The 116,411-nt window shown below is 43.0% G+C and overlaps 8 protein-coding genes across 8 annotated transcripts; 7 read left to right on the top strand and 1 right to left on the bottom strand.

The window, feature by feature from the left end:
* Positions 1-34,550: 34,550 nt before the first annotated feature.
* On the bottom strand, positions 34,551-51,455 carry LOC310984932 (calcium/calmodulin-dependent protein kinase type IV; the record flags this gene model as incomplete). Its single annotated transcript, XM_083970312.1, has 11 exons — positions 51,303-51,455; positions 47,688-47,766; positions 47,412-47,474; positions 43,098-43,180; positions 42,901-42,973; positions 40,270-40,360; positions 39,192-39,266; positions 38,834-38,909; positions 37,962-38,088; positions 36,940-37,092; positions 34,551-35,123 (listed from the first exon to the last, which is right to left on the bottom strand). The coding sequence occupies exons 1-11, from the start codon at positions 51,407-51,409 to the stop codon at positions 34,551-34,553; spliced, it is 1,500 nt and encodes a 499-aa protein (XP_083826438.1). The 5' UTR covers positions 51,410-51,455.
* Positions 51,456-56,045: 4,590 nt separating this feature from the next.
* LOC310984252 (E3 ubiquitin-protein ligase TRIM39-like) lies at positions 56,046-57,792 on the top strand (the record flags this gene model as incomplete). Its single annotated transcript, XM_083969415.1, has 1 exon — positions 56,046-57,792. One exon carries the CDS (start codon positions 56,046-56,048, stop codon positions 57,447-57,449), a length of 1,404 nt encoding a protein of 467 aa, XP_083825541.1. The 3' UTR covers positions 57,450-57,792.
* A 12,255-nt stretch (positions 57,793-70,047) lies between these two features.
* Positions 70,048-73,306, top strand: LOC310985366 (E3 ubiquitin-protein ligase TRIM39-like; the record flags this gene model as incomplete). The annotated part of the gene is made up of 3 exons (XM_083970940.1): positions 70,048-70,162; positions 70,270-71,620; positions 73,239-73,306. The coding sequence occupies exons 2-3, from the start codon at positions 70,285-70,287 to the stop codon at positions 73,304-73,306; spliced, it is 1,404 nt and encodes a 467-aa protein (XP_083827066.1). The 5' UTR covers positions 70,048-70,162; positions 70,270-70,284.
* A 9,697-nt stretch (positions 73,307-83,003) lies between these two features.
* On the top strand, positions 83,004-84,401 carry LOC310984937 (E3 ubiquitin-protein ligase TRIM35-like; the record flags this gene model as incomplete). Its single annotated transcript, XM_083970318.1, has 1 exon — positions 83,004-84,401. The coding sequence occupies one exon, from the start codon at positions 83,004-83,006 to the stop codon at positions 84,399-84,401; it is 1,398 nt and encodes a 465-aa protein (XP_083826444.1).
* Positions 84,402-85,555: 1,154 nt separating this feature from the next.
* LOC310984935 (nuclear factor 7, brain-like) lies at positions 85,556-87,231 on the top strand. The gene is made up of 2 exons (XM_083970316.1): positions 85,556-85,662; positions 85,772-87,231. Exon 2 carries the CDS (start codon positions 85,789-85,791, stop codon positions 87,190-87,192), a length of 1,404 nt encoding a protein of 467 aa, XP_083826442.1. The 5' UTR covers positions 85,556-85,662; positions 85,772-85,788; the 3' UTR covers positions 87,193-87,231.
* A 1,652-nt stretch (positions 87,232-88,883) lies between these two features.
* Positions 88,884-90,396, top strand: LOC310984936 (E3 ubiquitin-protein ligase TRIM35-like; the record flags this gene model as incomplete). The annotated part of the gene is made up of 1 exon (XM_083970317.1): positions 88,884-90,396. The coding sequence occupies one exon, from the start codon at positions 88,884-88,886 to the stop codon at positions 90,279-90,281; it is 1,398 nt and encodes a 465-aa protein (XP_083826443.1). The 3' UTR covers positions 90,282-90,396.
* Positions 90,397-94,581: 4,185 nt separating this feature from the next.
* On the top strand, positions 94,582-100,821 carry LOC310985365 (uncharacterized protein; the record flags this gene model as incomplete). The annotated part of the gene is given in 5 exon segments (XM_083970939.1): positions 94,582-95,977; positions 98,499-98,664; positions 99,006-99,507; positions 99,663-100,103; positions 100,105-100,821. Coding segments are annotated over 5 exon segments (3,222 nt in total).
* Positions 100,822-102,228: 1,407 nt separating this feature from the next.
* Positions 102,229-108,518, top strand: LOC310985364 (uncharacterized protein; the record flags this gene model as incomplete). The annotated part of the gene is made up of 2 exons (XM_083970938.1): positions 102,229-103,584; positions 106,819-108,518. The coding sequence occupies 2 exons, from the start codon at positions 102,229-102,231 to the stop codon at positions 108,217-108,219; spliced, it is 2,757 nt and encodes a 918-aa protein (XP_083827064.1). The 3' UTR covers positions 108,220-108,518.
* Positions 108,519-116,411: the final 7,893 nt, after the last annotated feature.

The following is a 116,411-nucleotide window of genomic DNA, read 5'->3' as shown; positions in this document are numbered from 1 at the left end:
GAGAGGTGCGTCTGTGTGTGTGTGTGTGTGTGTGTGTGTGTGTGTGTGTGCTTGTACAGCTACACATGTGAGGACCAGTTTGAGTTTTAAACCATCAGAGTGAGGACATTTTGGGAAAGTGAGGACACTTTCTCAGACGTCTTCCAAGGACTGTTTGAGAGTTACAGTAAGACTTTATAATAAAGGTTATTATAATTAGGTTTAAGTTAGGTTAAGGCAGAAGTAAGAGGAATATTTTAGTGTTAATATAAGTCTTAAATAGTTGTATCTTCCGACAGCAATCACTTCTATAGAGTGTTTGGTCTGAAACACGGGTCTGTCAGTCACTCTGCTCTGCTGTAAGCCGAGGAGAAAACTTTCCTTGTATCCTACAACCTTTATCCAATGAGGAGAGAGAACGGCATAAAGGGGCAGTCCTCTCTGTGTGTGCAGCCAAGGGATGCGCGTGAATGTGGTGACGTAGGGACGAGGGCGGGGACTGCTAACTCCATCTGCTGACAGGAAGTTAGACAAAACCACCGGATCACTTACTTCTGCTTATGCTTGTTCACACCAAAAGCTTCCAAAGTGCCAAAAACGCTCGAGGGTGCGCTTCAGACAAGACAGCTCCCAAAACGGCTAAATATTTTCAATCGACTGACGTCAAAGTTCGATCGCGCTGGTCATTGGGGAGCCGACGGACGTCTCTACTCTGACAGGTTGCCGCCGAACCGCATCATAGCTAATTACCCTAAAGTTAACCATGACTCAACTTGAATTGACTGACGGCGTTTTGACACTTTGGAAGCTTTTGGTGTGAACGCAGAGTTATGGGCTAAAGGGAAAACATTATGTCAATGAGTGTCCTCACAAAGATAGCCATACAAACCTGTGTGTGTGTGTGTGTGTGTAACACTGAGTCTTTCTGTTTCCTCGTGAACCTGGATGAACTCCGTCTGAAAGTATGTGGATCCTCTGCAGAGAGAGAGAGAGACAGAGAGAGAAGGATGAAGAACTGGAAAAGAGAGAAGAGAGCGAGAGAGGCTGATGAAGAAATGAAAGAGAAAGAGAGGGTGAAGAGAGAGAGAGAGCGAGAGAGAGAGGGAGAGTGGCACTGATGAAGAAATGAAAGACAGAGAGAGAAAGAGGGAATTTGAATTTTGAATTTGAATTGAAAGAGGGAGATAAGGATGAAGAACTGGGAGAGAAAGGGATAGAGAGAGAGTGATGAAGAAATGACAGAGAAAGAGAGAGGGAGAGAGAAAGAGAGAGAAAAGAAGGGAGACAGAGACACTGATGAAGAAATGAAAGAGAAAAGGAGAGAGAAAGAGAGAGAGTGATGAAGAAATGAAAGAGAAAGAGAGAGAGAGAGAGAAAGGAAGAGAGAGACAGTGATGACTAATTGAAAGAGAAGGAGAGAGAGTGAGTGAGTGAGTGGAGGACTGGAATAGTTTTGTGAACAGTCAGTAAACTGTTTTCTCAGTGTTTCCTAACCTCTGGCCAGATGTTGGCACACAGCTGGCACAGCCCCGCCCCCCTCCCCTCCGGAGCCTCTGATTGGCTCAGAGTGTTTTCGGTGGGCGGAGCTTCCTGCCAAACAGCCAAACAACATCTCCATAAACATCTGACATTCCTCCTGGTCCTGGTCCTGGTCCTGGTCCAGGTCCTGACTCATCATCCAGGGATAGCCCGCCCCCCCCCTCTACAACCCCCTCACCCCCCCACAGCACCACACCCTGAGGGGGCGGAGCTACGAGACACACAGAGAGGGTGAAGAGAGAGAATTAGAAACAGCAGAGAAACGCACACAGAGAATATGAAGGTGTGTGTTTGTGTGTGAAGTTGTGAGAGTAAGGATACGCATTGGTCCAATGGAAGCGCCTCCTGGTGGAGGAATGTGGGTATTATTGCAAAAGCGCCCAAGAACTGACAACTCTGCATTGTTGGTGAATGAGCAAGTGTGATGTTTTCAGTAAGTTAAAGCAGAAGTAAGCGATCCGGTCGTTTTGGCTAATGCTGCGTTCCAGGCAGGCTTTTGAAACCGTAAATTACAGCTTCAAGTCACAACTTACGACTTTGTAGTGTTCCAGGCAACCCACTATATTATATTGTATTATATTATATTATATTATATTATTGTTGCTCTTAAAGCTTCAGTAAGCGATCCGGTGGTTTTGTCTAACTTCCTGTCAGCAGATGGAGTTAGCAGTCCCCGCCCTCGTCCCTACGTCACCACATTCAGGCGCATCCCTTGGTTGCACACACAGAGAGGACCGCCCCTTTATGCCGTTCTCTCTCCTCATTGGATAAAACTTGTAGGATACGAGAAATGTTTTCTCCTCGGCTCAGAGCAGAGCAGAGTCACTGAGAGACCCGTGTTTCGGTCCAAACACTCTATATAAGTGATTGCTGTCGGAAGATATAACTATTTAAGACTTATATTAACACAAAAATATCGCTTACTTCTGCTTTAAAGGTGTACAGAAAAGAAAATTGAATTTAAGCCCACTCTGGGTCATACAATTAGTGTAATAACTCATCTATCAGACGATGTAGGTGCAAAATTCTATTTTTTAGTAAATCCGGGATGAAAGTGTGTTATTTTTTTTCGCATTGGATAATGCAGGCGCACAGATTATACGTCAGCCTGTACACGATTCACCAGCCACTGATATTGGATCCGTCATCCGTCATTCAAACGTCTGAGACACACACACACGGAGCTCCCGCCCGCTCGATAACGACCAATCAAATTCGTTACCCTCACTCGGGTAAACTTGTGTTGCAGCTCGTGACAACTCGGCGCGACAAACAGGACAAACGGCCATTTCTGTACACCTTTAAGGACATTTATAGATCACCCACGTTAATAGCATCATTGAGGACCCTTTACAGATAAACATTAACACATAGGCGAGTAAAAAAACAACAACGACAAAAAAAACAGTTGTCTACATTAATGTTTCAATCTACATTTTGTAATAAATAAATTATAAGTATAATTTGATATGACCAAGACACCTAAAAACAAAAACACGGCAGTTTTCATCAATTTACAAGCAAGTGGGCAACACACATACATTGGAGTGAATGGGTTTTCTGGGCGCTTTTGCAATACCCATATCCTGCCACTCGGGGCGCAAAACCCTTAAACCCTTAAACCCTTAAACCCTTAAACCCTTAAACCATTACCACGGGAGTCAATGGTGGTGTCGTTTGTTACTCTCTTTTCCAGTGCTTTAAACACTTTGACCTAATCTGAATCTAAAGAGGTTCCCTTAAATCTCTGAGAGCAGATCTTGTGTCACAGTGCCTCCTGCTGACACATCAGCCCCTCCACACACACAGACAAAATAACTTCACTAATTTAAAGGGGTAGTTCAACATTTTGGCAAATTGCCCCATTGCCATAATCCCCATAGTCATAGCAGCAGTAGGTTCGTTACCTTTAATGGGCTTTATGCACAGTTCCACTACTTCCTGAAATAAGCCAGCTCGTTTATTTCCTGTCTTACATTATTGGACCAACTGATTAATCCAGGTGTGTCTGACCATTGTTGTGAGGTGAGACACACCTGGATTAATCAGTTGGTCCAATAATGTAAAACAGGAAATAAACGAGCTGGCTTATTTAAGGAAGTAGTGGAGCTGTGCATAAAGCCTATTGTCGGTGCAAGCTATTTTTAGAACGGCGGAGCAGAGCCGCAAGCTGCTCAGAGCTACGCTACGGAGGCTCATTATGGGATTTCTTGGTTTCCCTCATCAAACTCATCAAATACACAATCCAACAACTCCACAACGCTCTGGTGGACAAGTTGTGACCTGCACATTCACCACGCTATGAGATAATAACACAACGTTACCACACAAAGTTGTTTTAGAGGGAAGTTAAAGAATTAAAACATGATCCAGTTACACTATAAGGCTGTGTAGGTCGGTGATGTCACTCAGGTAGTGACACGTACCTGAGAGCAGCAGGTGAGTCTCAGCTCGTCACCTTTTCTCTGTGGACGTCTCCACGAACTCCAGGATGATTCTCCTCCTGAGGTCAGTGAACGCATCACCGGAGCAGAGGAAACATCTCAGCAACTGGACTACGTTTACAGGGTTGCTGTGGGTAAAAAATAATAATGGCAATATTCTGAATGACAAATGCTGATACCTGTCAAACATAAACTATAACAGTAATTAAACTCAATTCATTTCAATTCAATTCACCAAACCTAAAATCCACATTTGAACTTGTGCATAAATAACAGCTGTAATAAAAGCAGCTTGTCCGTTTAAAATGCGCACTGTAGTGTTGGTTAATAAATAAGTTCTTATGAGTCTTTTTTTTTTTTTTAAATAGCCTACTTTTTAAATAGCCTACTTACATTATATAACTACTTACTGTAAGTATATGAATCAAATAATGTGAATGTCTGATCTGAAGTACCTCATATTGTATTTTAAATTCCATCAAAATGATACATTTTTCAAAAATAATACAAGTATTAATTTTATAGATTTTTTTTTAATAGTATATAGTTTTATACATTTTGACGGGTCCAAAATATATAAATATTTACATCTGGTTATGTTTGCAACGTCGGCATGAAATGATCTCCGCGGCAACAGCGTTAGTACGTTTATGTCACGTGAGGCAGAGCTCATGGGGAGCCAGATCCTGATAGCTCTGTGGAGTAATGGCATCGTGCTAATGCTAATGCTAATGCTAACTAACGGTCAGCCAGTACTGTAACGTTTCCGGTGCAGCCGTGATGCTGCGGGTTGGTCTACAGGTGAGTTAGTGTGAAATGATTCAGATGTGTTTCCAGTCCGCTGTCAACACCGGAGTGTTAGCTTAGCTTTAGCTACTAGCCGATCCCTATAGGCGTACCTGGCAACCAGTACAATTGAAGGTGGTTTTGGGCTGTTTGCATCACAGACCTGGCAACCCTGAGCTCCGTGTTCATCTTCACATTCACCAGTCGTGGTGTTTCCTGCTGAACCTGAGCTCAGATGGTTCAGATAACTGCTGACTGCTAGACATTAAAGGGATAGTTCACCCAAAATCAGGGATGCAAACGGGTCAGGACAGAGACGTTCGGTCAGGACCAAAAAAGAGAGGAATTGTCTGGGGGGGGGGGGGTGCTCACCATTAACAAATAATTACATTACAATATCACAGAAAAGTCAATTTCCAGTAGTTCAAAGTATTGAGTGCATATAGATGGACATAGTTTTCAGAAGGCCAACATTTATATATTAAAAATGCTTAAAAATAAATAAATAAATATTCCTTTGCAATATTTCAATTTTGGAGATACTGAATTTTAGGTCTTCACTGAATGTTAGTCATAATTATTACTATTAAAATAAACTGAATAAATAAAGACATGGGATGTTTCATTCAGTGTGTAATGGACATATAGGCCTATATGTGTTAGTTTCACTTTTTGAATTGAACACATTCTACATCGCGGAGGCGACGTCTTTCCACTTAGTGCGTCCTTCACCTCTGAAACGGGGCAGAGCTCCGTGGGAAACACCTGCCTGACACAGCAACGTAGGGAACCGTGCATGTCCGCGGTGCACAGCTCCACGGACATGCACGGGGGGAAAAAACGGCGTCGCCTTCGCACCGAATGCACGCGGATATGCGCCGCTTTGGGTAACGAGCGCGCACGTTGCGCGTCTACATTGGAGGTCGGCTGTTATCAGTATAATCAGAGACAACTATGAATGAGTTCGCCTCAGTTTCACGTGATTGTCACTGTCAGCCTGTTAGAAAAACATTTTACTGACCCGAGCTGAGACGCTGAGACCCCCCCCCAAAGAAAAAAAAAAAACTCTTCGGATCTGAACGATTCACACAAGTCACCTAATTGGTCATGAAAAAAGCGAGTTGCGCTGTTCGGCGCGCTGTTTGCATCCCTGCTAAATTCAAATTTCACTCATTATCTACCCACCCTCATGTCGACTAAGGATTGGGAGAAATTTCAGAGTCATTCGTGCCTTTTTGGAGTTACAGGGGGGGTCCGGGCAGCAGTGCATTTCCTATGAACATTATAAGGTAAACTGGCTTGTCTTCATATTCTCCTATTTGTTGCTCAGAATTTGCCTAAATTTGCCAAAAATAGCCCGGACCCAACCCATGGCTGCGCAGCAGCTATAATATTTTTTGTTATTTCCCTTTGTAGAAATGCAGACATCTTCCATACCTTATTGTTCTTTTATTACTGTAGCATTTAAATTTAAAAAAAGACAGACATAGCAATGCACAACCATATATTTTCATAATTCCATAAAAATAACCAAATCAAATTGTTAGCAGTAGTTGTTATCCAAAAATCCCAGCATATTCTTGTTGCCCAGCTGCTCCTCTTACAACTATACACAACACATTATTTATGGCACTGTAACACTGACAAATGAGACTCTTTTCTCTCGCGCGCTCTCTCTCTCTTTCGCTCGCTCGCTCACTCCGCATAAAAACGAACGTTATGAAAACAATAACTAGTGAGAAGAATACAGATGCATAAAAACGATGTAATGGAAACATTGTTAAATTCCTCATGTGAGCACAGCTGGCCCACAGTGGTCTAGTGTTAACCTGTCCAGGCAGGTCGGTCTGTCAACTTTTTTAATGTAAGAGCCATTAATGCAGTGTTTTCAACCTTGGGGTTGGGACCCCATGTGGGGTCGCCTGGAATTCAAATGGGATCGCCTTAAATGTCTAGTAATTGATTACATTTTTTTTTTAAATAAACTAATTATTTTTCACAATCTTAAACAACTATATTCTTTATACATTCCACTTTCTTGAATATAAATCAAGATCAAATAAAATGCAGCATATACAAATATCTGAGCTTGCTCATCTTGAATGAGGGTCGACAGAAATTTGTGATGTCAAAAGGGGTCATGAGCCAAAAAAGGTTGGGAACCACTGCATTAATGCAAACAAACCCATTTATCTTTTATTCCCTCACCCAATGAGAATCAATAAGAGAATCGATAAAGAATCGAATCGATAAGCAATATCGATAATGGAATCGGAATCGCTAAATTCTTATCAATACCCATCCCTACTCACCATGTGTAAATGGCGTCAGAGCCACTGCCACACACTGCTGTGTTTTGAATTTAACTGCAGCAACGGCTTGGGCCACATTCTTACATACAGCTCCTTTAAACATTAAAACCAAAACTTCGGAGAAAAAAAATGGTATTCCAATTTAAAATAAATCAGTTTCTTTAGTTAAAAAAAAAAAGAAAAAAAAAAAAAAGATGTTTCCACCAAGTACAACTATAGCAGAAAGTGATTTTTTTTTTTTTACAGAATTTTCAACAATTTGATAAACACAATAACAATGTTTATTGTGTTGGATGAGCTGTTATAGTTCAATAACTGCAGCTTCACACACATTGCTGCTGCCTTCAGTGAGTTTACATACACTCCTACATGGTTTCTTCCTGTGTGTGGAGTCTCAAGTGATTATTAAAACTCACTCGATGTCTAAAATGTTTCCCACAGGAAGACATGGTTTCTCCTGTATGGATTTTCATGTGTTCTTTAAGATTCTGTCTTTGACTAAATTGTTTACCACAGGTAGCACAGTCAAATGGTTTCTCTCCTGTATGGATCCTCATGTGTCCTTTAAGATGGCCTCTTTGACTAAATTGTTTACCACAGGTAGCACAGTCAAATGGTTTCTCTCCTGTATGGATTTTCATGTGTTCTTTAAGATTCTGTTTTTGACTAAATTGTTTACCACAGGTAGCACAGTCAAATGGTTTCTCTCCTGTATGGATCCTCATGTGTTCTTTAAGAGTTCGTCTGTAACTAAATTGTTTACCACAGGTAGCACAGTCAAATGGTTTCTCTCCTGTATGGATCCTCATGTGTCCTTTAAGATGGCCTCTTTGACTAAATTGTTTACCACAGGTAGCACAGTCAAATGGTTTCTCTCCTGTATGGATTTTCATGTGTTCTTTAAGATTCTGTCTTTGACTAAATTGTTTACCACAGGTAGCACAGTCAAATGGTTTCTCTCCTGTATGGATCCTCATGTGTTCTTTAAGATGCCATCTTTGACTAAATTGTTTACCACAGGTAGCACAGTCAAATGGTTTCTCTCCTGTATGGATCATCATGTGTTTTTTAAGATGATGTCTTTGACTAAAATGTTTACCACAGGTAGCACAGTCAAATGGTTTCTCTCCTGTATGGATCCTCATGTGTTCTTTAAGATGCCATCTTTGACTAAATTGTTTACCACAGGTAGCACAGTCAAATGGTTTCTCTCCTGTATGGATCATCATGTGTTTTTTAAGATGATGTCTTTGACTAAATTGTTTACCACAGGTAGCACAGTCAAACGGTTTCTCTCCTGCATGGATCCTCATGTGTCCTTTAAGATGGCCTCTTTGACTAAATTGTTCACCACAGGTAGCACAGTCAAATGGTTTCTCTCCTGTATGGATCCTCATGTGCAGCTTCAAAACCGAGGTTTTGCTAAATGTTTTCCCACACTCTGAGCAGCGGTGAGACTTCTTACAGTGAGACTTCTTACCAGTGTTACATTCTTTATCACTGACATGAACAGCTTCACTGTTCAAACCGGACTCAGGTGCTCTGGTTTCACTCCAGTAATCATCACTGTCTTCAGTCTCAGAGGACGACTCTGAGACCTCATCATCTGTATCTGGTTGAAGATCTTCATGTTGATCTGAGTTCCTAGCTGGTTCAGATCCTCCACAGTCGTCTCCATCAGCCTCCACCTGTTCAGCTGAGCTGCTGGATGGAGGCTCTGCCTCAGTTTGTCTTTGATGAGGTTGTAGGGACAGAGGTTTCTCATCCTCACTCTTTACATGAACAGAAGTGAGGGGGAACTCTGGAGTGGTCGATAGTTCCTCCTTTTCTTCTTTAACATGTAGACTCTCTGGGTTCTCCTGATCCAGACTAGAGGTCAACTCAAGAGGATCCTCTGCTTCAGTCTTCAACAGGTGCTGATCACCTGCAGAAACAATTAAACACATCATTAACAACAATGTCTTCATACTGTCTCTCATAACTGCTGTCTCTATGAACCCAAGTGATCTTCTCAGTGGACGCTAGTCTGAGCTCAAGGAATTTTGCTCCTGCTATGAGCCTCTGATTGGCCGGAAGCCTCGGAGCTACGTTTTACTTTTACTTGAGTGGATTTTTACACCAGTACTTTTACTTTTACTCAAGTAAAATTTAATCAACGTAACAGTACCTACTTCTACTTTTACTACCTCCTCATGGACAGATTAATCACTACTGTGCTGATGTTTGTATAAAACTGGCTATAGACTGTTTCAACAGTCAAAACATCTGGTTACAGTAAAGCCAGGGACACACCGCCCCGACGCGACCCGGGAGAGAGGAAGCAGTGAAACAAACCGCCCCGACGACTGCCGACTACACAGCAGCCTGTACGTTCTGCGCTTGCGCGAGATGCAATAACTCTCCATAACAGCAGGTGGCGCTTAAAAACAAAGTGCACACAACAGCTTGGTATTAGTTTTGAGAAGACGTTTTGGAAAACAAATCTTAAAAACGATCCAAAAAAAGAAGCAAAATGTAGTTTGTCTTTGTCTGCACCATGTGTTTTATGTGTGGTTTGTTTCGTTTACTATTGTCACTTCCGCCCCTCCCACATACCGCGCTGATTCGCTACGGCACCGCCCATCATAATCGTCATAGTTGGCACACAGCCAATCAGAGTACCCGACGAGTCTACTCTCCCGACGGCCGACGAGCCCCGACTGAGCATGTTGAATCGGCCCCGACGAGACCCGACAAGACTCGACGCTCCCCGACGGAGAGGAACACACCAAACAGACGAGCTCCCGACGCCGTCCGACAAGGCCCGACGCCCGACGGTCGGGCCGGTGTGTCCCTGGCTTTAATGTCCACACTGTTATAAGCTACTCTGCAAAGCTGAAAAAACACTTTTCTGCCAACGACCCTGCATCTGTATGGAGAGGCCTGAGAAGCATCACCAACTACAAAAGACCATCCCCCACAGCCAATGCAATCAAAGACCTGGCTGACGACCTGAACACCTTCTACTGCAGGTTTGAAAGGGACACCTTCACACCTCCCTCCCACCCCACCCACTCATCCCAGCCCAACTCCCACAACCCTAGTCTGGGGACGTTGACTCGCTGTTTTGGTAGGAAACGGTCCAGGGCGACCTTTCCTTCAAAATAAAAGCACCAAGCTAATAAAATGCGGTAAAACTCTTTAATTTAAGGAATATAATTTACAAGAAAGTTCCCGAGCCATTAAGTTAACATTTTGCTTTTATTGTATTACAAGTTAATGTTTATTTTATAAGTTTTATGTTAGTGAACACTTCTATTTTGGTGTATTTGGTGATTTCGGTATCCGCTACAGACGGGAACCAGAATGCAGACTAATTCGGAGGTAACAGACACCAGGCTCTTCGCTTGTCTGAAGAGCCTGGTGATGCGAGGCTACCACAACCCCCATAACATCTCCAGCTGCACCCCAACTCCCCACTCCCAAACTCACAGTGTGCAATGAGGAAGTGAGCCGGATCTTCCAGAGACAGAAGATCAGGAAGGCTGCAAGCCCAGACGGAGTATCACCCTCCTGCCTTAAAGCCTGTGCAGACCAACTGAGATGAGAACAGGGCAGAAGTGGTGGAACAGTAAAGTGTGGCCTGAAAGAGGCTCATGGTGAAGCAGAGAAAACGGGGCCTTGAAAGGCTGGTCCAGGCCAAAAGCCACAGCTCCCCACTAGACCAGTTTCATACACTCCAGCCATACAATGATAGGAACCACAGGCACAGGCATGGGCACAGAAAGTAAACTGGCTCCGCTTCTCAGCTCTTCGCGGCTATTCGTGGCCCTTCCACGTCCGGTGGACGTTCGGCGGCGCTATGCAGGCACTGGGCACTGCAGCCAAAGACGGTAAATAGAGTATCTTTGCTGCAGCCTACATATCGAGCAGGTCATTACCGCTCGAATACGAACTTTTCACCCCACATTCGAACGAATATTCGAATGTCGAATAAAAAGTGACAGCCCTACAGAGTACACCAGAATGCTTAATTTACATGTTAAAATCACAAAATCTCACTCCAGCCCAGGACCAAAAGTTGGCAACCCTGGACTAGCTGTACTAGCATGGTGGTTAAAATAAACATTTACGTATGAAATGACTCATATTTCACCTCAAAACCTGGTCCTATACAAGTTACCTAAATCAAACTTCAACGGTATCGATACTGGTCAAAATTTGGACTTGGTCCAAAATATTAGTTTTTGACCTAAGAAAAATGTGCTTTGGCTGTAAAACCTACACACTTCTTCACACAGCCATGCACATTCACAAGCAATGTCAGGGAGTGAGTGGGTACACAGATATTGATCACATAACTCCAATGTTATCCCTTATTGGTGAAAGCGATGCTGTTACAACCATCCCCGGGCTCCCCCTCTTTACAAAAGCAAATTTAAAGGAATAGTTCACTCAAAATTGAAATTTCACTCAATATCTACTCACCCTCATGTTGATTAAGGGCTGGGAGAAGTTTCAGAGTCCTCCGTGCCTTCTCTGAGTTACAGGGGGTCTCGGCGTAGCAGTGCATGTTGGGTTGTTCAGTATACCGGTACTAGATTGGTACCGGGGTACTGACGCATTTAAAACGGTACTATACTGCGCTTAGATGGGACCGGTACTTTCATTTTGCGCCGCCGGCAGCGGTGACGTCGCCACGTGAAGTCGCCGCATTGTAATTTGAGCCGAGGCGAATGAGTGAGCCAGCCACAAACGAAGCAAGGTGTTGTTTTTATTACCGTTACAGCGCCACCTGTCCATGTGCCTGTGTTTATAGCCAGGAACACACCGAGCCGACCGTCGGGCGTCTGGCCTTGTCGGACGGCGTCGGCAGCTCGTCTGTTTGGTGTGTTCCTCTCCGTCGGGGAGCCTCGGGTCTTGTCGGATCTCGTCGGGGCCGATTGAACATGCTCAGTCGGGACTCGTCGGCCGTCGGGAGAGTAGACTCGTCGGGTACTCTGATTGGCTGTGTGCTAGCTATGGCGATTCTGATTGGCGGTGCCCTAAGCGAATCAGCGCGGTGTGTGGGAGGGACGGAAGTGACCACAGTAAACAAACGGTGTCCTAGCCTGTGCTACAGTAAAAATGGTATACAAAATAAAAAGAGGAGTAAAGCAATATATTAAGCGGCAATATTTAAACATCAAATATGTTCAATCAAACCCACATAGTTTGAAACAACTTTCAAAACACACACAGCTCACAACTAAGCATATAAAGCCCGCTAGCTTAATGCTAACGTGTAATGTAGAACACCATAGACGGGCTAACAGAAATTAGCATCGGCTATCGCCAATTCGCGGCAACCGAGCCACAGCAGTAAGCTGCTAAAAACTGTTTTAATTTCGGCTTTAGCGCTGTTAAAACGTGGCTGGTTAAATTGTTTTGGGGAGATAAATGTTGGTCTCATTGATGAAATTAACCGGGCAGTTAGTTTGTTTGAATGAACAGTGAGTATGGCTGCCCCTGGTCTGTATTGGTCTGTATTTCTATGGGGGAGTCCTCGCCACTCAATCGCTCTGGTCGGCAGTCGGGGCAGTGTGTTTCACTTTTTCCTTTCTCCCGACGAGAGGCGACAGACTCGTCGGCCAAAGCCGTCGGCGTCGGGACGCGCCGGGAAGCGTCGTGGCGGTGTGTTCCTGGCTTAAGTGTGTGTGTGTGTGCGCGCGCTGCGCACGCGAGAGAGACGGGCCGCCACAGACTCATTAATTAATGCAAACACTGATGGTTCATGGTTGATAAATTTCGTTTTTACCGCGGATCACCACTGGCATGCTCTCTCTCTCTCTCTCTCTCTCTCTCTCTCTCTCTCTGTATGAGTGAACACAACGAAGGAGCGCGACGCGGAGATGAATTAACGGAACGATATTGCGTTGATGGGGGGAAAAAAAGAAGCAGAATCAATTTGGTCTACGTATGGGAAACAATAGTTGTGTGTTTGAGTAAAATGAACGTTTGTGTTTCATTCTATAAACTACTGATAACAATTTCTCCCCAAAATTACAACTGGTCAAAATAACAAAAAAAGATGCAGTGTTTTCAGACCTCAAATAGTGCATTTATGTGTTCTCTTTTTATTTGGAAAAGTACCGAAAAGTATCGAAAAACATTTTGGTACCGATACCGGTACCAAAATGTTGGTATCGTGACAACACTAGTGCATGTCAATATGACTGTTGAAAATGGATACCAACTGTCTTCGTAACAAAAAGACACATCAAAAAACATCCAAATACCTCCATGCTGCTCGTATGTAATGTCCATCTTGTATTGAAGCCGCGAAATGCTAAATTGTGCGAAATATAGACTCATTTAAAAAAAATGTCGGGACAATTTCGCATTTCGGGGCTTCAATACAAGAGGGACATTACATACGAGCAGCATGGAGGTATTTGGATGTTTTTTGGTGTGTCTTTTTGTTACGAAGACAGTTGGTATCCATTTGCAACTGTTATATGGACATGTACTGCTACGCCGAGACCCCCTGTAACTCAGAGAAGCCACGGAGGACTCTGAAACTTCTCCCAGCCCTTAGTCCACATGAGGGGGAGTTCCTAGATAATGAGTGCAATTTGAATTTTGGGTGAACTATTCTTTTAACCACTGCTGCTATAGACTAAATAATCTAAACTAAAACTAAACTCTACAAACCACAACTTTGAGGTCCATGGATTAAAAAAAAAAAAGTGAATCACCAACCGGTTTTGTTGAGAAGGACTCGAGGCTGCAGGAGAACATCCAGCAGGTTCCTCTGCCGCTCGATCTCCTGTCTGAAGCCCGAAGCCTCCGCCTCGTAGCCGGCTACGACTCTGTCCACGGCCGCGGAGATTTCCCGGGAGGCGGCGGAGAGTCTCTCGGTGATGAATCCTCTCAGAAACTCCACCTCAGACATTTTACTCAATCTCTTTGTTGCTCCTGGAGGAGGAGACCCGAACCGTTTCCTGCTGCTAGATTCTCTTCCAGCAAAGACGGTTTGTTTGGGCAGGTCACGTGCATCGACCCACCAGTCTTTTTTTTTTTTTTTTTTTTTTTTTACAACTTTATTAACAAGAGTATACACAAGACTGAATAGGCTACAGTTAGATGAAATAAGTTTTTTATTTCTTTTTTATTCAAAACTTTGTTTCACAATACAAAAATAGTTTTTCATGGTAACATGCAATTACTAAAGCACATTTATATTATACGCCAGGGGGAATTTATAAGTTTACAACAAAATTTTCAAGTTTTCACATATATTGATAGTCTTAATCGTTTTCTGGTTGTTTGAAAATTTGATGGAGGTTATGTATTGCTTGAGCTCACTGTTAAAAGCAGTAAAGGAAGGTTTTTTTTAATGAACTTACATTTGTGAATATGCAATTTTGCCATTAAAATAATAAGGTTGATAATAAAAGTTATGTTAGCTTTTTCCTTGTTTTTTTTTCAGGTCAGGGAGCCCAAACAGAACATTCCTCCAAAACAAAATAAAATCACCATCAACATTGATAGCAACAAAATTACAAATATCACTCCATAGTTTTTGCACAATAGGGCAGAGCCAAAACAAATGGGTCACAGTTTCAGCATGTACAGAACAGAAAGTACAATTCACATCAATGTCTTTTTTAAATCTTTTTACAATGTGGTCATTGGATGGATGTTAGATGAAATAAGTGTACAACATTAATACACAACCAAACCATCACAAATACGCCAGGGGATGACAGCAAGACAGAAAAAACATAAACTTAAATAAATATTTTGTAAAGCTTACAAAGATCATACGTTTTAACAGCTTTTTTATTCTCACAATCACAGAGGGAGGAGATATATTGACCAACATATGCAGACAGTTCCAAGAAGTTTGCCTTCTTACCAGAAAATTTAGATTTATGTAGGCTATATACAATTTGGATAAAACAATTAACAAATGAATCATATAAAACTGATAATTTTGTTTTTTATCATATTCAGTGTAGCCAAACAAAACATTTTTCCAGCATAAATTAAACTGGGGATAAATAGCCTATGATCACTGATAAAGCGTGCCAGTCTGCTCCAAAGTTGTCTGGTGTGATCGATCCACCAGTTGGCAACAAAGAGAACGCTTACAAAAACGTCACTTCCGGTAAGAGCCGGAATTATGAACAATAAAGAGCCAGAAAATAAATATATGCAAAAATTGAAAGACACAAAACAAAACAAAAACAGTAGAGATTTTATCTAGTAATATGGACCATAATCTTTTCCATAAGACTGAATGTCTTCAAAGCTTTCTTGTTTTTAAATATTTCACAGACAGAGTCATAAAAAGATTTAAGTTCCGCATAAAATAAAGTTTCATTTGGCATAGACTGGAGAAATCTGGCTTTGTGTATGTGAAATTTACCCAACAGACACAGCAATTTTATTACGTTATTAACTTCCTTATTTTTACATTCAACATTTAAGAATAAGACCATACTTTCAGTAATAGTGATCAAAACTTTATGAGATTCCCAAATCAATAAAGGCATTTGAGTCCAAAAATTAGTAGCATAGGGACATCCATAAAACAAGTGAGAGAAGGATTCAACCTCTTAAAAAATAATAGTATATTAGAATAATAAAGTCTTACATAGATATTATCCTTGTAATTAATGAATTAATAGATTGAAACCTGATGTGTCCCCTTTATGCTCCTTCTGCAAAAAAGAGGATCTGCCTTTTTCTCCATAGACTGAATGCACAGATAGTTTTTCACCAAATATCCCAGTGGAGGCGTCATTTGTAATTGAAGGAAACAGAATCCGTGACTCCTGGGGAAGATTCAAGCAGTTGTAATTATCGATTTGTATTGAGAAATTATTTTTTAAATACATTGAACTTTTGCACAAGTTCAAAATCAGATTTGCAAATTCAAATTTTGTCCACAACTTCACATTGTTTGATACAGGTGCACAAATATATTTTGCACCAAATATACTGAAACAGTACACAACTCGTACTTTTTTTTTTCTCTCTCTACACAACTCACACTTACAAACATACAACTGTACACAAGTATAAATTCTACCGTTACAGATGCTCAAACATTTCCCCCCAATTATACCTCCATAGGTGTGTGGCTTCTCAAATAGACTCGGGGAGTCACTGTCTGGGCAGCAGTTGGTAAAGCAGATTTCTAAAATGGTCAAAATGTCAGAAATTCTGTTATCTAAACAAAAATCTGTTAACCTAATACATAAATTGCATCTAGATAGCATGGAAATGTTGGTGATTTGTTTTTAACTAAAAGTATTTATTTTACTTTGTAACTATAACATTGAAAAAATCTCCTTAAAGCTGTCTAATTTCCATAAACAGCTGCTTCTTCTTTTTTTTGAAAATAGTGTAAATAGGCCTGTTAAATTACCAACATATTACCAACGGACAGAAAATAGGACGAAACTTCGACGAAATAACGTTATTAAGCAAAACTTGTGACAGACTGGATGATATGTTAATCTAGCTGCTACGTTGAGTTAGAAACGAAAAGTTAGAAACGACTGATTTATGATTTTTCCGAGTTGGCAGTGAATCTGTTGTAAGGAGATGATTGACAGGCTTCACGACCGTTATCATCTCTCAGACAACTATACTGATTTATCTGAGCTTCATTTTATTTATTTTTTACTAACTAACTGATACTAACAATTAAAGCAGAAGTAAGCGATATTTTTGTGTTAATATAAGTCTTAAATAGTTCTATCTTCTGACAGCAATCACTTCTATAGAGTGTTTGGTCTGAAACACGGGTCTGTCAGTCACTCTGCTCTGCTCTGAGCCGAGGAGAAAACTTTTCTCGTATCCTACAGTTTTTATCCAATGAGGAGAGAGAACGGGATAAAGGGTGGTCCTCTCTGTGTGTGCAGCCAAGGGATGCGCGTGAATGTGGTGACGTAGGGACGAGGACCAATAGATCCATGATGAGGGCGGGGGCTGCTAACTCCGTCGGCTTACAAGACGTTATGGTGCGTTCAAGGTAACTCGTAACTCGTGTTTTTCCGACCTGTGAAGTCGTACCAGTTCGATCTGGTACGAGTTCACGGGTCAGAAGTTACGAGTGGCCGTTATAGTGACTTTCACCGGTAAAACAGGTCGGAGAAACACGAGTGGGTTGCCTGGAACGCTACAAAGTCGTAAGTTGTGACTTGAAGCTGTAATTTACGGTTTCAAAAGCCTGCCTGGAACGCAGCATTAGCCAAAACGACCGGATGACTTACTTCTGCTTTAATCTAATATGTTTATCAAACATGTTAATGAAAAATGTACAGTAGCTACTGACCTTTTTCGTTCTTTAAAAAAACTAACTGCAGTCCATCGATCGGTTTCGCGGGCAAAGAAATACAGTAGTGATCGTTTATTTTCCCACAATCCTTTGCACTTTACAGTAATATACAGTAACTGACCTTTTACATTATTTTTACTGTAAGTATTACAGTAAGATACTGTAGTGACTGTTTATTTTCCCACAATCCCTTACAGTTTACAGTAAAATACTGTAACTGACCTCTACAGTATTTTACAGTGTGTATTACTGTAGCCTACAAGATACTGTCCAAATTACAGAATGTGGTTACAGTATACAACATTGCCACAAAGAATGGGGAAATGTGATGCGTCAAGCTTCAGCTAATTTGCAGTCTTTGTCCATGGTCAGGCTTTAGTATTGTTGTTTAGTATTAGTAGCCTATTGTTAGTATTTAGTTTTTGTTTAGTTTAGTATTTAGATTTGATTATTCAGAATTTATTTATTTGATTTAATTCTGATTATATTTCTGCTAATATCCTGTTAGTGTATTATTTGTTTAGTTTAGGTGTTTCCCTGTTTATTATTTGTGTTTTTATTTCATTTGGGCACGTTGGGGCCCCCCTGAGAATATAATAGGGCTACGGTGAGGGACCAGCATGCACCTGGGTCTGGGCAAATGTTTTTTTTTTTTTTTACTGAGCGGGAGGCGCACAGTGGGATTTTCTTTGTTCTTTTTCTGGTCAAATAAAAACCACCTTTTTATGCTGAAACTGGACATTTTTAATTGGACGTTATGTTTATCTCACATACTCATGCTGCAGCAGACAGTGGCCCTTTGGTTTTCTTTAAATTATTTTTCAGTTTTATTTGAAACTTTTCTTCTGCTACTTCAGTACAGTATCAAAGACGGTTTATAAACCAAGACCCCCCATGAGGATTTAGCTTCCTGTATGATGTCACTAGGCTTCTGCTCGGCCACGCCCCTTTAGGGAGACCAGAGGCAGCATAGAGTGTATTGACTCCAATGGGACAATTGAACGTGAACACAGATTATGGTCTGTCCTTTCTCCCCACAGTCACTGAAGTACATTTTTGACTCATTTTTCACAAGCCACATCTCTTCTGAACAGTTTGACATGAAAATTGCCATTTTCAGACGGACACATCAGGAGAAAATCCACTTTGTTCAAGACCTGTCTCTGTCTCTACGACGACACACTCTCGCCAGATTTGGCACAGATCTCCTAGGCAACGTCAAACAAACGGCCGCGAACTCCCGTGAAAATGATTTAAATTATTTTTGTCATGCTAAATATGACTGTTAGTAGTGTAAATATTTAATGTTATCATAAGAAAATAGAAACATCTCACTTTCACCTACAAACAGGGCCGTTGTATAGGGGAGAAAGGTGATGATAATTCTAGGGGCCCAGCGCCCAGTGGGGCCCATAAAATACCCCAGTAGTCTAATCTTTGTATGACTGATTTATTCTGTGTATGACCCTGACTAATACTCATAGTACACTATAAAAACTCAACATCTTTCCAAGAATATGTGTCTTATTTCTTGTCCAAATGTCTCATTTCTAGTCAAAACTAATCTCTTTCCACTTAAAATAAGACTCATTACCTAAAAATTAACTCGTTTTTAGATAATTTTCACTTAAATTCACAATAAATAGAAAAATCTGCCAGTGAAAGTAAGTTTTTTGTGCTTGTAATAAGGAAGAGAAACTTGCTCCTATCAGATTTTTTCTACTTATTCCAAGTGAAAATATGCTTGAAAGAAGTAAAAAGTGTCTAAAAACAAGCTACTTTTAATATGATGAGTCTTATTTTAAGTATAATGAGATTTGTTTTGACTAGAAATGACATTTTGACTTGTAACAAGACAAATATTCTTGCTAAGATACTTGAGTTTTTGCAGTGTAATGCTGCATTAGCATCAAAACAAAGAAGGCTAAATAAAAAACGATAATACATACGTAGTCTAAGAAAAAAAAAGGAAAAGTTAGGGGGAGGGGCCCACTTTAGTAATCTTTAAGGGGGCCCAGAATTCCTAGCAACGGCCCTGCCTACAAATTGTATAAATCCACACACACGTTCACAGACGAGGTGGGGTGACGGTTGGCCACGCCCCTTTTAGAGAGACAGGAAGTGAAACCATTTCTATCATTGGAGCAGCCGCTCATGGAGGATCTTTCCATATATTGAATATCTTTGACAGTTTGTCAGTTTTTTTTTGTTTTTGACAGGAAGTCAGAGTTGACTCCGCCCCCCTCCTGTGGAGCTGTCAGCTGTTGTTGTGACTGACACCGACACTCAGCTGCTCAGTGTCAGTTCCTCTGTCAGTTGATGAGGATGAGGATGAGGATGAGGATGATGCTCGGTCTGGTCCTGGTCTCTGTCGGCGGCGGCGGTGAGTCTAGTCTCCTTCACTTCATCCTTTTATCTGATTGGTTCTGACACTTCAGGGGATTTTATACTGAAAATCCCGTCAGAGGGAAACTTCCTGTCAGACTCAGGAGGATTAAAAACGTCTCAGTGAGGCGTCTGGAGGAAACTGAATCTAATTAATCAGGATTTACTGGAAAATATAATAATGTCGTCCATGTGTCAGACAGAATTAATTAACGAGTTTAATACTGTAGAAATATAAATATTCTCTTATGTTGGAAATAGCAAAGCGAGTGTTGGACCTGTTTATTTATGGTTAGTTAGTGTTGTTTAGTTTAATTGAATCTGTTGATTATTTAAACGATCAATCGATTAGTTGTTTGGTTTAATAAAATGTTTAAAAAATGTTGATAAACATCAATCAGTGTTTCCCAAACCACCAGACGACGTCCTCAAATGTCTTGTTTTGTCCACAAACCAAAGAGAGACTCAGTTTATTGTCATAAAGGAACAAAGAAACCAGAGAATTTCAACATCAAGTCAGATCCTCCTCTCACCATAATCCCTATAGTCACAGCAGCAGTAGGTTCATTTCCTTTGATTATCGGTGCATGTTGTTTTGAGATCCACGGGGCAGAGACGTGAGCTGCTCAGTGAACACAATGCACCGATAATTACAGGTGATGAACCTACTGCTATGACTATGGGGATTATGAGGATCTGACTAAATGTTGAACTATCCCTTTAATAAAGTACTTCTTTGCACTAAAGAGGAAAAAGGTCATGATGCCGTCATTATAGACCGAATCGCCTTGTTGTTTACATTCTACTTCCGGGTAGAAAACCAGCACGTAATTTGAATGAGATCAATAGTAACGAACGAGAGTTTAGCTATATATCATATTGTTCACGCCCTATCACCGTTTAGACAAATCTGAAATGATTGAAGGAACATTACTATTTCTGTGTGGGTGTTTTGTGTTGCTATGTGTTGTATTTATTCAGTTCGGGGGAATCACGGTGTCTAGAAAGCATCAGTGGCTCAGCTGACAGGGACAGCTAACGGTAGCTAAGCTAACGGCGGTAGCTAAGCAAACGGCAGCAGCTAAGCTAACAGCAGGACGTCAGCTGTTAAAACCCTCCCGTTGTGGGACACGACATGAAACTACTCCAGTTAGCTCAGTCATGTTGGAACTCAGATATCCGCTGGAGAAAATATTTTTTCATGGAGCGTTTATTGAGTCACTGAGTTATTAAAGTTAAACAGGTAGCTAACCGTTAGCCCGGCTAATCTATGATAACCATGACTAATTACAAAAATGTGCAGACGTAAATGTTTGTCCAATCATTGGTTTTATAGACTTTACAAACATCAGATTAGTCTAAACGGTGATATAGTGACATGAAAAATTAGATACTATAGAATATAGCGAAACTCTCGTCCGTCACTATTGTTCTCATGCTGGTTTTCTACCAGGAAGTAGTTGTAAACAACAAGGAGATTTGTTCTATACTGAACTAAAAGGAGTTTGACACACCTGCTGTAAACTGTCTGTTGTTGTTGTTGTGGTGCAGGTCTCTGGGGGGCGGGGCTCCGAGCCCCAGTTGCCGCCGCGGCGCTGCCCCTGGTCTCCACGGTGACGGTGCGGCTCGGGGAGGACGCCAGGCTGCGCTGCCCCCTGCTGGACGACGCCTGCGCTGCCGACAACTCCACGCTGACCTGGTACAGGACGGTGGGGGGTGGCGGCCCCCAGATGCTCCTCACCATCAAGTCCACCGCCAACGGGTCCACGGTGAAGCTCGGCGCCGGCCTCGGCCCGGGGAAGGTGGCGGCAGCGGCCGACGGCTCTCTGCTGCTGCGCCGCTCCGACCACAGAGACGCTGCCGTTTATTACTGCGGCATCAGTCAGGGAGGGGGGGACAAGACCCCGGGATTCACCGAGGCCTGATCTGGTCCCGGTCCAGAAGGAGCCAACTCTCTAGTAGAGATGTCACGATTACGTGTTTTCACAATTAATCACGGTATTAAACGCCACAATTAATTAATTTATCGTAAAGATTCCTAAATACCGTCACTTTCCAAAAAAGATTACGTTGGAAACACGGAGGCAGATGTGCACCAAATTGAAGGTAAATGTAAGAAATACTGGTAAAATAACACAAAATAATACAATTGGTAGGAATTTAAATGTTAACGTGACATTTGTGATAAAAAACAAACAATTAAATGAAACTTAAAGGGATATTTCACCCATAATTGAAATTTCACTCATTATCTCCTCCCCCTCATGTGGACTAAGGGCTGGGAGAAGTTTCAGAGTCCTCCGTGGCTTCTCTGAGTTACAGGGGGTCTCGGCGTAGCAGTGCATGTCCATATGACGGTTGCAAATGGATACCAACTGTCTTGGTAACAAAAAGACATACTTGTCTAAGACTTGTTTTGTAGCGGAAGCTTCTTGAAGCTCCTCTTCCCAGTTCGTCCAAATTTGACGAACCGGGAAGAGGAGCTTCCACTACAAACAAGCTTGAAATATAGACTTATTTAATTTTTTTCGGAACAATTTCGCATTTCGGGGCTTCAATACAAGACGGACATTACATACGAGCAGCATGGAGGTATTTGGATGTTTTTAAGTGTGTCTTTTTGTTACAAAGACAGTTGGTATCCATAACTCTGAAACTTCTCCCAGCCCTTAGTCCACATGAGGGTGAGTAGATAATGAGTGAAATTTTTTATTTTGGGTGAACTATCCCTTTAAACATTTGGTAGAGTAGAGATAATAATTAATGACTATTTAAAACACTTCCCCTGGAGGATTAATAATTGGTTAGATATTAATAGTAGATACTTAAAATATTTAGTGTAAATAATTAGTAATGTAATTATATTTTGACTGTATTTGATTTTACACATTTATATGTTGTGAAATAAACTAATGGATGATAATCGTAATACCGTGATTATTTCTCTGCCAATAATCGTACAAAGAAAATGTATAATCGTGACATCTCTACTCTCAAGTCTCAGCTTCAGACTCACTTTGTATTTTTCTCTGTTGTGTTTTTAACGAGGTTTCAGTCTGACAGTGAATGCAACAACAAACAATAATCAATAAACGTTTCTTCTTCACTTTGATCCACTCGTCGTCTGTTCAGTTTCTGTTGAGATCTGATCTGGGTTCAGTCTCTGGTGGAGCAGCTGGTTCGATTCCCACCGGCTCCTCCGGTCCAGATGTGGAAGTTGGACAAGATACTGAAGCCACAGCTGCATCAGTGTAACGTGCTTTACAGGTGTTAAAGGGTCCATTTACTATTTAGCTGCCACAGACAAGAAGAGCTTCACATGAAAAGACCCAATGACAAACACTCAATATTATTCTATTCTATAAACATGACGGCGGTGACAAACCCCATAGATATACCGTATACCACACACTAAAGAATGTTGGGTTATCTCTGTAACCCAATTTCTGAGTTATTGGTGTTGGGTTAAGTTTTTGGGTTATTTTTCCAGAGTGTAACCCATTTTCAGGGTTATAGACTATGAATTTAACCCAATTCCTGGGTTGTTCAAGTAATTGGATATATATATATATTTTTACTTTTAATAGGTTTATATTAAAACATAAGATAATCAATCGAGAAAGTTTTCTTTCTCTTTTGAAGAGGTACTAATGATAAGTAATTGTACTTGAAGGACCACTTAACCACTTTTCAATCTAGGTCTGCAGGGAGCGCTCCAAACTTGTTAACCAGTGACACCACTGCCATTTATTTCTGTGACAGTGGTGTCACTTGGTAGAAAAGTTTGGAGCACTCTCTGTACAACCCCAATTTTAACCCAACAAACCCCTTTTTTGGGTTATTTCAACCCAATGGGTTAAGAGAGAGAGAAAAAAAAAAAAAGAATAACCCAACCCGTTGGGTTAAAATTAACCCCAAAAAGGGGTTTGTCCTTATTTGAACCAGTTGGGTTAAAATTGGGTTATTTTTGAACCCAACTGTTTTTAGTGTGCATGGATGTAATAATTGTAATGTAAAAATTATAATAGATCCATGATATATACCCGACCCAAGATGGCGGCCACATTGCCGTATCGTTCCAATGGACAGCAGCGTCAGAGGCGGCATCTACTGTATATCTATGCCTGCTCCTCTGTCAATAATATAGCCTAAATAATTTATAACAACTTTAAAAAGCTGTACAAACCTGTACTGACTTGATATTAACGGTGTATTTCATTGACGTTGGAGCTCTGAGCTCTGAATGACTTAAATCTGAGGAACTATGTCAAGCCATTTTAACATTTAAAAGCCAGACTGGATATGTGTTGCAGATATCTGTAAATCAGTTTTGCCTCGTCAAAAAGAACATTTCAGATCCGCAACTACGTTCTTCCTATAGGACAAATTACGTCACTTTAACCATTCATGTGTGTGGGGTTTGTCATTACAGATATCTACAATTCAGTTGCAGATATCCACTATGTGAATTACAGATATCTGTAACTGAATTACGACTAGTACTAATTCCAGTTTCAGATATCTACAATTTGATTCTGACTAGTCATAATTCCAGTTCAAGATATCTGTAATTCACCTCAATTAAAGATATCTACATGTCCCTTTTCAGATATCTTAAATTAAGTTTTGACTAGGCGACATTGATATTGTAGATATCTCAAACTGGAATTCGTAATAGTCGTAATTCAGTTACAGATATCCGTAATTCACATAGTGGATATCTGAAACTGAATTGTAGATATCTGTAATGACAAACCCCATACACATGAACGGCAAAAGTGACGTCATTTATCCTAAGAAGAATGTAGTTGCGGATATCTGAAATGTTCTTTTTGACGAGGCAAAACTGAATTACAGATATCTTGAATAAAAAATCCAACTATTCAAAATGTAATGACGACTAGTCAGAAAGACGTTGTTGATACTGTATCTACAATGTTTATTCCGGATAGTCAAACTTAGCTTTTAAATGTTAAATCCGCTTGCCATAGAGGTGAGCAGCTTTCCAGTTGAAAAACATGTGACGTGACATGTAACGTTCACGAAAACTAAATGTTCGCAACACTGTTGTGATAATGTACAGGGAGAAGAACTGAACAGTGTGATGTTATGAACATGTCTGACTGAATGAATGTCAAACAATTACTGGAGAAATTAAACTGCTGATGTGAGGAGTAGCAGCCGCCATCTTGATTCTTTCCAACTCGGTGCTCAGAAGTTCTGACTTTCCGAACACACCTGAACGCACCATGACTAGCGTAGCAGCTAATAGCATTGAAGCTAAAGTCTGTAAATTCACTGTAAAACTAAAGTTGGTGTTCTTAAGTAGATTATTAACGAGCAGAAAGGAAAGAAAAACTCAGAGTTTATTAGGGCTGCCCCCGACCAAAGATTTTGTTGGTCGACCAGTAGTCGTCACTTATGGCGATTAGTTGACTAATCACCTCCCCCCTCCGAGGAAAAAAAAAATCGGTGTCTGTATCTTGCCCTTCAAAATAAAAGCCCCATAGCCTTTCAGTTCAGTCATTGATTTTGACTTAATTTTGACAAGATACGGCTTCAAATGTTTTTTTTTTTTTGTTCCTGCGACCAATCGACCAATGAAATTTTGGTCGGCTAATGATTTTTTGATCGACCAGTGCTTGGTCAACTATTTGGGGGCAGCCCTAGAGTTTATATATATATGTAAGTTTGAAGAAAAAATCTGTAAATTAATAATAATAATAATAATAATTTCTTTATATAGCACTTTTCACAAAGTCACAAAGTGCTTCACAAAACACATAATAAGACAACACACAGTAGGCCTATATACAAAGATGAAGAGCAGCGAAGAATAAAAACAATGACAGTGATGATTAGCTGCCATGCTTCTAATTAAACTGTGACTTAATAAAACGTATTAAACGACCTCTGACAGAAGCACGTTGATGTTGTTGTTCAGTTTCTGTGTCGTTGAGTTTGTTTTTCCAGCGACTTCAGTGAAAAACAGCAGAGAGAGATGAAATTTCCTGTTTTTGTGTCCTGTAACTGAAGTAACGGTCGGTCGGTTGGTCTGATCCCAGAGCAGCGGTGGCTCCTCTGGAGACCACGCGGGGGTTTTCTGCTCCAACGGTTTCGTCACGTGACCGTTTTCCAAACATCTCCTTTGACACGCGACCGCAGCAGCAGCAGCAGCAGCAGCAGCAGCACGCGCCACAGCCACGGCAGCAAAGGTAAGAAGAAGACCAGGTTGTCAAACTTTTCATAATGAAAGACTTAAAACACAACTAAGTTTGGTTTTTAATTAAAAGCTGAAAAGTCAGCTACTTGAATTCAATGTAACAACTGTCATCATGAAGTTTTATTAAAAACATAACAAGTTTTATTCACCTTAAGAATCTGCCTCAATGTTTAAGGATAGATAGAAAAAAAACACAATGATCAAAACTATAATGTAAGGTAAAAGAACTAGTAAATTATTAAAGAAAAAATGTAATTAAGTGGAGTTTTAATTAACTTTTGGACTTTTAATCTTCTCTAAATCCATACTCAAACCCAAGATTATTGCCTTTTGATTAATTTGAAGTGTCTAATTTTAACCTGTTTTTAATCTTGTGTACCTCCTGTGGTTTTTATTGTTTGTTTTGCACTTTCTTTTATTCATTGTAAAATGTCCTTGAGTAACAGAAAGGCGTCTATGAAATAAAATGTAGCCTACTATTATTGTTATGAATAGGAAGAATAACCTTGTTATGAGTTTTAATTAGCACCAAATATCACTAAGATAAGAAAACATGGTTACAGGAGTTTTACTGAAGATGAAACCACTGATATTATGGTTTATTACATTTAACCCACGATGAACAGGTTTAGATTTACCTTTAACGTCATGTGACTCAAGAACAAACCGTGTGTTTCAGCATCAACCAGAGGTACGAACAGAGTCCTCAGGATGGACTCACTGACCTTCATCATCCTTCTGGGGTGAGACTCGACACAGGCCGATGATGAAGATGATAATGCTTAATGATAACCTGCTGCTTTAAAGGGATAGTTCACCCAAAATTGAAATTTCACTCATTAGCCTATCTCCTCCCCCTCATGTGGACTAAGGGCTGGGAGAAGTTTCAGAGTCCTCCGTGGCTTCTCTGAGTTACAGGGGGTCTCGGCGTAGCAGTGCATGTCCATATAACGGTTGCAAATGGATACCAACTGTCTTGGTAACAAAAAGACACACCAAAAAACATCCAAATACCTCCATGCTGCTCATATGTAATGTCAGTCTTGTATTGAAGCCCCGAAATGCAAAATTATCCGGAAAAAAAATCCAAATTGGACGGACCAGGAAGAGGAGCTTCCGCTACAAACAAGCTTGAAATATAGACTAATTACATTTTTTTCGGGACAATTCCGCATTTCGGGGCTTCAATACAAGAGGGACATTACATACGAGCAGCATGGAGGTCTTTGGATGTTTTTTGGTGTGTCTTTTTGTTACCAAGACAGTTGGTATCCATTTGCAACCGTTATATGGACATGCACTGCTACGCCGAGAAATTTCCATTTTGGGTGAACTATCCCTTTAACACTGTGTGTGTGTAGGTGTCTGTGTGTGTGGACCAGGGGACAGTCGTCCGTCTTCTCCGTGGTCTTCAGCGGAGGGACTCGGCTCCTCGTGTACTCTGGTGAACTCGCGGCCGACTGCGATGTGGACGATGAAGATGTTCGTCATCAGAACGACACTGAAGGTTGGTGTGGAGGCGGCTGAGCTGAGGCTCATGGGTAATGTAGTTTATAGTTTATACAGGGGTGTCAAACTCAATCACAAAAGGGGCCAAGAGGAACTTCAGGAACATCTGGACGTCTCATCAGTGTGAGGACTAGAGATCACGAGTCACGATTACTAGTTTTCACAACTAATCTCGGTATTAAACGCCACAATTAATTGATCGTAAAGATTCCTAAATAGGTCACTTTCCGAAAAAGATAATGTTGGAACTATATTGGCAGATGTGGCGCCAAAGTAAAGGACAATGCACAGAAACTAGTCCATTTATCTGAAGTAACACTGAATTGGTAGGAATTTAAATGTTAGCCTGTCATTTGTATTGTAAAAAAAAAAAAGATTAAAATAACTGGTATAGATGACAGTTCTCCCGGTGGATCAATAACTGGTCCTATATTAAGAGATTAGTAATGTCATTATATTTTGAGTATATTTGATTTTACACATTCATAGTGTTGTGACATTTATTGATGCATAATAATCGTGATAATCGCAATACCGTGATTATTTCTCTGACAATAATCGTACCGAGAAAATCTTATTTTCTGTCTTATTTCTTGTCAAAATGTCTCATTTCTAGTCATAACAAATCTCTTTCCACTTAAAATAAGACTCATCGCCTAAAATGAACTTGTTTTTAGATATTTTCACTTGTTTCAAACAAATTTTCACTTGAAAAAAGTAGAAAAATCTGCCAGTGAAAGCAGGTTTTTTGTGCTTGTAATAAGAAAGAGAAACTTGCTCCACTATCAATTTTTTCTACTTAGTTCAAGTAAAAAAAAATGCTTGAAAGAAGTAACAAGTGTCTAAAAACAAGCTACTTTTTATGTGATGAGTCTTATATTAAGTAGAATGAGATTAGGTTTGACTAGAAATAAGACAAATATTCTTGGTAAGATTTTGAGGTGCATGAATATTGGATTCATGATGAAATGTAAAAATACAAAAACCTTCAGTGAGTCGTGTCTCTGTCCTCTAGATCCTCCAAGTTCCCCAGATCCTTCAGCTCCCCCAGGTTCTCAAAGTCCTCCAAGTCTTCCAGATTCTCCAAGTTCTCCAGATCCTCCAGGTAGAAGCCTTCCTCTATAGTAAATATTGCTGGAAAATGTCAACCCGGTGAGCTGTTCAACACCGTGGTTGTCAGGATGGCCAGACAGATATCTGAGGATGTTACACATCCCTTAATAGTCCAGTCATTTTATGAAAAAAGGTTAAACAAATTGCAACAGAAGCAAACTCAACTGATTTTGTATCCTCAACATGTCCTGAATGAGGGAAAAAAAAGCCCTGAAGAATCCCATTAGGGGAAAGTTTCGAAAAAGACCCAAATATATCCCATTCATACGCCTATTAATTATTTTTCTCACGTGAATAGGGTAACATTTAACCTTTAGATATCTGCATGAAAAATGCATGACGGTAGAGGGGCTGTTGTTGTGTATGCCTGTATGCTTGACTGTTTTATGCTTTGTTGTCTTGGAGAGGCCGAAGACAAATTTCCACTACGGTGGACAATAAAGTCTTCCTATTCTCTTCTAGGTTCTCCAAGTCCTCCCGGTCCTTCAGGTTCTCCAGATCCTCCAGTTTCCTCGTCCTCCGTCCGTCCGACCGCTCAGATCCTCTCCTCCATCGCTCAGGACCCGGGATCTCCTCGCCTGCTGGTCTGCGTCCTCTCCGGGCTGACGTCGCCGCTGCAGGACGTCCTGTGGTGGGTCGACGACGCGCTGGTGATGTCGTCGGGCGCCGAGGTGTCGGTGACGAGGTCGCCGGTGGCCGGAGGAGGCTACGGCGCCGTCTCGGTGTGGGAGGTGCCGGCGTCGGAGTGGAGGTCCAGGTCCGGGTCCACGTACTGGTGCGGGACGGTCCAGGACGGAGCGGTGTTCAGAGAGAGGCTCTGCCAGGAAGACTGAGGACTGAGCGTCAGCGTTCCCACTCTTTTCTTGAAATTGTTTTTCAGGACATTTTCAGCTGCTACAGTCCGACAGACATTAGCTTTTACACCGTAAAAGAGAAAAATAGGGGTTCTGTCCTACTGTAGCCTATAGGGTCAATTATTGTACTCTAGAGTACCTATACCTTTTGGGGGTAAAAAAGGCACATAAATGTTCCAGAATGGTACAAAATTATCTCTAAAAAAGGTACGCCTGGAGCGACAAGGGTTTGTACCCTTTTGAGTTGCCTACATTTGCCGTACTTCTATTTTTCCCTGTGTACACCGATTCATCCCCTGTCCCATTCATGCTTTAGAGAAGTGTTCTTTTCAACAATGGCGCCTTATTTTGTACATTTAATCAGTTTGTTTCTATGTTTATTCCTCTCTCCCATTTCTCTCTCCCAGAAATCTGATTTAAAAATGTGCAGTCTATGGCTCTAACTTATAAAATAATCTCTTAAATGCTTATAAATTATGACAAATTTATCATAGAACAGCACAAACATGTTTTTCTTTTGGGAAACGAAATCCTTAGAAGGGTCTGAAAAAGTCAAATAGAGCTCTGGTAGCTGTGATAAATCATTTTCCAGGATATTTGACTTTTTTTTTCAAATTTTCCATGTGTTTTCCATGACTGGAAAACACATTGAATTTACCAGGTTTTCCAGATTTTCCAGGACGTGTGGGAACCCTGAGTGTGTGTGTGTGTGTGTGTGTGTCGCCCCCTGGTGGTGTCATGTTACAGCTACAGACTGAATAAAACACTGAATACACACTCTCTCTTCTCTCTGTGACATGTTTGTGATGTCAGTGATTACAAATAAATTAATGTTGATCTGTCCAGTCTCAGGTGAACACAGGTGACCTCTGACCCTCAAGTATTAACCCTTTCGTTCACACTTTTAACATTCACCAAATTAAAGATTAGACATTTTTTCTTCTTCACTGATAAAACTGTGTAGATCCTGACACAAACTAAAAAAAAAACCTAGCTGTAGTAGTAGTAGCAGTAGTAGTAGTAATAGTAGTCTAGTTGTAGTAGTAGTGGTAGTAATAATAGCCTATAGTATAAGTAGTAATAGTAGTTTAGTTGTCTTTCTTTCTTTCTTTTCTTTTTCCTTTATTTGTTCGAGAGGGACAGTGTACATTAATGAACATTTTAAAAAGATAAAATGTAAATGCACCCAATTATAGCCAAAAGGCTCATTTCCGTTGGCAGTCCCCCTGCCGGATGGAGGATGGCAATGAGACCTATAATAAAGGTAACAAATTACATTAAGACAAATATATGCACAATATTTACAACAGCAGTGGTAGTAGTAATAGTAGTAGTAGTAGTAGTAGGCTAATAGTAGCCTAGTTGTAGCAGTGGTAGTAGTACGGTAGTTGTAGTAGTAGTGATTGTAGCCTAGTTGTATTAATGGAGATAATAACTGTTTATAAACTGTTTTTCCCAGTTTGTACAGCCGTAGACAGCACAAAACACTTCCTGCCCCCATCTGCAGTCATAATGTTCCGCGTGACGTCACCTGCAAACCACCTATTAGTAGTAGTAATAGTAGTAGTAGGGGGACTGCCAACGGAAATTAGCCTTTTGGCTATTGGGTGCATTTACATTTTATCTTTTTAAAATGTTCATTAATGTACACTCTCGAACAAATAAAGGAAAAATAAAAATAAATAGTAGTAGTAGTAGTAGCCTAGTTGTAGTAGTAGTATTAAAAGTAGTAATTGTAGTAGTATTGACATTGTTTCACTCAGAGTTGCATGTTTTTCTTCTTCAGGCGTCACTGACTCGATGGTCCATGTCACCTGTCTGTTTCTATAGTAACGCCTCCAGTGGACATGCTAATGTGGTGTGAATGCTAATGCTAAGTGGCTAACTGAGGTGACTGGAGACAGATCATTCAAACCCTCCTCCACCTTTAATCTTAAAATCTTTAACAGAAGGAAACAACATGCAGATTCACCCTCATGACGTCACTGTGATGTCACCGTGACGTCACTGTCCTCCAAAATAATAATAATAATATTAAAAAAGGTATATAAGTTTACCATCAAACACAAAACAAACACCATTTACAGGTTAGCCCCGCCCACCCACCAACCCCAGAGATAAATAGAAGCAAAATATTCATGTTTTTACACAAGATTATAGATGCAAATCAAATATAGTACATGCTGTCACCATGACGACCAGTTCCATTTGGCAAAAAAAGTCACAAACACCTGTGGTGGACAGGTGCACGCGGCTCCACCTGGGTCCAGTTCAGTCCCGTCCAAAGGAATCAGCCCACAAACCAGGAGCTGCCACTCTCCCAGTCAAACCGGTCTGCACTGGTCAAACCGGTCTGGACCAGTTTAAAGGGATAGTTCACTCAAAATTGAAATTTCACTCATTATCTCCTCCCCCTCATGTAGACTAAGGGCTGGGAGAAGTTTCAGAGTCCTCCGTGGCTTCTCTGAGTTACAGGGGGTCTCGGCGTAGCAGTGCATGTCCATATAACGGTTGCAAATGGATACCAACTGTCTTCGTAACAAAAAGACACACCAAAAAAACATCCAAATACCTCCATGCTGTTCGTATGTAATGTCCGTCTTGTATTGAAGCCACGAAATGTGAAATTGTCCCGAAAAAAATTTGATAAGTCTATCTTTCAAGCTTGTTTGTAGCGGAAGCTCCTCTTCCCAGTTCGTCCAAATTTGACGAACCAGGAAGAGGAGCTTCGAGAAGCTTCCGCTACAAAACAAGCTTGAAATATAGACTTATTTAATTTTTTTCGGGGACAATTTCGCATTTCGGGGCTTCAATACAAGACGGACATGATGAGTGAAATTTCAATTTTGAGTGAACTATCCCTTTAAGTGGCGGCTCCACAGTTCATGTGTGTTTGGAGGAGTTTGATCTTCAGGGACAAAAAACTCAGCAGACACAAACCGGGTCGGCTAAATGTCGGCTGTCACCGTCAGATAAGAAACTGCACAACGGATCCCAACAGAAGTGAAACATCACTGATCTGAGGTCAGATCCTCGGAGAAGAGCGTCCTGTCTGAACATCTGGACCGTGACCGGGCCCTGATTGGTCCGTCCGAGCCACCATACTGTAGGTTTTGTGTCTTACAGGTGAATCTGTAGTGGTGGGTGTGGTTGTGGTAGTGGTCTGGAAGCCCCCGTACATAGAGAGGTAGACGTGTGGTTCAGAGTCCGGGTCTCTGGTTCTGGACGACGACAACGACGATCCTTCTAAAAACCAAACTATGTACAGTGTAAACAGGAAGTCCTCCTGCTCACAGCTGATCAGGTGGAGGCAACGCTACGATTTACTAGAAGCTCACGAACACAACATGATAATCAGCTGGAGGCTAAAGACGGAGCTAAGCTATACGCTACGGACGACAGCAGAGTAGAAAGGTTAAAAAACAAAGCAGAAGAAGGACCTCCCTCACCTCCTCCTCCTCCTCTTCCTCCTCCTCCTCCTCCTCTTCCTCAGTGTCCATGTCTGATGCGTTAATAAAGTTTAATAAAATACAATCAATCAGCTCCGTCCTGAGGGAAAGTCTCTGAATCTGTCTGAACCAGGAGAAGAACAGGACGAGACCAAGAAGAGTCTCCGTCCGTCCGTCCGTCCCACATCAGGACCCAGGACTGACGTTGTCATGACAACAGATGAACCAAAGCCACCACATCTGGAGGTGATGGACCCACATCTGTGTGACCCCAACTGATGATGATGAGATGATGTCCCACAGAGGACCAGACCAGACCAGGACGTTCACAGACTGGAGAAAAACCAGCGATGGTTCAAGACCAGAGGAGACGAACACAGGAGAGGCTAACGAGGGTGTTAGCTAACGAGAGTGTTAGCTAACGAGGGTGTTAGCTAACGAGAGTGTTAGCTAACGAGGGTGTTAGCTAACGAGAGTGATAGCTAACGAGGACTAAATGGACGGTCTCACCTGGACTCAGGTGACCCCTCCCTCACAGGAAGCAGCTGCAGGACAAATCCACAGTGACTGTGTCCTGTGGCCGAGCCCAGCTGGGTTAGCCTCATTAGCCATGTTAGCCTCATTAGTCTGGTTAGCTTCTTTAGCCATGTTATCCTCATTAGATGTGTTATCCTGGTTAGCTTATTTAGCCTGGTTAGCCTCATTAGCCACATTATCCTGGTTAGCTCATTTAGCCGTGTTAGCCTCATTAGATGTGTTAAGGCCCCCACATACTCGGGCGTACTTGATTCCACGGACGTCCGCGTCTATGCGATGCGGAACCAAAGCGGACATCCGCCGGACCCGACCGCGCAAAGCTCAATTTTTATGACTGCGCGGACTCCGCATACGCGTACTCGGTGTCACACAATAGACTGCTCGGCGGGAAATCTTCACATCGACCTGTTTTAAATGTGACACCCATACGCTCGACTATGAAACCTCAAACGTCCGCGGACAGTGCGCACGACTCTGTGGGAGCCATTTAGACTGGTTAGCTTCTTTAGCCTGGTATTAGGCTCATTAGATGTGTTAGCCTGGTTAGCCTCATTAACATGTTAGCCTAATCATATGTGTTCACCTAGTTAGCTTCTTTAGCCATGTTAGCCTCATTAGATGTATTTGCCTAGTTAGCTTCTTTAGCCATGTTAGCCTCATTGGATGTGTTAGCTTAGTTAGCTTCTTAGCCTCATTAGCCATGTTAGCCTGGTTAGCCTCATTAGATGTGTTAGCCTGGTTAACTTCTTTAGCCACGTTAGCCCAATTAGCCGTGCTAGCCTCATCAGCTGTGTTAGCTTCTTTAGCCTGGTTAGCCTCTGTGTGTCCCACTGTGACTCCGCCCATAAAACTCTTTTGTTGTTTTTTGTTTGTAAACACGCAGATTTTTGGAAGAAACAACAGCTGAAACCAGATGTGGGACGAACTCTTCTTCCTTCTTCCAGAGAAAAAAACATGCAGTTCAACATCAACTGTCCAAACATCTGGTCTGAGGTCATGTGACCTAGGTGACCAAGGTGAGACGCTGCTGTGTGACTTTGGTCCAGTAAATGAAGCTCAGTGTGTGAGAAGACTTCGGTCTTTTCTTTCGTTTCAATCAGGTGATCGATCACTGGCAGTGGGCGGTGGTCTTACCGGCCGGCTCCGCCCCCGAGGTGAAGCCGTTGCTGAGGCTGTTTGGGCTCGGGGGCGTGGCCAAAGTGGCCAGCGCGGCCAAAGTGGGCGTGGCCTCGATCCCCCGGGAGGCGTGCTCGACCACGGAGCAGCTTTTCTGCGGCAGCCGCGGCTGGACCAACACGGCGGCGGCGGTGGTTTTGGGGACGACGGACGTCTGCCGCGGCCCGTCGGCTCTCAGCGGCGGTCTGGTGGGGGCGGGGCCTGTGGGCGTGACATCACAGCCGGGGGGTTTGGGGCTGCGTGGCGGGGAGGAGGGGCTGGGCAGCGCTCCTTGCTCTGTGGACTTTGACTCCTCCTCCGCCGCCGCTGCCACCGCCTCCTCAGGTGGCTGTTGGTCTGGGGGCGTGGCCTCTTTGTCGTCGGGGGCGGGGCCTGTGGTGTCAGGGGGCGGGTCCTGCTGCATGCTGCTCTGCCGCGATCCGGAGCCCGGGATCTCACAGCTGTCGGTGCGGCGCCGCGAACTCTCGTGCATCCGACTGGTGGCAACGACCGCCTTCATGGCCGCCTGTGGACACACACTCTTTGATTATAAAAAATAAGGGGACAGTACATATCAATGGACACTTTCATGTAGGATTATCCACCACTTTCTCTGAGAATGACGCTGGGTGTGGCCATGACACTCCATTCCACCGTTACTGTATTGTTGGTAGCATAGACTGGTTGATAGACATTGGCTGTGATGACTTTATTTATAATCATCACGTAATTTTAATGAGAACAATACGGACGAGGTTTTAGCTTTATGTCACATTTTCACGTCACTATATCACCGTTGTGACTACTCAGATGTTCATGAAGTCTATAAAACGAATTGTTGAACAAACATTTTAGATTAGCTGGGCTAACCGTTAGCTGTTAGCCTTTAGCAGTGTCAATAAACAATAACTCAATAAACGGCCCATGAAAAATTTTTTTTTCCAGCGGATATCCTAGTTACAACATGACTGAGCTAACTGGAGTAGTTTCATGTCCGACAACGGGAGGGTTTTAACAGCTGACGTCCTGATGTTAACTTAGTTTGCTGCTGCTGTTAGCTGTCAGCAGCAGCAAAGCTAACAACTACGATAACCATGACTAATTACAAAAACGTGCACACAGAAATAGTAATGTTTGTTCAATAATTCGTTTTATAGACTTAACAAACATCAGATTTAGTCAAAGCGGTTTTGGCAGCATGGAGCCCCCACTACACCGGTGGCTAACGCTAATTGGCGACTCGCTAGAATGCTACTAAAACCGACTTCGGTTGTGGTGTGACGCAATGGATCATGGGAAAATAAAGTGGTGGATAGCATCAGCTAATTTCCATCCTTTGTCCCTAGGCAGGTTGATGTTTAACATTGTAATTAATAATACAGAGATATACTAACAGTAAAAAGGTAAAAAAAAAGAAAAGCATGATAACAATAGAAGTGACAGGTACAGTACATCATAGACAGACAATGACTCATGACAGACCAAGAATGAGAATAAAGTGACCATTGAATGGTAAAGTGCTAGAGTGCTAAAGTGATTTAAGTGCTTAAGTGCTAAAGTGCTAAAGTGCTAGAGTTATACAATGCTGAATGGATATTGCACGTTGCCCAATTGCACATATTTTGCACACACAGACGTGTGTGTGCCAGTGTTATTGCACATGTTAGCATAAACAGATGTAATTATGTAAGCACTATTTCACAAAATTTGCATACATACAAATGTATGTAAGCATAAAAGGTCACACACAACACTGCAAAAACTCAAAATCTTACCAAGAAGATTTGTCTTATTTCTAGTCAAAACAAATCTAATTCTACTTAAAATAAGACTCATCACATTAAAAGCAGCTTGTTTTTAGACACGTTTTACTTCTTTCAAGCAGATTTTCACTTGAAATAAGTAGAAAAATCTGACAGTGGAGCAAGTTTTTCTTTCTTATTACAAGCACAAAAAACTTACTTTCACTGGCAGATTTTTCTACTTAACTCGAGTGAAAATTTGTTTGAAACAAGTGAAAATGATCTAAAAACAAGTTAATTTTTAGGTGATGAGTCTAATTTTAAATGGAAAGAGATTAGTTTTGACTAGAAATAAGACATTTTGACAAGAAATAAGACAAATATTCTTGGAAAGATTTTGAGTTTTTGCAGTGAACAACTAGACAAATTCACAGAAATAATACGGATACAAATATCAGATACATTAAGTACACATGACAATACAGAATGTCCCATGACTTAAGATTCAAATTCAGTGTGGGTGCAGTTTTGATTTTTCAGTAGTCACATTTTTAAATGTCAACACACTCTTTCCAGCGACACACTCGGGTGACCTCTGACCTTGAGTTTGCGTCGAGCGTTGAACTCCTGTAGTTTCCTCTGGGTTGTGTCCATGTGCGAGAAGCGAGCGGCTTTACCCAGAACCCACGGGTGCTGCAGAGCCTCACGCACACTGAGCCGCTTCTGAGGGTCCAGGACGATCAGCTTGCTGACCTGCAGACAGACCAGGACCAGGACCAAGACACTCAGCACTAGGGATGGGTATCGTTTAGGTTTTATCCAATTCTGTATTTTTGAAGCGGTGCTGGTGCTTACCGGTGCTTTATGGATAGTTCAACATTTTGGCAAACTGGCCCATTGCCATAACCCCTATAGTCATAGCAGTAGGTTCGTTACCTTTAATTGTCGGTGCAAGATATTATTAGAACGGTGGAGCAGAGCCGAGAGCTGCTCAGAGCTACGCTACGGAGGCTCATGGGATTTCTTGGTTTCTCTCATCAAACTCATCAAATACACAATCCAACAACTCCACAACGCTCTGGTGGACAAGTTGTGACCTGCACATTCACCACACTATGAGATAATAACACAACGTTACCAGACAGAGTTGTTTTAGAGGGAAATACAGAGACTGCTTGATGAAAAACTGTCCCTGAAGGCAACGCACATCAGCGCTTTTGCATGAATTTCCCTCTAAAACAACTCTGTCTGGTAACGTTGTGTTATTATCTCATAGCGTGGTGAATGTGCAGGTCACAACTTGTCCACCAGAGCGTTGTGGAGTTGTTGGATTGTGTATTTGATGAGTTTGATGAGGGAAACCAAGAAATCCCATAATGAGCCTCCGTAGCGTAGCTCTGAGCAGCTCACGGCTCTGCTCCGCCGTTCTAAAAATAACTTGCACCGACAATTAAAGGTAACGAACCTACTGCTATGACTATAGGGATTAGGGCCAACACATCAGTTACAGGTCAAAGTCTCAAACTCAAACAACCTGTGCAGGGTGGAGAAGGTCTGTGACCATGTAGATAAGCCACAACATGTACTGACATATTATGGGATGGAGCAGAGCAGTCACTCACCAGGTCCTTGGCGTTGAGGGAAACGTCGTCCCACCACGGAGACACGAACTCGTAGTCGCAGTTGAGGATCCTGCTGTACATGTACTGGTCGCCCCGCGGGTCGAAGAACGGCTCGAAGCCACACAGCCTAAATAATTAATTAGTGATCAGTTATCCAGTCCTGAAATGCTTTTTAATTACTTTTGATATGTTTTTATCAATTTTGTTTAAAAAAACACTATTTTTACACTATTTTTAAGAAAAAAAGAAAAAAAAGAAGAGTTTAGAAATTAACAGATTCCAACAGTTTTGTCAATTAACAGAAAACACAACAGGAAATGAGGGAATTATATAATTTATATCATATTTTATATATTATAGAATAAAATAATCAAATAGTGTTTATTTTACACCAGACCACAGCAACCAGACAGTACAAACTACAGACACCAACATACCAATACAGCAACACATTTATTTAATTTAATTTAATTTAATTTAATTTAATTTAACCACCCCCATCTTCCCTACTGTACACATCAAACATCTGTTGTTTAAACTTTCTTTTAAACTCACTTACTATTTCTAATGTTTTTGGCCAAACTACATAATCAACTAACATATTAACTATAATGTATTATAATAGTGATATAAATATTAATATAATATTACATTAATAATGTCTGATATTGATTAAATCAATGTACATACTGTTGTTATTTCCACTGTTAAACACCTCCGAGGTCACATGACCACGAACAGTTACAGGAGGCAGCGACCACTTCACTGACCATCAGGGGACAGATGGACATGTGTGTGTGTGTGTGTGTGTGTGTGTGTGTGTGTGTGTGTGTGTGTGTGTGTGGACAGGCGCGAGGCGTTCATGGACTCACAGGATGTAGAGGATGACTCCCACCGACCACATGTCGACCTCGGGGCCGTAGGCGTTTCCTCTCAGGATCTCTGGAGCTGAGACAGAGACAGAGCGGCTGTTAGAGCAGGTGGCCACACACACTCACTGAGAAATCCCACTGAGCAGCAGCGACCCTGAACACATCACGACTGATGCTGCTGCTGCTGCCGCCGGGCAACACACGACACGGCTACACAGGTCACTGAACACATCACTGAACACAAACACAAATACTGTAGGCTATATACTACAGATACTACACTTTATAGTACATTTACTGCTCTATGTACTACAGATACTTCAGTATATTCAGCAGCAGGTGATGTCAGTGAACGCACCACAGTAGCCTGGAGTCCCACAGACGGTCTTCATGGTCACCTGGTCGTCGATGATCTTGGACAGACCGAAGTCGGCTGTGAGAGCAGAACATCAGAAGAATCTCATTAGAGTCTGTTTGTATTCCTACAGAACATCAATAAAGTTTCACATTCAAACACACTGAGGTTTTGTCAAAGATATTCAATAAATGGAAAGATACTCCATGAGCGGCTGCTCCAATGATAGCAATGGTTTCACTTCCTGTCTCTCTAAATGGGCGTGGCCAACCGTCACCACCTCGTCTGTGAACGTGTGTGTGGATTTATACAATTTGTAGGTAGATGAAAGTGAGATGTTTATATTTTCTTATGATAACATTAAATATTTACACTACTAACAGTCATATTTAGCATGACAAAAATAATTTAAATCATTTTCACAGGAGTTCGTGGCCGTTTGTTTGACGTTGCCTAGGAGATCTGTGCCAAATCTGGCGAGAGTGTGTCGTAGAGACAGAGACAGGTCTGGAACAAAGTGGATTTTCTCCTGATGTGTCCGTCTGAAAGTCGCCATTTTGGTGTCAAACTGTTCAGAAGAGATGTGGCTTGTGGAAAAATGAGTCCAAAATTTACTTCAGTGACTGTGCGGAGAAAGACTCGACCATAATCGGTGTTCACGTTCAATTGTCCCATTGGAGTCAATACACTCCAGGCTGCCTCTGGTCTCTCTAAAGGGGCGTGGCCGAGCAGAAGCCTAGTGACATCATACAGGAAGCTATAGAGGGCCGAAGCGGAAGCAGCCCCATGGGTCCTCAATTCGAAAAAAGTCTCCATAAGAATATTTCACACACTATTTTACAATAGTTTTACAACAAACTGCTGATTTCTCGGCATGAAATGTGATGTTTTAAACAGGTAGAGGACATATTTTTTTGTCATGGCACAATTCAATCGGATCACGAAATAAAACTTGGACTCCCGTTCATTCGTATGGAGACTTTTTTTTTCGAATTGAGGACCCATGGGGCTGCTTCCGCTTCGGCGCTCTATAACTCGTCATGGAAGGTCTTGGTTTATAAACCATCTTTGGTTTTGTTACCGATCTTGAGCGGAGCGTCCAGCGACAGGTCGGCGTACAGCAGGTTCTCAGGTTTCAGGTCACGATGCACCACGCCGTTCTCATGGAGGTACTGGAACACACACACACAAACACAAACACAAACACACACATATATTAGAGGAACTCCCCCACTTTAACTCCACGGCGCCCCCCGCAGGCTGCACAACACAACATGAGGACGGAGCTGCTGGTGGTGGTGGTCGGTGGTTGGACTTGGCACAGAGACCGAGGAACAGAGGGACAGTGAAGGGACAGATGGCAGCTCCTGCAGCTCCCAGAATCCCCTGCTGCTCCCCAACACTCACTGTTCTCAGATCAGAAACTACAACCAGAGACGATTCCTCTGTCTCTTGGTTTCGTTTGTGTTAAAGCTCCTTCAAAATAAAAGGTAGATGTTTGTGTTAAAGCTCCTTCAAAATAAAAGGTAGATGTTTGTGTTAAAGCTCCTTCAAAATAAAGGTAGATGTTTGTGTTAAAACTCCTTCAAATAAAGGTAGATGTTTGTATTAAAGCTCCATACAGTATAAAGGTAGATGTTTGTATTAAAGCTCCATACAGTATAAAGGTAGATGTTTGTGTTAAAGCTCCATACAGTATAAAGGTAGATGTTTGTGTTAAAGCTCCATACGGTATAAAGGTAGATGTTTGTATTAAAGCTCCATACAGTATAAAGGTAGATGTTTGTATTAAAGCTCCATACAGTATAAAGGTAGATGTTTGTATTAAAGCTCCATACAGTATAAAGGTAGATGTTTGTATTAAAGCTCCATACAGTATAAAGGTAGATGTTTGTATTAAAGCTCCATACAGTATAAATGTAGATGTCCATGTGTAGTGTGATTATAAAGCAGCTCTAGGTTCTATATTAATACTGTGAAAGTATCAAAGCCTCAGTCCACAGAGAAATGCACACAGCCTGTATTCAGAAACTGAGCCTTAAAACCAGCCGTCAGGACTTCCTGTCACTTTGCGATGTCACAACAAAGCAGTCACCCAAAGCCCCGCCCCCTCACCACCTGGACTCAAACATCCATCCAACAGTTTGCAGGATTTGGTTTCTCTGAGTGTTTTATTCTGAAATCTGCTCTGTTTTTATTTGATCATTCAGAAAATAGTCAGCCAATCAGAAGAGAGGTTCGGGGCCTCCTCTCTTCTGATTGGCTCAGAGCCTCCTCTCTCACTTTGTTACTCTCAAAGGACGGTGACAGGTGCGGTTCAACCAGATGAACAAACTCGTCCTCATGTTGCCAAACACAGCTGTAAAATGATGTTGATGTGTTCAGGGGCAGCGGGATGTTTCTGTTTCTGTGCTGCAGATTAACACCACACATACACATAAACACGCATACACACACACACACACACACACACGCCCATCTGACACAGCAAATACAACTGTACTGTTTTCCTTACACACACACTAGAACTGACCTACATTTAACACATAGAAAAACATACGCCTGTGTGTGTGTGTGTGTGTGTGTGTATATTAATCCTCTCTGGCTTTAATCTGTTCAGCAGCAGGATGGAACCTGCTGTTACATAAGAGACGTACTGCTGTGAGCGACAACACCGCTGCCAGGGTTAACATCTACTGACACCATCGTAACTACGGTACACCTGTAGCCATAGTAACTACATCTGCAGCCATAGGAACAACATCTGCAACTATAGTAACTACACCTCCAACCAAAACTACACTTGTTGCAACCATTATAACTATGCCTGCAACCAAAGTAACACTACAGGTGCATCAAGTCCAGAACAAATAGACTGAAAAACTGTTTTTATCCCAAAGCCATCACAATACTGAACGGAAAAAGTGACTGACAACATATCATTATTTTCACATACACATACATAATAGTTATTTATTTACTTATTTATTGCTAACACCTATTTTATTTATCTTTTTATACGTTGATTAACTGAATGTCGACACTGGTTGCTGTTATTGTTATTGCTTATTGTTTGTCTGTCTTTTATGTGATGGCACTTGAAGGTTTTAGCTTTTAATTTTGTTGTACTGCTGTACAATGACAAATAAAATTTTGATTCTGATTCTGAACTACACCTGCAACCAAAATAACTACACCTGCAACTAAAACTACACCTGCAACCATAGTAACTACACCTGCAACCATAGTAACTACACCTGCAACCAAAACTACACCTGCAACCACAGTAACTACACCTGCAGCCAAAGTAACTACACTTGCAACCACAGTAACTACACCTGCAACCAAAGTAACTACACCTGCAACCAAAGTAACTACACTTGCAACCATAGTAACTACATATGCATCTAAAACTACACCTGCAACCAAAGTAACTAAACTTGCAACCATAGTAACTACACTTGCAACCACAGTAACTACACCTGCAACCAAAGTAACTACACGTGCAACCATGGTAACTACACCTACAAGCATAGTAACTGCACCTGCAACCATAGTAACTACACCTACAACCACAGTAACTACACCTACAACCAAAACTTCCTCATCTTCCTCATCGTTTCTCTCTTCTCTCGTTCAAACTACTGAACTAACTAGCTGAATGTTAGAGCTGTGTTTTCCTGACACACAGAGCAGACAGTGAACGTCTCACCGCCACAGCCTCCAGGATCTGTTTGATGACGTGGGCCGCGTCTCTCTCGCTGTAGTAGCCTCGCTCCACGATCCTGGAACGACACAACGCCACAGTGACCTCACCGCTGGAACACACCTGACAGCCAATCACAGAGCAGGACTTTCTCTGTGTGTGCATGTTTGTATATGTGTGTATGTGTGTGAATGTGTGTGTACCTGTCGAACAGCTCTCCTCCAGTCACCAGCTCCAACACCAGAGCGATGTCGGTGTCCGTCTCAAAGATCTCCTTCAGCTGGATCTGAACCACCAAGAAGAAGAACAAGAGGAAGGTGGTTAGAGCTGGTCCTGGGTCAGTGTGAGTGGAGCCAGGTAAAGACTGTTCATTAGAACATGTTCTCTTCCTTAGCTATAGAACAAATTGCCTTGTTGTTTACAACTACTTCCGGGTAGAAAACCAGCATGAGAACAATAGTGACGAACGAGAGTTTCGCTATCTAATTTTTCAAGTTACTATATCACCGTTTAGACTAATCTGATGTTTGTAAAGTTTATAAAACCAATCATTGGACAAACATTACTATTTATGTGTGCACATTTTTGTAATTAGTCATGGTTATCATAGATTAGCCGGGCTAACGGTTAGCTACCTGTTTAACTTTAATAACTCAGTGACTCAATAAACGGTCCATGAAAAAATATTTTCTCCAGCGGATATCTGAGTTACAACATGACTGAGCTAACTGGAGTAGTTTCATGTCGTGTCCCACAACCATAGGCGGCGCTATCAATAGGCTAGGGGAAGCTTAGCTTCCCCTAGATTGTCACAGAAAATAAAATAAAAATCATCACAAATAATAAAATGGAAAATTTAGATTTAGATTTAGAATTTTCGGTCGTATTTGACTGGTTACATTACGTAGGTTTAAATGTGTCAGCATGTGTCAGGCAGCGGCCGTAGAAACCACTCGCCGTCTCGTTGTATTTCAGAGGAGAGGCAGCGAGTGTGGTGCTTTGCCTCTGTACGCCGAGGGAGGCTGAGGCTACCACGTACGTTCACGTTGCTTTCGTGAATTGTAAACAAACAGTCGCCCCCTCGGTTTTAGCGTCCAGCAGTCTAGCGGCTAATTCAACAGCAGTGATGGATAACTGTACCGGAGAGGCTGAATAACTGCATGAGCTTCATTTGAGGAATAAACGGCAGCTTTTACCTGACGGACATACGCCTGAGCTACGCTAACAGCTAGCAGGTTACGTACTTTCTCTTCCCTCCCTCTCTTTCTTACACACACACACACACACACACACACAGCCCAGGTTGCCTGTCATATCTGTTGTAAACCTTGTAATAACAGCTTGTTGAGTACAGTTAACACTATTGTTGCTTCGGTTTGAGTGTGGATTCATTGTTAACGGTTTGTTGTGTAATGTGAGCGGTGGTCATCGAGTCCTGATGAGTTGGGTTTTAATAACCGCTGATGGCGTGGATTGTGATGAGAAGGTGTTGCACATAGCCTTAAGACTTATCTGTGCAAACCATTGTGCAAAACCTGTTTGTTGTGCCTTTTTGCGTGATAAGATGATTTGCCGAATTCTTCTTCCATTCCTGCAGCCTTTTGTCTCAATGTTAACGACGGCAAAATGTCGAGATATTTTATTACTTTATGAAAATAAATGTCTGTGAGTTAAAAAGATGTGGGCTACGCATTTCTGACTTGATTTGGCTTTTCGTGCATTTGGTTAAACACATATAAGTAACAGGAGAGAGAGAGAGAGACGAGGAGAGAGAGATAGGTCCACTGGGTGAGCTAGATTAACTTTTAACGGGAGAGAGAGCGGCGCACCGCGCTGTCAAAGCTCGTCTCAGCAGAAATTATGTGTGCTTTCAATATAGACACGAACGAGTCATTCAGGAATAATTTCCAACTCTATGTATGTTAGTGTTATTTTTTCCTAAGTAGTGGCCCATCCAAAATTACTGTGGCCCGTCCAAAATTGAAATCATGTCACCTGACACCTGTGTGAGCGCACATTCTCAGCGATGCAGCGGGTGCGCAACTGGATGAGGACTATGGCACAGCAGATACTGTCAACTGCCGCTTCTGTACATCGAGAGCAATAACTACGGTAAAAGGATTTAACCCTGAAGAAATAGTTGAGAAATATGACACAAACGCCCCGTGGCGTATGCTAAGAACATTGATTAATTGATTATGGGCTACTACACCAGCAAAAAACAAAAACAAAAAAAAACAAGTAGAGAATGAAAGGAATCATTCTACTGCATCTCATTTTGATGAATATAATCAAAATTTATATATCTGCCTATGGGTAAAAACTTTCTATTTTTTTTGTCCCGTAGCTTCCCCATTCCTACTGTCCTAGCGCCGCCTATGCCCACAACGGGAGGGTTTTAACAGCTGACGTCCTGGTGTTAGCTTAGCTCCCGCCGTTAGCTTAGCTCCCGCCGTTAGCTTAGCTGCTGCCGTTAGCTTAGCTACCGCCGTTAGCTGTCCCTGTCAGCTGCAGCCACTGATGCTTTCTAGACACCGTGATTCCCCCAAACTGAATAAATACAACACATAGCAACACAAAACACACACACATAAATAGTAATGTTTCTTCAATCATTTCAGATTTGTCTAAACGGTGATAGGGCGTGAAAAATATGATATATATAGCTAAACTCTCGTTCGTTACTATTGTTCTCATTCAAATTACGTGCTGGTTTTCTACCCGGAAGTAGACAACGAGGTGATTCGGTCTATAGACAAATTTGGGGGCTGTGAGAGTGAAGGAGATCAATCGCTCATGAAGAACATCTACGAACGGACAGGAACAAAGATCTTCAGTGAAGGAACCAGAGAACCAACGTGGAGCTTCATTCATGGTAAAAGCTGCTGAGAGGTTGAAGAACCTGAAGAGAAAGGTTGACCCTCAAAGACCTGACTGAGAAGGACAAAGCTGAGAACAGCAAGAAGAAGAAGAAACATCTGGTTACTGAAGTTGAGACGACGTTCCTGAGAAGAAGAGCTGAGCAGGACGGTGAGCTCTGTCCAGGAGAAAAAGAAGGTCAACCTTAAAGAGTAAAACTGACTCTGATCTGATCTGAAATGTTTAAGAATAAAAAGGTTTGTTCGAGTTTAGAAGAATCCAGATCCTCAACTCTAAGGATGCCGAACAAACCGTTTCAAAGACAGCTTTTACCCGTGGTGATTAGACTCTTTAAGTGCAATAAGGGACCACTTTCTAACTAACGGTGCAATATGCGTGTGTCCCTATTCCTGATTTATATATTTATCTTTCATTTTGTTATTTTTTTTATCAATAGGCATAGGAGTGGTTGTTTTGAAGTAGTTTTAAGTGCACTGGGGGGATGCCTCACCAATTTCGTTGTCTACAGTGACAAAGACTATTCTATTCTATTCTATTCAGACATGCGGCTTGTTTGCTTTGTTCTCATTCAAGAGGCTAAAACGATACAATTGTTGAATTTTTCTTTTGGCCTTGTTTTTTGTTCACTTGGTAACAGTCCCGATTGGTCCAAAATTGTAAACAGATGCCAACTGTTTGATCATAGGTCAGAAATTTTACTCAAAAGAGGAGGAGCAGGTTACTTGGGAATTAATTAAAAAATTAAAACCCAACCCGGTCCGAACTGCACTTGAAGCCTGGACTTGACCCGATCAAAGTCATTTGTGTATATTTTCAGCCCAAACCGCCCTACCCTAAGCCGTTGAGAACCAATGATCATCACGAGTTGACTATGGTCTCACTGTAAACAAACTCCTCCTGGGCTCGAATGGAAGCGAGCCGAGCTAAACTGAGACCACCCTCTTCTTCTTGCCGATCTCTGCCCGCTTGTTTTATTCCGCATCTGAGCATGATTGCTGTGTTCACATCTGAACCAAACAAACCAACTTTTGGCGTTAAACACTTCCTGTTTCTGAACAACTTCTCCAAACGAACCAGGTAGGTCTGAAAACACCCTCAAAAGACTCAAACCCCCTAAAGGAGAAGCTGAGGACCTTCTGGGCGGGAGAAGGACTCTGATGACCAAGAGTCTAGAAACTTCTGGAGATGGAGAAGACCAAAACGTTTGTCGATAAAACACCAGAACATCAAAGTGGAGTAGTTTGATCTTGAGGGAACTCTTCTGAAGAACCTCAGTCCTCAGTTCTTCAAGATGTTCCTCTCTCGATCCTCTAAGTATGTTCGGTTTTGTTTGTCAGTGTCGGACCTACTTCTTCTCTTCTGCCTCTGTGGACTGGACTCTGGTCTCCATGGTAACAGCAGCTGAGCATCATGGGTGTTTTTTTTAGTGGGTGGTATTTGGACGGGATGACAGACTGAACAAGATTTGTCATAAACAAGTGAAAAAATTCAGTGTTGAGAACATTGATCAGATGAAACCAGAACCTCCTGAACTCAGTGGAGTCGTAGAGCGCAACGCCACAGGAAACAGGAAAAAGGAAACAGGAAATAGTGAGTTCACGATAAGTTCATGAGGGCAGGGTTAGGGCGATACTCACAATGTTTGGGTGGGAGAGACGCAGCAGTACTCCGATCTCGGTACGAACGATCTTCTTGTCGATCTGAAACAGAACAAACAGCTCAGGTGTTTCAGCTGGTCCATGAGACAGATAAAAAAAAGAACAACACTGGTTTGAACTGTTTGTCCTCAAATTTGGGACAGGTTTGGACCTTGGAGGACGCAGCCCTCTAACTGGGAAAAAGGTAAAGAGACAGATATAGTCTGTAGACACAGTATAGGAAACTGTTGTGACCTCAGGTTTCACAGCACTGACCGTTTTCTTGAGGACTTTGACGGCGAAGGGTTTCTGGGTCTGTTTCTCTTCACAGCGATAAACGATGGACGTCGCTCCCCTGGAAGGAAACAGCACAGGTGACGACGACCTCACAACACCTGAGACATGAGCTGCTGGGATTTCTTGGGTTTCCCTCATCAAACTCATCAAATACACAATCCAACGACTCCATAATGCTCTGGTGGACAAGTTCTGACCTGCACATTCACCACGCTATGAGATAATAACAGAACGTTACCAGACAGAGTTGTTTTAGAGGGAAATTCATGCAAAACCACTGATGCACGTTGCGTTCAGGGACAGTTTTTCAGCAAACAGTCTCTGAATTTCCCTCTAAAACAACTCTGTCTCGTAACGTTGTGTTATTATCTCATAGCGTGGTGAATGTGCAGGTTGTCCACCAGAGCGTTTTGGAGTTGTTGGATTGTGTATTTGATGAGGGAAACCAAGAAATCCCATTAGCCTCCGTAGCGTAGCTCTGAGCAGCTCGCGGCTCTGCTCCGCCGTTCTAAAAATAGCTTGCACTGACAATTAAAGGTAACGAACCTACTGCTGTGACTATAGGGATTATGGCAATGGACCAATTTGCCAAAATGTTGAACTATCCCTTTAATAAATGATTAAAACACCTTTTTCTACTGTAACAAATATGGGAATGCCGATATAAAGTGTTTTTTGTTGGATTTTGCCCTTTTCCCTGCATAAGGACACCAAAAACTGTGTTGTTTTACATGAATAACAAACGTCTCTTCAATAAAACAGGAGGAAGAAAGAAAAAGAGGACGTTGGGACAGTTGAGTCAACATGAAACACACTGAGTGAGTGTGTGTGTGTGGCTGCTTTTCAGATGGATCTGTTTCTTCCATCTGTCCCAGCAGAATAACAGACCCCCTCAACACACACACACACACACACACACACACACACACACACACACACACACACACACACACACACACACACACACACACACACTCTACTAGCTGGTCTCCATGGTAACGGGTCATCTGGTAACAGGGCTGGTGGCTCATTCACGTCTGAATTCACCACTGACTTCATTTCACTGTTCCTGCTCAGCTGTTACTGTTGTTGTTGTTGTTACTGAAACAACACACACACACACACACTGCTGCACGCTGTGAGCTGCAGTTACAGATAAATAATGATTATTTAGTGATCAATACAAAACCTCATCCGTTCATATTATAACTAGTTTATTAATTAGCTTGGTTTAATTTAATAAATCGTTTTGAAGCTGTTACATAAGACAAATGGGACCAGTGGGCCGTTTCCTGCCAAATAGTGAGCCCACATGTATCTGTTCACACTCCTACCCGTTTCCTCCACCTGCCAAAACCTGAACCTGCTTGTGTTCAGTGACTAATAATCAATCAATCATCAGTTATTAACCACTAATTAACTGTATCAATGATCATTTTAATCCTCTCAGGCCTCGTTGATCTGTTGATTCTGATTGATTTGTTTTATTATTTATAACTAATTAATAACGTGATGCGTTCAGGTTCCTTTTCACAGATATAAATGACTGTAGCTCATTAGTCAGATTGAACTTGCCAAATAGTGAGCCTGGATCAATGTTATATTCTATTATATACAGCTCTGGAAAGAAACTAAGGGACCACTTTCACAAATGTTTGTCTTAGGTTTCCAATTTTTTTAAAAACTCACACAACTCATTCAACTTAATGGGACAGAGGATTATAAAAAACACTGCTGGGATCAAACATTGACATTTTCCCACCAAAATTGATTAATAAACTCTTCCCAAGTTAAAATATCTGTGTTGTGTTGTTGAGCCATGAATATGAACCTGTTTTCTTTGCATTATTATTACTCAAGGTCTGAAAAGACTTAAAACATAATTGTTATTTTGACTAGTTGTCATTTTCTGCCAATAAATTTGCTCTAAAAGACAATGTTTTTATTTCAATTTTGGGATAAATGTTGTCAGTAGTTCATAGAATAAAACAAAAATGTTAATTATACTCAAACACAAACGTAAAAAATAGTAAAAACCAGAGAAACTGATCATTTTGAAGTGGTCTCTTAATTTTTTCCAGATCTGTATTATGCCATAACAACCCAAACCCATCCCGTGTTGGGGTCCAATCCTTGTTGATCTGTTGATGCTGATGATTGATTGATTTGTTATCATTATTTAGACTGTAACTAATTAATAATGTGATGCGTTCAGGCTCCTTTTCACAGATAAAAATGACTGTAGCTCATTAGTCAGATTGAACTTGCCAAATAGTGAGCCTGGATCAATATCTATTATATTATAACTTTAAGTTTATTTAGAACTGAAATCAACCCCAACTGTGAGCACTTTTAAATCCAGGTTAAAACATTTCTCCTTTTATGTGCTTATGGCTGAGCTCTTTTTAAGAACTTTAAACTCTATCTATTTTTTTAACTGCGTGTTTTTTGTTTTTATGCTGTTTTTTTTTAAATGTTTTGTCTTTATATAAAGCACATTGAGTTGCCTTGGTATGAAATGCGCTATATAAATAAAGATGCCTTGCCTTGCCTTATTTAGGCTTTATAACGTGTAAACAACAGGAGTAATAACCTCATTATAATGATAATAACGACACACTATAATAAATATTAGCCTAAATAATGATAAATAAAATAATGTTATCATTATTTAGGCTAACTATTTAATAATGTGATGCGTTCAGGCTCCTTTTCACAGATATAAATGACTGTAGCTCATTAGTTAGAATTAACTTGCCAAATAGTGAGCCTGGATCAATATATACTGTATGTTATATTCTATTATATATTATGTCATAACTTTACGTTTATTTAGGCTTTATAACATGTAAACAACGGGTGTGATAACCTCATTATAACGCACTTATAATGATAATAACGACCCACTATAATAAATATAAGCCTAATAACGATAAATAAAATAATGTTATCATTATTTAGGCTAACTATTTAATAATGTGATGCGTTCAGGCTCCTTTTCACAGATATAAATGACTGTAGCTCATTAGTTAGAATTAACTTGCCAAATAGTGAGCCTGGATCAATATATACTGTATGTTATATTCTATTATATATTATGTCATAACTTTACGTTTATTTAGGCTTTATAACATGTAAACAACGGGAGTAATAACCTCATTATAATGCTCTTATAATGATAATAACGACACACTATGATAAATATTAGCCTGATAACGATAAATAAAATGTTATCATTATTTAGGCTGTAACTATTTAATAACGTGATGCGTTCAGGCTCCTTTTCACAGATATAAATGACTGTAGCTCATTAGTCAGATTGAACTTGCCAAATAGTGAGCCTGCTTATATTCTATATATTATTATGTCATAACTTTACGTTTATTTATGTACGTTTATAACGTGTAAACAACGGGAGTAGCCTTATAATCTCATTCTAACGCACTTATAATGATAATAACGACACACTATAATAAATATTAATAATGATAAATAGATCAATCTAACGATCTGGTTCTAGTCTGACTGGACCTCCTCCTCTCTGACTCGGTTCTTTTAAAGGTGTTGAGGTGTTGAGGTGCTGAGGGTCCAGACCTGCCCAGCTCGGAGCTCAGGGTGTAGAACTCCTCCACCGTCCCATCGCGCCTCGACCCCTCCACCCAGAACTCCACCGGCTCGGAACCGGGCCGAGACGTCGGCATGATGATGATGATGATGATGACGACGACGACACCAGAACCAGAACCGGACTCGCCCCAAAAAAACAGAACCAGAGGAAACAGGAACCGATGGATGATGATGGTGATGATGATGATGACAGCAGCAGTAGAAGCAGCAGCAGCGGTGGTACCAGGACCAGTTCAGACCGGGACAGATGCGCCCCCACCAACCCAACCAACCCCCCCTGAGGCGGATCAGAACCAGGAGGAAGATGGAGAGTAATCCAGATCAGATCCGATTTAAATCCAGCTCGGTAAAACCCAGATTAGAGGCGCGGGAGGAGAGAGGGGGGATGATTCATGATCCTGATGGGCTCTAATCCAGACCGGGAGGATGCGCCTGCCTGCCTGCCTGCTCCTCTTCTTCTTCCCGGTGCAGCATCACATCAAAAACAACCAATAACACAACATCTGTCTGTCTGTGCCCCGGTCCGGTCCAGATGTGTCGCAGCAGCAGCAGCAGCAGCAGCTCCTCCCACCAGGCAGCATCTCCTCCTCCGCTGCTTCCTCCGTGTTTCCCGGGATGGGCTATACTCTGCTCTGCTCCAGATGTCCGCTGGATGCTGCTGTAATCTCAAAGCCACGCCCCCCCTCTCTCTTCTCTTCTCTATCTATCGACCAATCACAGCGCCGGACGAGGAGCCGAGCCGCGCTCCCATTGGACAAGCGCGTCTGTCAATCACTCTGTCTCCATCCATCAGCAACCTACATACAGAAATAACCTAAATACATAAAAAACGTAGCCTGCAAATAGGCTACAGACCGACCGACAGACCGACCGACCGACCTATCTATCTACCGACACTCCAGCGTGACAACATCTGGAGGCTTTTGGGTCCAGTGGGTGGGAGGGGGAATCAAACCTGCGACACTGCACGAGCCCTAGCTGGCCAACGGGAACCACGTCATTATAACGTTTCGTGACTTTTTCCTGATGGTTGGTCACGTGTTCAAGGATTCACCCACCATGTCAGTGTGTGTGTGTGTGTGTGTAACATAATAATAAACACAGGACTTCAAGCAGCAGATACTGTGTCACAAACAAGATGAATAAAGGTCACGTGTTCAAGGATTCACCCACCATGTCAGTGTGTGTGTGTGTGTGTGTGTAACATAATAATAAACACAGGACTTCAAGCAGCAGATACTGTGTCACAAACAAGATGAATAAAGGAGTTTCTTTTAAAATCATGCATTCAATTTATCCTGTCAATCAGGCCATCTCCAAATTTAAAGATATCAATGAACAGGGGAGGAGGAAAATATTTGTCATCTTTTTTTAATGTCATTATACCTAGGCTATTTGTTTTGGATGGAAGTAGAAGACATGTTTACATTTTTGACAGGCATTTGATTAAACTTTAAAAAAAGAGGATATAATTCTCACTTATGATGAAAAGGAATTGTTTTTGTTGAATCTTTTTATTTTACAAGGAAAATATTACATCCATAAATGCAAATGGTCATCCAAAAAAAAACACATTTTTATGAGTTTAAAATAGAAATCAGATATTATATGCAGCTACTACAAAATATGAAAGACAGAAAAGCTATAAAAACCTTGGAATATTATAAATGATTACAAACAACTATATGATTAAAGCAGAAGTAAGCGATCCGGTCGTTTTGGCTAATGCTGCGTTCCAGGCCGGCTTTTGAAACTGTAAATTACAGCTTCAAGTCACAACTTACGACTTTGTAGCGTTCCAGGCAACCCACTCGTGTTTCTCCGACCTGTTTTACCGGTGAAAGTCACTATAACGGCCACTCGTAACTTCCGACCCGTGAACTCGTACCAGATCGAACTGGTACGACTTCACAGGTTGGAAAAACAGGAGTTACGGGCTGCCTTGAACGCACCATAACAGTCCTCGTCCCTACGTCACCACATTCACGGCGTCCCTTGGCTGCACACACAGCCCTGCATGCCGTTCTCTCTCCTCATTGGATAAAAACTGTAGGATACGATAAATGTTTTCTCCTCGGCTCAGAGCAGAGCAGAGTGACTGACAGACCCGTGTTTCAGACCAAACACTCTATGTAAGTGATTGCTGTCGGAAGATAGAACTATTTAAGACTTATATTAACACAAATAATATCACTTACTTCTGCTTTAATAATACCTATAAAATATGTAATATCAATACCCCTTTCTATGTAGCCAATATATGTATAGGCCTATATTTTTTGGTTGTTTGTTTATTGTCTGTTTATTTTGTATGTACGTATGTGTATGTCTAAAATAAAAAAATAAAAAAGATAATAAACACAGAGAGGATCCGTGTGTTGACACATGTAAACCCGCAGTCACGTGCCTGTGTGAAACATGTAAACATCTCTGATTACGTCACATTTAGATTTAACTTTACACATCAAATAGGCTATAAAATCAAATATTAAACGTGTCGATCACATCAAACGACTTCCTCTGGGGGGCGTGGCCTCTGCTGATCGATACCTGCGTTAAACTATTGGTGATGTCATACAATACAGGTGAACTAGATGATGTATAATGTCGTCATTCAAACCCACAGCAGTTTAATTTAATGAGAGTAGAGTCACTTGGTTCTACTTTAACGAGTGATGTCAATCTGAGAAGAATATTATCATCAATATAAAACATACTCAGAGATCATCAATAACGTGTCTGACCCACAGGGGGCGGTGTTCCACCTAGAAATTAATATTATTATCATTGACATGTTCACTAAACAAACATGGCTGCAGCAGAAAGAGATGAAAAAATGAAATTTTTCCCTCAAAAGAACAAGAACTAAATAAAAAAATAAAAACTCCAGTTATCAGTGATAAACTGCAGTAAAGTAAAGTAGAGTCAGATAACATCAGCTTGGTTGTAGTTTTCTTAGATATGTCTAAAACTGCAGGAAGAAAACGCCACAGCTCAATACGGGACGACTTGGAGTATGACCCACAGGTAGATCAGACTGAATGGAATCTGATGAGGACTGATGGGAACATTATGGGATGGATGCAGGGGCGCAGATGGGATTTTTTAACACATCTATGTCCTGTAGGCTACATGTATTGTCTGATCTTCCTTCACGAGGGCTGCTGCACATACTGTCAGTCCTACCGTGTACATTTTTGCTGCGAAATATGACTCAAGGCACGTGGAAATCGGCACGTGTCGACACGCCCCCATGAGTTGACGACATAAGGAGCTAATAAATAAAATAAAAAAACAATAGTCCAGGACCAATGGAGGCAGGTGATGTCAGGTGAGACAGCTGCTGACAAACTGACCCGGAGTCAGTTACACCTGGCGTTAACATGCGTCTCCATGTCCACTTTGAGATCCAATCACATGTTTGTGTAACGGATGTGCACTCACTCCACCCATAAAACACGTGCTAACCAACCCGCCAAGTGGTTGTCAACCTCTTGGCGAAGAGGTTAGCATCGTCGCCTCCGGTGCGGGAGGTCGTGGGATCAAACCCCACCTAGGGCAGGCCGTGAGAAACACAACGCAGAGGGCCAGATCGACATCGGCTACATTTGCACTGGTAAATCAAAATAGAAAAAAGTAGCCGTCACCCTCACTCCATCCACGAGTATCCACAACGTCTCCACAGCTTCTGACGCCAACCCTCATTCCTACATTTCCTCTCTTTGTCAATTTCTTCTGCTAATTCAGCATGGCTTCAGCTATGGCTTTCAGCATTCACACGCATTTTCCTTATGGAAATGCTCTTTCTAGGAATTCTCACATCTTCCGGCATTTTTTGCAGTCCGACTAGTCCTGTATACTTTCTGCTACTTCAACAATTAAAACATCAAAATGTGCCGCTTCTTCTGGACATTATTTAAAAAAAAATACTTTTTATACTTTTTTTCAGATATTAAACTTTTCAGATTTTTTAGTCCCATAGGAAATGCATTGGAACGGTCCTCAAAATGTCAGGACAAGACACACCAGTTATAATGCACCTGAGCAGGGGCGCAGATGGGATTTTTTAACTGACTTGGATTCATATTCAGCTTTGTCTCCTGCAGCTACACAACAATACATGTTGTGGAGTAGTATCAGTACAAGTTCCTGCAAGGTGAGCTGGAATGAAAGTTCATATTTAGTATAAATTTAGTTCCTTTAAGTTGTAACTTAAGCACATCCTGCAAAAGTTTGATAAATGCTGCGTTTCTGTCGTGGTGGTGTCTTGAACTCATTTCTTCACTGCAGGCCTGTGTGTGAAGTTCTCCACTAATGAATTAAGACTCTTTAGACGTGAAATGATCCACAAACAGAAACTAAACAGAGCTGCTGCATCATCCTGCTGAACTTTCAGTGTGACAAAGCTCCGCCCCCTCACATGACTCATAGAACAGGAAACTGCTGCACTTCCTCTTCAGCCCCAGAGACGCAGACTGAACAAGAGACGATCAGATTCAGATTCAGACCAAACCAACAACTTCCTGTGAGTGAGTCCAGCTACAACACTGCTGCTTCAACCTGTTGACACTCCACACACTGAAGGTGAGTTTGACTAAAACCTGGATTCAGAGTCACAGTAAGCTTCAGTCAAGTCAGTAGAGGAGGGAGGGGAGCCATGACTGACTCTACTTCCTGTCTGCTGTGTTTTCAGCTTCACTCACAGACTAAATGGCTTCCAGATTAGAGGAGGATCTCTGCTGTCCGGTCTGTACGGAGGTCTTCAGAGATCCTGTTCTTCTGTCCTGCAGCCACAGCTTCTGTAAAGACTGTCTGAAGAGCTGGTGGAAGGAGAAACAAGATCCACTGTGTCCAGTTTGTAAGAGAAGATCTTCTAAGGAACATCCACTTAATAACCTGGTGTTGAAGAACCTGTGTGAGAGCTTCTTACAGCAGAGAGAGCAGAGATCTTCAGAGGCTCTCTGCAGTCTGCACTCTGAAAAACTCAAACTCTTCTGTCTGGACCATCAGCAGCCAGTGTGTCTCGTTTGTCTCCATTCAGAAACACACACCAACCACAGAATCAGACCCATCGATGAAGCTTCTTCGAAACTCAAGAAGGAACTTGAGGAAACTCTGGAGCCCTTAAAGAAGAAGTTAAAGGGTTTTGAAGAAGTTCAAGTGGAGTTTGGTCAAACAGCAGAACACATTAAGGTCCAGGCCCGACACACAGAGAGGCAGATTAAGGAGCAGTTTAAGAAGCTTCACCAGTTTCTAGAAGAGGAAGAGGAGGCCAGGATGGCTGCACTGAGGGAGGAAGAGGAGCAGAAGAGTCAGAGGATGAAGGAGAAGATGGAGGCTCTGAGCAGAGAGATAGCAGCTCTTTCACACACAGTCAGAGCCACAGAGGACGAGCTGAGAGCTGAAGACGTCTCATTCCTGCTCAACTACAAGGCTGCAGTGGAAAGAGTCCAGCAGCGCCCCCTGCTGGAGGATCCACAGCTGGACTCAGGAGCTCTGATAGACCAGGCCAAACACCTGGGCAACCTGACCTTCAACATCTGGAACAAGATGAAGGACATGGTCTCCTACAGTCCAGTGGTTCTGGACCCAAACACTGCTTATCCAGATCTCATCCTGTCTGAAGATCTGACCAGTGTGAGCGATGGAGGAGATGAACAGTCTCAGCTTCCTGACAATCCAGAGAGGTTTGATGATTACTACTCTGTGTTGGGCTCTGAGGGTTTTAACTCAGGGACTCACAGCTGGGATGTCGAGGTTGGAGACAGTACATGGTGGGGACTGGGTGTGTTACCAGAGTCTGAGCAGAGGAAGGGAAACAAGATATGGTCTGGATCATGGGGAATATGGTTAAATGAAGGTGAATACGAAGCAGGTTCACCATCAGCTCCAACCATTGATCTCCCGGTGCAGAAGAAGTTCCAGAGAATCAGAGTGAATCTGGACTTGAACAGAGGAAAACTGTCGTTCTCTGATCCTGATACTAACACACACATACACACCTTCACACACACTTTCACTCAGAAGATGTTTCCACTCATTGACACTGTTAGAAACCTCCCATTGAAGCTGTTGCCAGTGAAGGTGTCAGTGACAGTGGAGCAGAGCAGTTAGAGATAAAGAGGATGATCATATTTATAATGTTTATTTCTTAAAGGGAAAAGTCAGTGAATTGAACCTGTTAAACTGCACCTGTCCTCCTGCTGCCTCATTATTACACTTTTCCTTTTTGACTACTTTTCAAGTGTAAAATATTTTCACTCTTATCACTCAATTACTGAACATTTGATTATTTGATTCTCCAGAAGATCTGGAGTTCTTCTCCAGATGAAAAAATGTTAAACATGAAAAGTTGAAAAGTGATTCTTGTTTAATTACAGATGTAAAAAGTTTGTATCTGTTCACATGAAATGATCTAAAATGTATCAACGTGTCACTTCATCACAAAAGCTGAATGTACATTCGTTCCTGTTTTTCATCAACATAATAAAATGTTGTCTTGACTTGGATTCATATTCAGCTTCGTCTTTAACGTCTCCTGCATCTACACAACATCCCATTCTCTTTGTAATTAGCAGCAGAGGTGGAGGAAGAGTTGAGATTAAGTACTGACACCACACTGTGTACAAGTACTCGGCACAGGTACAAGTACTGCACTTAAACAGTTGCTCCCTTCCACACAAAAAATTAAGATATTCACACCAAAGTTTTTTCTAACACGTGAAGCAGCTTTCTGACCTCAATTATGTCAAGTTTCAAAGCTGTCAGAGCTTGTGTTATTAATCTACATGAGTTTATGTGTCTTACTGTAACTCCCCCACACACACAAGACATGGTATGACAAGGAAAGTGTACAGTAGATAACCTTTGTTTCTTACATCTCTTTGCACAACAGTAATTTATTGATTTATCCAAAAACACATGAAAATACCCTTTTTAAAACTGGGCACATGCCTAGAACTGCTCCTCTACATTAATCTGGCCTTGACCTGTTCAACATTCAGCCACTTTTCAAAGCTCCGCCCCCTCACATGACTCAACTCAGATAGTAAAAGTAAAAGTAGGCCTACTGGTATTAAAATCTACTCAAGTAAAAGTAAACTCATTCAAAATGTACTCAGAGTAAAAGTTACTAGTTACTTCTTTTGGGTGAGGGGGTATAGTGGCCAGGGATTGGCCTCACATTCTGCGTGCATGTCTCTGTGTTCCAAATCTGTCCCTTCTCTATCGATACACTGGTCTCCATCATCTTTTAGCTCGTGGCACCAACTTCTCTATTCTAACCTTCTGACACTGCAGTTGTCCAGATAATCAGATGGACAGTTACTGGCACTAAGGTTGTCACGATCATGGTCAGGATACTAACATTTTCAACTCAATATCGATATTCGGGAAAATATTCAATACTCAATACCATTTTCGATACCACAGGGATAAAAAAATATAATAATAAAAATCTCTCTCCCTCCCTCACTCACACACACCTGCTTCTTTACTGTCTTTCCTGTCTGCTCTCAAGGAGGGGGGGTATTTTACTGTAGTCTCTCTCTCTCTCTCTCTCTTTCTCACACACACACACACCTGCGTCTTTACTGTAACTGCTCTGAAGCAGTGCGCTTCTTGTCTGTTCCTCTGAGCTCCTAGATGACCATGGATCAACAATGGGCTCCTACATTTAACTCAACGGGCCGGTACCGAGAATGAAGTCGGGCCGCGCCGGTCCGCGGTCCCGTTAAAAACAATGAACACCGCCGATGATTTCATTTAGGAAAAAAAAACAAAAACAAACCCGGACGCCTCGGACAGGACGTGAAATGTGGACAGGTCTGGGCAAAATGGACGTTTGGTCACCGTAAACGTAGCCTAATAGATGGACATGCCTGATAAAGTTAACGTCAGCTAGCTGCGGATAATAATAAGACTACAACATTGTAGCGACTAGCCCTGTGCACACGTAGCGGTGAGGGGGAGAGGGGGTGTACCTGCCTGCTGCTGTGTGCGTGTGTGAAGGGAGAGAGAGTGAGAGAGAGAGGCGGCGGCGGCGTATTTTTGACTGACAACCCATGCAGACGCAGTGCAAGTTCATCTATTTATTTTTTTACTTTGTAACGGAAGCTATTTAAAATAAAATAAAAACTAACATTTTTTTTTCACTCGTCCTCCTGCAAGTAGTAGCACCGGAGCGACCACATTCAATTTTAAAGGTGTACAGAAAAGAAAATTGAATTTAAGCCCACTTTGGGTCATAAAATTAATGTGATAACTCATCTTTCAGACGTTGTAGGCCAAACTTTGTGCAAAATTCTATTTTTGAGTAAATCTGGGATGAAAGTGTGTATTTTTTTTTCCGCATTGGATAATGCAGGCGCACGGATTATACGTCAGCCTGTACACGATTCACCAGCCACTGATATTGGATCCGTCATCCGTCATTCAAACGTCCGAGACACGCACACACACACGGAGCTCGGTCTCGCCCCAAGCTTTGAATATCCCGCCCGCTCGATAACGACCAATCAAATTCGTTTTCCTTACTCGGGTAAACTCGTGTTGCAGCTCGTGACAACTCGGCGCGACAAACAGGACAAACGGCCATTTCTGTACACCTTTAACTCGCACCTTAAGAAATTAAGTCGCATATGCGACCTAATAGGTCGCACGCTGGAGCCCTGCTTCTTCTCCAGAAGAAGATCTGCAGTGGGTTGCACCAGCTGTGCGTAAGTTCAAACGTAGCCTAGTTTTAACGTAAGTTCTATCTTAGGATGGAGTTTACGCACTACTAACATTTTAAGTGTTGCACCAGCTGAGATAGTTACAACGTAGTCATAAGTTATAACTTAAGTTCTACACCTAGCTCTTAGCAGGTGTAAAGTCATCCGTAGTGGTTTTCATGGCGCACCGTTTGGAGAGGTGGGATGATCTGCAGCAGGGGAAGAGAGAGTAAATTCTCCCAGCTGTGTTACCTACATCGGCCGCGTGTTCTCTGTGACAGATTACATCCTTTAGATATGTATGATGATTTTGACACGGTTTCGTTTCCCATGAGCGGAGAAAGCGGATCGCTGACGTACTCGCCGCAGACCGGGGGGCTCCGGACCGAACGTGCTCCCCCCGCCCCTATCTTCTGGCTGCGTTCAGGCCGAGAATAGGTGCTCGTGCCGCGGCAGGTCCGAGCTTCAACACCCACGGGCTGGGTCTCTATTGTCAGGCCGACTGAGAACTAACTAACTGCTCAAACGGGCGATCGTGGGATATGAGAAGTTTTGTACATTCACAAGGACTTGCATAAAGTAGAAATAGCCCGGGCTTCTAGTTGAGACCGGCTTTTATCTGTGAATTTACGGTAACTATTCTCTTGATCAGTGGAGGCGAGTGTGGTTAAAGCCAATCTCGGGATGCGGGTGGAGGAAGAAAAAAAAATCTGTTCACCGTGACAACGTGTGTGTATGAGGGAAAGGGAGGGGCGGAGGGAACGGGGATGACATATCCAGCAAGAGGACCCCGCATCTAAATAACATATTGAAAATATCTGCTTGACAACTCATGGAGCTGGAAACAAGCCTAAATAAGTAACTACACTTAGGCCTAAACAACAAGCCCAAAATCTCGCAACCCACGACTACCAATAATTATAAGTGACTTCACAGAAAAACAAGCCCAAAGTCGCTTAATAAGCGGACTTGGCAACTGTGGTCGCCGTTTGTTTTGTTTTTTTCCCCAGTCGAACGCTGCATGAAAAATGATAGGCTACTTTTCTCTCATTGGCTACTTTATGTGATTACGTCACCATCTGCGACAACGTCTTGCTTAGTTTAGACGTTGTTAATGTGGCAGGTGGCACCGAGTAGGGAAGGGGAGGTGCAGGAAGTTAAGGCGCAGTATAGAAATAAGCCTACCTGTAGAGGGAACGAGAGTCTGTTGTTGGTTCCGGCCGGAGGAGTGAGGCAGGTGCACACCTCACTCCATGCGGGCATGCAGGGAAACCAAGGAGAACTGGTAGGCTGAGGCCCTGTTTTGAGGGTTTATATCATGATGTTATTGTTTGATATGAACTGTGTTTTTTATATTTTTCAGACTTGTTGCCCTGCTGGGGTTGTGAGTAGCTGGTAGCCGGTGAATGGGCAAAGTTCGGCAGACCAGGTATTTTAAAGTTGTGATATATGCCGTAAACTCTTAAATATTTTTATGGATGTAATAAAGTATTGAAGGTTTGTATTTGTGTCTCTGCAGAGAATCGGCAGCCTATTAGCTGTTTCTTGCCGTTGTTTTGTTTATTAGTTTGGGTTTATTATTTTGTCTAGTCCGCCTGGCAAGTGAGCCGGTAACGGGCAAAAAGAGCTGGGTATTGCCCTTGGGCGGACTAGTTTCTTTTTTTCTTTTCTTTTTGTTTGTTTGTTTATTTGTTTGTTTATTTTCTGCGGCAAACCCCCCACTTGTTTTCAGTCTCAGGTGAAGTCTCAGTCAAGCCATCAAGGCAGGCATAAGGTGTGATGTGGTTAAAATGTTTGCAGTGAAATTGAGTTGTGTGCAAACCTTAAGTGTGTTAGTTCACCAAGTGTGTAAAACCTTTTGCAGTGTTAAGAGTGGTTTGTAAAACGTAATCCTGGCCTTGCTAGTAATATTGATGACGTAAACTGAAGAGATACAAGTGGGCCTATAACCTGTCAAGCAGAACCCTGTAATAAAACTGTTTAATTTTATTCCTTGGACTGTTATCATTTGCTAATTACTTACCTGTGGTGGGAGTTACATTTTGGCATTGTTGGCAGGATTAGCAGAACATTAATGATTTATTTTGGGGGTAAAATGCAGTTTTAGTTCTGTTTTGTTTTTTTGTTTTTTTACAACGGCAAGAACAGCTAGTGGGTCAGGACCACGTGGTTGAGAGCATCCAAGGTTTTGTCTTCTCAGCTCCATCAGGTCATGGACGAGGCACAGAAGGAAGCAATGGAACTGCGCATGCAGGAGCTGGAGCAGCAGCTGCAAAGACTCTCTTCTTCCACTTCCCCACCTGGATCTTCGAGTAGCTCTATGGACAATGTTGAATCAACTGCTGCTGAGACTGAGGGGGGGACACGGGTGGTTTACATTCAGCAGAGTGAGAAGGTACCAAAGTTTTCTGGTGATGTGGAGAAGGTTGACTCTCCTACTCTGGAAGAATGGATTGAAATCATTGAGAATCATATACAGTTAAAATCTTCCGAAAAAGAAAAAGCTCTGTGTGTGTATAATCATTTAGAAGGGGCTGCCCGCATAGAAGTTAAATATCTGCCTAAACAGGAGAGGGAGACGGTTAATGGTATACTTAAAGTTTTGAGAGAAGTATATGGATGCTCACACTCATTAATCTCCCTCCAGCGCAGGTTTTTTAACCGTAAACAACGTGAGCGAGAGTCATTGCTAGACTATTCCCATGCCCTCATGTCTTTAATGGATCAAATTGTGGAATCAGACGAGCAAGCTAACCTAAAGCTGAAAGAGAGCTACGTGATCAATTTTGTGAGGGTGTCAGGGATCAGAATCTGGGCATAAGATTAAGAGACAAAGTTCGTGTGCACCCCCGGTGGACAATCCGAGATGTACGCAGGGAGGCTGTTCAGTGGACAATGCAGTGTGAAGGGCAGTCATTTAAGCAAAAAGATAGTCATTCTTCTTTGCTTTCTAATGAAGTCCAGGCACAGGCGTCCTGTGAAGCAATTGATAATAAATCAAGTTATTCTGAACTGAAAGCCCTTATTGAAGCCCAACAGAAGCAATTAGATCTACTTTTAAAAGCACTCACACCCTCAAACCAGGAGGTTGCATCACAACCTCAATTTAAAAGTAAGAGACAGTCTGATGGAAGGCCGAGGTGTTTTCGCTGTGATCAAAGGGGCCATATAGCACGTTATTGTACTGCAACTTTCCCCAAAACTACTCAGCCTGACAGAAGAGCACCCCAGGTCAAAGAAGAGGAGCCTGCCACTGAACAGAGCCATACACACCTAGAGACAAACCTTGGCGTCAAACCAGATCCAGCAGTTATGTCTACATTGGTGGGAAAGTGCCCAGTAGTGGAAGTTAAAACGGGGGGAATTGTGGTTCCATCATTGTTAGATACTGGGTCTATGGTTACAACAATCACTGAGAGTTTTTTTAAGAAACATTTTGGTCATCTTACAGATTCTCAACTACATGATTGTGCATGGTTAGACCTTAGAGCAGGAAATGGCCTAGAGCTGCCATTCTGTGGCTACTTGGAGTTGGACATCACTATACTGGGAAAATGTGTTGCACACAGGGGGGTCCTGGTAGTGAAAGATCCAGATGATCCACATATGCAGTATAAGAAAATGCAGATCCCAGGATTACTGGGAATGAATGTCATAAAGGGTTTTTACTATGAGTTGTTTGTGCAGTATGGCCCCAGCCTCTTTGAGGATCCCACTGTAGCAGAGGCCCCAGAATGGAGACGTGCCCTGAGACACTGCCAAGTGGAGGAGACGATAGCCAACTCCCCCGAGCCTTTCAAAGTACGTGTGAAAGGTAAGAGTCCACTTTGTGTAGCAGCAGGCACATTAAATATGGTTCCGGTGACATGTCCCAAGGTCCCCTCACAGTGGAACATGGAGTTTCTTGTAGCGCCCTTACAACCAGAAGAGGGCGCACTTCCAGAGGGTCTGTTAGTCTCATCAGCATTAGTGGCATCTGAAAGAGGAGAGATGCATGTACCAGTTACTAATGTTGGCAATTCTGATGTTTGGCTGATTCCTCGCAGAGTTATAGCTACAGTGAGCATGGCAACTATACTATCTGAACATACCTCTCAAGTTGAGTTCTGTGGAGGTGTCAGTAGCAATGAATGTGCAGCATCTGTATCTCACCGGGGAGCTGAGGCTAGGGGAGGGGGCAGTTGGGAGGTGCCTCTTTTTGAAGGGCTGGATGGAGTTGAGCAACAACAAGCGGCAGCCTTGCTTAATAAATATCACTGTTTGTTTGCAAAGGACGAGTCTGATTTAGGTTGCACTAATCTCATTCAACACGAGATCCCCTTATTAGATGATACTCCTGTACGCCAACCATATCGCCGCATCCTCCCTTCCCAGTATGACATGGTGAGAGCCCATATAAAACAACTCTTGGACAGTCAAATCATCAAAGAAAGCAACAGTCCATATGCATCTCCCATCGTATTGGTGCAAAAGAAGGATGGAGGAATTAGATTGTGTGTCGACTATCGCCGCCTGAATGCTAAAACCAGGAAAGATGCTTTCCCTTTGCCACGGATTGAAGAGTCGCTGGATGGACTGGTGGGAGCCAAGTGGTTTTCTACATTGGATTTAGCCAGTGGCTACAATCAAGTTGAAATGGCTGAAAAAGATAGGGCAAAAACAGCATTTTGTACGCCATTTGGATTATTTGAGTTTAACAGAATGCCATTTGGACTGTGCAACGCCCCCAGTACGTTTCAGCGCCTCATGGAACGCATGTTTGGAGACTGTCGTTATCAGTCTGTTCTGTTGTATCTTGATGATGTTGTTGTGTTTTCTACCTCGATCCAACAGCACCTGGAAAGACTGGAGGAAGTGTTCTCCCGGCTACAAGAGCAAGGGCTCAAAGTTAAATTCTCTAAGTGCCATTTCTTTCAGAGACAAGTGAAATACCTGGGACATGTTGTGTCAGCTGAAGGTGTGGCAACAGATCCGGACAAGGTAGCAGTGGTGAGAGACTGGAAGACCCCCACTAACCTGGCTGAGCTCAGATCTTTTCTGGGGTTTGCCAGTTATTATAGGCGCTTCATAGCAGGGTTTGCAAAGATGGCTGCGCCTTTGCACCATGTGGTGGCACAACTGAGCCCAGGTGTTAAAAAGGGTAAGACCCCCAGGAGGGCTCTAGGCCCAGTCTGGACCGCAGAGTGTGAAGAGAAGTTCTGCCAGCTGAAGAAAGCGTTAGTCTCTGCACCTGTCCTGGCGTATGCAGATTTTCAAAGACCCTTTGTGTTAGAGATAGATGCAAGCCATGCAGGTCTAGGGGCGGTTCTGTCACAGGAACATGGAGGGAAGCTTAGGCCGGTTGCATACGCTAGCCGGGCGCTCAGGCCCACTGAAAGAAACATGCAGAACTATAGTTCTATGAAACTAGAATTCCTGGCGCTTAAGTGGGCAGTATCAGAAAAGTTCAGAGAATATTTGTTGGGGGGCGCCTGCACTGTATATACTGATAATAATCCACTTCGCCACTTAGATACAGCCAAGCTTGGTGCAGTGGAGCAACGATGGGCAGCCCAGTTAGCACCCTTTAATCTTACCTTAAAGTATCGTCCAGGGGCTCGAAATGGGAATGCTGACGCCTTGTCTCGCCAATATAGAGAGGCTGAAGAAGAACAGGAGTGTGAAGGGGGGGCTCTGTGTATTCAATCTGATATCTCTGTCCTCCCAGGTTGCTCCAAGGAGAATCTAGCCACATTACAAGAACAAGACCCAGTTATTGGGCCATTTCTGGAGTACTGGAGAAAAGCTACGCCACCTGGTTCAAGGGAGAGGGAGAGGTTTGGCCCAGGGACCAAGGAGCTTGCCCGTCAGTGGGGACGTTTGAGGGAGGAGGAAAAGGTACTCTACCTCAGCTTTAATTCTCCAGATGGGGGTAGGGAGACCTATCAGCCTGTATTGCTTCAGTGTCTGCAGAAAGATGTTCTCACCCATTTGCATGACAATCATGGGCATCAGCGGGTGGAGCGTACTTTGCAATTGGTGCGTTCTCGTTGCTACTGGCCCAATATGTACAGAGATGTAGAGAAATGGTGTCAACAGTGTGGAAGATGTGTTTTGGCTAAAGCTATACAGCCGAAAGTTAAGCCTTTTATGGGCAGTCTGCAGGCTTCACGGCCTCATGAGATCCTGGCAATAGATTTCACTGTCTTGGAACCTGCCTCAAATGGAAGAGAGAATGTATTGGTCTTAACAGATGTGTTTTCTAAATACACCCAGGCTATTCCCACCAAGGATCAACGAGCCAGTACAGTTGCAGATGTTCTGGTGAAGCACTGGTTCCAGTTGTTTGGCCCACCTGACCGTATCAATTCAGATCAGGGGAGGAATTTTGAGAGTAATTTGATCCGGCAGTTATGCAAGGTCTATAAGATCCGGAAAAGTCGTTGTAGAAAAGGCCACGAAGTTACTGTGTATTTGTTGTTGTTAGATGTGTTAGATTACTATGTTATGTTGTGTTAGAGCACTAGATGGTTGATGTGCGAGCGGAGCCCCCTGCTGGTCTTATGACGTAATTGGCCGCACTCGTTCATGTGACGGTGTTTTCTGGCTGCAGTGAGTGAGCAGTGAGTGAGGAGTGAGGAGTAACTGTCGGGTCACCTGTTCGTGCTATGGCGACTGTCTGTGCGTGAATGAAGCATGTAAGTACGTCTGGATGGGTTATGAGAGTGTTGGATGTATGCTAGTGCGTTTGTGAACGTTTGAGCTGTATGTTGTGATTGTAGCACTCGCCATGCTATGGCCGTTTATGACGCTAATGTCCGCTAGCTTAATTAACGATCGAGTGTAATGAGTGTCACGTGATATGCTCGTGTTTATATTGATCGTTATCATGCAGGTTATTCAGCGCGCTGTTGCGCAGAGTACTGTGTTAATTATAAGAGGGATTTATGACTGTGTTCATATTATGTTTCTCTGATAGTTCTGGTTAGCTAAGCTATTTACCTAGCTTTAATTGTGTCGGTGCTAAATGCTACTGAATCTGAGCTAAGTGGTTTGATTTATTGATGATTATTTACTCATTCATTTATTTGTCATTTCTATGTTTAGAACCACAGAACAATCGCCGGTAAGAAGAGAAATAAACAGGATCAGAAACAGTCAGCCTCCTCTTTATTCAGTCTCTGAAGATTCGGCTGAAAGTGGTGTTCTGGCCGACACACCGAAGTGAACTCAGTGATAACCCCTGAGCCAGCTGCATACAGCTAGGGTCTCCACTACAGTCGTACTACTCCATATCATCCTCAGGGGAACGGTCAGTGTGAGCGGTTTAACCGTACGTTACATGATCTACTTCGCACGTTGCCCCCGGATCAAAAGAGATACTGGCCACAACATCTCCCTCAGGTAACCTATGCATATAACACCACCGTACATCAGTCCACAGGCATGACTCCCTACTTTATTATGTTTGGGCGAGAGCCCCATTTGCCGGTGGATTTTTTGCTAGGGGCTGAGTTGGACGAGACGGAGGAGGGGCAGGAGGAAGACTGGGTACAGAGGCATCAGGAGTTGCTGGAGGAGGCTTACAGCCATGTTCGTCAGCGGTTGGATGCAAGGAGGCAGCATCGAGACCAGAAGCAGGAGGCTCAAGTGAGAGATCCATCTTTAAGTGAGGGAGACCTGGTGTATGTCCGAAATCATGGAGTGAAAGGCCGTAATAAGATACAGGATGTGTGGGACCCAACCCCCTATCGGGTGGTGCACTGCCCCCCAGATCGTGGTGTTGTTTACTCTGTCACCCCTGCAGTCCAAGGCGGGCCTGTGCGTCAGGTGCACCGGACCGAGCTGAGAGGTATGCCTGAGGGTGGCCTGAGGACGGATACAGGCCAGGAGACAGGAGATGAACAGGTGGATGCTGGAGACATGGAAGAGACAGATTTCAATCCCCCAGGAGTGCTGGCCGGGGACGTAATGTCAGAATCTGACTTTTGCCCAGAGAGAATGGGAGAAGAGGAGAAGGACGTGGAATTAGAAGAGACCGCAGGGGTCGTTGAGGGCCTCCGTAGGTCCACTAGAAGTACTGCAGGCAAACACACAAATCTTTACCATCTGCCACAAACCGTAAGGTCAAAATGAGATCCATCAGTGTAGTTAAGTATCACTGTATGCTCAAGGGGTACTGGGTTGCTTATTTTTTATTCAGTACATCGTCGGGGCGCCGATGCATTTTGAAGGGGTGATATGTGGCAGGTGGCACCGAGTAGGGAAGGGGAGGTGCAGGAAGTTAAGGCGCGGTATAGAAATAAGCCTACCTGTAGAGGGAACGAGAGTCTGTTGTTGGTTCCGGCCGGAGGAGTGAGGCAGGTGCACATCTCACTCCATGCGGGCATGCAGGGATACCAAGGAGAACTGGTAGGCTGAGGCCCTGTTTTGAGGGTTTATATCATGATGTTATTGTTTGATATGAACTGTGTTTTTTATATTTTTCAGACTTGTTGCCCTGCTGGGGTTGTGAGTAGCTGGTAGCCGGTGAATGGGCAAAGTTCGGCAGACCAGGTATTTTAAAGTTGTGATATATGCCGTAAACTCTTAAATATTTTTATGGATGTAATAAAGTATTGAAGGTTTGTTTTTGTGTCTCTGCAGAGAATCGGCAGCCTATTAGCTGTTTCTTGCCGTTGTTTTGTTTATTAGTTTGGGTTTATTATTTTGTCTAGTCCGCCTGGCAAGTGAGCCGGTAACGGGCAAAAAGAGCTGGGTATTGCCCTTGGGCGGACTAGTTTCTTTTTTTCTTTTCTTTTTGTTTGTTTGTTTATTTGTTTGTTTATTTTCTGCGGCAAACCCCCCACTTGTTTTCAGTCTCAGGTGAAGTCTCAGTCAAGCCATCAAGGCAGGCATAAGGTGTGATGTGGTTAAAATGTTTGCAGTGAAATTGAGTTGTGTGCAAACCTTAAGTGTGTTAGTTCACCAAGTGTGTAAAACCTTTTGCAGTGTTAAGAGTGGTTTGTAAAACGTAATCCTGGCCTTGCTAGTAATATTGATGACGTAAACTGAAGAGATACAAGTGGGCCTATAACCTGTCAAGCAGAACCCTGTAATAAAACTGTTTAATTTTATTCCTTGGACTGTTATCATTTGCTAATTACTTACCTGTGGTGGGAGTTACATTAAGATGAAACGTAAGTCTCTGTGGTGCAACTAAACAAAGATACATCTTAAGTATCACCTTAACTAGTTTCAACGTATCATTTAGTGTGGACTTTACACTCTAACTTAAGGTAGAACTTACACAGAGCTGGTGCAACAGGCTGGAGTTCTTCTCCAGGTGGAAAAGTGTCGAACATGAAAAGTTGAAAAGTGATTCTTGTTTAATTACAGATGTAAAAAGTTTGTATCTGTTCACATGAAATGATCTAAAATGTATTAACGTGTCAGTTCATCACAAAAGCTGAATGTACATTTGTTCCTGCTTTTTATCAACATAATAAAATGTTGTCTTGACTTGGATTCATATTCAGCTTCGTCTTTAACGTCTCCTGCATCTACACAACATCCCATTCTCTTTATAATTAGCAGCAGAGGTGGAGGAAGTGTTGAGATGAAGTAGTGACACCACACTGTGTACAAGTACTCTGCACAGGTACAAGTACTGCACTTAAACAGTTGCTCCCTTCCACACAAAGAATTAAGATATTCACACCCAGGTTTTTGTAACAGGTAAAGCAGCTTCCTGACCACAATCATGTCAAGTTTCAAAGCTATCAGAGCTTCTGTTATTAATCTACATGAGTTTATAGCCTATGTCTTACTGTAACTCCAATGTGAACGGTAGATAACCTTTTTTTCCCACATCCCTATGCACAACAGCAATTTATTTATTTATACATGCCTAGAACTGCTCTTCTACGGTAATGTGGATCGACCTGTTCAACATTCAGTCACTTTTCAAAGCTCCGCCCCCTCACATGACTCACCTGAGATAAACCAGGAAACAGTGCATTGGACTCTGTCAGTCCCAGAGACGCAGACTGAAGACGAGACGATCAGATTCAGCTTCAGACCAAACCAACAACTTCCTGTGAGTGAGTCCAGCTACAACACTGCTGCTTCAACCTGCTGACACTCCACACACTGAAGGTGAGTTGGACTAAAACCTGGACTCAGAGTCACAGTAAACTTGTCAAGTCAGTAGAGGAGGGAGGGGAGCCATGACTGACTCTACTTCCTGTCTGCTGTGTTTCCAGCTTCACTCAGACTAAATGGCTTCCAGATTAGAGGAGGATTTCTACTGTCCGGTCTGTACGGAGGTCTTCAGAGATCCTGTTGTTCTGTCCTGCAGCCACAGCTTCTGTAAAGACTGTCTGAAGAGCTGGTGGAAGGAGAAACAAGATCGACTGTGTCCAGTTTGTAAGAGAAGATCTTCAAGAGAACTACCACCCTGTAACCTGGTGTTGAAGAACCTGTGTGAGAGCTTCTTACAGCAGAGAGAGCAGAGATCTTCAGAGGCTCTCTGCAGTCTGCACTCTGAGAAACTCAAACTCTTCTGTCTGGACCATCAGCAGCCATTGTGTCTCGTCTGTCTCCATTCAGAAACACACACCAACCATAGAATCAGACCCATCAATGAAGCTGCTTCTAAACTCAAGAAGAAACTTGAGAAAACTCTGGAGCCCTTAAAGAAGAAGTTAAAGGGTTTTGAAGAAGTTCAGGTGAAGTTTGGTCAAACAGCAGAACACATTAAGGTCCAGACCCGACACACAGAGAGGCAGATCAAGGAGCAGTTTAAGAAGCTTCACCAGTTTCTAGAAGAGGAAGAGGAGGCCAGGATGGCTGCACTGAGGGAGGAAGAGGAGCAGAAGAGTCAGAGGATGAAGGAGAAGATGGAGGCTCTGAGCAGAGAGATAGCAGCTCTTTCACACACAGTCAGAGCCACAGAGGACGAGCTGAGAGCTGAAGACGTCTCATTCCTGCTCAACTACAAGGCTGCAGTGGAAAGAGTCCAGCAGCGCCCCCTGCTGGAGGATCCACAGCTGGACTCAGGAGCTCTGATAGACCAGGCCAAACACCTGGGCAACCTGACCTTCAACATCTGGAACAAGATGAAGGACATGGTCTCCTACAGTCCTGTGGTTCTGGACCCAAATACTGCTCCTCCAGGACTCATCCTGTCTGAAGATCTGACCAGTGTGAGAGCTGGAGGAGATGAACAGCAGCTTCCTGACAATCCAGAGAGGATTGATTCTTACTACACTGTCCTGGGCTCTGAGGGTTTTAACTCAGGGACTCACAGCTGGGATGTCCAGGTTGGAGACAGTATAGGCTGGGGACTGGGTCTGTTAACAGAGTCTGTGCAGAGGAAGGGAGACGAGATAAGGTCTGGTTCATTGGGAATATGGTTTAATGAAGGTAAATACAAATTATGGTCACCATCATCTATAGGGACTGTTCTCCGAGTGCAGAAGAAGCTCCAGAGGATCAGAGTGAATCTGGACATGAACAGAGGAAAACTGTCGTTCTCTGATCCTGAAACTAACACACACATACACACCTTCACACACACTTTCACTCAGAAGATGTTTTCATACATTAACACTGGTAGAAACCTCCCAGTGAAGCTGTTACCAGTGAAGGTGTCAGTGACAGTGGCGCAGAGCAGTTAGAGATAAAGAGGATAATCATACTTATCTTAAAGGGATATTTCCACATTTTGGAAAATTGGCCCATTGCCATGATCCCTATAGTCATAACAGTAGGTTTGTTACCTTTAATTGTCGGTGCAAGCTAATTGCTCAGAGCTACGCTATGGAGGCTAATGGGATTTCTTGGTTTATCTAATCAAACTCATCAAATACACAATCCAACAACTCCAAAACGCTCTGGTGGACAAGTTGTGACCTGCACATTCACCACGCTATGAGATAATAACAGAATGTTACCAGACAGAGTTGTTTTAATGGTAAATACAGAGACTGCTTGATGAAAAACTGTCCCTGAAGGCAACGCACATCAGCGGTTTTGCATGAATTTCCCTCTAAAACAACTCTGGTAACATTCTGTTATTATCTCATAGCGTGGTGAATGTGCAGGTCACAACTTGTCCACCGGAGCGTTTTGGAGTTGTTGGATTGTGTATTTGATGAGTTTGATTAGAGAAACCAAGAAATCCCATGAGCCTCCGTAGCGTAGCTCTGAGCAGCTCACGGCTCTGATCCGCCGTTCTAAAAATAGCTTGCACCGACAATTAAAGGTAACAAACCTACTGTTATGACTTTAGGGATTGTGACAATGGGCCAATTTGCCAAAAATGTTGAACTATCCCTTTAAAGGGAAACGTCAGTGAATTGAACCTGTTCAACTTCACCTGTCCTCCTGCTGTCTCATTATTGCACTTTTCCTTTTTTTTATTTTTATTTTTTACTACTTTTCATGTGTTAAATTGTTTCACTCTTATCACTCAATTACTGAACATTTAATTTTTTGACTCTCTAGAAGAAGATCTGGAGTTCTTCTCCAGATGAAAAAATGTCAAACATGAATAGTGATTCTTGTTTAATTACATGTAAAAAGTTTGATCTGTTAAAATGAAATGATCTAAAATGTATTAACTAGGGCTGGGACTCGATTAAAAAAATTAATCGAATTAATCAGAGGCTTTGTAATTAATTAATCGCAATTAATCACATTTTAATCGCATATAAATATTTGACCTGAGAACAGTGAGAAGCATTTTTTTTCCACATGGATTTTAGTATAATATGAATGACTGAATACATAAGCTTAAGCATTCAAGGTGGTACTTAACCAAGACCAACAGACTAGGGATGCAAATTATCGATTAATTCATTAATCGATATTTGATACATACAGATTAAATGGTCTTTCCTTCCAATACACTATGATGATTACCGTACTGTAGTATTTAACTAGGCTACTTAAATCACAGTAGCATAAACTGATTTGTTGAACTCAGCCTGATGTAAACATTAATAAAACTCAGTAACCAATCACACAGGCAGCTCCATGTTGTCCCTGTGTGATGTTCAGGGACAGGTCAGGACAGTCTGAAGACAGACAGCTCTGAGGGTGAAGTCCTATCATAATGAGATGAGATGCACCTGTGACAGTGACAGGTCATAGATATAGTGCTGCAGCTGAGCAATTAGCGCTATATAGCGCATTTAGCGTGCGCCCGTGTCTGTGTATCTATGTGCAGGTGTTACCGGCGCCAGAGCTAGGGGTCTCTGGACCGGCAGCATGAGCCACTCAGGCGGCGGGCACTGAGCGGCTGAGTTACGGTGCTAACAGTTTATCTGTGGATCCAAACACAGGACACGAGAGCTGTTAGCTCATGCTACTGCTGCTCAGCAGGTTTATTCTCTGCACATGCGCTTAATGTTCACATTTCATAATACACAACACTGTAAATACCGTACGAATTACTCTCAGAAAAGTATTAATAAACAATAACTCTAGCAGGCAACGTTTATGGTCGGAACTGCTCACACACACAAATATACACTCATTCTGGTTTACCCGACCTTTTGCGGACATGAACGCCCGATAGTAAACGACGACGATAAAGTACATATTTCAACATCCTACAATGCTTAGCTTCACTTCACGGCTTCGCCTTATGTTGTTACATAGTTTAACTGAAGAAAACTGTACAATTAATACATTTTACATACCTGTGGATCCAAACACAGGACACGAGAGCTGTTAGCTCATGCTACTGCTGCTCAGCAGGTTTATTCTCTGCACATGCGCAGAGCAAAGCAGAGCAGAAACTATTTGCTGGACCCACTGGTGTTAGAGCACCATCTATTGGCGCAAAGTGGTAATGCTTTCTGCAAAACTGAGTTTATAAAGTTTCAAATAAAGGTTCAAATATTAAAATGAAAAAGAGGGGGTGTCTGTTAAAGTAATAAACTATATGTGGCTATTCAGACCCACTACACTCTCCCCTGCTTCAAGAGATGTCTCCGGACATCTAGAACCAACAAAAATATTAAAAGAAAAATGTCTCAAAACAGTCAAATTGTCAACGTACAGTCATATGTCCACATGTATAAGTGTGTGTCGGTGTAGGTGTGTATGTGTACAGTAAAGTCTGGTCTAGTCTGTTCTTCAAGTCTTTATGTCTCTCTAGCATGTCCACGCTGCTTGTGGGGGGTAGAAACAATGTTCGGGGACAGCTGGGTAAAAGGAGGGTATGGGACATGGATTGAGGGGTATTGGGAGATGAGACATGGGATAAGGGGCATAAGCAAACATCAGGTTTGCACCTGGTCTCCAAGACTGGTATGATGGTTGTCCAAGATGGTCGTATGTGAGCATTTCACGAGGTCTCTGTGCTCGAGCTGACCTCCTCACAGGTTGTACTTCCTCCTCGGACAGTTCCACTGCAGGCTCCTCATTGTCCTCCTGCTCTGTTGAATCAGCCTCCTCTGCAGTGTCATCAGTTATGAGTTCTCCTTGCACTTCCTGAGCTGGTGGTGGAGCAGCTGCCAGCTGGTCTGGTGTCTGCACTAGATCTGGGAGGGTTACAGGATCATGTTGTTGTTGTTTTTGAGCCATATCTGTTACCTGTCTCAGTGGCTGAAACTCTGGAGCTACAGGTCGGAGTTCATCTGGTGGGTTAGACTGAGGACTTGCAGGTCTAACTCTCCTCCTGCTATACACTGGGATTGTTCGGAGGCAATATGTGTATTCCTCTTCTTCCTCAGAGTGTTCAGACTCCTGCTCCACTGTCTCTCTGTTGTTTCTGTAACAGTCTGTCTGTCTTTGTCTCTTTTTAGGTGCGGACTGACTCGGTGGGACTTCTAAGGGCAAATCATTTACAGGTAGCAGAAGGTTGCGATGCAGCACGCGGAGAGTGCGTTCTCCTGTTTCTGGTTGAACTCTGTAAACAGGTCCGTCTCCCATCTTTTCAACCACTCGATGAACCTTTTTCTCCCAATAAGCTCTGAGTTTGCCCGGACCGCCCCTCTCTGACAGATTCCTGATAAGCACACGATCACCGGGCTGCAGTGTAATACCTTTAACATGCTGATCATAATACTTCTTTCCTTTAGCTGAACGCTTTCCACTGTTTTCTGAAGCAATTTTGTATGCTTCCTGCATGCGTGAAGCCCATTTCTGTGCATACTCTTGCCTGGACCGTGGCTCCTCGTCAGGTTTCAAGTCAAAGAGCAGATCTACAGGTAAACGTGGAGCTCTACCATAAAGAAGAAAAAATGGTGAATAACCCGTTCCCTCATGTCTTGTACAGTTGTATGCGTGGACAATGTGAGGTAGGTGATCCTTCCACTCTGTTTTTTTCTCCTCCTGCAGAGTGCGGAGCATCTGTAGAAGTGTCCTGTTCAGGCGCTCGACAGGATTCCCCTGCGGATGGTAGGGAGTCGTTCGGGAGTGTGCTATGCCTGCGAGCTGCTGGAGTCTCTGAAAGAGACTGTTTTCAAACTCCCGGCCCTGATCATGATGTAGCTTTTCAGGATACCCGAAGCGAGGGATAAAGTCATAGAAGATTTTCTCAGCTGCTGTTCTGCCAGATTTGTTTTTTGTGGCATAAGCTTGACCAAACCGAGTAAAGTGATCTACCAGGACTAAAATGTACTCATAACCGCCTTTACTCTGTTCAAGATGTAGATAATCAATTGAGATGAGCTCAAATGGGGCACTGGTTGTTATAGAACCCATAGGTGCTCTCTCTGGGATGTTTGGCTTTTTTTGTTTAATACACTGACACTGGCGAATAACATAATCTTCTATGTCCCGTTGCATAAAAGGCCAATAAAACCTTTCTCGTGCTAAATGTATGACTTTGTCAGCGCCCACATGGCCCATGTCATCATGCAGGTGTTTTAACACGGTTGCCTTCAGTTTCCTGGGAAGAACCAACTGTTTCCTCTGTCCTGTCTGTCTGTACAAAATCCCTTTGTCAAGTCTGAGTCTGTTCCATTCGTGTACCAGTCTGCGTGTTTCTCGTCCCATTTGTCTTTTTTCTTTATCCTGAGGACTCCATCCCGTTTTCTTTAGGTGTATCACCTCACAGATAGGAGCATCTTCTTTCTGTGCCGCTCTGACACTTTCTGGGGTGATAACCGGGGTGCCTCCAGTTTGTGTGTCACCTACATCAGACTGTAGCTGTAATGCAGCCACCCATGGCACATCACTGTCTTTTACAGCCTTGTCCCCCTGCCAGATGGCAGAGACTACATCAGGGGACACCGTCTCTGTGTACTCTTTTAGGTGATCAACAAGATGCACTGGGTGTCGTGACAGGGTGTCAGCATCAGCGTTTGACTTTCCTGGCCGATATTTGATGGTGAAATGAAAGTCGGCTAACTCACCCACCCACCGATGCCCGACTGCGTTCAACCTGGCTGAGCTCAAAACATATGTAAGGGGGTTATTGTCTGTGTATACTGTGAAAGTGGGGGCGTAATAGAGGTAATCTCTAAATTTATCACAGATTGCCCACTTTAACGCCAGGAACTCAAGCTTGCTAGAATGGAGATGGTAGTTTTTCTCTGCAGGCGTGAGTGTCCTGGAGCCATAAGCAATAACCCGGAGCTTGTTTCCCTGCTGTTGATAGAGCACAGCACCCAGACCTTCGTTCGAGGCATCTGTGTGGAGTACAAAAGGTAAGTCATAGTCTGGATAAGCCAAAATGGGTGGACTGGTTAACATATCCACCAGGCGTGACACTACAGCACTGTGATCTGGTGTCCAATACACAGGTGTTTTGGATGAAAGCTGACCACTCTTAGTATTTTTTGACTTAACTTTGGTGGCTCTCTGACTAGGCTCACTAGGACTCTCTATTAGCTGAAACAGGGGTCTTGCTATCCTAGAAAAGTCCTGTATGAATGTTCTGTAATAGCCTAAAAAACCTAAGAGGGCTCTGACCTCTCCCACATTCTTTGGCTCTTTCTCTTTCAAATGCTGAACTGCCTCAATGTCTTTAGGGTCAATCTGTACACCTTCACGAGTCACTAGGCGTCCTAAATACCTGACCTGGCTTTTAAACAGTTCACATTTTTTTGGACGTAGTTTGATACCATGCTCTCGTAGGCGACAGAGCACCTGTCTCAGATCTTCAACATGGTCATGAAAAGTCTTGGAAAAACAGAGAACGTCATCCAAATATGGAGAACAGCACTCGTCCCTTAACCCGTCAAGAACTCCCTCCATACATCTTTGAAAGGCCGCGGGGGCGTTGGTTAGACCAAATGGGAGGCGGGTCCACTCATAAAGCCCCCAGGGTGTGCTAAAGGCAGTCAGGTGTCTGGAGCTCTCCTCGACAAAGCCTTGATGGTACGCACTACCCTGGTCGAGTATGGAGAACCATGAGTATCCCCCCAGACTGTCTAGCAGGTCTTGGATGCGTGGGAGAGGGTGGCGGTCGGGGATGGTTTTCCGATTCAAGCCTCTGAAATCAATACACAGACGTAAACTCTTGTCCTTCTTCCTAACACAGACGACTGGAGATGAGTAGGAAGAAGCAGACTTTCTGATCCAGCCCTGGTCGAGCAGATTTTGGACATAGTCCTTTACCTCTTTGTACAAGGGCTTAGGAACGGAGTTGTAGGACGTTTGCACTGGCGTGTCATCCTTCAGGTGGATTTTCAGTTGCAGGTTTGGGATGCACCCAATATCACAATCATCTTTGGCGAAGACATCTGACTCCTCATACAACATGTCTCTGACAATGTTTTGTTCATGTCTCTCCAGGTGCGACACATCAACAGGTGGGTGCCATCTCTGTCTTGTTGTGTCCTCTGTCTCATTTTTCTCACTTGTTCCTCTTTGTTTGTCTGTGCTAACCTGAGCTGAGGATGTATTAACTGTGCTAGGGGACATGGGCTCTAACCCACCTGGAAAACAGTTAACTGGTTTAATTTCCGTAGCCTCCTCTAATGTTCCTAAAACTGTTCTCTTAGGGAGGTAGATGTCGTGCTTAGTGGGGTTTTGAACAGGTATCTTAACAATTTTTGAGGACCCACTTGGAACGTCAACTAAGGCCTGAAACAAATCCAACCCCTCAGGACAGTTACTCACAAAGTTGGGTTGAAAGAGCGTAACCCCACCCCCTGGCCATTCTCTGACTCTGCATCTCACCTCACAAATCTGCCCTGCGGGAATAGTGAGACCCATCTTCCCCGTTCTCACACTGCACTCTACAGCTGTCTCACCTGGCGTCAACATCTGGCAAACAGAAACAAGGGCTTCTACAGCACTGTCATTTATGCTTAGTGTTTCTTTTAATAAAGCAGAAATATCAACCTCACTTCTCTGTTCTTTGATTATCTCAACTAAAACATTGCTGCCTAAGAGAGGACAGTTGAGACAGTTCTGGCTGATTAGCATTGGCACTTGAATGGTGACATGTCCACAGTGTTTGTTACCGATTTGGAGTTCAACCTCTGCCCATCCATCAAAGGGAACATCTGTGCCATTTGCTGCAGAAATCACCAGCGGCTCATCGAGAGGAAGGGATTCAAGTGGCTGGATTTGGACATGGGGGAGTGCTTCTTCCATCCAGCCTCTCCCCACCATCGTCACTTGAGCCCCTGAGTCGAGCAACATCTGAAGAGGGACACCATTAATAGCACATGAGACCATACATCGCTTTCCTATGAGCTGTGCTAAGCATTTCTTTGTTGGTGGTTGACATTGTGTTTTTATTGTTACAGGACTGGCTGTTTTAGAGTGGATGGGTTGGGCTGATTCCTTAGCTGTCACGGTCACTGGCTGCCCCTCTCCAGTGACCTCATCCCGTTTCCCGACGTCCTCCTTTGAAGACAGCCGACCGCCCGATGTCCAGCTTGGCCACATACGAAGCAGTGAGGGCAACTCATCTTGCCCTGCTGAACACAGTTGCTGCATCTGCCACGGGCTTCAGGTGTTGGTGGCAGTGGCTGGGCTGTGGCTGAGTGTGTGTTCACAGGGGTGGTAGTGTCAGCAGGCCTCACCACTTGAGCCAGTTGTTTGGTCAGGGAGGACACCTGTGCAGTCAGTTCTTGAATAGCGGCACGGTTAGCCTGTAACTCAGTGTCAACTCTAGTCTGCTTAGTTGAGTCACTACAGTCAAGCTGAGCTGGGCTCACAGTCACTGGTCGGTTTTTAGCTACTGTGCCAAGGCGTCTGAGTCTCTCTGTCTCCTCACTGGTGGACTTGGTGATTTGGTCCAAAAGAAAGTCATCACTAACCTGCAAGTCTGTGAGAAGAGGTTTGAGATCATAACGAACATGGTTATTTTTTTCATTCAGACCTTGATACAGAGTGTGGAGAAAGGTACCCTGAACAAGCTTTCTGTCATAGCTAAACTCTGTACCAGGCTGTTGTGACTCAAACAAAACACGCTGCTTTAAACCCATCATTCTGTACAGAAATTGCTGAGGACCCTCTTTGTCTTGTTGTTTAGCATTACTTAACTCTTGAAAAAGTTCAGTGCTGCTTTTGTCCCTGATATGTGCACGGAGAAACCGCTTTAGCTCATCAACAGTTAAATCACTTTTGTTTGTTAACATTTCTCTGAATGCACCAGGTTTTAAGATTTTCATTACAGTGCGTATTACCTCAGACTCGGTGAACCCTTCCTGTATACCATCTTCTATTTGTTTACAAAGGTTACCATAAGACATGTCTGACCCAACATCTGAGATTTGTCCACCATGTAGCTTAAATTCTCTGCGTGGGAGCAGAGCGGCAAAGTCATTCACCCTCAATACCTGGTCTCCCATGCTGGACGACAGGCCCACTCCACCACGGGGAGAACCACCAACCCCCGTGGCGAAAGCCCCGGTGACAGCGGAAGTGCCACAGTTCCTCGCCGGCAGTCCACCGCCTCCTCCCGAAGATGCTGGACGTGTATGAATGTCTCTGTTGTGTGAGGGGCTGGTAGTGTGTGTCTCTTTGTCCAGTGGTGGAGGTAAAAGGGGATGAATGTCTTTGTTCATCTGCAAGGGCTGTGTGGGAATGTTGTGGCTGTGTGTGGTTGTTGTGGATTGTGTGACTGTGTCTTGATACTCAGAATGAGGTGAAGTGGATAGCTGCTCCTCATGGGGTGATGGATCCTCCCCTGGCTGTCCTGTCTCCTGCGCAGTCCGGCTAGCTTCACTTTCACCCGGGTCTGTGGCCAGCAGGTCACTCAGCAAGTCATTTAGGATAAGGAGTTGAGTCATGCCCTCATCTTCCATAGCACTTAATTTCTCACTCCTGAGGTAGTCCACAATCAGGTCATACAGTTCTGGTTCACTCAAGTCTTTAATGTGGTGAGTTATGCTGCCATCGTCTATTGAACTCACGATTGCCAAAAGCTGGTCTGCATTCAAATATGAAAGACTCTTCTGGATCTTGAAGATCAGCATCCGCCGTGGGGTGACAGTGGCTATTGTGGCGTTACTCTGGTGACTTCCGCTCTCTGGATGACGCTCTGGACTGCAGCAGCCTTCCCTGAAGCTTTGGGCACCGTTTCACGTCGTCGCGACACTCACTTCACCGGCAGGAACGCTAACTCATCCCGGACCGAGCCCCCAAATGTTACCGGCGCCAGAGCTAGGGGTCTCTGGACCGGCAGCATGAGCCACTCAGGCGGCGGGCACTGAGCGGCTGAGTTACGGTGCTAACAGTTTATCTGTGGATCCAAACACAGGACACGAGAGCTGTTAGCTCATGCTACTGCTGCTCAGCAGGTTTATTCTCTGCACATGCGCTTAATGTTCACATTTCATAATACACAACACTGTAAATACCGTACGAATTACTCTCAGAAAAGTATTAATAAACAATAACTCTAGCAGGCAACGTTTATGGTCGGAACTGCTCACACACACAAATATACACTCATTCTGGTTTACCCGACCTTTTGCGGACATGAACGCCCGATAGTAAACAACGACGATAAAGTACATATTTCAACATCCTACAATGCTTAGCTTCACTTCACGGCTTCGCCTTATGTTGTTACATAGTTTAACTGAAGAAAACTGTACAATTAATACATTTTACATACCTGTGGATCCAAACACAGGACACGAGAGCTGTTAGCTCATGCTACTGCTGCTCAGCAGGTTTATTCTCTGCACATGCGCAGAGCAAAGCAGAGCAGAAACTATTTGCTGGACCCACTGGTGTTAGAGCACCATCTATTGGCGCAAAGTGGTAATGCTTTCTGCAAAACTGAGTTTATAAAGTTTCAAATAAAGGTTCAAATATTAAAATGAAAAAGAGGGGGTGTCTGTTAAAGTAATAAACTATATGTGGCTATTCAGACCCACTACACAGGCAGAGATCAGAGATGGTGTTTTAAATAACCATGCTAGCGTTTCACCAGCTCTCATCTCTGCCAGTCAGCCTCTCAAACTGCCGCCTCTCTCGCGTGCGGGCGCACTGCACGTAGACACACGTGAGAAATTTTTTTTTTTTTTTTTAAATAAGTGCGATTAAAATGCGTTAATTTTTTTAACGCGTTAATTTTTGTGTAATTAATTAATCGTAATTAATGCGTTAAAGTCCGGGCCCTAGTATTAACGTGTCACTTCATCACAAAAGTTGAATGTAGATTTGTTCCTGTTTTTCATCAACATAATAAAATGTTGTCTTGTTGTTACCAGTGAAGGTGTCAGTGACAGTGGAGCAGAGCAGTTAGAGATAAAGAGGATGATCATATTTATAATGTTGTTTATTTCTTAAAGGGATAGTTCAACATCTTTGGCAAATTGGCCCATTGCCATAATCCCTATAGTCATAACAGTAAGTTTGTTACCTTTAATTGTTGGTGCAAGTTATTTTAACCATAACCTAACCCATATTTATAATGTTGTTTATTTCTTAAAGGGAAAAGTCAGTGAATTGAACCTGTTAAACTTCACCTGTCCTTCTGCTGCCTCATTATTACACTTTTCACCCCCCCCCCTCCCCCCTTTTTTTTCTTTATTACTACTTCTCATGTGTAAAATATTTTATTCTTATCACTCAATTACTGAACATTTGATTCTTCTTTTCCAGAAGAAAATCTGGAGTTCTTCTCCAGATGATAAAATGTCAAACATAAAAAGTTAAAAGGTGATTCTTGTTTAATTACATATGTAAAAAGTTTGTATCTGTTCACATGAAATGATCTAAAATGTATCAACGTGACAGTTCATCACAAAAGCTGAATGTAGATTTGTTCCTGTTTTTCATCAACATAATAAAATGTTGTCTTGACTTGGATTCATATTCAGCTTCGTCTTTAACGTCTCCTGCATCTACACAACATCCCGTTCTCTTTATAATCAGCAGCAGAGGTGGAGGAAGTGTTGAGATGAAGTACTGACACCACACTGTGTACAAGTACTCGGCACAGGTACAAGTACTACACTTAAACAGTTGCTCCCTTCCACACAAAGAATCAAGATCTTCACACCAAAGTTTTTTATAACACGTGAAGCAGCTTTCTGACCACAATCATGTCAAGTTTCAAAGCTGTCAGAGCTTGTGTTATAAATATACATGAGTTTATAGCCTATGTCTTACTGTAACTCCGATGTGAACGGTAGATAACCTTTTTTTCCCACATCCCTATGCACAACAGCAATTTATTTATTTATACATGCCTAGAACTGCTCTTCTACAGTAATGTGGATCAACCTGTTCAACATTCAGTCATTTTTCAAAGCTCCGCCCCCTCACATGACTCACCTGAGATGAACCAGGAAACAGAGCATTGGACTCTGTCAGTCCCAGAGCCGCAGACTGAAGAAGAGACGATCAGATTCAGCTTCAGACCAAACCAACAACTTCCTGTGAGTGAGTCCAGCTACAACACTGCTGCTTCAACCTGCTGACACTCCACACACTGAAGGTGAGTTTGACTAAAACCTGAACTCAGAGTCACAGTAAACTTCAGTCAAGTCAGTAGAGGAGGGAGGGGAGCCACGACTGACTCTACTTCCTGTCTGCTGTGTTTTCAGCTTCACTCGCAGACTAAATGGCTTCCAGATTAGAGGAGGATTTCTGCTGTCCGGTCTGTACGGAGGTCTTCAGAGACCCTGTTGTTCTGTCCTGCAGCCACAGCTTCTGTAAAGACTGTCTGAAGAGCTGGTGGAAGGAGAAACAAGATCAACTGTGTCCAGTTTGTAAGAGAAGATCTTCTAAGGAACATCCACTTAATAACCTGGTGTTGAAGAACCTGTGTGAGAGCTTCTTACAGCAGAGAGAGCAGAGATCTTCAGAGGCTCTCTGCAGTCTGCACTCTGAGAAACTCAAACTCTTCTGTCTGGACCATCAGCAGCCAGTGTGTCACATCTGTCTCCATTCAGAAACACACACCAACCATAGAATCAGACCCATCAATGAAGCTGCTTCGAAACTCAAGAAGGAACTTGAGGAAACTCTGGAGCCCTTAAAGAAGAAGTTAAAGGGTTTTGAAGAAGTTCCGGTGAAGTTTGGTCAAACGGCAGAACACATTAAGGTCCAGGCCCGACACACAGAGAGGCAGATTAAGGATCAGTTTAAGAAGCTTCACCAGTTTCTAGAAGAGGAAGAGGAGGCCAGGATGGCTGCACTGAGGGAGGAAGAGGAGCAGAAGAGTCAGAGGATGAAGGAGAAGATGGAGGCTCTGAGCAGAGAGATAGCAGCTCTTTCACACACAGCCAGAGCCACAGAGGACGAGCTGAGAGCTGAAGACGTCTCATTCCTGCTCAACTACAAGGCTGCAGTGGAAAGAGTCCAGCAGCGCCCCCTGCTGGAGGATCCACAGCTGGACTCAGGAGCTCTGATAGACCAGGCCAAACACCTGGGCAACCTGACCTTCAACATCTGGAACAAGATGAAGGACATGGTCTCCTACAGTCCTGTGGTTCTGGACCCAAACACTGCTTATCCAGAACTCATTCTGTCTGAAGATCTGACCAGTGTGAGACGAGGAGACGAACAGCAGCTTCCTGACAATCCAGAGAGGTTTGATTCTTACTGCTCTGTCTTGGGCTCTGAGGGTTTTAACTCTGGGACTCACAGCTGGGATGTCGAGGTTGGAGACAGTACACAGTGGTCATTGGGTGTGTTACCAGAGTCTGTGCAGAGGAAGGGAGCTGAGATACTGTCTGTATTATGGGGAATAGGGTCTAATGAAGGTGAATACGGAGCATTTTCACCATCAGGTCCAGACATTGATCTCCCAGAGCTGAAGAAGTTCCAGAGGATCAGAGTGAATCTGGACTTGAACAGAGGAAAACTGTCGTTCTCTGATCCCGATACTAACACACACATACACACCTTCACACACACTTTCACTCAAAAGATGTTTCCATTCATTAACACTGATAGAAACCTCCCAGTGAAGCTGTTGCCAGTGAAGGTGTCAGTGACAGTGGAGCAGAGCAGTTAGAGATAAAGAGGATGATCATATTTATAATGTTGTTTATTTCTTAAAGGGATAGTTCAACATCTTTGGCAAATTGGCCCATTGCCATAATCCCTATAGTCATAACAGTAAGTTTGTTACCTTTAATTGTTGGTGCAAGTTATTTTAACCATAACCTAACCCATATTTATAATGTTGTTTATTTCTTAAAGGGAAAAGTCAGTGAATTGAACCTGTTAAACTTCACCTGTCCTTCTGCTGCCTCATTATTACACTTTTCACCCCCCCCTCCCCCCCTTTTTTTCTTTATTACTACTTCTCATGTGTAAAATATTTTATTCTTATCACTCAATTACTGAACATTTGATTCTTCTTTTCCAGAAGAAAATCTGGAGTTCTTCTCCAGATGATAAAATGTCAAACATAAAAAGTTGAAAGGTGATTCTTGTTTAATTACATATGTAAAAAGTTTGTATCTGTTCACATGAAATGATCTAAAATGTATCAACGTGTCAGTTCTTCCCAAAAGCTGAATGTACATTTGTTCCTGTTTTTCATCAACATAATAAAATGTTGTCTTGACTTGGATTCATATTCAGCTTCGTCTTTAACGTCTCCTGCATCTACACAACATCCCATTCTCTTTATAATCAGCAGCAGAGGTGGAGGAAGTGTTGAGATGAAGTACTGACACCACACTGTGTACAAGTACTCGGCACAGGTACAAGTACTACACTTAAACAGTTGCTCCCTTCCACACAAGAATCAAGATATTCACACCAAAGTTTTTCTAACAGTTAAAGCAGCTTTCTGACCACAATTATGTCAAGTTTCAAAGCTGTCAGAGTTTGTGTTATTAATCTACATGAGTTTATATGTCTTACTGTAACTCTCTCACACACACACAACATGGTACGACAAGGAAACGTGTACAGTAGATACAGTAACCTTTGTTTCTTACATCTCTATGCACAACAGTAATTTATTTATTTATCAAAAAACACATGAAAAGACCCTTTTTAAAACGAGGCACATGCCTAGAACTGCTCCTCTACATTAATCTGGACTAACCTGTTCAACATTCAGTCATTTTTCAAAGCTCCACCCCCTCACATGACTCACCTGAAATAAACCAGGAAACAGTGCATTGGACTCTGTCAGTCCCAGAGACGCAGACTGAAGAAGAGACGATCAGATTCAGCTTCAGACCAAACCAACAACTTCCTGTGAGTGAGTCCAGCTACAACACTGCTGCTTCAACCTGCTGACACTCCACACACTGAAGGTGAGTTTGACTAAAACCTGGACTCAGAGTCACAGTAAACTTCAGTCAAGTCAGTAGAGGAGGGAGGGGAGCCATGACTGACTCTACTTCCTGTCTGCTGTGTTTTCAGCTTCACTCACAGACTAAATGGCTTCCAGATTAGAGGAGGATCTCTGCTGTCCGGTCTGTACAGAGGTCTTCAGAGATCCTGTTGTTCTGTCCTGCAGCCACAGCTTCTGTAAAGACTGTCTGAAGAGCTGGTGGAAGGAGAAACAAGATCAACTGTGTCCAGTTTGTAAGAGAAGATCTTCAAAGTATCATCCACCTATTAACCTGGTGTTGAAGAACCTGTGTGAGAGCTTCTTACAGCAGAGAGAGCAGAGATCTTCAGAGGCTCTCTGCAGTCTGCACTCTGAAAAACTCAAACTCTTCTGTCTGGACCATCAGCAGCCAGTGTGTCACATCTGCAGAGATTCGGAAACCCACACCAACCATAGAATCAGACCCATCGATGAAGCAGCTTCTAAACTCAAGAAGGAACTTGAGGAAACTCTGGAGCCCTTAAAGAAGAAGTTAAAGGGTTTTGAAGAAGTTCAGGTGAAGTTTGATCAAACAGCAGAACACATTAAGGTCCAGGCCCGACACACAGAGAGGCAGATTAAGGAGCAGTTTAAGAAGCTTCACCAGTTTCTAGAAGAGGAGGAGGAGGCCAGGATGGCTGCACTGAGGGAGGAAGAGGAGCAGAAGAGTCAGAGGATGAAGGAGAAGATGGAGGCTCTGAGCAGAGAGATAGCAGCTCTTTCACACACAGTCAGAGCCACAGAGGACGAGCTGAGAGCTGAAGACGTCTCATTCCTGCTCAACTACAAGGCTGCAGTGGAAAGAGTCCAGCAGCGCCCCCTGCTGGAGGATCCACAGCTGGACTCAGGAGCTCTGATAGACCAGGCCAAACACCTGGGCAACCTGACCTTCAACATCTGGAACAAGATGAAGGACATGGTCTCCTACAGTCCTGTGGTTCTGGACCCAAACACTGCTCATCCAGATCTCATCCTGTCTGAAGATCTGACCAGTGTGAGAAGAGGAGACGAACAGTCTCAGCTTCCTGACAATCCAGAGAGGATTGATACTTACTGCTCCTCTGTCCTGGGCTCTGAGGGTTTTAACTCAGGGACTCACAGCTGGGATGTCGAGGTAGGGGACAGTACAGAGTGGGCACTGGGTGTGTTAACAGAGTCTGTGCAGAGGAAGGGAACCAAGATACTGTCTGGATTATGGAGAATATGGTTTGATGAAGGTGAATACGGAGCAGGTTCACCATCAGATCCAGACATTGATCTCCCAGTGCATAAGAAGTTCCAGAGGATCAGAGTGAATCTGGACTTGAACGGAGGAAAACTGTCGTTCTCTGATCCTGATACTAACACACACATACACACCTTCACACACACTTTCACTCAGAAGATGTTTCCACTCATTAACATTGGTGATGACCTCCCATTGAAGCTGTTACCAGTGAAGGTGTCAGTGACAGTGGAGCAGAGCAGTTAGAGATAAAGAGGATGATCATATTTATAATGTTGTTTATTTCTTAAAGGGAAAAGTCAGTGATTTGAACCTGTTAAACTTCACCTGTCCTCCTGCTGTCTCATTATTACACTTTTCACTTTTCCTTTTTACTACTTTTCATGTGTAAAATATTTTCACTCTTATCACTCAATTACTGAACATTTGATCCTTCTTCGCTAGAAGAAAAAATGTCAAACATAAAAAGTTGAAAGGTGATTCTTGTTTAATTTACATATGTAAAACGTTTGTATCTGTTAATATGAAATGATCTAAAATGTATCAACGTGTCAGTTCATCACAAAAGCTGAATGTACATTTGTTCCTGTTTTTCATCAACATAATAAAATGTTGTCTTGACTTGGATTCATATTCAGCTTCGTCTTTAACGTCTCCTGCATCTACACAACATCCCATTCTCTTTATAATTAGCAGCAGAGGTGGAGGAAGTGCTGAAATGAAGTACTGACACCACACTGTGTACAAGTACTCGGCACAGGTACAAGTACTGCACTTAAACAGTTGCTCCCTTCCACACAAAGAATTAAGATATTCACACCCAAGTTTTTCTAACGGGTAAAGTAGCTTTCTGACCACAATTATGTCAAGTTTCAAAGCTGTCAGAGCTGGTGTTATTAATCTACATGAGTTTATGTGTCTTACTGTAACTCCCACACGACATATGACAAGGAAAGTGTACAGGAGTTAAAGCAGAAGTAAGTGGTCCGGTCGTTTTCGCTAATGCTGCGTTCCAGGCAGGCTTTTGAAATCGTAAATTACAGCTTCAAGTCACAACTTACGATTTTGTAGCGTTTCAGGCAACCCACTCGTGTTTTTCCGACCTGTTTTACCGGTGAAAGTCACTATAACGGCCACTCGTAACTTCCGACCGGTGAACTCGTACCAGATCAAACTGGTACGACTTCACGGTCGGAAAAATACGAGTTTCCTTGAACGCACCATAACAGTCCTCGTCCCTACGTCGCCACATTCACGGCGTTCCTTGGCTGCACACACAGCCCTGCATGCCTTTCTCTCTCCTCATTGGATAAAAACTGTAGGATACGATAAATGTTTTCTCCTCGGCTCAGAGCAGAGCAGAGGGACTGACAGACCCGTGTTTCAGTCCAAACACTCTATGTAAGTGATTGCTGTTGGAAGATATAACTATTTAAGACTTATATTAACACAAATATATAACTTTCTTCTGCTTTAACCTTTGTTTCTTACATCTCTATGCACAACAGTAATTTATTTATCAAAAAACACAGGAAAATACCCTTTTTAAAAGGAGGCACTTGCCTAGAACTGCTCCTCTACATTAATCTGGACTAACCTGTTCAACATTCAGTCACATTTCAAAGCTCCGCCTCCTCACCTGACTCACCTGAAATAAACCAGGAAACAGTGCATTGGACTCTGTCAGTCCCAGAGACGCAGACTGAAGAAGAGACGATCAGATTCAGCTTCAGACCAAACCAACAACTTCCTGTGAGTGAGTCCAGCTACAACACTGCTGCTTCAACCTGCTGACACTCCACACACTGAAGGTGAGTTTGACTAAAACCTGGACTCAGAGTCACAGTAAACTTCAGTCAAGTCAGTAGAGGAGGGAGGGGAGCCATGACTGACTCTACTTCCTGTCTGCTGTGTTTTCAGCTTCACTCACAGACTAAATGGCTTCCAGATTAGAGGAGGATTTCTACTGTTCGGTCTGTACGGAGGTCTTCAGAGATCCTGTTGTTCTGTCCTGCAGCCACAGCTTCTGTAAAGACTGTCTGAAGAGCTGGTGGAAGGAGAAACAAGATCAACTGTGTCCAGTTTGCAAGAGAAGATCTTCAAGACACAAACCACCTTGTAACCTGGTGTTGAAGAACCTGTGTGAGAGCTTCTTACAGCAGAGAGAGCAGAGATCTTCAGAGGCTCTCTGCAGTCTGCACTCTGAGAAACTCAAACTCTTCTGTCTGGACCATCAGCAGCCAGTGTGTCTCATCTGCAGAGATTCAGAAACACATACCAACCATAGAATCAGACCCATCGATGAAGCTGCTTCTAAACTCAAGAAGGAACTTGAGGAAACTCTGGAGCCCTTAAAGAAGAAGTTAAAGGGTTTTGAAAAGGTTCAAGTGAAGTTTGATCAAACAGCAGAACACATCAAGGTCCAGGCCCGACACACAGAGAGGCAGATTAAGGAGCAGTTTAAGAAGCTTCACCAGTTTCTAGAAGAGGAAGAGGAGGCCAGGATGGCTGCACTGAGGGAGGAAGAGGAGCAGAAGAGTCAGAGGATGAAGGAGAAGATGGAGGCTCTGAGCAGAGAGATAGCAGCTCTTTCACACACAGTCAGAGCCACAGAGGACGAGCTGAGAGCTGAAGACGTCTCATTCCTGCTCAACTACAAGGCTGCAGTGGAAAGAGTCCAGCAGCGCCCCCTGCTGGAGGATCCACAGCTGGACTCAGGAGCTCTGATAGACCAGGCCAAACACCTGGGCAACCTGACCTTCAACATCTGGAACAAGATGAAGGACATGGTCTCCTACAGTCCTGTGGTTCTGGACCCAAACACTGCTCATCCAGAACTCATTCTGTCTGAAGATCTGACCAGTGTGAGACGAGGAGACGAACAGCAGCTTCCTGACAATCCAGAGAGGATTGAATCTTACTGCTCTGTCTTGGGCTCTGAGGGTTTTAACTCAGGGACTCACAGCTGGGATGTCGAGGTTGGAGACAGTACACAGTGGTCATTGGGTGTGTTACCAGAGTCTGTGCAGAGGAAGGGAGCTGAGATACTGTCTGTATTATGGGGAATAGGGTCTAATGAAGGTGAATACGGAGCATTTTCACCATCAGGTCCAGACATTGATCTCCCAGAGCTGAAGAAGTTCCAGAGGATCAGAGTGAATCTGAACTTGAACAGAGGAAAACTGTTGTTCTCTGATCCTGATACTAAAGCACACATACACACCTTCACACACACTTTCACTCAGAAGATGTTTCCATACATTAACACTGCTAGAAACCTCCCAGTGAAGCTGTTACCAGTGAAGATGTCAGTGACAGTGGAGCAGAGCAGTTAGAGATAAAGAGGATGATCATATTTATAATGTTGTTTATTGCTTAAAGGGAAAAGTCAGTGAATTGAACCTGTTGAACTTCACCTGTCCTCCTGCTGCCTCATTATTACACTTTTCCTTTTTTTTTCACTACCTATCATGTGTAAAATATTTTCACTCTTATCACTCAATTACTGAACAATTGATTCCTCTTCTCCAGAAGAAAACCTGGAGTTCTTCTCCAGATGAAAAAATGTCAAACATAAAAAGTTGAAAGGTGATTCTTTTTTAATTACATAATGTAAAAAGTTTGTATCTGTTCATATGAAATGATCTAAAATGTATTAACGTGTCAGTTCATCACAAAAGCTGAATGTACATTTGTTCCTGTTTTTCATCAACATAATAAAATGTTGTCTTGACCTGGATTCATATTCAGCTTCGTCTTTAACGTCTCCTACATCTACACAACATCCCATTCTCTTTATAATTAGCAGCAGAGGTGGAGGAAGTGTTGAGATGAAGTACTGACACCACACTGTGTACAAGTACTCTGCACAGGTACAAGTACTGCACTTAACGATTGCTCCCTTCCACACAAAGAATTAAGATATTCACACCAAAGTTTTTCTAACAGGTAAAGCAGCTTCCTGACCACAATTATGTCAAGTTTCAAAGTTGTCAGAGCTTGTGTTATTTACATGAGTTCATATGTCTTGACATCCACACACACACGACATGGTATGACAAGGAAACGTGTATGGTATATAATCTTTCTTTTTTTTATTTTACATCTCTATGCACAACAGTTATTTATTTATTTATTTATCAAAAAACACATGAAAATACCCTAAAACGAGGCACTAGTCTATAAATGCTCCTCTTCATTCAACAAGACTGAACCTGTTCAACATTCAGTCACTTTTCAAAGCTGCGCCCCCTCACATGACTCACCTGAGATAAACCAGGAACAACTGTATTTGGGCATTGTCAGTCCCAGAGACGCAGACTGAAGAAGAGGCGATCAGATTCAGCTTCAGACCAAACCAACAACTTCCTGTGAGTGAGTCCAGCTACAACGCCGCTGCTTCAACCTGCTGACTCTCCACACACTGAAGGTGAGTTTGACTAAAACCTGGACTCAGAGTCACAGTAAACTTCAGTCAAGTCAGTAGAGGAGGGAGGGGAGCCATGACTGACTCTACTTCCTGTCTGCTGTGTTTTCAGCTTCACTCACAGACTCAATGGCTTCCAGATTAGAGGCGGATCTCTGCTGTCCGGTCTGTACGGAGGTCTTCAGAGATCCTGTTGTTCTGTCCTGCAGCCACAGCTTCTGTAAAGACTGTCTGAAGAGCTGGTGGAAGGAGAAACAAGATCAACTATGTCCAGTTTGTAAGAGAAGATCTTCAAAGGAACAACCACCTGTTAGTCTGGTGATAAAGAACCTGTGTGAGAGCTTCTTACAGCAGAGAGATCAGAGATCTTCAGAGGCTTTCTGCAGTCTGCACTCTGAGAAACTCAAACTCTTTTGTCTGGACCATCAGCAGCCAGTGTGTCTTGTCTGTCTCCATTCAGAAACACACACCAACCACAGAATCAGACCCATCAATGAAGCTGCTTCGAAACTCAAGAAGGAACTTGAGGAAACTCTGGAGCCCTTAAAGAAGAAGTTAAAGGGCTTTGAAGAAGTTCAAGTGAAATTTGATCAAACAGCAGAACACATAAAGGTCCAGGCCCGACACACAGAGAGGCAGATTAAGGATCAGTTTAAGAAGCTTCATCAGTTTCTAGAAGAGGAAGAGGAGGCCAGGATGGCTGCACTGAGGGAGGAAGAGGAGCAGAAGAGTCAGAGGATGAAGGAGAAGATGGAGGCTCTGAGCAGAGAGATAGCAGCTCTTTCACACACAGTCAGAGCCACAGAGGACGAGCTGAGAGCTGAAGACGTCTCATTCCTGCTCAACTACAAGGCTGCAGTGGAAAGAGTCCAGCAGCGCCCCCTGCTGGAGGATCCACAGCTGGACTCAGGAGCTCTGATAGACCAGGCCAAACACCTGGGCAACCTGACCTTCAACATCTGGAACAAGATGAAGGACATGGTCTCCTACAGTTCTGTGGTTCTGGACCCAAACACTGCTGTTTCATATCTCATCCTGTCTGAAGATCTGACCAGTGTGAGAGCTGGAGATGATCAGCAGCTTCCTGACAATCCAGAGAGGATTGATTCTTACTACACTGTCCTGGGCTCTGAGGGTTTTAACTCAGGGACTCACAGCTGGGATGTCGAGGTTAGAGACAATACAAACTGGGGACTGGGTGTGTTAACAGAGTCTGTGCAGAGGAAGGGAGAAGAGATACTGTCTGGTCCATGGGGAATATGGTTTAATGAAGGTGAATACAAATTATGGTCACTATCATCTATAGGGACTGTTCTCCGAGTGCAGAAGAAGTTCCAGAGGATCAGAGTGAATCTGGACATGAACAGAGGAAAACTGTCGTTCTCTGATCCTGATACTAGCACACACATACACACCTTCACACACACTTTCACTCAGAAGATGTTTCCATACATTAACACTGCTAGAAACCTCCTAGTGAAGCTGTTGCCAGTGAAGGTGTCAGTGACAGTGGAGCAGAGCAGTTAGAGATAAAGAGGACGATCATAATGTTGTTTATTTCTTAAAGGGAAAAGTTAGTGAATTGAACCTGTTAAACTGCACCTGTCCTCCTGCTGTCTCATTATTACACTTTTCCTTTTTATCTACTTTTCATTTGTTAAAATATTTTCACTCTTATCACTCAGTTACTGAATATTTCAATCATGTTGATAAGTTTTGTGCAATGGTATGCAAATGTTTGTATTGTTTGTTAAGTGGATGTATGCGTTTTTATTTGGTGGCAAAGCAGTTTCCCTTTGGGGATCAATAAAGTTTTCTAATCTAATCTAATTTGATTCTCCAGAATGGAGCTCTTCTCCAGATGAAAAAATGTCAAACATGAAAAGTTGAAAAGTGATTCTTGTTTAATTACAGATGTAAAAAGTTTGTATCTGTTCACATGAAATGATCTAAAATGTATTGACCTGTCAGTTCATCACAAAAGCTGAATGTACATTCGTTCGTTCATTTATATCATATTTATAATGGTGGGAAAGGTCAGTGAAAAGGGAAAAAGTGAATTGAACCTGTTAAACTTCACCTGTCCTCCTGCTGTCATTATTATTATTTTTTTCTTTTACTACTTTTCATGTGTAAAATATTTTCACTCTTATCACTCAATTACTGAAAATTTGATTCTTTGATTATCCAGAAGAAGATCTGGAGTTCTTCTCCAGATAAAAAAAATGTCAAACATGAAAAGTTGAAATGTGATTCTTGTTTAATTACATATGTAAAAAGTTTGTATCTGTTCACATGAAATGATCTAAAATGTATTAACGTGCCAGTTCATCACAAAAGCTGAATGTACAGTCATTTTTGTTTTTCATCAACATAATAAAATGTTGTCTTGACTTGGATTCATATTCAGCTTCGTCTTTAACGTCTCCTGCATCTACATGACATCCCATTCTCTTTATAATTAGCAGCAGAGGTGGAGGAAGTGTTGAGATGAAGTACTGACACCACACTGTGTACAAGCACTCTGCATAGGTACAAGTACTGCACTTAAACTGTTTCTTTCTTTCTACATAAAGAATTAAGATATTCACACCCAGGTTTTTCTAACAGGTAAAGCAGCTTTCTGACCACAATTATGTCAAGTTTCAAAGCTGTCAGAGCTGGTGATATTAATCTACATGAGTTTATATGTCTTGAATCACAAGCAGACACGATATGGTATGACAAGGAAATGTGTACGGTATATAAACTTTTTTTTTTTTTACATCCCTATGCACAACAGTAAATTATTTATTCATCAAAAAACACACGAAAAGACCCTTTTTAAAACGAGGCACATACCTAGAACTGCTCCTCTACATTAATCTGGACTAACCTGTTCAACATTCAGTCATTTTTCAAAGCTCCGCCTCCTTACCTGACTCACCTGAGATAAACCAGGAAACAGTGCATTGAACAGTGCATTGAAGTCTGTCAGTCGCAGAGACGCAGACATTCAGCTTCAGACCAAACCAACAACTTCCTGTGAGTGAGTCCAGCTACAACACTGCTGCTTCAACCTGCTGACACTCCACACACTGAAGGTGAGTTTGACTAAAACCTGGAGTCAGAGTCACAGTAAACTTCAGTCCAGTCAGTAGAGGAGGGAGGGGAGCCATGACTGACTCTACTTCCTGTCTGTTGTGTTTTCAGCTTCACTCACAGACTAAATGGCTTCCAGACCAGAGGAGGATCTCTGCTGTCCGGTCTGTACGGAGGTCTTCAGAGATCCTGTTGTTCTGTCTTGCAGCCACAGCTTCTGTAAAGACTGTCTGAAGAGCTGGTGGAAGGAGAAACAAGATCCACTGTGTCCAGTTTGTAAGAGAAGATCTTCAAAGGGTCTTCCACCTTTTAGTCTGGCGTTGAAGAACCTGTGTGAGAGCTTCTTACAGCAGAGAGATCAGAGATCTTCAGAGGCTCTCTGCAGTCTGCACTCGGAGAAACCCAAACTCTTCTGTCTGGACCATCAGCAGCCAGTGTGTCACATCTGTCTCCATTCAGACACACACAAAAACCACATATTCAAACCCATCGATGAAGCTGCTTCACAACTCAAGAAGGAACTTGAAGAAACTCTGGAGCCCTTAAAGGAGAAGCTAAAGGGTTTTGAAGAAGTTCAAGTGGAGATTCATCAAACAGCAAAACACATTATGGCCCAGGCCCGACACACAGAGAGGAAGATTAAGGAGCAGTTTAAGAAGCTTCACCAGTTTCTAGAAGAGGAAGAGGAGGCCAGGATGGCTGCACTGAGGGAGGAAGAGGAGCAGAAGAGTCAGAGGATGAAGGAGAAGATGGAGGCTCTGAGCAGAGAGATAGCAGCTCTTTCACACACAGTCAGAGCCACAGAGGACGAGCTGAGAGCTGAAGACGTCTCATTCCTGCTCAACTACAAGGCTGCAGTGGAAAGAGTCCAGCAGCGCCCCCTGCTGGAGGATCCACAGCTGGACTCAGGAGCTCTGATAGACCAGGCCAAACACCTGGGCAACCTGACCTTCAACATCTGGAACAAGATGAAGGATATGGTCTCCTACAGTCCTGTGGTTCTGGACCCAAACACTGCTCATCCATATCTCATCCTGTCTGAAGATCTGACCAGTGTGAGAGATGGAGGAGATGGACAGCAGCTTCCTGACAATCCAGAGAGGAGTGATTATTCCTGCTCTGTCCTGGGCTCTGAGGGTTTTAACTCAGGGACTCACAGCTGGGATGTCGAGGTTGGAGACAGTACGTACTGGGGACTCGGTGTGTTAACAGAGTATGTGCAGAGGAAGGGAGATGAGATAGTGTCTGGATTATGGGGAATATGGTTCTGCGAAGGTAAATACGGAGCATGTTCACCATCAGGTCCAGACATTGTTCTCCCAGAGCAGAAGAAGCACCAGAGGATCAGAGTGAATCTGGACTTGAACAGAGGAAAACTGTCGTTCTCTGATCCTGATACTAACACACACATACACACCTTCACACACACTTTCACTCAGAAGATGTTTCCATACATTGACACTATTGATGACCTCCCATTGAAGCTGTTGCCAGTGAAGGTTTCGGTGACAGTGGAGCAGAGCAGTAAGAGATAAAGAGGATGATCATACTTATCTTAAAGGATAATTTCCGTTTTTTACGACCTGGACCTTATTTCTAGCATAACATTCGATCATTTACTCACCCAGACAACTTTGGTGTCATTTGGAGTCGTTTTGACGAAATTAGCCCCAGTGGAGCGGCGCGTATATCCGTATAATGCGAGAACACGCGGCACGCAATGCAGCCTCTAAATAAGACATTATCCGCCGCAAAACTCGTTCATTTTGCCAATATTTTGTTTTGATAAACTAGTGCTATTCCCCTCCGAGCCCGTGGTGGCATGTTATCAACATCCGGCGTCTGTAGGTTGACTACTAACCTCTGATCTGGATGATGTCATCTCCGACCGCTGCCCGGCTCATTCTGATAATAATCATTCCGCTTCAGCATTCAGGTCTTCATTTTTAGCTCAACCAGCCGGAGCTTTAGGGTGTATTCACACCTGTTTAGTGCACACTCTGGTGCGCACCAAATGTTAAAATGATACAATGTTTCATTTTTCAGTTAGTGCGGTTGCGTTCACACCTGCTTTTTGTCACTCGGGACCAAACTTGGAGAACGTCACGTCTCCATGACTACCAGTTGAAATCTGGAAGCGCTGATTGATAAAACTTTCCTGATGGAGACTCAAGTAGAGCCGGTTGTTAGTAGCTCTGGTCATTTATTTCTATATTGTTTGCATGTATAACTCTGTTTGGTACTTCCGGCTGGTTTCCGGTTGCGTTCACCCAGCTCGGTCCCGTTAGTTCCCGGTTAAACGTTAAACACGGCGGACCTCTGCTGCTGCAGCTCGGTAATCAGCTGCTCCGCGGACCCGAGGGACGGACGCCGACCTGTCCGGTGTCTGAGCGGACTCAGCGGACACGCACCGACCGGCTGCCCTGCTGCTGCTGCTTCGTTTGTGGGGACATAGCTCCGCAGCACCGGAGCACCGGGCGGTCTCCCCGCTGCGTTAACCCGTTGTCAGTGACTACGGGAGCCCTTTTAGCTCAAACGTGTTGAGTTCGCCTGGCAGTTGGCTCGCACCAGAGTGCGGTTGCTTTCACACCTAAACTAGTGCGCACCAGAGTTCGGCTGGAGCCGAACCGAGACCACCTCCTCAGGCCGCACTAGTTTTGGTGCGCATTAGAGTGCGATGTGCTTTCACACCAACCCAAACTGGACCAAATTTAGTGCGCACCAGATTTAGTGCGCACTAACACTGCAGGTGTGAATACACCCTTAGTGAGTCCAGGTTGAGGAGAGGAAGCCTGTGGAAGCTGAACTTCGTCGAGCTGCTCATTTTGTTCTGACAAGTCAGAAACACGCAGAAACGAACCATAGCATTAGCCATAGCAAGTTAGCCGCGCCGCACCGCAGTCGGAGATGACATCATCCAGGTCGGGTTAGTAGGTCAACCTACAGGCGCAGGATGTTGATAACATGCCACCACGGGCTCGGAGGGGAATAGCACCAGAATATCATAACAAAATATTGATGAAATGAATGCGGTTTCGCCGCAGATAATGATGCAAGATGGCGGCGCGCATTTGTGCAGCGGCTCACGGCTCTTCCTCTCATTGCATCTCTCTCTGATGTTATGGTACTTTTCTCTAATTTGTTTTTGCACACTCGGCTCTACGAACATCCTCTACACTCGACAGAACCTCCTGGAAATCGGGGCTCAGCACCAGACACCCATTACGAGTGTTTACCAGCACTCGCACAACATCCCATAGGAGATAACGAGAACACCGGGCTCCCCGTGGATTGTAATTGGCCCTCGAAGGCGGCGCAGCCGGAGAAGGGAGAGGAAGCAGAAGCGTGGCTGCAGGTGTCATGCTAAGGCTAAGGAAAAGACCACACAAGCCTTCTCTTCCGACCATCTACCTCTCCAATGCGAGATCATTGGCGCATAAGAAGGATGACCTGGAATTACAACTCGCTGGTAATCGCTATATGCGGAACTGCTGTGTTTTGATTATCACCGAAACCTGGCTACACCCGGACATACCCGACGCTAGCATGCAGCTAGCAGGCCGCACTCTGCTAAGCTGGGATAGGACCAAGGAATCCGGTAAGAGCAGAGGAGGGGGGCTCTGTATTTACGTGCACAACAACTGGTGCAACAACGGGACTGTGATAGACAAGCACTGTTCCCCCGACCTCGAGTACATGTCTGTAAGATGTCAGCCTTTTTTCCTACCTAGAGAGCTAGCAGTAGTGACCATTATGGCTGTGTACATTCCACCCCACGCCAATGTAAAAACTGCGCTCTCCCTCCTGCTAAACATTATCAACGCACACCAGCGAGCTCACCTGGACGGTGTCCACATAATTGCAGGAGACTTTAACAAGGCCAACCTGAAGACTGTACTCCCAAAATTTTACCAGCATGTCAAGTGTGCCACCAGGGGGGAAAGCACCTTGGATCATGTTTATTCCAATATAAAGCACGCATACAGAGCCATACCCCTACCTCATCTTAGGCAGTCAGACCATCTGTCCCTCCTGCTCTCCCCAGCCTACACCCCCCTCAGTCGGAGCACCAGGCCCACCACAAAGACCATCACAACCTGGCCTGAGAATGCACTCCCCAGGCTGCAGGACTGCTTCACAGTGACTGACTGGGACCTATTTGAACATCACGAGCTGGAAACCTTCACTAGTACGGTACTGGACTACATCAAGTGACCAGTCAGGTCCGTACACTCCTCAAAGCCCGCGATGCTGCCTTCAGGTCTGGAGACAAAGCCTTATACAGAACTGCTCGAGCGGATCTGAAGAGAAGCATTAAAAAAGCCAAAGCGGACCATAAGAGGAAGATAGAGTCCCACCCGTCCAGCAAAAACTCACAGGCGGTGTGGCAGGACATTCATGACATCACAAACTACAGAGGCTGCCCTAACAGGAGACCTGAGTGCGACGTTAGCAGAGGAGTTAAACTGCTTCTTTGCCCGCTTTGAGACATCACAGCAACACTCATCAGCCCCTGCCCTGCCCCCCCTCCCCCTCCCTCTCCTCCCTCCAGTTCCAGTCCCCGCACCCCCACACTCACTGTCAGCGAGCACGAGGTCAGACGGGTGCTCCTGGCAGTGAACCCCAAGAAGGCTGCTGGCCCAGACGGAGTCCCGGGGAAGGTGCTCAAAGCGTGTGCCCTCCAGCTCACACACATTTTCACCATAATCTTTAACCTCTCCCTGGCCCTGGCAGTCATTCCGTCCTGTTTGAAATCCGCCACTATCATCCCGGTACCGAAGAAGTCTCCCACCACCAGCCTGAATGATTACCGTCCTGTGGCCCTCACACCGGTAATCACGAAGTGCTTGGAGAGACTGGTCCTCCAGCACATCAAGGATAATCTCCCCTCAGGCTTCGATCCCTACCAGTTTGCATATCAGACCAACAGATCCACTGAAGATGCCATCGCCGTAACCCTCCACTCAGCGCTGTCACACCTGGAGCAGCAGCAGAGCTACGTCCGGATGCTCTTTGTGGATTACAGTTCTACCGCACCTGCAGCCACAGCTTCTGTAAAGACTGTCTGAATAGCTGGTGGAAGGAGACACAAGATCCACTGTGTCCAGTTTGTAAGAGAAGGTCTTCAAAGGAACATCCACCTTGTAACCTGGTGTTGAAGAACCTGTGTGAGAGCTTCTTACAGCAGAGAGAGCAGAGATCTTCAGAGGCTCTCTGCAGTCTGCACTCTGAGAAACTCAAACTCTTCTGTCTGGACCATCAGCAGCCAGTGTGTCACATGTGTCTCCATTCAGAAACACACACCAACCATAGAATAAGACCCATCGACGAAGCTGCTTCTAAACTCAAGAAGGAACTTGAGGAAACTCTGGAGCCCTTAAAGAATAAGTTAAAGGGTTTTGAAGAAGTTCAAGTGAAGTTTGATCAAACAGCAGAACACATTAAGGTCCAGGCCCGACACACAGAGAGGCAGATTAAGGAGCAGTTTAAGAAGCTTCACCAGTTTCTAGAAGAGGAAGAGGAGGCCAGGATGGCTGCACTGAGGGGGGAAGAGGAGCAGAAGAGTCAGAGGATGAAGGAGAAGATGGAGGCTCTGAGCAGAGAGATAGCAGCTCTTTCACACACAGTCAGAGCCACAGAGGACGAGCTGAGAGCTGAGAGCTGAAGACGTCTCATTCCTGCTCAACTACAAGGCTGCAGTGGAAAGAGTCCAGCAGCGCCCCCTGCTGGAGGATCCACAGCTGGACTCAGGAGCTCTGATAGACCAGGCCAAACACCTGGGCAACCTGACCTTCAACATCTGGAACAAGATGAAGGACATGGTCTCCTACAGTCCTGTGGTTCTGGACCCAAACACTGCTTATTCAGATCTCATCCTGTCTGAAGATCTGACCAGTGTGAGAGCTGGAGACAAACAGCAGCTTCCTGGCAATCCAGAGAGGAGTGATTATTACTGCTTTGTCCTGGGCTCTGAGGGTTTTAACTCAGGGACTCACAGCTGGGATGTCGAGGTTGGAGACAATACAAACTGGACACTGGGTGTGTTACCAGAGTCTGTGCAGAGGAAGGGAGACGAGATAGTGTCTGGATTATGGGGAATAGGGATTAATGAAGGTGAATACGGAGCATATTCATCATCAGGTCCAGACATTTATCTCCCAGTGCAGAAGAAGCTCCAGAGGATCAGAGTGAATCTGGACTTGAACAGAGGAAAACTGTCGTTCTCTGATCCTGATACTAACACACACATACACACCTTCACACACACTTTCACTCAGAAGATGTTTCCATACATTGACACTGGTAGAAACCTCCCAGTGAAGCTGTTACCAGTGAAGGTGTCAGTGACAGTGGAGCAGAGCAGTTAGAGATAAAGAGGATGATCATATTTATAATGTTGTTTATTTCTTAAAGGGATAGTTCAACATCTTTGGCAAATTGGCCCATTGCCATAATCCATATAGTCATAACAGTAAGTTTGTTACCTTTAATTGTTGGTGCAAGTTATTTTAACCATAACCTAACCCATATTTATAATGTTGTTTATTTCTTAAAGGGAAAAGTCAGTGAATTGAACCTGTTAAACTTCACCTGTCCTTCTACTGCCTCATTATTACACTTTTCATTCCCCCCCCCCCCCCCCCCTTTTTTTTTTTCTTTATTACTACTTTTCATGTGTAAAATATTTTATTCTTATCACTCAATTACTGAACAGTTGATTCTTCTTCTCCAGAAGAAGATCTGGAGTTCTTCTCCAGATGAAAAAATGTCAAACATAAAAAGTTGAAAAGTGATTCTTGTTCAATTACATATATAAGAAGTTTGTATCTGTTCAAATGAAATGATCTAAAATGTATCAACGTGTCAGTTCATCACAAAAGTGTATATTCGTTCCTGTTTTTCATCAACATAATAAAATGTTGTCTTGACTTGGATTCATATTCAGCTTCGTCTTTAACGTCTCCTGCATCTACACAACATCCCATTCTCTTTATAATTAGCAGCAGAGGTGGAGGAAGTGTTGAGATGAAGTACTGATGCCACACTGTGTACAAGTACTTGGCACAGGTACAAGTACTGCACTTAAACAGTTGCTCCCTTCCACACAAAGAATCAAGATATTCACACCCAAGTTTTTCTAACAGGTAAAGCAGCTTTCTGAACACAATTATGTCAAGTTTCAAAGCTGTCAGAGCTTGTGTTATAAATCTACATGAGTTTATATGTCTTGAATCACAAGCAGACACGATATGGTGTGACAAGGAAATGTGTACGGTATATAAACTTTTTTTTTTTACATTCCCATGCGAACAGTAATTTATTTATCAAAAAACACACAAAAAGACGCTTTTTAAAACAAGGCACATGCCTAGAACTGCTCCTCTACATTAATCTGGACTAACCTGTTCAACATTCAGTCACTTTTCAAAGCACCGCCCCCTCACATGACTCACCTGAGAAAAACCAAGTTAGTTATTAACAGTGAGAACAAAGTCCCAGTAACAACTTTATTGGACTCTGTCAGTCCCAGAGACGCAGACTGAAGAGGAGACGATCAGATTCAGCTTCAGACCAAACCAACAACTTCCTGTGAGTGAGTCCAGCTACAACACTGCTGCTTCAACCTGCTGACACTCCACACACTGAAGGTGAGTTTGACTAAAACCTGGACTCAGAGTCACAGTAAACTTCAGTCAAGTCAGTAGAGGAGGGAGGGGAGCCATGACTGACTCTACTTCCTGTCTGCTGTGTTTTCAGCTCCACTCACAGACTCAATGGCTTCCAGATTAGAGGAGGATTTCTACTGTTCGGTCTGTACCGAGGTCTTCAGAGATCCTGTTGTTCTGTCCTGCAGCCACAGCTTCTGTAAAGACTGTCTGAAGAGCTGGTGGAAGGAGAAACAAGATCGACTATGTCCAGTTTGTAAGAGAAGATATTCAAAGGAACAACCACCCTGTAACCTGGTGTTGAAGAACCTGTGTGAGAGCTTCTTACAGCAGAGAGAGCAGAGATCTTCAGAGGCTCTCTGCAGTCTGCACTCTGAGAAACTCAAGCTCTTCTGTCTGGACCATCAGCAGCCAGTGTGTCACATCTGTCTCCATTCAGACACACACAAAAACCACATATTCAAACCCATCGATGAAGCTGCTTCGAAACTCAAGAAGGAACTTGAGGAAACTCTGGAGCCCTTAAAGAAGAAGTTAAAGGGTTTTGAAGAAGTTCAAGTGGAGTTTGGTCAAACAGCAGAACACATTAAGGTCCAGGCCCGACACACAGAGAGGCAGATTAAGGAGCAGTTTAAGAAGCTTCACCAGTTTCTAGAAGAGGAAGAGGAGGCCAGGATGGCTGCACTGAGGGAGGAAGAGGAGCAGAAGAGTCAGAGGATGAAGGAGAAGATGGAGGCTCTGAGCAGAGAGATAGCAGCTCTTTCACACACAGTCAGAGCCACAGAGGACGAGCTGAGAGCTGAAGACGTCTCATTCCTGCTCAACTACAAGGCTGCAGTGGAAAGAGTCCAGCAGCGCCCCCTGCTGGAGGATCCACAGCTGGACTCAGGAGCTCTGATAGACCAGGCCAAACACCTGGGCAACCTGACCTTCAACATCTGGAACAAGATGAAGGACATGGTCTCCTACAGTCCTGTGGTTCTGGACCCAAACACTGCTCATCCAGAACTCATCCTGTCTGAAGATCTGACCAGTGTGAGAGATGGAGACAAACAGCAGCTTCCTGACAATCCAGAGAGGATTGATTCTTTCTGCTCTGTCCTGGGCTCTGAGGGTTTTAACTCAGGGACTCACAGCTGGGATGTCGAGGTTGGAGACAGTACACACTGGATACTGGGTGTGTTACCAGAGTCTGTGCAGAGGAAGGGAGATGAGATACTGTCTGGATTATGGGGAATATTGTTTCGGGCAGGTAAATACTTAACAGTTTCATTAGGTCAAGCCATTGATCTCCCAGTGCAGAAGAAGCTCCAGAGGATCAGAGTGAATCTGGACTTGAACAGAGGAAAACTGTCGTTCTCTGATCCTGATACTAACACACACATACACACCTACACACACACTTTCACTCAGAAGATGTTTCCATTCATTGACACTGTTAGAAACCTCCCATTGAAGGTGTCAGTGACAGTGGAGCAGAGCAGTTAGAGATAAAGAGGATGATCATATTTATAATGTTGTTTATTTCTTAAAGGGATAGTTCAACATCTTTGGCAAATTGGCCCATTGCCATAATCCCTATAGTCATAACATTGTTGGTTGCTGTTAAACTCCACCTGTCCTTCTGCTGCCTCATTATTACACTTTTCACCCCCCCCCCCCCTTTTTTTTTCTTTATTACTACTTCTCATGTGTAAAATATTTTATTCTTATCACTCAATTACTGAACATTTGATTCTTCTTTTCCAGAAGAAAATCTGGAGTTCTTCTCCAGATGATAAAATGTCAAACATAAAAAGTTAAAAGGTGATTCTTGTTTAATTACATATGTAAAAAGTTTGTATCTGTTCACATGAAATGATCTAAAATGTATCAACGTGTCAGTTCATCACAAAAGCTGAATGTACATGAGTTCCTGTTTTTCATCAACATAATAAAATGGTGTCTTGACTTGGATTCATATTCAGCTTCATCTTTAACAATTATGTCAAGTTTCAAAGCTGTCAGAGCTTGTGTTATTAATCTCAGACATGAAAACGGGTCATGGGTCAATAAGGTGAGAAGGATCCGACTCCTCTAGGGGGGTCCGGGGGCATGGTCCCCCGGAAGAAAAATTTTAATATTTCATATTTGAAAGCATCAATCTGATGCATTTTGAGAAGAAATGAACCTGTGTGAGAGCTTCTTACAGCAGAGAGAGCAGAGATCTTCAGAGGCTCTCTGCAGTCTGCACTCTGAGAAACTCAAACTCTTCTGTCTGGACCATCAGCAGCCAGTGTGTCACATCTGTCTCCATTCAGAAACACACACCAACCATAGAATCAGACCTATCGATGAAGCAGCTTCGAAACTCAAGAAGGAACTTGAGGAAACTCTGGAGCCCTTAAAGAAGAAGTTAAAGGGTTTTGAAGAAGTTCAAGTGAAGTTTGGTCAACATTAAGGTCCAGGCCCGACACACAGAGAGGCAGATTAAGGATCAGTGTGTTACCAGAGTCTGTGCAGAGGAAGGGAAACAAGATACTGTCTGGATTATGGAGAATATGGTTCTATGAAGGTGAATACGGAGCATTTTCACCATCAGGTTCAGACATTGTTGTCACAGAGCAGAAGAAGCTCCAGAGGATCAGAGTGAATCTGGACTTGAACAGAGAAAAACTGTCGTTCTCTGATCCTGATACTAACACACACATACACACCTTCACACACACTTTCACTCAGAAGATGTTTCCATACATTGACACTATTGATGAACTCCCATTGAAGCTCTTACCAGTGAAGGTGTCAGTGACAGTGGAGCAGAGCAGTTAGAGATAAAGAAGATGATCATATTTATCATGTTGTTTATTTCTTAAAGGGAAAAGTCAGTGAATTGAACCTGTTAAACTTCACCTGTCCTCCTGCTGTCTCATTATTACACTTTTCCTTTTTACTACTTTTCATGTGTAAAATATTTTCACTCTTATCACTCAATTACTGAACATTTGATTATTCTTCAAATGAAAAAATGTCAAACATGAAAAGTTGAGAAGTGATTCTTGTTCAATTACATATGTAAAAAGTTTGTATCTGTTCAAATGAAATGATCTAAAATGTATTAACGTGTCACTTGAACACAAAAGCTGAATGTAGATTCGTTCCTGCTTTTCATCAACATAATAAAATGTTGCCTTGACTTGGATTCATATTCAGCTTCGTCTTTAACGTCTCCTGCATCTACACAACATCCCATTCTCTTTATAATTAGCATCAGAGGTGGAGGAAGTGTTGAGATGAAGTACTGACACCACACTGTGTACAAGCACTCTGCACAGGTACAAGTACTGCACTTAAACAGTTGCTCCCTTCCACACAAAGAATTAAGATATTCACACCCACGTTTTTCTAACAGGTAAAGCAGCTTTCTGACCACAATTACTGTGTTTCAAGTTTCAAAGCTGTCAGAGCTGTTGTAAATCTACATGAGTTTATATGTCTTAACTCCCAGACACATGACATGGTATGACAAGGAAATGTGTACGATAACCTTTTTCTTTTTTACATCCCTATGCACAACAGTAACTTATTTATTTATTTGTTAAAAAAAAAAAAAAACCTTTTTAAAACAAGGCACATGCCTACAACTGCTCCTCTACATTAATCTGGATTGACCTGTTCAACATTTGGTCATTTTTCAAAGCTCCGCCCCCTCACATGACTCACCTGAAATAAACCAAGTTAGTTATTAACAGTGAGAACAAAGTCCCAGGAACAACTTTATTGGACTCTGTCAGTCCCAGAGACGCAGACTGAAGAAGAGACGATCAGATTCAGCTTCAGACCAAACCAACAACTTCCTGTGAGTGAGTCCAGCTACAACACTGCTGCTTCAACCTGCTGACACTCCACACACTGAAGGTGAGTTTGACTAAAACCTGGACTCACAGTCACAGTAAACTTCAGTCAAGTCAGTAGAGGAGGGAGGGGAGCCATGACTGACTCTACTTCCTGTCTGTTGTGTTTTCAGCTTCACTCACAGACTCAATGGCTTCCAGATTAGAGGATTTCTAACAGGTAACGCAGCTTTCTGACTACAATTATGTCAATTTTCAAAGCTGTCAGAGCTTGTAGTATTAATCTACATTAGTTGACATTTCTTACTGTAAGTTCCACACATGGTATGGCAAGGAAATGTGTACGGTATATAACCTTTTTTTTTCTTTTTTTTTTTAACATCCCTATGCACAACAGTAATTTATTTATATATTTATGAAAAAACACACATGAAAATACCCTTTTTAAAACAAGGCTCATGTCTAGAACTGCTCCTCTACATTAATCTGGACTGACCTGTTCAACATTCAGCCATTTTTCAAAGCTCCGCCCCCTCACATGACTCACCTGAGATAAACCAAGTTAGTTATTAACAGTGAGGACAAAGTCCCAGGAACAACTTTATTGAACTCTGTCAGTCCCAGAGACGCAGACTGAAGAAGAGACGATCAGATTCAGCTTCAGACCAAACCAACAACTTCCTGTGAGTGAGTCCAGCTACAACACTGCTGCTTCAACCTGCTGACACTCCACACACTGAAGGTGAGTTCGACTAAAACCTGGACTCAGAGTCACAGTAAACTTCAGTCAAGTCAGTAGAGGAGGGAGGGGAGCCATGACTGACTCTACTTCCTGTCTGCTGTGTTTTCAGCTTCACTCACAGACTAAATGGCTTCCAGATTAGAGGAGGATTTCTACTGTCCGGTCTGTACGGAGGTCTTCAGAGATCCTGTTGTTCTGTCCTGCAGCCACAGCTTCTGTAAAGACTGTCTGAAGAGCTGGTGGAAGGAGAAACAAGATCCACTGTGTCCAGTTTGTAAGAGAAGATTTTCAAAGCCAGAACCACCTTGTAACCTGGTGTTGAAGAACCTGTGTGAGAGCTTCTTACAGCAGAGAGAGCAGAGATCTTCAGAGGCTCTCTGCAGTCTGCACTCTGAGAAACTCAAACTCTTCTGTCTGGACCATCAGCAGCCAGTGTGTCACATCTGTCTCCATTCAGAAACACACACCAACCACAGAATCAGACCCATCGATGAAGCTGCTTCGAAACTCAAGAAGGAACTTGAAGAAACTCTGGAGCCCTTAAAGAAGAAGTTAAAGGGTTTTGAAGAAGTTCAAGTGAAGTTTGGTCAAACAGCAGAACACATTAAGGTCCAGACCCGACACACAGAGAGGCAGATTAAGGAGCAGTTTAAGAAGCTTCACCAGTTTCTAGAAGAGGAAGAGGAGGCCAGGATGGCTGCACTGAGGGAGGAAGAGGAGCAGAAGAGTCAGAGGATGAAGGAGAAGATGGAGGCTCTGAGCAGAGAGATAGTAGCTCTTTCACACACAGTCAGAGCCACAGAGGACGAGCTGAGAGCTGAAGACGTCTCATTCCTGCTCAACTACAAGGCTGCAGTGGAAAGAGTCCAGCAGCGCCCCCTGCTGGAGGATCCACAGCTGGACTCAGGAGCTCTGATAGACCAGGCCAAACACCTGGGCAACCTGACCTTCAACATCTGGAACAAGATGAAGGACATGGTCTCCTACAGTCCTGTGGTTCTGGACCCAAACACTGCTCATCCAGTACTCATCCTGTCTGAAGATCTGACCAGTGTGAGACGAGGAGGAGTCAGACAGCAGCTTCCTGACAATCCAGAGAGGATTGACCCTTACTGCTGTGTCCTGGGCTCTGAGGGTTTTAACTCAGGGACTCACAGCTGGGATGTCCAGGTTGGAGACAATACCATCTGGAGACTGGGTGTGTTAACAGAGTCTGCGCAGAGGAAGGGAGACGAGATGGAGTCTGGATTATGGAGAATATGGTTTGATGAAGGTGAATACGGAGCAGTTTCACCACCAGGTCCAGACATTGATCTCCCAGAGCAGAAGAAGCTCCAGAGGATCAGAGTGAATCTGGACTTGAACAGAGGAAAACTGTCGTTCTCTGATCCTGATACTAACACACACATACACACCTTCACACACACTTTCACTCAGAAGATGTTTCCATACATTGAGACTATTAGAAACCTCCCATTGAAGCTGTTACCAGTGAAGGTGTCAGTGACAGTGGAGCAGAGCAGTTAGAGATAAAGAGGATGATCATATTTATCATGTTGTTTATTTCTTAAAGGGAAAAGTCAGTGAATTGAACCTGATAAACTTCACCTGTCCTCCTGCTGTCTCGTTATTACACTTTTCATTGTTTACTACTTTTCATGTGTTAAAATATTTTCACTCTTATCACTCAAATACTGAACATTTGATTCTGGAGTTCTTCTCCAGATGAAAACATGTCAAACATGAAAAGTTGAAAAGTGATTCTTGTTTAATTACATATGTAAAAAGTTTGTATCTGTTCACATGCAATGATCTAAAATGTATTAACGTGTAGGGATGGGTACCTGTCGCATTTGAATCGATACGGTATCGATACTCAGTACCTGGGAACCGATATCGGTACCGATCGGTACCTGGTTTCAGTACTTTTTGTGTGTGTGGTAATTAAAAAAATAAATAAATAAATAAAAACGTCTGAAATTTGAATATTTACCTCTTAACAACATCACAACTCCTCAGCCTTTAAGAGTATTTTATGTTTTAGGGATCGGCAATGATTTTCATATAATGGAATAGTCATTCAATGTAAAAAAAAAAAAGTTTATGAGACTATCGTCTTCACGTCTTGTCTGAAAAAATGTCTGTTTTTACTGAGAAACATGGATAGACTCCTACAGCCATCAGAAAGCTCTGTGTGAAACTTTGTAAAATAAAAAAAACAACTGAAACTGCTGCAAACTCTGCAACATGTGGACTTCATGTTTTGACGAGAGGAGAGTGCCCAATTCCAATCCGACCCCTCACGGACTCACTGACTTAGAGGCGCGTTCACGGGAAGTCCGTGAGTGTGTGAGTTCTGTTCCGTTGTCAGATCATCAAGTCAGTGAGTCAGTGAATGAGCCCTTACTGCCCCCTTACCGTAAGTCAGCACCGATGCTGACTTTGGGTAGGGGAATTACCCACAGTTCATAGCGTTGTGAAGTCAAACCATAACACATGGGATGCCGTCGGAACGCAAGTGTTAAAAAAAAAAGAAATTAACACAAGTAGTCAGAGAGAGCTCCGCCAGTCTCTTTATTGTTAATGGACAGGAGCCAAAAAAAAGGAATAAATAAAAAGAAAAGAAGAAGTTTACTGTCAGTGTTAACGTGCAGTTTGTGATTATTGATGATGATTTGATCAGATCTGATCCAGGAATATTTTGTTTTGAGTCCGCCTCCCTCGCACACCTTGTGCGTATTGAAAGTACAGTAAATTTATCGGTCCAAGGGCGGAGTTAAAAACATTTTGCTGTCAAGGTAACGTGTCGTGAGAGTGGGTAAGTGCTGTTCCATTCATGTTTACAGCATCTGGACCCTCACAGACTCTCACACTCTGTCACTTACAGCTGACGTCACTTTAGTCAGTGAGGGTTCAGGGCCTGAGTCTTTAGGGAACGGATTGGAATTGGGGGATGGGAGACTTCATCCTCATTACGTGACGACGAAGGTGCGTTCAGGTACCGAAATGTGGTACCGATTGACTTTATGTGAATCGATACTCTGTACTTTGGTGGGAATTCGGTCGGTACCAAAAAAGTACACTGTAAAATGTAATTGTATATCTCACTTAAAAAGAAAAGTGACCTTAACTAATTTCAGCTTACTCTGTTGACTATCCTCACTTTTATTTAGTAAAGACAACTTTCTGCTGAGGCAAGTAATCAAACTCACCAGCTGCAAGTAACCTGTACTTAGAGGTTTGAGTGAGCAAGAAGCATCTGCATCACCACCAGCAACTCGGCAGCATTCGGCTGCTCTCGTCGAACGCACATGCGCAGTTGCCCACTGACGAGTGACGACGTGCTTTGAATGAAGCGCCCGGTAAACCGTCAACAACAACAAGGCGGCTGCTGCAGCTAGAGACACGGTAAGTTTCACTGGTTTTGTATGGAGCAAACTTGTAGTCATTATTCTTATCATATAATTTATCTGTGAGTTCAGTTTTTTTCTTTTTTGTTGTTGCTGCCAGTCGGTCCTTTGCAGTCATGTGAAAGCTAAAGCTAACTAGCTCTTCATGTGAAGTTACTCGGATAGTGTAACGTTAACATTTAGGGATTTACTGGGGTTTCCGCAAACACAGCGTGCTTATTAACGGTTGAAAAAGCCCCCCCCCCCCGTCGGTCGGACGGACGGACGGACGGACGGACGGACGGTGAGACGGTGAAGTTGGGGGGGGGGGGGGGGGGGGGGGGTTAGCGCGATTTAGCACGTTTGTTTATGACATGTCCATGTGCCTGTGTTTGTGTGTTTGTGGTGCATGTGCGAGAGAGAGCCACAGACACAGGGCTGGTTGATAAGTTTAGTTTTTTTATATCATGTACAGTTCTAATAGTTTGTGCTATGAGTTAGTTACAGTTTAACTGATTGATTTTGTTGTTTCTTTTGCAGGTTTTTATTTCTGAAGACAGAATGCCTTGGACGTGTAAGTACTGCTTGTTTTTTTTTCTGAAAAGAGGGCTAAACTATTATTCAAGACTGGCTTCCCTGTCAGAAGCGGCTGAAGCCTGACATTGCCAGCACACCTGATTCAGATCCAGGCATGTCACAAGATGTTACATGAAGTTGAAGATTTTTCTAATGATCCCACAAAGCAAGACAAAAATGAGGCAGAAGCTCAAATCAAAAAATTTGGATCATTTATAGCATCACCTTGAGCATAATTTAGCCTCACTCCATGCCATTCAGCAAATTCTCAATGAACATGGTGTCAGTGACGATTCAGTCATGAGAAAGATTCCCTCCAAACATGTTTTAAGATGTATAAATCTCTACTTTGAATAATAATTTGTCTGTTTTTTTCTCAAAAAACAGACACGATTTTCAAGAGCAAGGGGGGAAGTGTTGGCCAGAAACTTAAGTATCTGCAACAAGTCACACCAGAGGTAAGTTTCTCAGATACAAAGTAACACATTTTGTATCATGTGGGGAACAAAATACTCAACCCCATTGTGTGTGCAGAGCTATTAATTGATTGTCCTTTAAGTGATGTGTGTTTGACATTTGTCAGTACAGATATTGCTGCGACGTGAACGGCAGTCCTCCGTGGCCTTCCTGTGATCCTTGGAGATGAGAACACAGACTTCTTCAAGACATGCTTTGTAAGTTGTCTTTATCACTATTTTTTTAATTCCACACCACAGGATGTTCACTCTATTTAATTCTGCTCCTTATGTTACATTGATAGCTTTAGTTTTAGTTACTTCTCTACCACTACTTTTAGTGGCTGTCTTGTGTTTCTGCCGTGGAAATTCAAGGTGACATCTGATATGTAATTTTGGTGTTATTGCTGCTATTGTTGTTAGGACTGCGAAGACCCAGACATGTCTCACCCCCCCCTCACCCCCCCACTTGGGATCCTGACCATCGTTCCTGAGGACAGACAGGCCTCCCCTGACTCACTGCGCTTCAGTCTTCAGGTACTGCAATCATTTTGGAAGGAAGAATTGTCATGGATGACCTTGGAAATCTTCCACATGCCAACAACTGAAGTACACCTTTGACCTCATCCAAAAGGTGCTTGGACACTTGGACATAAATCCCTAAAACCAAAAATACAATCACTCAAAAATCTTCTGATGCAATGACTGAATGTGTTCACAATGTGAATGTGACGTGACATTATGGGTCACATTGAATCCCTTACCCTTATTGGAAAAGTGATATATTTTTTTCTTGTTAGATCCTTTTTTGTGGGAGGGAGCCTCATCGCCCTTTCAGACTACTAAATTGTTTTACTAAATGGTGTATGTTCATGAGAAGAAACTACTTTCCTTTTAGCTTTTCTTTTTCCTTTTGTGTTAATGCTGACATGATTGTGGTGATACTGATTACCAGCATCAGGTTCTTTAGCCAGTTATCTCAGACTTAATATACTATGTTGAAAGATATATCTATTGATAGTGCAGTTCTAAACTCATCCACTAAGAATTTAAATCAGAAAGCTCTGAGCAGGTTTCAGGGGGAGTTGTCTTAAACATCATGATTACAGTTGCGCATTCAGTTGAAATAGTGATCTTATTTTACATACAAAATATGTAATGTAAAAAAAAGGTTAGTAAGTGTGTACCTGAGCCTGGAACCTATTTTTACATGTATTTGTGTTCAAAACAAAAAAAGTTTAATTATTAAACTTTGTTTTCCATTCAAACTGTTGTCTGTTGTCTCTTAGTTTCAATAGCTTATCACTTTTAGTTCAGCTTACTTGAACATATTAAGGCAATCGGTTTCCTGATATTTTTCTAGTAATGTGAACTTGTAAAACTTGTAAGGATAACTTATTTTCACGAGTACAGTTTAATTAACATAACTCACAAGTTTAAGTAGTCATAATTGGCATTTTATAGTCAACCTAACTAATGATTTTGAGTTAACTTCACTCAAGTTTACTGCCATTATCTGAGTTGTATAAACACAGTTATTTTCAGCTATATCACCTTAAAATGAATTAGCTACTTTACTTGGAAATTTTGAGGCAATCGGTTTCCTCACTTTTTTTAAGTAAAGTGAACTTATTACAATTTACAGTGTACCGAATTTCGGTACCCATCCCTATTAACGTGTCAGTTCATCACAAAAGCTGAATGTACATTCGTTCCCGTTTGTCATCAACATAATAAAATGTTGTCTTGACTTGGATTCATATTCAGCTTCGTCTTTAACGTCTCCTGCATCTACACACCATCCCATTCTCTTTATAATTAGCAGCAGAGCTGGAGGAAGTGTACAGGACAGTGACACTAATAAAAACTAATGAAAATGTTTAAACTATTGTGTAACTGTTGGAGACAGTACTTCATGAAGTTAATGAAGTGTTTAAAAAGATTAATAAATAGACATATACATTCATGATAAGAGTTAAAAAGAGCTTACGTTTATAAATAAGTTGATAAAAAGTTGTTGTGATATTTAATAAACCTTCATATGAGGACATTTTATTTTGAAAGTGTGTGGTCACATGACCCCTGGTCTGTTGTGAGGGTCAACTGTGGGATTGTGGGTCAGGAGTAAAATGCGGGACCACAGAGAATGGAGGCAGGAAGTCATGCCACTGAACACTCAGAGATAAATACACTGCGTTTAAGAGGCGCAAACGGTAATTATGGTTTGGTTTCATATGTATTTTATTTGTGGTTTTGTACAAAATGCTTTGAGCATACAGTGGACACTTCATGTGTTTGTTTACATTGAGTGGAACGTCCAGGAGCCGACTAGAGAGAGAGAGAGCGTCAGCCACCGCAGCACCGCGGCATTGTCGACGGCGAAGTACCGCAACTTCACCAACAGAGGGCAGCGTTTACCAGCGAGTGCTACAGCTCTTCATATAGTATACTTACCTGGCTTCAGCTGGCATGGTCTCCAGCCTTCAGGCAGAGCAGTTCTGCAATATATCTTTTGATTTGAGTACCAACCTTCAACTGTATGAACATTTTAAAGGTTGAAAGAGCTTAACTAGTAAGCAACAGAGGTTTTGAGTGAAATGCTAAATATTCCTGCTTTCACGGTGTTCTATGATTTTACCAACGTCGGTGGAGAAGGAGAATAAAAGAATGAAAATCAAGACATCAGTATGAAGCGTGGCCTTTTGTTGAACCGGTGTAGCTACATATTGTTTAAACCTTTGCTGCAGGTGTTTGGTGCGAGGGGGCGAAGTCACGTGTGGCTCAGCAGCAACTGATGAAGACTGAGTCACATTAAACATGAATATCCTGTAATACAGAATTAAAATGTGTCAGTAAATTGAGTGTTGGTTACCAAGGCAACAAGTAAAGGTGTTTGTCTCCTCCCGGTGAGTCTGTGTGTCTGTAGATATTGACACATGTTTCACATTAATGTGTTCACATGGTGGTCGTGAGGTCACAGGAGGGGGAGGAGCCTCGGCCCTTCAGACAGGAAGTGACGCAGCGACGCAACAAACTCATTAACTATCAATAAGTTAATCAATAACACGTGTGAGATCAAATTAAAGTGTTTCAGGAAGAAAACAAATCAATACAACTATTGAAACGTGTTGAGACAAAGTCTGTTCTTTATTAACAAAAATCTCATCTCCTCTTGACATCACAGCGTCACTGATCCGCACGAAAACAAAACAAAACAAAACAAAAACCAACAACAAACTGTTGCACCCGGCTACAGCGTCGCTGTGGAAACATTCAACTCAGAATAAACAATCATTTCGCTTCAGAAACGTCACAAACAAATAAACAAAACAAAAAAGATTCCAACAAAAAGTTTCACTGAGGAGGAAGATGAAAACGATGAAGGTCTAGCAGCGTCTCCTCCCATGATCCTCTCTGGCTCTGAAACAGGAAGTGAGCAAACATTGTTACCTGTGGCCCAGTTCCAATCCGACCCCTCACGGACTCACTGAGGCTGTCCCATTCCTCCACACTTGGCTCAGTGCGCTTGGTTACGCACACACTTTGGTGACGTTTTGCCGGCGGAACGTATATTTACATATAGTGTGCAAGCATGGATTAAGTGGCCAAGCGTGTGGGGGGAAATTTAAAAGCAATCGGGACATACTTGACAAGTGCAGCCTGTGCCATTGCGCACACTAGCACAACTACGACACACACACACACACACACAGCACAGCAACAGTTTTAATAACCAGTGCTGCTGGATCAGTCTCATCTACTCCTAAAGTGTCTCTATGCGCAAGATTCAGATCATAAATGTATAAGCCCAACTCTGTAAGTAAATAAAACAAACAAGAAAAACGAAAAAATAAAAACATGAACAGAGCATGATATAAAATATGACATTAAAAAGTCATAATTATGAGATAGAAAGTTAATTAAATTTTTTTGAGATTAATTCAATCGCATTTCCTAAACGTGGCTTGTGGCTGCCGGTGACGGCGGACTTCACCGTGGTGCATTGTGGGATTTATACTTGGCCAAATACCGCTCGGATGCGGTCTTACCTTAAGTGTGGGTAAAGTGCAAATCAAGCGCGCTGCACTTTCAGTCGTTGGAGAAACGGGACACACTTGCGCACTGACACTAAGCCCATGAACGCACACGCCAAGTGCCCAAGTGTGTAAGTGTGATCGAGTGTGCATATTGGGACAGGCCCACTGACTTAGAGGCGCGTTCACGTGAGTGTGTGAGTGTGTGAGTTCTGTTCCATTGTCAGATCATCAAGTCAGTGAGTCAGTGAATGAGCCCTTACTGCCCCCTTACCGTAAGTCAGCACCGATGCTGACTTTGGGTAAGGGAATTACCCACAGTTCATAGCGTTGTGAAGTCAAACACATGAGATGGAGTGTTAAAAAGAAAACACACAGTCAGAGAGAGCTCTGCCGTCTCTTTATTGTTAATGGACAGGAGCCAAAAAAAAGAAATAAATAAAAAGAAAAGAAGAAGTTAACTGTCAGTATTAACGTGCAGTTTGTGATTATTGATGATGATTTGATCAGATCTGATCCAGGAATATTTTGTTTTGAGTCCGTCCCCCTCACACACCTTGTGCATATTCAAAGTATGGTAAATTATCGGTCCAAGGGCGGGGTGTTAAAAACATTTTGTTGTCAAGGTAACGCGTCCTGAGAGTGCTGTTCCATTCATATTTACAGCATCTGGACCCTCACAGACTCCCACACTCTGTCACTTACAGCTGACGTCACTTAAGTCAGTGAGGGTTCAGGGGGCGGATTGGAATTGGGCCTGTATGTATGTATTTTTATTATGTGATCATTGTTGATTTGTTTTGTCTCATGTAAGTCTTGCTGCCAAGCGTCTGTGTTTTTCTTATGTAAGTGAGACAAAAGATGAATTTCCTGCCTTGGCGGGACAATAAAGTTTTTCTAATCTAATCTAATTAATGTTCATATCATCACAAAGGAGGCTCATTAGATACAGGCTTCGTGTTCATGTTCCAGCTCAATTTAACACGGTACTACGATGCTGGTTATCAACTTGGTTTGTTCAGTCGGCTCTCAGCTTTGTGCTCTGTGTGTTCACATCAAAGGAGGCCAAAATGGACCAATCACAGGCCTCTGATTTCAGCCAAGTGGAGCAGGTTGTTTTAATGGAGTATGAGTGATACAAAAAAGCCTGAAGCAACGGTGTTGCTGCAAATATGACAAGAGAGGAGACTGCTTTTAATTTCTGACAGCTGAACATTGAGCTACTTTTAAATATGAAGCTTTATCCATTTAAACTAAATAAACTA

Source organism: Trachurus trachurus (assembly GCF_905171665.1).
Source record: "Trachurus trachurus genome assembly, chromosome: 4".
NCBI lineage: Eukaryota > Metazoa > Chordata > Actinopteri > Carangiformes > Carangidae > Trachurus > Trachurus trachurus.
This window is presented reverse-complemented; position numbering and strand designations above follow the sequence as displayed.

Bases quoted from the DNA above. Each gene is read 5' to 3' on its own strand.
- LOC310984935 (XM_083970316.1), top strand. From the start codon at position 85,789: ATGGCTTCCAGATTAGAGGAGGATCTCTGCTGTCCGGTCTGTACAGAG.